Source organism: Tasmannia lanceolata, unplaced genomic scaffold (assembly GCF_043159265.1).
Source record: "Tasmannia lanceolata isolate RefF3 unplaced genomic scaffold, GAP_Taslan_0.1 ptg000023l, whole genome shotgun sequence".
Taxonomy (NCBI): Eukaryota; Viridiplantae; Streptophyta; class Magnoliopsida; order Canellales; family Winteraceae; genus Tasmannia; species Tasmannia lanceolata.
The window spans coordinates 6699178-6843356 of record NW_027518700.1 but is presented as its reverse complement, the minus strand read 5'-3'; the positions used below and the strand labels follow the sequence as shown (position 1 = coordinate 6843356).

Below are 144179 nucleotides of genomic sequence, written 5' to 3'. Positions count from 1 at the left end.
TAATTAAGCTATAATCATATCATTTCCCTATAAATAAGGAAAGAAAAAATTTTAACCAAGAAAATAAAAACTTCCTTCAGAGGTGTGTTTCTTGCAATCCAAGTAGCCTAAACAGAGCCCCATCAGCATCAATGGGCCCTGAATTACCCAAGGATGATCTGTCAAAGTTGAGTATAACAGCTATCAGTACAAATTCTGTCGCAATTTTCGCTTTCAATGTACAATGATTGCATACAAATGCATGGAAATTATTACAGAGATGTGAAAAGGGCCATGAAAAGATTGCACTTGAAGGTGGTTTGTTTGAAGGGTGCTTTTGAGTCTATCTCTGTGAACATTTTTCACATGGATTGGAAGGTAGCTTCTGTCATTTCATGCTCTATTCTTTTTAGAATGAAGACAATCAATGTGAAAATTACTGGTGGGTTCTCCCATTTGGATCTCCAATTGCACAAAACCACACCGACTGAACTGTTCAATTTTTTTTTTTTTCTTTCGGGCAAGAGACAATTAATAATAATAATCTAAAGAAACATCAATCCAAGATAATAGAAAACATTAGCAAAAGAAACATTCACAGATGGTTCAATTCTATAATAGAAAACTTAGGGTCGGGCTGACCCGAGGTATCAATCTTGAACCCGACCCGACCCTGAGTCAGGGCCTAAAAAATGAAGCCTGACCTGCTCTTAGGGTCGGAAAATCCAGCCCAGACCCTGTTCGGGCTCAGGGCGGACAGGGCCAAACTTGCTCCCCTAGGTTCAGCTATAGAATTTCTTAGGTGGGGCCCATTCACTAAACAATAAAGTCGACAAAGTTAGGGTCCCACCAACTTGACGCGCCAGTTTGACATATGGAATAGTGGGCGTGCCTCATGATATTATAATATGCTGCGCCATTTTTCCAAAAGCAAAACCTTCCAAACAAATGCTTTCCTAATAAAGTAATGGAAGTGTAAGAGGATTATTTAACGAGTTTTTTTAATTTTAAAATACACATTTGTCATTCTACTAAACGGCCTATATAACTTATTTCCGTCTAAATGATCAGGTCCCTCCATCGGCTTTCAGATGGCTAGATATAAACCCATTCAAACAGTTCTAACCGTTCGATCTTAGAACCTGAATGTGGTGGGCCCGTCATTGATCAAAATACTAACGCCATGTGTGTGGGCCCATATTATGTTTCTCAAATAATCAAGTCTATGTTGTCTGGTAGCACCGACAGAAAAGGGTACTTTAGTTATTTCATAAGTTTATCTCTTAATCACTGTATGAAGTATTTTATTATTCTTACTACTTGTGCTTGCTGTATCGCGAGAATTCTTTTTATGACCTTAGTTCATTATTAAATTACGGTATTGCCACTGTAAGATAAAAATGACGGACACAATCCGTATCGAATTGGAAGTTAATGATAACATTTTGGAGAATGATTTTTTCGCTCCCACTTTAGGATAATGCGCCCCCCTTTTAACCTGAATCGTAGGCAGACATCAACGCTTTTTGACGTCAAATCACGTTACAGGTGGGGCTAAAAAATCATCGCTTTTTTTGACACGAAAATGACGAGACAGGAGTCCTCAAGTACAGACAATGACTTGTCAAATCGTACGAATGGGAAACATTGTGTTGTGATCTGAACCGTTCATCTTGCGTCCATGGGCCCATCCAAAAGGCTATCAATGATAAATGATCTGAACCATCCACAAGATCCACATAGATCGAAGGGATAGGATCATACATTGACGTGGGCCCCCGCTGCCTCTTAAGCATGTTTAAGATTGTGCCACGTGGCTTAATGCTGTAATTCGTTATTTACAAGAAGTTTAATGGGTGACTATCGATGTAGTGGCGTTTACGTAATTCTGTAAAGAGCAATGATATATTTGCCCTTTATTTACTTGGTACACCCAATCTTGACTTCTCTTTTACACTAGAGAGGGCTGTCCAATGTAAAAAGTGGAAAAATTTATCATTTAACTTTTCTAAGTAGCTAGTAAAAAGTACACACTCCCAGGACTGTCCTAGTGTGGCTTTGATTGAAGGCTTCTTATGGAAGCTTTGTTTTGTTTTTTTTTAAATTTTATTTCAACCTGATAAATTCGCACCACCGAAGGATGATTCGCACCCCTTTAATGTCAATTCCCGTCAAAGAGCGTCACAAACCATTAAAAAAAGTCAAACTTTGACGTTTTTTGACGCCAGTTACTGGGGGTGTGAATCATCCTACAGGGGGTGCGAATTATCATCACCCCGTTTTTTTCCTGGTTTTCTCCTTCTTCTCTCGTTCTTTTCTCCTTCTCTTCCCACTAATCTGTAAAAAATAAATAAGAGGAGATTTCAATTTTTCCTACACTGCTCTCTGCAATGTAGCCGGACTCCGACATTTCCATCGGAAAAGCGGTCGGAATGACGAAATATCACCGGAACCACGTCGGATCTCTGGTTCTAGATCGTACCGGCGGTGGAAATTTCCGGCGATGGCCAGCATTTTCCGGATCAGCTTTCCGTCGGAAAATCATCGACACAATGCGATGCGGAGTTTCTCGGTACCGCCGGGAAGAGGAATCCGGTCTGAGATCACGGGAAGAGAAGTTACAGGTTCCGGATTTAAAGAGAAATGGTAGATCTGAAAGATTATCGGATCTTTTGAACTTAACAGGATCCGAATCTGGTTCTGATGACGTGGAGGCTGAAACGAGGCGAAAAGTTGAAGTTTTTGAAGAGCTTCGAGGCGTTGTGAAGAGATTACAGTTTGAGGATGGAGCTCAGAGAGATGCGGCAATGGAGGTGAGAAGGCTTGCGAAGGATGACTCGGATTCGCGAGTTACACTCGCTATGCTCGGAGCGATTCCGCCTCTTGTAGGGATGATTGACTCGGATGAGGTCGATTTTCAGATTTCTTCGTTGTATGCTCTTCTTAATCTCTCGATCGGGAACGAGATGTAAGTTTTTTCTACTTCAGCTTTCAGATTTCTGATTATTTTCTTCTTCCGATCTGTTTCGGCGGTTTGATTTTTGTGCATTGCAGAAAAAAATTAAAAACATCGGATCTGAGCTTCAATTCTCAGATCGGTTCGTAAGATTACTTTACTTTTTTTCTTTTTATCTGACCGGTCTTAGGTTTTCTTGTGAAGAATTCTGCTGTTTTAGCGTCATTTATGCACTGCAAGGTCTTTTTACTTAGGTTTTATCTTGATGAGATTTTTAACACTAGATCTTTTTGTGACTTTTTACCTTTTTATCGTCATTTCTGCCGATTTTTTAGATCAGTCTTGTGAATTTATCTTCTGCTTTATCTGAAATGTATTTCCCCTGGTTTTGCAAGTTTCTTGAACTTTCGCTCTTTTGATTCCCTTTTTTGGATCCAAAACGGCTTAAAGTTTCCTTTTTTGAAAATTCTCCTGTTTTAGCTTTTCAACACTAGATCTTTTTCTGTTTTTCTGTTTTTTTACCTTTTACCGACATTTCTACTGATTTTTCATATCAGCCTTTTGAATTTATCATCTCTTTTATCTGAAATTTATTTCTCCATGTTCTGCAACTTTCTTCAACTCTCTCTCTCTTCTGATTTCCTTTTGAGACCCAAAACGCCTTTAAAGTTTCGTTTTTGACGACAATTCTGCTGTTTTAGAGCCATTTCTACAAGGTCTTTTTCATCAGATTTTATCTTGGATGAGCTTTTCAACAGTCAACACTAGATCTTACCGTCATTTCTACTGATTTTTCAGATCAGCCTTGTGAATTCATCTTCTCTTTCATCATAAAGTTATTTCCCCTGGTTCTGTAATTTTCTTTAACTTTCTCTCTTTTGATTCCCTTTGAAGACCCAAAACCCCTAAAAACCTCTGTTTTGTTTTTGGTAGGAACAAAAAAGCCATAGTAGAAGCGGGAGCCATCCACAAAATGCTCAAGCTCATTGAATCCAAAACCATACCTCCACCTGTATCTGAAGCGATTGTTGCGAATTTTCTCGGCCTAAGCGCTCTGGACTCGAATAAGCTGATAATTGGATCCTCTGGCGCAATCCCATTCCTCACAAACATATTCCAAAACCTTGAAAAAAACATCAGTTCCCAAGCAAAACAGGATTCTCTAAAAGCTCTCTTCAATCTCTCCATCTCTCCATCCAACATTCCTCACATCATTGAATCTGGTCTCGTCCCCTTTCTCATCAGCACCCTCGGAGACATGCAAGTGAGTGAACGAGTCCTCTCGATTCTCAGCAATGTGGTTTCGACATCTGGTGGCCGGAAAGCTTTGGGAAATTCTGGCGATGCGTTTCCGATCCTGGTTGATGTCTTGAACTGGACCGACTCGCCGGGTTGCCAGGAGAAATCGTCCTACATTCTGATGGTAACGATAATTTTAAGATTTTCCACTAATTTTGAATGAATTACAGAGTCCAATGAGTGTTTATACAGAACACTCAAAATGTAAAATTAACAAGAGATAAGCACAAGTCTAACCTACTTTCCTAATCACTCTGGCCGTTTGGATTTTAATCCAGGATTGTAAGGGATTTTACAAGCTGTTACCTTGATTTTATAAGCTAAACCCTGGATTTAGCTTATAAACTTAAACCTGAATCTAGCATGTAAAATCCAGATTTTAGCTTCTAAAATCCGTGTTTTAGCTTATAAAATCAAGGTCAAATCCAGCATTTTATAATCCTGGATTATAAAATCTATGTATCCAAATGGCCTCTCTATGTTATTCTTCTAATCTACTTGCCTAATCTACCACCAATACAATCCAACAGTGAGATCTCTCATACTCCTATCAGGTAATGGCGCACAAGGCCTACGGTGATCGGACGGCCATGATCGAAGCGGGGATTGTGTCAGCATTGCTCGAATTGACTCTCTTAGGTAGCACATTAGCCCAAAAGAGGGCTTCGAGGATTTTAGAGTGTTTGAGAGTGGACAAAGGAAAGCAGGTTTCTGAGGGCTATAGTGGGGTATCAGCCCCGCTCTGTGGTTCTTCTTCGTCTTGCAATGAAGTAGCTAGGAGGGGTTTGAAGGAGGGTGTGGAAGAGGTGGAGGATGAAGACATGATGAGTACGGAGAGGAGGGCTGTGAAGCAGTTGGTACAGCAGAGCTTGCAGGACAACATGAATAGGATTGTTAAGAGAGCGAATTTGCCACAGGATTTCGCACCTTCCGATCATTTCAAGTCACTCACGGCGACTTCGACGTCTAAGAGCTTGCCGTTGTGAGAATGGATCAGCTGCAGAGAAAGGTATGGAAATTTTTCTAGTTTTTCAAAGTAGAACCTAGCGAATTTGCTTGGAATCTTGCGGGAATTTGGGTTGCTTCATGAGGGTTTCAGAAATTAACGTCTTATAATGTGATATAATCAGAGGCATAAATTTCACAAAAAGAAAAATACTGGTAAGAGCCCCGAATGTGAGAGATTATAATCAGACGAGTCTGATACTGTCATTGCTATTTTGTGGTGCTTAGGAAAGTTCATGCTGATTTGTGTAAAGAATTATTCCGTTTTTTATGGGAAAGCTGGGGTTTGGCGGGTACCCCAACCGGTTTGTTTGATAAAGAGAAAGATGAAACATTTATGGGCACAATATGCCATCCCTAACTATCGGAACATATGAGAGATGGAGATCCAAAACTCAGGATAGACGAACACTAAACCTAAGAGTTCGAAATACTCAATATTCATGAGTTACATAATCAGCTAGTTTTATGGGACTATTTTGGGATCTTTGAGAGCATCTTAGGCAATTTTTCTTTGGAACTTCTTGCCACGATTCATTTGATTCCTCTAGTTCTGGACTTTTTTCTACACCGTCTTCTTGCTCAATTTGGATTAGATTGACTAGATGACGCTCATCTGCCCATGATATTTTCTTCTTTGGAGCTTCTTTTGGACCTTCTGGATCATCTTCATTGTCTGAGGAGTATTCCAATGAGTGATTTTCTTCTTCCCATTCCTCTCTTCAGAGGTGCCTTCTTCACCGTTGGTTGTGACTTGTGATAGTGTAAGCATTCTGATCCTCTGCTTCCTCTCTGGTGTCCATATTGTGTGGATCTATTGATGGCTCGTCTAGATTTTGAAATCTGTCTTCTTCATCATCTGAGATGCTAAGTATGCCAAAGCTTTTAGAAACCACAATTGATTTCCCTTCTGCTGCCTTGACTCCAAGGTCAGTTCTGTTGGACAGGCCAGATTTAAGAGCGTCAAAGCTGTTAGAAACCATTATTCCGCTATTGGATTGGAGCGTCATCTTTTTCAAAGGGCAGCAGACTTAAGGGCGATTTCCATCCTCTTGCCAGTGTCCATATACCTGTCTATTGCTATCGTTCTAAGTTAAGAGAGTCTTGTGCGTGATATTTTGGATTTTCGGATATGGGATTTCTCTTCCCGGATGAAGGAAAGAGGAAGCATTTCTTTACTTTCTTCTCTTTTTTTAACCCAAGTTCCGATATACAATGGGGATAAATAAGAGAGGGTAAAAGGATGGTGTCCTTTTTTGTTAAGTATGGAATTTCGATATTCTCGTATCGCCCTTGATGAATGCTTTCTACTTATTACATTGTAAACGGTACCTATTACATTGGAAGCCCCGTTTCTACCCCCTTTAGTTGATCTAAACTCTCAACTTGATAGGTGCCCCCCTGTTCGATCTCCAATAACGACAAAATTGGTCCATCCCATAGTCATCAAAAACTTCCTAGTTGGATGGGAAGCTCGCTCCAGAGACTCTCTTTGGAGGCAAGTTCTTCCCGCTTTCCAAATTTAGGGGAAGCACGCTTTCCAACACGCTTCGTACGTATTTCCTCTTACTTAAGAGTACGCTTCCTATTTAGGTGATTATTCTTCCTAAAAGAATATTTTCTCCTTTTGTAACATTGAAGGAGCGTATTTAAAAGAAAAAAGTGCATTTATAACTTGAAAACTCATCTTATGTTTCAAATGGAAATTACGTGCATCCTTTTCTAGAAACTTAACATTAAATATACATGCATAAAATACATGGAACTGTAAATTTCTAAAACTTATAATTCTAGTTAGTCGTGAATTCCTCATTTCTATTTGTAATCCTTATCTTATTAATCCTTCTCCAGCACTCTGCAATCTTACTCTTTCTAAAAGATCAATATTTCCTCCTTTTGATAACATTGAAGGAGCGTATTTAAAAAAAAGTGCATTTAAAACTTGAAAACTCATCTTATGTTTCAAATGAAAATTATGTTCATCTTTTTCCATAAACTTAACATTAAATATACATGGAACTGTAAATTCCTAAAACTTATAATTCTAATTAGTTGTGAAGGCATATTTTCTATTTGTAATCCTTATATATATTAACCCTTTCTCTCGATACTACTGCAATCTTATTCTTTCATCTACATGTTCACTACCAAGTTCCAACAAGGCTTCTTACATTCTTCATGCTGACTTTTGCAATCTTACTCTTTCATCTACATGTTCACTTCCAAGTTCCAACAAAGCTTCTTACATTCTTCATGCTGACTTTTAATGACGTTTCCCATACATTTTTATTTACTTTCTTTAGAGCTTTTCTTTAGAGATTTAAGCTTATTTTTTGCTATTGAATATGAATAGTTGTTATATTTGTCTTGGATTCTATCTCATGTATGACCTCCTACGATTATAATTCTATGGCTGATGTGATTACAATGCATGTATGCCTTCCTACTATTATAATTCTATGGCTCATGTCATTACAATGTGGACCCTGTACATGTCAAATGGGGAAGCACAAAATAGAGGTATTTTTGCCATATGAAAGTGTCGGGATTCTAGTCTTACTAGTATCTTTTACTTTGTTATCATTGCATATAGTGAAAGCTCCTGAATCACTTCCTCCTGTAGTAGTCCCAGAACATTAAAAACTACCTAAATCGCTTGGGTTCTCAATCGAGATTTCAGATTTGGGTTTCGCGTGTGTTTTGGTCAGAATGAAAATGAAAGCATGTAAATTTCAGTTGTAAATTTTGGTGAAAATCATGTATAAAACATATGCAAATGACGGGCATTTAGTTTTTGATTTGCATTTTGGTGGGGATGGAAGCGAAAACAGAGATATTTTCATTTTGGTATTGTAGCTTTGTCTTTCTCTTCTTTTATTTTCTATGTATGAGTTTTCTCTAAAAATTGTAACCCTTTTCTTTCTTTGTTTTATTACAGGTTTAGTCGTTCTTCCTTGGTCACAAATTGTTCTGTGCTACTCTGGCCAGGTATATACACATACATACATACATACTCAGTGAGCCTTTCTACTTGTCAAGTTTCAGTCTCTCTTCAAGTCTCACAGTTTTCAGTGCATTTCTTTTTTGTAATTAAATGAACTTCTGATCATTGAATATGGAAGGTATATAAATGGATGTTTAGGGCCCGATCCACTCTCAACAGCCAAAAATGTATATTTTTATTGGATAGGGATTTGCTTGGCAATTTTGCGGAAATCCATTTCGCAGCTCAATTTTGCAGGAGATAACAGGCACCTCAGATGAATTAATTGAATAAGACAAAATCTACAGCCTGGCTGTTCTCTCCTGCAAAAGTGAGCTGCTAAATGGTTTCCTCAAAATTGCCTAGCAATAGGATTATTCTAGTGTTTTTTAGGGCTACTGGAGATCCACTGCAGATGGATGGAAATGTTGGAAAACGGGGTGTTTTTTTATTTTTTGGTTGGGCGGGGGAATGATATTTCCACCCCATTTTCCAGCATTTCCATCACCTTTTGTTTGTATTTTACTAAACAAGAAATGGTGTTATTTTTAGGAAAATAGTAACAAAAGGGTTAGAAACATCATTTTTTATTTCTTTCGCGTTTTCTTGGTGGATCTCATTTGTCTTCTTTTCTATTTAAGGTAAAAGAGTGTAAGACGAAGTTAGGGTTTTGTATATCCTGTAGCCTTCCCCTTTTGGAATTTGGTATGGGTGTGTGGTTGTTGTCAACACATGCCATTAGTAATAGGTGGTTGGTTGGTGGGAGAAAAATACCGAATATGGATAGTATTTCAACTATATCCACAAGAAAGGGCACACAGACCCATTAGTAATAGGTGGCTGGTGGTGGGAGAAAAATATCGAATATGGATAGTTATTAACTATTCACAAAAATGGGTACTCTTCCTCTTATCATCAAAACATGCACGAATCTTAAAAATGTGTAGGAAAAAAAACCATATGGCCTCTTTTGACGCAACGTTATTCTCTTTTGTTGGGTTCAAGTTATTTAAAAGTTGGGGTCAAATGACTAACCCGGGTCGACTAGTGAGTAACGTTGCCGTCCTTGTATTGAATACCAAGAAGGGATGACTACTTTAATCAACAATGGTTCCATCAGGAATTAAAGCGGGTCAAGTAAAAAAATGTTGCCGGTATTGGATCTAGGGTTCTCGTTAGTGGGTCTATATGTAGGAACTGATGGACTACCATATTCAACCCGGCACTAGTGGAAAAGACGCTATTGGTATATTAAATAAGGTTGTTTTTCTACTATTGTTTCACTCGGGAGCAAAGTGAAAAATGTATTTTTTAAAATTATTTTAAGGGACGGATCGACTACCTTAATCAACAAAGGGTTGATCAGGAGTTATAACGGGGTAAAACAATAGTAGAACGACAACGTTATTTAACATACCAGCAGCTGTCTTTTCCACTATATTTTTCAATCCGCCAGCGTTTCCTTACATGAAATTCCTAGGATTCATCCAAGGTTTTAAATTTCTATAATGTGGGGGAAAACTAGAAGTGGCCCCACTTGTTCAATGATTCAAAGCATTTATTGCCGAGGCCTTGCAACGAATGGGCACGAATTCCAACCCTTCAATTTGTAGAACCTTTCTTGAATTTGAGTATGCAATTTAAGTCTAGGTCCACTTCAAACAAAAAAAAACTTGTAAGGTCTACAACTTCAATAGGGCGGGCAGGATTTTATCCGTTTAAGGGTGGGAAATATCATTTCCCTTAGTTTATTGGTATTGGACTCACAATCCGTGGGCATAATCTTAAGGAAACAGGGCCCAGGTGTTATCTAAAACGCTCCAACTACATTACATAGAGGATTTCTATTCAGCAGAAAAAAGAAGACGAGAAAACTGATTGTTAAGACTATTAAGCATATGAAGCTTACAACTATACAAGCAAAGCATTACAAGAGATAATGTCTGTTACAATATGATTGAGAGTCTTTCATTCTTCCCACCTCACTTACTGCTACATTCATAAATAAAATAAACAAGGAAAAAATCCACAACACCCATAACTTTAATCCACCCAGTTTCATTCTCGACCACTTTAACGGCTTCACGTCCCTGTTGCACCAACACCTTCAGTTCAGCAACCTCATTATCCAACCTTTCCAACACTTTAATGGCTTCACGTCCCTGTTACACCAACACCTTCAATTCGGCAACCTCTCTCTCCAACCTTTGCAGACGTTGATTTGCAATCATGTTGTCCCTCCTCAAACGAAATTCGTTGTCGTCAACATCATTTTGACACCAACGGAAATACTCACACTTCTTGATGCCAAGTTCCTGTGTGTTGTATGAGCTTTAGGAATTTGAAATTTGGTCAAGAAATAAAATCACACGTATTGAAACGTATTGAATTTTTATTTACAACGAATCCACATGTGTAGTAGGGCCGTCCTCGGTTTCCATTCTTATCTGACTTAGTTATTCTGATACAGGCTTTCTTTTGACACTCACAATTCACCACAGTTGAACTACCATCACTCTCAGTAGACGACGCCATCGATTAATCTTAACTATCTGCACAAAAAAACCAGGGATTAACAATATGAATAAAACCACAATAAAACCACAAAAAAACCAGGGAAATACAATAAGAACATATCCCATATTTCCACTTCAAATGTCACAGAAAATCAATTAAATGATGTTCACAAAAAATCCTCTTTGAAACCCACAAAAAATAAACAACATGAACAGAACTTTAACCCAATGATAGAGTCAAAAAATCCTGTTTCAAACCCACAAAAAGTAAACAACATAAACTAAACATCTATTATATGATGTTCACAAAAATCTGTCTTTTTAGGCTTAAAACATGTCCTCAAAATTGGATTTTTTTTATCCCACACAACCACAAAATCTACACCCCATTCTTCCGCTTTTTTTTTAAAAAAAATGGAAAAAGAAAGTGAGGGAAAAAGGAGAGAAAGGGTTAGGGCAGATGGGAGGTCTTCCTCTTTTACCAAAAAAAAAAATGAAAAAATAAAGAAAGGGGTGGAGAAGGACTTACCTGGTGAAGGAGGTCCTCACCCGACGAGATGAGGGCGACGAAGAGCATGAGCCCTGCAAAAAACCCAAATCAGTTCACACAAAGGGAAGAGAAAAAAACCCAAAATCGTGAAATCTGTTGCTAAAAATCGTGAAATCTGTTACCTGGGCAAGGAGGTGGAAACCCAAGATGGAGAGGCGAGGAGATGAGGGCGTTGGTTGAGATTTTGGGTTTTTTTTTAGCTAGGGTTTGAGAGAAAGAGAGGAGGAGAGATTTTGGGTTTTTGTTTTAGCTAGGGTTTGAGAGGAGGAGAGGAGGATAGGAGGAGAGGAGGAGATGCGTATCACATAAAGCTTCGATTTTTACACCCAAAGCTCTGTTGAAACCGTCGCACCATGGGGTTTTTTTTCTCTCCTTCCAGGTTGCTCGATGGAGAAGAAACCCTTTCTTTGCTCGATGGAGATGTGGGTTTGAATGTAGGGCTGAGATTTTCTAGATCATGTGGCTGTCGTTAATACCTTCAAAACACCTCACTAATGTGTAGAGAATTCTCTACACACATGTGTAGGAACCGTTTTCTCATATATATATATATATATATATATATATATATATGGGGTTCGATTTATCTCTGTCCTTTACTTTTACAAGAAAACAGTACACAAGAACATTATTCATGCGAAAAACTAGATTTTATATGATGTGTGCACGCCCTTTAATTTTACAAGAAAACATCACACAGGAATATTATGTTAAAGTATAAAAGATTAAATAACGCTATCTCCATCAGCTTAAGCTTTTGGAGTAACTGGTTGTTTCATATGGTATCAGAGTAAAGGTCCTGAATTCAAACCTCCCGAATAGCAAAAATCTACATACAATGACCAAACCCAAAAGAGGAGCCACATGTGCTAATTACCTGAGTTCAGAAACAGTTACTCCTGAGTTCAAACATCACGTTTTGCTAATTACCTGCTCACACACCCGTGAAAACCAAATTCCAGTAACTTAAAAAAGTAAGGTATTTAATGGGTACAAATGTACAAGACAAAATCTATTAAAAAAGTCAGCCTGTGTGTTCTCTCCTGCAAAAGTGAGCTGCTAAATGGTTTCCTCAAAATTGCCTAGCAATAGGATTATTCTAGTGTTTTTTAGGGCTACTGGAGATCCACTGCAGATGGATGGAAATGTTGGAAAACGGGGTGATTTTTTATTTTTTGGTTGGGCGGGGGAATGATATTTCCACCCCATTTTCCAGCATTTCCATCACCTTTTGTTTGTATTTTACTAAACAAGAAATGGTGTTATTTTTAGGAAAATAGTAACAAAAGGGTTAGAAACATCATTTTTTATTTCTTTCGCATTTTCTTGGTGGATCTCATTTGTCTTCTTTTCTATTTGAGGTAAGAGTGTAAGACGAAGTTAGTGTTTTGTATATCCAGTAGGTTTGCCCTTTTGGGAATTTGGTATGGGTGTGTGGTTGTTGTCAACACATGCCATTAGTAATAGGTGGTTGGTTGGTGGGAGAAAAATACCGAATATGGATAGTTATTTCAACAATCCACAAGAAAGGGCACACAGACGCCATTAGTAATAGGTGGTTGGTGGTGGGAGAAAAATATCGAATATGGATAGTTATTAACTATTCGCAAAAGGGTACTCTTCCTCTTATCATCAAAACATGCACGAATCTTGAAAAGGTGTAGGAAAAAAAAATCATATGGCCCCTTTTGACACAGTACGCCTCAATTATTCTCTTTTGTTGGGTTCAAGTTATTTAAAAGTTGGGGTCAAATGACTAACCCGGGTCGACTAGTAAGTAACGTTGCCGTCCTTGTATTGAATACCAAGAAGGGATGACTACTTTAATCAACAATGGTTCCATCAGGAATTAAAGCGGGTCAAGTAAAAAAATGTTGCCGGTATTGGATCTAGGGTTCTCGTTAGTGGGTCTATATGTAGGAACTGATGGACTACCATATTCAACCCGGCACTAGTGGAAAAGACGCTATTGGTATATTAAATAAGGTTGTTGTTCTACTATTGTTTCACTCGTGAGCAAAGTGAAAAATGTATTTTTTAAAATTATTTTAAGGGACGGATCGACTACCTTAATCAACGAAGGGTTGATCAGGAGTTATAACGGGGTAAAACAATAGTAGAACGACAACGTTATTTAACATACCAGCAGTGTCTTTTCCACTATATTTTTCAATCCACCAGCGTTTCCTTACATGAAATTCCCAGGATTCATCCAAGGTTTTAAATTTCTATCATGTGGGGGAAAACTAGAAGTGGCCCCACTAGTTCAATGATTCAAAGCATTTATTGCCGAGGCCTTGCAACGAATGGGCACGAATTCCAACCCTTCAATTTGTAGAACCTTTCTTGAATTTGAGTATGCAATTTAAGTCTGGGTCCACTTCAAACAAAAAAAGCTTGTAATGTCTACAACTTCAAGAGGTTTAGAGACCTTCAGTGCTTTCTTGGTAATACTAAATCACTCTCATCAATTTCCCCACCTACTGAGAAAAATACGGATAGTTTCTTCAACTATTCATAAAAAAGGCATGTTTACTCTTATCATAAAAACACACGCACGAATGAGATACCTCTCGATGCAAGGACTAGTCTGGAACCAAGATGTACCTATAACAAAGAAGAGTCGCCATCCAAGGAAGTAGGCCTTGGATCCCATGAAATACTCTGTTGCAACGGATAACCAGAGATACAAAAGTCCGTGCCTGATGACGAATGGGGAAGGTGTTAAGCACCCCCAATTCGCCCAAGTACGAGCACCTGGTCTCTTATGCCATTTTTAATTAATTTTGAAAAGTTTTGGGCTAAAATCATGTGAAATGGGAACGAGCACCCCCGAAGAAACGTCTATCTAAGCATGCATGACCCGAGGATGGGTAAAAGAAGATAAACATCCAAATCCTAACTCACCGCATCTACTCCTAACCCATCACATCTAGGAAAGCAATAACATCCGCATGCACAATTATAGCTAAGCAAGTAATAGCAGATATGATAAGCAGAAAAGCAGTAAATGTCTACAGCTAAGCATGTGAAACTAAACGCACAAGGAATAAGCAAGATGAAAGTAAACACACAAGGAACCAAATACAAACACACGATAAACTAAAAGATGCAAGGAAAGAAAGGAATCAGAAAATAGACGGTATGCGCAAACCCAAAATGCCAGGGAAAAGAAAATGGGACACACGATAGACTCATGGAGCGATTCTAAAGGAATCGAGCTCAGTGATCCTGATCCGCTAAAGATCGGACAAGTCTCGCGATCGTCATAGCCTATCATTAGGCTCAGCGAGGACAATCCCTGTGAAGGGGCCACGCTATGTCGTCGCCCATCCCAAAACCCGATAATACGTCAGAAAACCGATAAAACCGGCAAACCACGATCAAAATCGAAAATAAAATGAAAAGAAGGCTCCGAGTGACCTGGCAATCACCATCCTTGCCCGTTTTGGTTTTTGTATTTTTGAGAAAAGCTTGAAAGATATTTTTAGATACTGAAATGATTTTTTTTTAAAGGGTTTGAATGATTTTATTGAAAAGTTTGACTGAACTTGGGATGACGATCCCAAGCTGCCTACGTACCCTGTAGAAAGGGATCAAGCCAACGTAGTTCGAAACAGCTTTTCGAAAAACGCTTTGAGTGCTTTTTTTATATGTTTTTTGGATTTTTGTTATTTGATTTTTATGTATTTTTATCCCTTTTGATCGAAAGGGGGTTTTGGCTCAGGAGGTTGCCGTCCGTCGTCGCCTCAACCCGAGAGAAGTATTCCCAAAATCAATGGGATCCCGAAATGCAAAGAGTAGTTCCAAGAAGAAGCCCTAGAAAGGAGAAGCGAAACCCAAGCATACGCTTAAAACCTAGACGAGAGAAGGAGAAAAGAACTAGGGGCTCCGGGCTCGAAATCACGAAAGAAACGGGACTAGGCAATCCAAAGTTAAATTTGCACTGTTAGAATCAAAGACATGGGGAGCCACAACAAAAACAACACCAAGGCTGATAATCAAACCCCTACTCCCTTGCCATTTCAATGCACTCATGCCATTTGAAGACATATAGAGAAAGTCTAAAGCCTATGACCAAGGAAAAGCTTGGGACGAACATGCCATTTCCCAAGATTTGCTTGCCCCATCACTACTCATCAGTGTTTGACAAATGAACTACAGAAATGGAAGTGACCAACCGACCCTTTATTTCTCATACACCACAAAAATTCCTTAAGCATTTTTACAAAACCCATCCTAAATACTCAGTTAACTAAGAGCAGATTTGAGAAGGTCCAACCAAAAATTTTAGAGGATTCAAGCATTAAATGACTCGTCAACTTCTACTATAGATCTGAGGTCATGATATTTGAAAGGGTAGGAAATTACCTATACCAGGTGAGTACTCTTGGATGTCCATTGTCATCGCTGCTGTTGGGCAAAGCATTGTTGGTGAAATCCAAAGTTAATCACTCGTCTTCTCTGAATTTCTTCTCCTTCTTAGACTATGAAACCCATTTGGAACCCTCGAATCCAATTGCCAAGGAGGAAGGAGATGAATGAAATGGCGCGTATTGAAGTTTGCCCGTATTGGACAGGCTATGATGGGTAGAAATTAGATGAAAATGGATTGGTTCTTTTTAGAATAAGATTATGGAAATGATATGGGTTTGATTGTTGGGCTGCTGGGAATAATATAGGCTGTTGGGAATGGGTTTCTAGGGTCTGTGAAATGGTGGGGATCTTGGAGGGGAGATGGGGTGAAATTGACGTGGGTTTGAGATAGGTTTATTTGAGAGTGGGGTCTGATGGTAGTGAAATTGGGGTGTAGGGAAGACAAAAATGGGTTTATGGCCGAGCAAAAGGGGATGAGGGGAAGGGTGGCTTTGCTATAAAGGTGATGGTGGCTATAGGAAAAAGATGGAGATGGTGGACGGGGGTAGGGAGCTCGGATGGTGGTGGTTCGGCCGGATGGAGAGATGATAGATGGGCTAGAAAAAGGGGAAATGGAATAGGGTTTAAGGAGGTGGGGTTAGTGGCTGCTAAGAGACGAAAATGGGGGTGGGGTGGTCGAATGGTGGTGGTTCGGCCGGCCTCCTCCTCCTCCTCCTCTCTCTCTCTCTCTCTCTCTCTCTCTCTCTCTGCTACTCTCCTCTGTTGTTGTCTTTTTTCAATGGCGGTGCCAGTGGGATGGGGAAGATGGTGGAGGAGGGTTTGTAAATTAAAAAAAGAAAAATGGGTTATGGAGGGTGGTCGTCGGTGGAGGTGGTGGTGCCGGATTTGCAGAGGTGGGTTTTGGGTTTTGGTTGATGGTTTTAATGGTGGTGGATTCCAAAGGGGTTGAGATGGGTTTGGGTCGGAGAGAAGGTGGGGTCGAGCGGCGATGGTGGTGGTGGGGGTGATTGTCGGTGGCGGTGACAGAGGGGGTTTGAGATGGGTTTGTGCCGAAGTGGGTATGGTGGAGGTGGTGGTGGCGATGCCGGATTTGAGGATGGTGGTGGTAGTTGGTGGCTGGTTTGGGTGAAGAAGATGGTCGTAGGTGGTAGTGGCTGGAGATCGATGGGGGTTGAGATGGGTTTGGGTTTGCTCGGATTCCGGCAAGCTTGCCGGAATCAATGGGGATGGTGGCGGAAATGGAGAAATGGTGGTGGAAAAAAAAATGGCGGAAGAGGTGGAAAAGGGGTTCGGTTTTTTTGGAGGTGGTGGTTGACGGTGGAGGTAGCAGGAGGGCGGAGAAGAAGGCAGTTTGTGGGTGGAGCTCAGGCTCCCTCTGCAATTTCTCCCTCTTCTGCTTCTCTCTCTTTTTTAGAAAAACCTCCTCCTCTGCTGTTGTTCTCCTCTTAGAAAATGGGGCTCTCCTTCTCTACCTAGGACTCATTTTTTTTTTTATAGCTAGGGTTGAAACCCTCTTTTAATCTCAGCCATCCATTCCCCTTTTTGATGAATTGGATCATCCCCACCCTTGATTCCTTATCCCTCTTGCCCTAATTCTATCCTAGAAACCCTAAAACCTAGAGTGCCTAGCTGATCCAAGCCCTACACCTCATCTCTTTAATCTAATGGCCTATGTTTGTGGCTTGTAGAGGAAGCAATGGAGATTTCCAATAATGCCCTCCTGCAGATGGGAAATGATATATTATGCCCCCTTTTCCCTCATGGGCAGCCCCCCATCTAGTGTATTTTACTTCTTCCTTTTGCACTTGAGTGGGCTGCCCCAAGTAATAAAATATATATATATATATATATATATATATATATATATATATCTTTCTCCTTTTAATACAAGGGCTTGGTATTGCCACACCTTCCTTGTTCAAATCAACCCCCTTCCATTTGCAAATGAAACAACCTCACCCTCGCTTTGATAATCACACAAACTCAGCTTGTCCCTTGACAAATTTTAATTCGAAAATGTACCCATTTAATCACGGTCTAAACACTAAGAGACAAGGTAAGCCAGTAAAATATCAAGGAGAGGTCGAGTTAGCATCATCTACACTTGAGAAATTCGTATAGAGAGGTGCCAATACCAAAACTCAGGGGTGTTTTGTAACTCTTTCAAATTTTTGCGAAAATGAGCTGGATGATCAGGGCAATTTGAACGGACGATGCCAATGGGGTTCAGAGATCACCCAGGCCTTCGAACGATTTCCAAAATATATGGAAATGGGCATTTTTAGGGTTTTCGGGTTTGATTTTTCGAAAATTTTGAGATTCGGTTCCGGGATCTCGACTCAACTTCGGGATTGGGATTTTATTCGATTTCGAGAATTTATTCGATTTTGGGGAAAATGGTCCGGTCAAAATGGGGTGTCTACAGATGCCCCTCTTTGGCAGAGGGCGCTTGTCGCACGAATGCCAAAGCTGAAGAGACAACACATTTTGATCGGCCCAAAATTTCAAATGAAAAGATACAAAAGGGATAGGATTTTTTTATTGAATGGCAATTTGGACTTCGAACAATCAGGCGGAACCCACACGCACTGGAAATGAGGTTGGGATAATCAGGCGGAACCTTCACGCCTTGAAAATAGAATTTTTAGTTAGGCGGGACCTTCGCGCGCTAACGGGAGATTCGGTTAGGTGGAACCTTCACACGCTAACCACAGGGAAGCTTTGTTATGTGGAACCCTCAAGCAATAACAAACAATGAAAATTTGTTATGTGGAACCCTCACACAGTAACAAAAAGGGGGGATTTTAATTAGGCGGAACCCTCACGCACTAATCAAAGGGGAAAGCGTTGTTATGCGGACCTTCACGCAGTAACAAGCGACGGAAATTTGTTATGTGGAACCCTCACACAGTAACAAAAGGTTGAATTTTAATTAGGCGGAACCCTCACGCACTAATCAAAGGGGAAAGCGTTGTTATGCGGACCCTCACGCAGTAACAAGCGACGGAAATTTGTTATGTGGAACCCTCACACAGTAACAAAAGGTGGAATTTTAATTAGGCGGAACCCTCACGCACTAATCAAAGGGGAAAGCGTTGTTATGTGGACCCTCACGCAGTAACAAGCGACGGAAATTTGTTATGTGGAACCCTCACACAGTAACAAAAGGTGGAATTTTAATTAGGCGGAACCCTCACGCACTAATCAAAGGGGAAATCGTTGTTATGCGGACCCTCACGCAGTAACAAGCGACGGAAATTTGTTATGTGGAACCCTCACACAGTAACAAAAGGGAAAGCGTTGTTATGCGGAACCCTCACGCAGTAACAAGCAATGGAAATTAGATCGAGGAGTAAAACTCTTATGAAAAGATTGATACTCTCCTGCTTTTGATTGATTGATTGATTTGAATTGATTGATTTGGATTGATTTCTTTGGAGATTACTTTGTCTCTCCAAAGAAGCGGGAACTTTTTTTTTTTTTATGCTTGTTGGATTGATTGATTGATTTGGATCGATTGATTGATTCAGATTGACCCCTTTGGGAATTGTTTTGTCTTTTGCCGAGAAAATAGGAGTGCGATTTCCTTGCTGAGGACCAGACTCTCATGATTTGCTGGGATTTTGGATATTGACCCTTTTTTAAAGAATTGGATTTTGCTGGGGATTGAATGCTTTGAGCAGTTGACAGCAGACTCTCTGGGAGGTAAGATGCTAGACTCCCCTTGGGGACTAGCTTTGCTGTGAGCTGGCTATAAAGTAGGCTTAGCTGGGGAATTTGGTTTATTCTGATTGTCCTTGTGGATTTGACAGCTTTTATGACTTGGCGTGATTTGCTAAGTCATAAAAGATGCCCCTAGTTATTTCATACTTCCATGACTAGAGTCTTAATAAAGCAAATACAAATACAGGGAAACAAATATTTCATTTCATGAATATTGGATTTACAAAGCTCTCTGTGTAGAGGAAATATGAGAACCATAAGATCAATTCTGCCTGAAAGGTCTTTTTCAAATCTGCCAGCTGACAAAATTTCAATAGGCCTGATAGCCTGCCACTCTTCTGAACCTTGCTCTAATTTAATTTGTCTTCCGGAGACGAGACTTCTTGCTTTGGTGCCTGTCACCCCAGCTCTGGGAAAGGTACAGACCATACAAGACCGTGGAGATTTTGACTTGACGCGCGACAAACTTCGACAAGTGACAAGTAAAAGACATTGACAAACACAGGACTTGGATTTCAAGAAAGACTCAACTTGCTTCTTGACCTGACAAATATTTTAAATTGGTGAAGGTTAACCACTCTTAGAGTGACTTGAATACCATGTTTAAAAGTGATTCATTCCCTGTTCGGTATTACCGTCATGGTCATTAAACCCCTCTGATTGCTTAGTCTTAAATGCCCCTAGTTTAGAGGAAGATCAAAGCAAGTGACGCTGGCACTACTCAGACTTTGATGATGCCATTACTGGGTTACAAGTCTTGTCTGCCTCAGTTGTTCAGCTTCTTTAGAAATCACTGCCACTGACCAGATTGCCTTGTCAGGTTTTCAATCTAGCGGACCGCTTACCTTAATTTTTGCCTGAATTGCTCTTGCAAGTTTTCAATCCAGCAGGCTCACACCTTGATTTTTGCCTAAGCCGCCCTTTCGGGTTTTCAACTTAGCAGGTGAATGACCCTAACTTTTGCTTAGATCGCCCTTGCGGGTTTTCAATCTAACGGGTCTTCAGACTCCATTTTTTTTCCTTTTTTTTCTTTAGCCACAAACCTTTGCCTATTGCACAAAAAGGACTTTTTAGGTAGGTAGGGTTTGAAAGAACAAAGTTTTGGAAAGTTTCCAAGGTTTCGACCGAATCCGGATTAGCCAGACTGCCTACGTACCCCCAAAGGATGGGGATCAGGTCGCACGTAGTTCAAGGCACAAATGCCCCTAGATTATGGGTTTTGAAAAGAGAATGGTTTGATTTTGTGTAAGCTCAAAAGGGTTTTGCAAAGGATTCTTTTGATATGTTAAGTAAGGATTTTTAGTTTGAAGCTCTAGTCGGCCAAGGAAGGCCTTCTGGTGCCTTAAGCATAGTATTTCTTGAGTTGGTCAAGGTTTGTTGGCTCTGTTAGTTTTTCTCCATTTTCATCGAGGAGTCTGACGGCTTTTCCAGGCAGGACTTCGTCAACAATGTATGGACCTGACCATTTTGGCTTGAATTTACCCCTGGGATCATATACCGGTGCCCGGAAGGATTTCTGAACAAGATCTCCTTTCTTGAGGTCTCGAACTCGAACTTTCTTGTTGAAGGCTCTCTCGACACGGCGCTGATACCCTTGAACATGGTACAATGCTTTCAACCTCTTTTCGTCAATCATTTGTAACTCTTGATATCTAGCTTGAGCCCAAACAGATTCTGGCAACCCAGCTTCCATCATCACTCTCAGGGAGGGAATTCGCAGTTCAACAGGCAAGACAGCTTCCATTCCTTACACCAGAGAATACGGAGTTGCACCTGTAGAGGATCTGATTGACGTTCTATAGGCCCACAAAGCATACGGAAGCTTGTTCGACCAATCTTTGTAAGTCTCAGTCATCTTGCTGATGATCACTTTGATGTTTTTGTTAGCAGCTTCAACAGCTCCGTTTGTTTGGGGTCTATATGGCGAAGACTTATGATGCTTGATCTTAAACTCCTCACACAGGCGCGCCACCTCCTTTTTGAAATGGGACCCATTGTCTGAAATTAGTTCATGCGGTACTCCATATTTGCAAATGATATTCGCTCTGACAAACTTCGCAACAGAAGCCGAGGTCAACGATGCATACGAAGTAGCTTCTATCCACTTTGTGAAGTAATCGATGGCAACCAAGATATACTCATGCCCACTAGAAGACTTCGGACTTATCTTCCCGATGATATCTATTCCCCATACTGAGAATGGCCACGATGAAGTAAGAGAATGTAACTGAGAAAGCGGCACATGGATGAGATTGGCGTAGACCTGACATTTGTGAAATTTCTTCACATAGGCGTAGCAATCTGCTTCCATTGTCGACCAGTAATAACCAAGTCTGAGAATCTTCCTTGACAGCATCTTTCCGTTCATGTGAGGTCCACAGACTCCTTCGTGTGTCTGCTCTATGAGTTCTGCGGCTTGATCCTCATCTATACACAAAAGTTGGATTCCATCGAACGACCTTCTGTACAATTCTTCACCGCAGATGACAAAGCTAGAGGCCAATTTCTGGAGAGACCTTCGCTCTTTTCCTGAAGCTTCCGACGGATGTCCTTTGCCTGAGATGAAGTTTTTGATATCCGTGTACCAAGGCTTGCCATCTGAACACCTCGCTGCTATTTCAATAGCGTTAACATGTGACGGGGCCCATTGAAGTCTTACTTCTAATGGTTGAACCTCCATTGCTGTAGAAATATCGAGCATTGAAGCCAGAGTAGCTAATGCATCCGCAAAATGATTCTTTGTTCTGGACAAATGAGTGAATGTGATATTTTCGAATTTTCTGACCAGAGACTCTAGGTACGTATTATACGGGATCAACTTATCGTCTCTTGTTTTCCAGTTTCCGTTGGTTTGACAGATAATCAGAATTGAGTCCCCGAATACATCTAGGTCCTGAATGTGCAAGGCCATGGCTGCTTCCAAACCTGCAATACATGCCTCGTATTCTGCCATATTGTTTGTGCACTTGAACTGAAGTTTGATGGATATAGGGATATACACTTTTCTTGGTGACACCAACACCGCCCCTACACCTTGGCCTCGATTGTTGACTGCTCCATCGAAGTACATCAACCACTTTGTGTCTGGAACTTCATCTTCCACAGTCATTATCTCCTCATCTGGAAACTCTGCTTTCAAAAATTCATTATTTTCTGTTGGTGAATCGGCTAACTGTTCAGCTATCACGCGCCCCTTAATTGACTTCTGCGTGACATAAGTGATATCGAACTCAGACAATAACAACAACCACCTGGCAGTTCTCCCGGTGAGGGCTGGCTTCTCGAACAAATATTTCAATGGGTCCATCCGGGAGAGTAGAAGAACCCTATTCGATAACAAATAATGCCTCAGCTTTTGAGTAGCCCAAACTAGCGCTAGACAAGTCTTCTCAAGAATGGTATATTTCTGCTCGTACTCCAACATTTTCTTGCTGATGTAGTAAATGGCTCTTTCTCGCTTTGACTCCGGGTCTTGCTGCGCTAACATACACCCCATCGCTGTGTCAGTAACAGACAAGTACAACAACATCGGTTGTCCTGGTATGATTGGTGACAACACTGGTGGTAAAGCCAAACACTGCTTGATTTTCTCGAAAGCTTCTTGACACTCTTCGTTCCATTTCTTTGAAGCATTCTTCTTTAAGAGCTTGAAAATTGGTTCACAAGTTGTTGTCAACTGTGCAATGAACCTTCTCAAGTACTGGACCTTTCCTAAGAACCCACGGATCTGCTTCTCAGTCTTTGGTGGAGCCATTTCTTGAATAGCCTTGATTTTCTGCGGATCTACTTCAATCCCTCTCTGGCTGACCAAGAATCCCAGCAGCTTTCCTGATGTAACCCCAAATACACACTTATTCGGGTTGAGACGGAGCTTGAACTTTTGGATTCGCTGGAAGAACTTTCTCAATGCCCCTTCATGCTCTTCCCTGGTCTTCGCTTTAACGATCATGTCATCAACATATACTTCGACCTCTTTGTGTATCATGTCATGCAGTAAAGTGGTAGCAGCTCTCTGATATGTTGCTCCAGCATTTTTGAGTCCAAATGGCATAACTCTGTAACAATATGTCCCCCATTGAGTGATGAAAGCCATCTTGATCATGTCCTCAGGAGCCATCTTGATCTGGTTGTATCCTGAGAATCCATCCATAAATGAAAGGAGAGCATGGCCCGCTGTGTTGTCCACCAAGATGTCAATGTGTGGCAAAGGGAAATCATCTTTCGGACTTGCTTTGTTCAGATCTCTGAAATCCACACACATTCTGACTTTTCCATCCTTCTTGGGCACCGGTACTATGTTGGCTAGCCATTCAGGGTATTCAACAACTTCTATGAAGCCAACATCCAATTGTTTCTGAACTTCATCTCTGACTAGCAAGTCCCACTCTGGTTTCATTTTTCGAAGTTTTTGCTTTTTCGGTCTGGCACCCGGGATTAGGGGAAGTTTATGTTGAACAAGGTCTTCACTTAATCCCGGCATGTCATCATAGGACCAAGCGAAAACTTCTTTGAATTCCTTTAACAGGGCAAATAATTCCGCACGCTCTTCGGGAGTTAATGTTTTACCAATTCGAATTTCCCGAATTAGGGTTTCATCACCAATATTGATGGTCTCGATTTCCTCTTCGAATGGTTTTGCTCGACGCTGCTCCTCCTGCCTAATCATGTGTTTGATTTCAGGGGGAGTTTCGTCGGCATCCTCATTAGAGGGGGAGTCTTGATTATTATTATTATCAATTTGATCAGATAAAGAAGCATAAATTGAAGTAGAGACAGGCGAATAAAAAGAAGAGTCTTTTATTTCATTCAAAGAAATCGAAGTTACATCTGTTGACGCGCCTTCAATGGGCTCAGTATTGAAATCTTTAGAAACCTTTACAGACTCATCATCAGACTGGACTATCGTATGAACAGACTTGATAGACTCGGTAGACTCAACGGAAGATGCAACAGACTCTGTATCGGACCGAACAGCGGCATCGGAAGACTCCTCATCGATCTCATCGACGGGCTCAATCACAACTGTACCTGCATCAAAAGAAACATCAGATATAGCAAACTCTATTCTTGACTCTGAAATGGACATATAGCTAGAGACAACAGACTCTTTGATAGAAACAGGACTGTACTGGATGACGACTCGGGGTATGACCTGGGAACTCCAGTTCGTGAGAGGTCCCTCGGCTGGGGTGATAAGGCTTTCAGGATCAAGGATCAGCGCATCTCCTCCGATCATGGCTACAATCGGTAACTCAACCTGAAACAGGGAATTTAGAAGACACGGCTCAAGAATATCAGCCCAATCAACCTCTGGTTCGATCTCATGAATCTGCAAACTCGGGTACTCATCTGGCAGCTCCATATCGAAAAATATCTCAAACCCCGGCAGCTCTTGTCCTGTTAACTCATCAACCCACGGCTCTGCAAACCCACAGAATGCGAAGTCATCTCCCTCTCTGCGGTACTTACCATTTCTGATCAAACTAAACGGTTTCATCGGCAGCTCTAGACCCTGGCGACGGAGCTCGGACCATTTCCGCATGTAATTCCTCATTTCTCTAATCTCATCACGAGAAGGTTCATATCCGAGTCCGAACAACCCTTCATTCTTTCTCATTACAGGCCATTCGACTATCCCCTGATGATTGCGACCCAGACCTGCACCGGGAAGGTACACCTGTTTACGCATCATCTTTACAACCCGGGGATTAGTGCTGGTGAGGAACAAAATCTCTTCATTCTTTGCTTTCTCAAATGATATGGCTGTGACTTCTACAGAGAACCCAGTCAGACTAACGTCACCTTTCTTTTCTGAGGTACCCTCCTGCAAAATTTGGCCTACCTCTAAATCAGGATCACCCTTGACTGTTATCACCTTGTTGTTTCTGATGAACTTCAGTTTCTGGTGTAGTGAAGAAGGGATAACTCCAACCTTATGGAGCCAAGGTCGGCCAAGCAAGAGAAGGAAAGACGCTTTGATATCGAGCACTTGGAACTCTACTTCAAAGATTTCTCCTCCTATCAGAATTTCGGTTGCTAGCGTTCCAATAACATCGCGTCTGGTACCGTCATACGCCAAAATTCCTTGCTCAGAAGGGATAAAGTCATTCGGCCCAAATCCCAGGACAGTAGCAGTGGCTAACGGACATACGTTCAGTGCGGACCCGTTGTCAACTAATACATCTGGGACCTTCTTCCCATTACAGACAACAGTGATCTTCAGCGGACGCGTACGATTGTGACCCTCAGATGTCAGATCTTCATCAGTGAAAGAAAGAGTCTTGGACACCCTAGCCATTGCTACTAAACCAACTAGCTCATCAGATGTAATATCCACAGATACCTGTGCAGCATTCAACTCTCTTAGTACAACTTGACGGTGCTTCGGGGAAGCCATAAGCAAACCCCAAATTGAAATATTAGCCTGGGTCTTTTTGAGTTGCCGTAAAAGACTCTCATCCTCTTCTTCGCAACTCGGCTTGTTCTGCTTCTGCGCTTCTGCAGCCCTTACAACTTCAGCTGGGTTCTCAGCTCTCAACTCAACAGGTTTGAAGATTCGCCCACCACGAGTAACATGGCAAACTTTGTCACATTGATCGTTCAAGAAATCAAAGTCATCGTCATCAAAGCTCAGAACGTAGGAACCACATCTTGAACTTCCTCTTCATCACATTGAAGGATGTAGGGACCAGTAGAAGACTCAGCATAATCATCTTCATCTCCACCAAGCACATAAGGCTTCTCTTCCTCTACTTCTTCAACTTCCTCGCCATATGCCAAGACAGTCGGTGAATCGGAAGCGATAGCACAAATCAAGGAAGCAGGGTCAGGAATAGGCTCTTCAGTAAAAATCGCCCCAACCGTAGGTGGAAGGCGCGGAGCATGAGCTGGTAATGGATTCCGGGTAGTGTTTGGCATAAATACAGCGATTTTTTTCGCTTCTATCATATCCTGAATTTTATGCCTCAAGGCCATGCAGTTATCTGTTAGGTGCCCTGTTCCTTGATGATATGCACAATGCTGATCTTCACGCCAATATCTGGGGAGAATAGGCGGTGGAGGTCTCGGTTCTAAGAGAGTGATCTTTTTGTCTCTTAGTAACTTCTTGAGAGCGACGGATAAAGGGTAAGGTAGCAGATCAAAATGCCTTGGCGCTTTCCTCATTGGCTGCTCTGTTTCTGCTACAACTCTTCTCATAGGGCGCGCAGCAACCACATTGCTAACTTCAGGCTTTGAAACTACCATTGGCTTCTTTCCATTCCTCGGATCAAAAGATGACTTCGCCAGAGAACCCTTCAGCAACGCATCTTCAGTTATGGTTCCTGTCTTGATCAAGTGATTGAAGTCAGAATAATACTGCGTCGCCATGAAGTGGTAATACTGCGGAGACAAATTCTTGACCACAATTTTGATCCGATCTTCTTCAGAAGGGCGGTTAGTCATCTGAGCCGCTTTTCTCCTCCATCTTCTTACGAAAGACGTAAATGTTTCCTGGGGTCCTTGCTTGATCGCTTTCAGATCCCTCTTCGTAACTTCAATTCCTTCTTCCATCGAAAATTGCTCCACAAACTTGTTAGCAATTTCGTCTAAGGTTCCGAGCTCTTCGGGTTTCAGATGAAGGAACCACTTCTTGGCTACTCCTGCTAGAGACATCGGAAATACCTTGGCGATCTGCTCTGGAGACAGCCCATACCCTTCTAGATTTGAAATGAACGACCTCAGATGACTCGACGGGCACCCCGTCCCATCATATTTATCAAAATCTGGCATTCTGAATTTTGGAGGAAGAGTGACGCCAGGGAAAAGGGAAAAGTCAGACATATTGATCTTCCTTGGGCCCTTAGCTTGCATGCTTTCAACTTGCTGGGTCAATTTTTCAACTTTATCGACCAATTCTTTCTCTTTGCTTGGCTTGACTGATTGCGGGAGACAGTTCTCCTCTACATATTGCTCGTCATAGAAATCATCTTCAGGGGAAATGACAGACCGAACAAAGCCTGGAATCACATTGGGAGGATTTTGGACAACAGGTTGTTTCGAGGTAGCGGCTTTCTCGCTCTTCAACTGAGTAACATCTTCCTTTAAAGTAGATACCTCTCTGGTAAGGTTCCTCATCATGTCTCTCATTTCAGCCAACATCTCATTTGACTCAGCCATTTGGTTAAGACTAGGGAGGACAAGCGGAAATAAAGCTGGTGAGATAGGTGAAGAAGATCTATGACTTAGTCTCGACTTAGAAGATTGTCGGGACCAAGTAGGCTGCGAAATGGTAACTTTTTTCGAAGCAATGGCTATTGCTTAACTCGGACTCCTGAAATGGAAGTAAGGACACTAATTTAAATCAAGATAATCAGAAAGAATGTTATGCACAAATTGAAACAAAGAATAATATAAACACATCTCTCCTCTGGGTAAGAACCAGTCGTACAACAATTGTAAGAAGGGTCATGACAGCCCATCAAACCTAAACGGATAACCATCACACTTAGGGTGTTTGAGATAAAAATCTGACAGCATAACGGCCTTACAAAAAGGGTCATGGCATGATAAACTCCTGGTTTATCACCGACACTAAAGCATAAAGCCATACTCAGAAGGTTTTAAATAAAATCTGCTAGCATAACGGCCCCATAGAAGGATCATGGTAAGGTAAGCTCTTGGTTCCTCAATAACCCTAAAGAATACCGGTCACACTCAATATATTCTGGGTAAAATCCGGCAGCATAACGACTGTACAAAGAGATGTGGTAAGATAGGTACATGGTTTATCAATAACCCTAAAGGATAATGGTTAAGCTTAAGGTTTTTGGAGAAAATCCGGCAGCATAACGACTCTACAAGGAGGGTCTCGGCAACCAAGCATAAAGAATATCCCGACACGGTCAAGATGAAACAGGACCCTCAGCAAGAGCACACACTCTGATAGTGATAATGGCAAAGTAGACTCATAATTGGCGTGCGGAGCGATCTGATCAAGATCGATCAAAGGATCAAGCTCAAGGAAGATAGATCATGGCTATAAAGATAATGATGTGAAACCAATGATCTGATCATAACCCAAAAGACGGATGGATGGGGAGAATGGATTAGATTATGAAAGAAAACCTAACTATGAAGCAAGCCCTAATCTAGTAATAAATATATATACATATATATACATCCTAACCAGGGGAACCAATCCTAGTCTAATCTAGATGAGTCAAGGAAGTCTTGACTCAAGACAGACATGTGAGTGTACTAGGACTGCGCCTGTAGCCACATAAAGTGAGCTACCCTAGTCTAAAAAATAGGATAAGGTCCCTAACTCTAGGCTCCACATGTGTAAGCAATACAGATGTTCGTCCATAAATGCAAACAAAAGGACCATGCAATATAGAGAGAGAGTAATGTCGCGAGGTCCACCTGGCCGGGTGCATAGTTACTTGTATGCTGTGACTATCGCTCAGCATACGAACTATGTCCGTTTTACACACAAGGTGTCCAGGTGTTGAGATACTACTGGTGCGGTGGCACTAGAAGGCGGGTATAGCCCTCACGGCTCCTACTTATAGTATCTCTCCGAGAGTAACCTGATAGCATATCCACAGCAGAAAAGTAACCACAAAACAGATAATATATGCAATGGATGAAAGTGAGTGTGTGAGCCCTTGTTTTATTTTGTATCTATTTGGTGCCCCTGGCATTCTAACGGAAAAGGTTCCAATTTGAAATGATTTTAGTCCAAATTTCTTCAAAATTAGTAAAAATGACATTTTTACAGATTTAGGCAATGTTCCAAGGACGAATGGGCGAGGGACACGAGATCCCACGCCGGTCCTCTAAGATCTCCACAATGTGAAGGAGAGCTCTACCAAGGAACTCTCGAAATGGTGCCACTCACAGCATGGGTGGCGATATAAATGAGATACCTCTCGATTCAAGGACTAGTCCGGAACCAAGATGTACCTATAACAAAGAAGAGTCGCCATCCAAGGAAGTAGGCCTTGGATCCCATGAAATACTCTGTTGCAACGGATAACCAGAGATACAAAAGTCCGTGCCTGATGACGAATGGGGAAGGTGTTAAGCGCCCCCAATTCGCCCACGTACGAGCACCTGGTCTCTTATGCCATTTTTAATTAATTTTGAAAAGTTTTGGGCTAAAATCATGTGAAATGGGAACGAGCACCCCTGAAGAAACGTCTATCTAAGCATGCATGACCCGAGGATGGGTAAAAGAAGATAAACATCCAAATCCTAACTCACTGCATCTACTCCTAACCCATCACATCTAGGAAAGCAATAACATCCGCATGCACAACTATAGCTAAGCAAGTAATAGCAGATATGATAAGCAGAAAAGCAGTAAATGTCTACAGCTAAGCATGTGAAACTAAACGCACAAGGAATAAGCAAGCTGAAAGTAAACACACAAGGAACCAAATACAAACACACGATAAACTAAAAGATGCAAGGAAAGAAAGGAATCAGAAAATAGACGGTATGCGCAAAGCCAAAATGCCAGGGAAAAGAAAATGGGACACACGATAGACTCATGGAGCGATTCTAAAGGAATCGAGCTCAGTGATCCTGATCCGCTAAAGATCGGACAAGTCTTGCGATCGTCATAGCCTATCGTTGGGCTCAGCGAGGACAATCCCTGTGAAGGGGCCACGCTATGTCGTCGCCCATCCCAAAACCCGATAAAACGTCGGAAAACCGATAATACTGGCAAACCACGATCAAAATCGGAAATGAAATGAAAAGAAGGCTCCGAGTGACCTGGCAATCACCATCCTTGCCCGTTTTGGTTTTTGTATTTTTGAGAAAAGCTTGAAAGATATTTTTAGATGCTGAAATGATTTTTTTTAAAGGGTTTGAATGATTTTATTGAAAAGTTTGACTGAACTTGGGATGACGATCCCAAGCTGCCTACGTACCCTGTAGAAAGGGATCAAGCCAACGTAGTTCGAAACAGCTTTTTGAAAAACGCTTTAAGTGCTTTTTTTATATGTTTTTTGGATTTTTGTTATTTGATTTTTATCCCTTTTGATCGAAAGGGGGTTTTGGCTCAGGAGGTTGCCGTCCGTCGTCGCCTCAACCCGAGAGAAGTATTCCCAAAATCAATGAGATCCCGAAATGCAAAGAGTAGTCCCAAGAAGAAGCCCTAGAAAGGAGAAGCGAAACCCAAGCATACGCTTAAAACCTAGATGAGAGAAGGAGAAAAGAAATAGGGGCTCCGGGCTCGAAATCACGAAAGAAACGGGACTAGGCAATCCAAAGTTAAATTTGCACTGTTAGAATCAAAGACATGGGGAGCCACAACAAAAACAACACCAAGGCTGATAATCAAACCCCTACTCCCTTGCCATTTTAATGCACTCATGCCATTTGAAGACATACAGAGAAAGTCTAAAGCCTATGACCAAGGAAAAGCTTGGGACGAACATGCCATTTCCCAAGATTTGCTTGCCCCATCACTATTCATCAGTGTTTGACAAATGAACTACAGAAATGGAAGTGACCAACCGACCCTTTATTTCTCATACACCACAAAAATTCCTTAAGCATTTTTACAAAACCCATCCTAAATACTCAGTTAACTAAGAGCAGATTTGAGAAGGTCCAACCAGAAATTTTAGAGGATTCAAGCATTAAATGACTCGTCAACTTCTACTATAGATCTGAGGTCATGATATTTGAAAGGGTAGGAAATTACCTATACCAGGTGAGTACTCTTGGATGTCCATTGTCATCGCTGCTGTTGGGCAAAGCATTGTTGGTGAAATCCAAAGTTAATCACTCGTCTTCTCTGAATTTCTTCTCCTTCTTAGACTATGAAACCCATTTGGAACCCTCGAATCCAATTGCCAAGGAGGAAGGAGATGAATGAAATGGCGCGTATTGAAGTTTGCCCGTATTGGACAGGCTATGATGGGTAGAAATTAGATGAAAATGGATTGGTTCTTTTTAGAATAAGATTATGGAAATGATATGGGTTTGATTGTTGGGCTGCTGGGAATAATATAGGCTGTTGGGAATGGGTTTCTAGGGTCTGTGAAATGGTGGGGATCTTGGAGGGGAGATGGGGTGAAATTGACGTGGGTTTGAGATAGGTTTATTTGAGAGTGGGGTCTGATGGTAGTGAAATTGGGGTGTAGGGAAGACAAAAATGGGTTTATGGCCGAGCAAAAGGGGATGAGGGGAAGGGTGGCTTTGCTATAAAGGTGATGGTGGCTATAGGAAAAAGATGGAGATGGTGGACGGGGGTAGGAAGCTCGGATGGTGGTGGTTCGGCCGGATGGAGAGATGATAGATGGGCTAGAAAAAGGGGAAATGGAATAGGGTTTAAGGAGGTGGGGTTAGTGGCTGCTAAGAGACGAAAATGGTGGTGGTGGCGATGCCGGATTTGAGGATGGTGGTGGTAGTTGGTGGCTGGTTTGGGTGAAGAAGATGGTCGTAGGTGGTGGAAAAAAAAATGGCGGAAGAGGTGGAAAAGGGGTTCGGTTTTTTTGGAGGTGGTGGTTGACGGTGGAGGTAGCAGGAGGGCGGAGAAGAAGGCAGTTTGTGGGTGGAGCTCAGGCTCCCTCTGCAATTTCTCCCTCTTCTGCTTCTCTCTCTTTTTTAGAAAAACCTCCTCCTCTGCTGTTGTTCCCCTCTTAGAAAATGGGGCTCTCCTTCTCTACCTACGACTCATTTTTTTTTATAGCTAGGGTTGAAACCCTCTTTTAATCTCAGCCATCCATTCCCCTTTTTGATGAATTGGATCATCCCCACCCTTGATTCCTTATCCCTCTTGCCCTAATTCTATCCTAGAAACCCTAAAACCTAGAGTGCCTAGCTGATCCAAGCCCTACACCTCATCTCTTTAATCTAATGGCCTATGTTTGTGGCTTGCAGAGGAAGCAATGGAGATTTCCAATAATGCCCTCCTGCAGATGGGAAATGATATATTATGCCCCCTTTTCCCTCATGGGCAGCCCCCCATCTAGTGTATTTTACTTCTTCCTTTTGCACTTGAGTGGGCTGCCCCAAGTAATAATATATATATATATATATATATATATATATATATATATATATATCTTTCTCCTTTTAATACAAGGGCTTGGTATTGCCACACCTTCCTTGTTGAAATCAACCCCCTTCCATTTGCAAATGAAACAACCTCACCCTCGCTTTGATAATCACACAAACTCAGCTTGTCCCTTGACAAATTTTAATTCAAAAATGTACCCATTTAATCACGGTCTAAACACTAAGAGACAAGGTAAGCCAGTAAAATATCAAGGAGAGGTCGAGTTAGCATCATCTACACTTGAGAAATTCGTATAGAGAGGTGCCAATACCAAAACTCAGGGGTGTTTTGTTACTCTTTCAAATTTTTGCGAAAATGAGCTGGATGATCAGGGCAATTTGAACGGAGGATGCCAATGGGGTTCAGAGATCACCCAGGCCTTCGAACGATTTCCAAAATATATGGAAATGGGCATTTTTAGGGTTTTCGGGTTTGATTTTTCGAAAATTTTGAGATTCGGTTCCGGGATCTCGACTCAACTTCGGGATTGGGATTTTATTCGATTTCGAAAATTTATTCGATTTTGGGGAAAATGGTTCGGTCAAAATGGGGTGTCTACATTGGTATATTAAATAACGTTGTTCTACTATTGTTTCTCTAGGGAGCAAAGCGAAAAATGTATTTTTTATTATTATTTTAAGGGACGGATTGACTACCTTAATCAATGACGGGTCGATCAGGAGTTATAACGGGGTAATTGGAAAACGATGCTGTTTTGGATCTAGAATTTCCGTTAGTGGGCCTATTTGAAGGAAAAAATTAGTAGAACGGCAACGTAGAATGGCAATGTTTCCTATTTGCTCCCGAGTAAAACAATAGTAGAACGACAATGTTATTTAACATACCAGCAACGTCTTTTCCACTATATTTTTCAATCCGCCAGCGTTGCCTTACATGAAATTCCTAGGATTCATCCAAGGTTTTAAATTTGGACCGAAATCCGAAATTGTTGAGACCGAAACCGAAATTGGGTGAAGTTGAAACGTTATGAAATTTTGGGCTGAAATTTAAGGAATGTCTCCAAAAAATCTGGTTTTAAATCATTATTTAGTATTATCCTGAAATTTCAGGCTTTTCAGTCGAAATTACTGAAATTTCGTCGAAATTATGTTCCCTATAAAATAGCCATTGGGAAGATTTTGTCAGATTTCACTGAAATTTCGGAAAGTTCGGCTGAAATTTCGGTTTTGGTGAGGACCGAAACGCATTCCAATTCCGAATCCGAAATTTAAAACCTTGGATTCATCCGCGGGACTCAAGTTCATTCTACTACAATGAGGTGGGCCCACTACAACATAGTGGGATCTACATTTTAATTCATCTCAACCATTCACTTGATAGGTCATACGTAGGATCTGTTATGAATTTTATATAATGTCTAGTCGTCGACATGTGCATCCAGCAAAAAAATTTAATTTGCCCCACATTATTAGATCTTAACCGTTCATTTGTTTGCTGGGCTCTGATTAATAGAGTTTCCTTTGGAGGGCAAGGGAACCGTTCATTGGCTGTTCTTAATAATGTCGCCGATATACTAATAACGTGGCCGTTCTTAATAATAGGGTTTCCTTTGGAGGGCAAGGAATCAATGTGTATTATATGTTTGTTAAAAGAGACAGTAAGAAATAATAAAATATTCAAATCAAGACTCGAAAGAGAATAATTGATGTTGGGCTCTGATTGTGTCAGTAGGTGCAATAGGGTCATTTTCCCTCCACCTTTTTAAGATTCATGCGTGTGTTTTTATTATAAGAGCAAACATGCCTTTCAGTGAAGGTCTCTAAACCTCTTGAAGTTGTAGACCTTACAAGCTTTTTTTGTTTGAAGTGGACCTAGACTCAGGGGCGGAGCTACATGTAGCATAAGGGGGGCGGCTGCCCTTGTTGAGTTGGGCCAAATCCTTAATAAGCCCAACTCAATTGGGTCCATCCTCCTTTAAAATTTGAAGGCTTGCCCTCCTTATGTATAAGCCTGTATAAGCTTGCCCCCCTTGTGTATAAATCCGGGCTCTGCCACTGCCTAGACTTAAATTGCATACTCAAATTCAAGAAAGGTTCTACAAATTGAAGGGCTGGAATTCGTCTCCCCGGCCCATAATTCCCTTTCAAATAATATGGTAATTTATCATGTGAGGAAAACTAGAAGTGGCCCCACTTGTTCAATGATTCAAGCAGTTTTGCCGAGGCCTTTCAACGAATGGGCCGGGGAGACGAATTCCAACCCTTCAATTTGTAGAACCTTTCTCGAATTTGAGTATGCAATTTAAGTCTAGGTTCACTTCAAACAAAAAAAAAACCTGTGAGCTCTACAACTTCAATAGGGGGGGGGCGTGGTGGTGGGGTGTGGATTTTATCCGTTTAAGGAGGGGATATCATTTCCCTTGGTTTATTGGTATTGGACTCACAATCCGTGGGCATAATCTTAAGCAAACAGGGCCCAGGTGTCATTTAATCATTTATACTACTATATTGCTTCTTAAGCTCGTCGGAATTTCACCCAAAAGATTGCAGTTGAGGTCCAAGCTAAGGAAGTATTGACCCATGTGGAGTCATGTTTATGATTTGACCAACATCGTTAAATTACGTCAGAGCTCTGGTGAAACTCCGATCAAATGTCACTCTTGGGCACAAGCTCGAAATGGAATGAGAGGAAAGCAAGGAGAAATATGGAGATATACACGAGCATTGGTGTGTTTGACAAGGAGGGGAGATGAATCTCACCCTAGACATCAGCTTTGAAACATCACTCTTTTGGAATGGGTTACTTGAGGGATGCTAAACTCAAGGGCCCCTTGCAAAAATGGGATGATAGGGCGCCCCCATTGGTTGTTGTCACCAAAGTGCATTTATAATCAGTGAAAGTCAAAGCACATTAATTGCACATTGGTGACATCCAACCAATAGGGGCACCTTTCCTTCTTGTTGAAGTATAAAAGATAAATAATGCCTTTCTCCAACAACTGAAGCTTTTGGAGAAGTTGGTAAGTTAACATGGTATCAGAGCCAAAGGTCTCGAGTTCAAACCTCCGAGATAGCAAAAATTCACATGCGATGGTCGGCCTAAAGTGGGACCATATGTGCCACGTGTTTGCCAAGTGGGCCACACGTGCAGGGGAGTGTTAAAGTATGAAAGATAAATAATGCCTTTCTCCGACAGCTTAAGCTTTTGCCGAAGTTGGTAAGTTAACACATCCCATTTTTGCTTATATTAGAACATATATGGGTTATACTATATACCCAACAATCTCCTCCTATGTTCTACATATAGCACAATCCAATAGATAGATAATGTGATGTCCAAACAAAATATTGAATCATCCATAGCACCATATCAAAAAAGATCTGTAATCCAACTGAAAACAAGAATACTTTTAAGACTAACCAAGAGTTTTAGAAATAATCTAAACTCAAACAAAAGCAGTTCACATGTAAGTGAACTATTTTTTCAACTGAAAAGAAAATAATAGTTCTCACTGCTTTATAAGGATTCACTCATCAAGTCATCTTCATCAAAATCCATATCGAGGCAAGCTCCTCCATTTTCGCCAATTCTTGTAAATTACCAAATATGGATTTCATGAAAATGAATCTAATCATTTGTGTAAAATACAAAAGTATCTAGTTCTATCAGAAGAACTTAGTACAATTTCATAATGGCTGAAAAAACAAATATCAATAAGCATCAATGTCAAGTTTCATTCAAGAACAAGATCAAAATAGTTTCTTTTGCAAAGAGCCATTCACCATTGTCAAGTTTCAATACAAGAACAAGACCTAAATAGTTTCTTTTGCAAAGAACCATTCTATGTTTTCATTTGAAATGTTACAATCATCATATCCAAATTGAATTAAGTTGCATCATCAAGTTTGGAATGAAACAACCTTCCCAAGAAGAACATGTCATCAAATGTGGAATTGCATAAAGACAATTGTAAATATCATTGAAACATATCAAGTGCTTATCTTGGCCAAGAAAGGGAGATTTAAAAAATTCAAAATAACATGGATGTAGGTTAAGACATCTCCTCCACAATTTTGAATATTCGATCTTTGTTGAGTCCATTCGTAAAAGCATCGGCCATATTATACTTCGATCTCATATCAACCAAAGTGATAATACCTTGTTCTATATGATAATTCAACGTGGCATGTTTCAGCCTGACATATCTTCTCTAACCATTAAAGAGTGAGTCCTTCACAATCGTAATTGTAGCTTAATTATCACAGAACTTAAAGAGTTAATCTTTAAACGGGTCAATGGAATGTCCAGGATCAGATCTCTTATCCACTCTGCTTCATCTCCTGCAGAAGCTAGAGCATAAAGTTCTGATTCTATAGATGACAGAGCAATACAAGTCTGTCTCTTTGACTTCCATGCAACACCGGCTCCACCCAGTGTAAATACATGATCACTGGTAGATTCTCCTAATTCTGAGCCCCATGATGCATCAGAATATCCTTCCAGGATAGGAGGATGGCCATTATAACATAGAGCATAACCTTGAGTACCCTTAAGGTATCTCATCAGCCTCATAAGGGCATCCCAGTGCTGAAACGACTCAGCATGCCAACTATAAAGGCTATGTCTGGCCTAATGCAACTCATTGCATACATGAGACTACCAATCAGTTTAGAATAATCCAACTGATTCACGCTAGCTCCTTCATTAGGTCTGAGCTTTTTGGTATACTCAAATGGTGTCTCAACCGGTTTACACTCACTGTATCCCCATGTAGAAAGTAGTTTCTCAATGTAATGGGCTTGGCTAAAAGTGATCCATTGCCTTTCAAAACTTACTTTCATACCAAGAATGATGTATACCACACCAAGATCTTTCATGTTGAATTCTTTAGCCAACATTAATTTCACGTCACTCACCACAGAGAGATCGGAACCAAGAATCAACATGTCGTCTACATACAAGCAAATAATTGCAACCTTATTCGACAAAGAACGAAAGTAATGGCATTTATTCGAGTAACTGGTATGAAAACCAAAGCTCTTTACTACCTTGTCGAATTTTTGATGCCACATGTTAGGTGCTTGTTTAAGACCATACAAAGATTTGTTTAATTTACAAACTTTGTTCTCTAAACCTTTCATGACAAACCCTTCAGGTTGGTTCATGTAGATTTTTTCTGTGAGGTCTTCATTAAGAAAAGTCGTCTTTACATCAATTTGCTGCATAACATACTTCTCAATAGAAGCCAAAGCAAGAAGAATTCTTATCGTAGCCAAATGACAAACTGGTGAGTAAATATCAAAGTAGTTTATCCCACGGACTTGAGTATAGCCTTTAGCTATTAAACGTGCTTTATACCGAGCTATTGATCCGTCAGGATTAAGTTTATTCTTCAAAATCCACTTACAACCCACAGTCTTAGCCCCCTTTTGGCAAATCGACTAGCTACCAAGTTTGATTATGTAACAGAGAGCTCATTTAATCATTAATGGCTTTTGCCCACAACAAAGAGTCCCTAGATCTCATCGCTTCCTTATAGGATGATGGATCATTCTCTAAATGGTAGGTCACAAAGTCCTCACCAAAATTCTTGGGTACTTTATCCAGGATGTGATTTGCAGTTAAAACTGCTTCTCCCAATAGCTAGTAGGCATGCCAGCTGTCAATAACATAGAGTTCAACATTTCAGTTAATGTCATGTTCTTACGTCCAGTTATGTCATTAGATTGAGGCAAGTAAGGAGCAGTAGTTTCAAGTATTATGCTCTGAGAGGCAAAGAATTTCTTGAACTCTATCATAGTGTATTCTCATCATCTATTACTCCTAAATCTCTTAATTTTCAAGTTCAATTGATTTTCAACACGATTTTTGAAAAATTTAAATTTATCAAAGGCTTCATCTTTCGATTTTAGGAGATAAATATGACAATATCTAGTAAAATAGTCTATAAAAGTTATTAAATACTTCTGACCACCTCTAGTAGTGAAACTTTTAAAGTCACAGAGATCAGGATGTATTAACTCAAGAAGTTGTGTGCTTCTAGAAACCGAACAAAAATATTTTCTAGTGATCTTGGTTTGTGCACATACTTCACATCTGTCAAATCTAATCGATGTATTTAAAGGTATATTATAAGTTTTAGCAAGTTAAACCATTTTCCTATAGTGCACTTGTCCCAATCTATTGTGTAACAACTTAGGATTAATCAAAGTTGAACTAACATGACCAACGGTTTCATTTGCTAAATTCAATCTATACATACCATCGATGTATTTTTAGGTCTGTAATTGTTTTGTTTTTTTTGTCTTTTTGTTTTTGTTTGCAGAGAGGTTCTCGCTCGGTTTGGCAGAGACCTTTGCTCGATTCTATCATGAGGATTTTCTACCACGAGAAAACCCAAAAACAAAATTGCCGTGAGATCCAACCCGTCGATCCAGAGAACAAAACTTGTTAGAGACTGAAACCTTCCTCCTCCTGCTAAAACTGTGTGAATCGAAGCAAGAAGAAAACCCACTTGCCGATTATTGCCGTTTGCACCAAGAAAGATAGTCAGTTCTTTTTTTATCCAACGATGGGAGAAATCCCACGACCAAAAAAAATAAAAAACAAGCATGTGTGAGTGAATAAACCCACGTCAAAAGAGAAGTTGTGTGAGGGGAAGTGATTCAATCTCAACTGTAGATTAGAAAGAGACTTGTGTTTACCCACAAGACTATAGATTCAAATTTGGGGCTCATGCAACCTGATTTTTCAGTTTCTGATTTTAATTTTGGGAAAGATATTGATATTTCCACCCAGTTTCCTACCCATTCCTCCACTCAATTCGGTCATTGTGGATCAGACCCTATTATGGCTTTCTGACCACACTCTCCATAGGGCCCTCTTATCTCTTCTTTTTGAGCTCGGGTTATGGAAGAAGGAACCGAGAAGGAGGTATCAACAACAGTTGGTTTTATTACGGGACAGCTCATGATGGTTATATCGATCAATTATGTGCCTCTGCATATAGCATTGGGTGTACCTCATACAATACATGTACAATCCATATGATTTTCCCAATTTAAATTGAGCAGGTTTTACAGGAAGAAGATTCTGTTCAGCATGTTTGATTTGATACAGGTACGAGAAGAACCCAACTTGGTATTGTTAAAAAAAGAGAGGAAGCAGAACCAAGTTAAGATGATCTGGATCAACCCCTCCCTTTTGCTCCAAAGATCTTACCATTTTCGAAGGAACTGGAGCTATATCTCTTTTCAATTTTCATTCAAGGGAGTCAATTTTCCATAACCTACCCGAGAAGATTTTATATTACTAAATTAGGTGAATAATGTCAAGATAATACCAATCTAATACCAATCTAACCTAAGCGGGTCCACCAAGTAGACCCCTAATCCATGCACTGATTGGATAATTCTGATCATTTGGACAAGAACATTGACTTCGATGGATGATTGAGGGTCTCTTTGGAGAGGCTTTATTTATAAACAAGGTTATTTTAATTTAATTTTGGGCAGTAATAAATCGACCCCCTAATATCTTAAATCGACCTCTCTCTCTCTCTCTCTCTCTCTCTCTCTCTCTATCTCTCTCTCTCTCTCTCTCTATATATATATATATATATATATATATATATATATATATATATATATATATATGGGGTTCGATTTATCTCTGCCCTTTACTTTTACAAGAAAACAGTACACAAGAACATTATTCATGCGAAAAACTAGATTTTATATGATATGTGCACGCCCTTTAATTTTACAAAAAACATCACACAGGAATATTATGTTAAAGTATAAAAGATTAAATAACGCCATCTCCATCAGCTTAAGCTTTTGGAGTAACTGGTTGTTTCACATGGTATCAAAGTAAAGGTCCTGAATTCAAACAGCCCGGATAGCAAAAATCCACATACAATGACCAAACCCAAAAGATGACCAAACCCAAAAGAGGAGCCACATGTGCTAATTACCTGAGTTGAGAAACAGTTACTCCTGAGTTCAAACATCACGTTTTGCTAATTACCTGCTCACACACCCGTGAAAACCAAATTCCGGTAACTTAAAAAAGTAAGGCATTTAATGGGTACAAATGTATAAGACAAAATCTGCTAAAAAAGTCAGCCTGGCTGTTCTCTCCTACAAAAGTGAGCTGCTAAATGGTTTCCTCAAAATTGCCTAGCAATAAGAATATTCTTGTGTTTTTTAGGGCTACTGGAGATCCACTGCAGAAGGATGGAAATGTTGGAAAACGGGGTGTTTTTTTTTTTTTTTTTTTGGGTTGGGCGAGCGAATGATATTTCCACCCCATTTTCCAGCATTTCCATCACCTTTTGTTTGTCTTTTACTAAACAAGAAATGGTGTTATTTTTAGGAAAATAGTAACAAAAGGGTTAGAAACGTCATTTTTTATTTCTTTCGCGTTTTCTTGGTGGATCTCATTTGTCTTCTTTTCTATTTAAGGTAAAAGAGTGTAAGACGAAGTTAGGGTTTTGTATATCCAGTAGCTTTCCCCTTTTGGGAATTTGGTATGGGTGTGTGGTTGTTGTCAACACATGCCATTAGTAATAGGTGGTTGGTTGGTGGGAGAAAAATACCGAATATGGATAGTTATCTCAACTATCCACAAGAAAGGGCACACAGACGCCATTAGTAATAGGTGGGAGAAAAATATCGAATATGAATAGTTATTAACTATTCGCAAAATGATACTCTTCCTCTTATCATCAAAACATGCACGAATCTTAAAAATGTGTAGGAAAAAAAATCATATGGCTCTTTTGACACAACGTTATTCTCTTTTGTTGGGTTCAAGTTATTTAAAAGTTAGGTCTAATGACGGGTCGACTAGTAAATAACGTTGCCGTCCTTGTATTGAAAACCAAGAAGGGATGACTACTTTAATCAACAATGGTTCCATCAGGAATTAAAGCGGGTCAAGTAAAAAAATGTTGCCGGTATTGGATCTAGGGTTCTCGTTAGTGGGTCTATATGTAGGAACTGATGGACTACCATATTCAACCCGGCACTAGTGGAAAAGGCGCTATTGGTATATTAAATAAGGTTGTTGTTCTATTATTGTTTCACTCGGGAGCAAAGTGAAAAATGTATTTTTTTAAATTATTTTAAGGGACGGATCGACTACCTTAATCAACGAAGGGTTGATCAGGAGTTATAACGGGGTAAAACAATAGTAGAACGACAATGTTATTTAACATACCAGCAGCGTCTTTTCCACTATATTTTTCAATCCGCCAGCGTTTCCTTACATGAAATTCCTAGGATTCATCCAAGGTTTTAAATTTCTATAATGTGGGGGAAAACTAGAAGTGGCCCCACTTGTTCAATGATTCAAAGCATTTATTGCCGAGGCCTTGCAACGAATGTGCACGAATTCCATCCCTTCAATTTGTAGAACCTTTCTTGAATTTGAGTATGCAATTTAAGTCTAGGTCCACTTCAAACAAAAAAAGCTTGTAATGTCTACAACTTCAAGAGGTTTAGAGACCTTCAGTGCTTTCTTGTACTAAATCACTCTCATCAAATTCCCCACCTACCGAGAAAAATACGGATAGTTTCTTCAACTATTCATAAAAAAGGCATGTTTACTCTTATCATAAAAACACACGCACGAATCTTAAAAAGGTCTCTAAACCTCTCGAAGCTGTAGACCTTACAAGCTTTTTTAGTTTGAAGTGGACCTAGACTTAAATTGCATACTCAAATTCAAGAAAGGTTCTACAAATTGAAGGGATAAAATTCGTCTCCCCGGCCCATTCGTTGCAAGGCCTCGTTAATAAATGCTTTGAAATGAAACATTGAACAAGTGGGGCCACTTCTAGTTTCCTGTCCCTTTAAAATAATATGGGAATCTATCATGTGGGGGGTGGGGGAAGTCCCTTTGAAATAATATGGTGGATGGCTGTGCATGCAGGTGCTACCCAAAAATTCAGTGGCCCACATTTTTTGGGTGATCCAAACCATTCATTTGTTGGCTCTATTGCAGGTAGGGTGTGCCCAGAAAATCTTTCCATAGGACAACCCCCCATGCCCACCACAACACACACACGAGTAATAGAAGGATAAAAATAGGGCTACAATAGGGTCGGGTTTTTCAAAACCCTAGATCCCATTATCTCGGCCCTGAGTCAGGCCCGAAAAACCTCAACCCATTGCCCGCCCTACAGGGCTCAGTGCAGCCTTGCCCCCCCCCCCCCGATTGGCCCTGATTGACCCTAGTGCAAATGCATGTTAAGAGTGCCAAAAATAAAGCAACCACGTATCATATAGAAATATCAATCCAAGATAATAGAAAACATTAGCAAAAGAAAACTTAGGCCCTGTGAGTTAAGTGAAGCTTATATATATGTGAGTTAAGTGAAGCTACACATACATGTAGCTAACTTAGCTACACTGACGGCTTAAAATACAGTGGGCCCACATTGTTTGGGTGATCCAAACCATTCATTTGATAGGCCCTCACATTGATAGGGTGTGCCCAAAAAATCAGCTCCATTCAATGATCCGAACCCTTCAAATTGTGGAGGCAAAAATTGACAGATTTGTGAAGGTATTTACACATCCATTTTTGCCTCCACAAATCGTAGGGTTGGGATGATCCTATGGAGCTGATTTTTTGGGCACACCCTACCTACGTGAGGGCCCATCAAATGAATGGTTTGCATCACCCAAACAATGTCGGGCCCATTGTATTTTAAGCCGTCGGTAAAATCATCTCCATAGGATGACCACAACCCTCCGATCTGTAAAAACACACAGCTACATACACACTAATACTCTCTCTCTCTCTCTCTCACACACACACACACACGCACAATGACCCCGTACACTCGAAAAAACATAGCCTCCTAACTTTAAAATATAAGTTATTTAATGGCTATAAGGAAATATGGATATGATTATATATAACTAGGCAACTATTTAGCAAAATCAAATTAACACCCAATGTAGTATCAAAATTATCCAAACTGCTTTTTTCAAACTCTATTTACATCAGCTGTTACGCTTCAAATTTTCATCTTTTCACCATTTTCCAGCCTCCTAGGAATGAAAAAACCGTCCCAACATGGCGGCGGCAAATGCAGTTGTAAAATTGGGATCTCTCGACAATGACATAGCCATCTGTTCTAGGAGAGACTGTCCAGATTCCGGCAACTTGATCTCCCCATGAGGTTTTACTAAGTCATGAACTAACATGGATTGGGTCAAGTCCAGTGTAAAAGTGGGGCCCGAGGTGCTGACCGAGACCGGGCAAGGGACCGAGCCATAGTTGCTCGAACCATTTTGCACTTCAGCTCGAGCCTGGTGTGGGTGGTTGTGCTCCCCTTCATATGTGGCTACTAAGATCGATCTATCCTCAGCACTTCTCTGAACCTGTGGCAAGAAAAATTACCAAAAAATTACCTTAGAAACCAATCCAAGTTGAGTAAATGAGATGGAGGGTGGAGATTAATTTTCTACCGGAAGTTACCTTCTTTTTTACTGGGCAGACAGGGGCAAAGGAACACTTGTAGTAAGCTCTCGGAGATGGGTTGTCTCTGGTGAGTTTCTGACCGTATTTTCTCCACTGGTATCCATCTTTAAACACCTGAAAATATTGAAATGTAGGGTTTAGGATTTAGGGATTAGGGTTTAGGGTTTGAGTTTTCTGATACTACAATGTACGTAAGACATAGTCCAGTATTTTTAAAAAAGTACTGTACGGCCCACACATTAGGATGATCATAACCGTCCATTTGATGGGGCCACAACGCAGATAGGGCGTGCCGTAAAAATCATTTACAAAGGATGATCCCAGCCCTGCGATCAATAGATGTTAACATAATATGCAGTTCGTTTTTAGATCGGGGGGCTAGGATCATCCTACTGAAAAATTGTTTTTTGGGGCACAACCTATTTACGTTGTGGCCCATCAAATGCACCTATGGTGCGGATCGTACAGTAGGGCTGCAACTCGGGTCGGGCTTTGAAGAACCCAACCCTACCCGAGAAATATCTCGGGACGGGTCGGGTCGGGTTGGGTTTTTTTATTCGGAAAACCCACGATTCCCAAACCCGGCCCTACCCATGGTAAATCTCGGGTCGGGCCGGGTAGGGTTTTTTTTACGTTGACACAATTGTTTAAGGAAATCTCTTGTTTGTCAAGGCAACTCAACTGATAAAAGTAGAAAAACTCAAGAATGGCAAACTCTTTAGTGCATTAACTAGTCTAAAGAGAATAAATTGACGCATTACCAAATGAAAATGATTATGCTCATATGAGATAAACAACAAACTATTTAGTGCATTAACTATTTAGTTGAAACTTGAAACCCTAGAGCTAAAGGGGGGAAATGAACAGAAGATGGAAAGAGTCCCTGTGATTACGTGCGAACGTGAGTTATACTTTTAAGTTTTCACTTTTAAAGTAACAACGTTTTAGAAAAAAAAAACATACTATAACTTAAGTAACTCGGGTTGGGTCGGGCCCCTTCAAACCCGGCTCGACCCAAGATTCATGCGGGCTTTTGGATCGAAGACCCGGCTCGACCCGAACCCCGAGAAACATGAACCCAACCCAAGCTATTTTCGGGTCGGGTCGATGCGGGTCGGGTTTTACCCGACCCAAGTTGAAGCCCTACCGTACAGTACTTTTTAAAAAATACAGGACTAGACGGGCTTACTCAACATAAAATCTCTTGATCTTGTGATCCTGTTTTAGAAATTTTCTACGTACCAAGCTTGTATCTGATGGGTCAGTCCTTAGATAGGCCTTGGAGGTCTCTGTCTCTTTAAGTCTACAAGGTTTCTTGCATGAATCTTCGCTAGAGCAGCTCACAATAGGATTTCTATAATTAGCATTCTCGTTAATTCCATTACTGTTATTATTTTCTTGGCTTTCATCCTTTCTCTTCTTGGATGATGAGGCGGAGCCCTCTCTCTCCTTCTCGGTACTCTTACTCTTTAAAACCACCACTTGGCTCTGCAAAACCCTGAAATTCTCGAACATAATGCTCAACATCCTGCTTAGCTTCTCGTTCTCTCCACTCACTCGACTCAACTCGGCTTCCAAAACACTAGCCTAAAATCATTCACAAAATTCAATTAGAAATTTTTGAAAAAATCATGTTGATGAAGTAAAAATAATTAAATTAACACCAAATCTAAAAGGTTAAGTTTTTTTCACATGGTATCAGAGCTACTGCCTAAGGGCTAAGGGCATGTCATGGGATGAATACTCAATAATTTCTTGATATTAAAAATTCGGTCACATTTGCCATATGTACAGCCAACCCAAAAAAAAAGGGCCACACGTGAAGAGGAATGTTGAAGTATAAATAATTAAATAACCCCAACTCTAAAAGCTTCTAAAAGCTTAAGCTTTTTGGAGTAATTGATTGTTTCACAAACCAAGATAGGAGGAAAAAGAAAAAATCATGCAAAAAGAGCAATGCTTCCATGTACCCACCTCTTCTTTCGGCGAGATTTTCTTCCCAATATCCATTATACTGCTTCTTAAGCTCGTTGGAATTTGACCTAAAAGATTGCTTTTGAGGTCCAAGCTAAGGGAAGTATTGACCAATGTGGAGTCCATGTCTATGATCTTACGGATGTCGGTAAATTCCGGTAGAGCTCCGGCGAAACTCCGTTCAAATGATGCTATTGGAAAGACTTGAAATGGAATGAGAGGAAACAAGGAGAAGTATGGAGTAATATATACAAGAGCTTTGGTGTGTTTGATCAAGAGTGGGGAATGAATCTCACCCAAGACATCAGCTTTAAATCTTCACTCCCAAGTCGTCATATGCTTTTGGAAATGGGTTTCTAATAACAAATCGTGGGGGGTTTGACGTAAACTAAAAATCTGCGTTGAAGAAATCTTCGGTCTTTGTATTTTATTATCATTGTGGAAAGAAATTTACACGAATGGTTTGGTGTAAATCATTTGGAAAAATGTAGATCAAACGCATGTTGGAAGTCTTCCTTGACCAAATGCTGTTGACTTTTAGAGTCATGGATGGTTGGAGGATCTGCTTTTAATTTTGGGAAGGAAAATGATAGTTCCACCCGGTTTCACACTAATTTCACCGAAATCACACTTTTCCAAAAACGGTATTTTATTTCGGACGAAATTTTGGAATTTCGGGCGAAGTTTCGATTTTTCCGAAATTTCACCCAACAATGGTATAGTGTAAATCAATTGATAAATGGACGGTGGTTCTCTGTTGAAGTTTCTCAGAAGTCAAGAAGATCGAACGCAAGTTGGAAGTCTCCCTTGACCAATGATGTTGACTTTCAGAGTCCTAATTTATTACATTGGACGTTTTCCTCTTTATTTTTTCTTCATTTTTGATCTGTCTCTTTTAAGCTTTCTATCGTCTGACTTGTGCTGACCCAAAAAACCATTAGCTTCCAATTTGGCGGCCATGCAACTTGATTTTAATTTTGGGAAAGAAAATGATTTTTCCACCCTGTTTCCCTCCAATTGTTCGACTTTTCCTAGAGAAAGGCTGCATTGTATGAAGATGAGGTTATTTTCATGGGGATTTGCTAGGAAAAGGCATCTCCCAGATGGTCTGTAGCATGTCAGACCACGCACCTCGTGAATGATGACAAAAGCTGCTGAAAAGTGAGCCTGTGTGGCTGGTATGACATGAGACATGCCATCTGTGAAATGCCTTTTGCGATGGAGGCTAAAATGAGCTGTGCAGAGCTTGCTCCTAGAGAGATAACCAGCAACATCTGCACACAGAAGTGAAGAAAGATGATTGGAGTTGGACTCTGAGAAATTAGGCAATAGTATGACCAGACCATTCTGAGGGCTTAAGAGTATAAAATTGAGATGCAAGATGTGTACCTAGGAGTTTGGTCATCTTTTATAGAGTAGAGTACTTTGCCATTTAGGAATTTTGCGATTTTGGGACTTTCTGATTAGGTTGGTTTGCTAGAATATCGGATTCGGAGTTTATCTTCCTTGAGTTTCTGGAAGTACAATAAAATTACCATTTTGCCGTAGATGATTAAAAAATATACAATTGCAGGATTTTTTTGAAAGTAGATTGGCATGGAAAATATTTCTAAAATTCCTTACTTTTTTTACCTATCAAAAATATAACTTGAACCAGCCTTATTCATTTTTTTTATTTAGAGTGTTCTTTAATTTGATATCCCCAAATTAAGCATGTTCGTATCATTTCCTGTTAAATTGTTCAAAGAAAAAAGTTTCTCAAGAAGAAAATTTCAAGTAAAAATGTTTTTCTTGCAATCCAAAGAGGGCCTTACTGCTCTCAAGTCATTTTTTCATATCCTACGCGGAGACTTGAACACACAACTGTGAAAAAAGTTTTAAAATACTGAAAATTTTGCATTCTCCAATGTGACGTGCATGATTAGAGGAAAAAAATTTCAATGGCCAAAGATGACTAGGATTTTTATATTACTAAATTAGGTGAGGAATGTCAAGATAATACCAACTTAAGCATGTGGTTCCCAGCAAGTAGAACCCTAATCCATGCACCGATTGAATAATTCGGTTACCAAATCATTGTTCTTCAGACAATAACATTGAATCGTGGTGCCGTATATGCGCCGACATTATTAATGCAAAAAATGAGATTTTATATGATGTGTGCATCTGAAGTCCAGTATTCATAATCTCTGGTGCGGCCCACCTCTTAAGATGATCCATACCGTTCATTTGATGAGCCACAACGTAAAGAGGCGGTGCATCGTAAATCATCTTTGTAGGATGATCCTAACCCTCTAATGTATAGGGCTTTATAAAATTTGCATTCCTCTTACAGATCGGAGGGTGAGGATCGCCACTACATGCTGGAGTGTCACCTATTTCGTGTAAGTAGGTATACAAGGTATTGATGAAAGCAGATGGATCGCAGATGGATCACAGAGAGGTTCAAAGCGAGAATTGTTGCTCAACGATTCTTGTAGAAGTACGGGCATGATTATAACGAGACGTTCAACCTATTAGCCAAAGTTACGACGATTCGTGCGTTTGTAGCCTTTGTTGCTTTTGAAGGGCTGAGCTACAAGAAGTTTGCGAAGTTTAGAAAGGAACTTGGTGTGACCAATAGAGTCAGCGCTGAGGGGGAGTGTTGAGAGTCATTTTTTACTCTTGCACGTCGTCGGAGTTGTTGAGCCGACACAAAAAGTTGACGAGAATGGGTCTCGCTTTAATTTGGGCATTAAGATCTAGTTAGAATAAGTTTCTAATCTGTTCGGGTTAGGTAGCAAAACCGTAGGTGGTTTGTGGTTGTGTTTGACCTTCAATTTGTTTAAGTTAGAAAGAGGGGAGGAATGTGTGTGGTTGCTAGCTGTTACATAAGGTTTTGGAGTTAGAAACGGTTTTGGCTAATTTGTTAAAGGGGATTTGCTAGCGTCCATCGCAGAAGGCATTTCGCGGATGGTCTATTGCATCTGACAGTAGCCACCTCATGAATGAAGACAAAATATGTGAGATCCCACATCGGAAAGGGAGGAAAAGTTACTGAGCTATATATGTGGATTTCTCCTCTCCTTATGTAGACGCGTTTTCAGCATCTCCAAGGGGCAGGCCCCGCGGAGTGGGTTGGGCACGGTTAGTGCTGTTGGAAAACAAAACCGGGGAGGGTAGATGACCCAGAACCGGACAATATCTACACAGTGGGGTCGGGGCGTGACATAATGGTATCAGAGCATGACCTCCCATCCAGTACGGTGTGCTAGCGAGGACGCTGGGCCCTAAGGGGGGTGGATTGTGAGATCCCACATCGGAAAGGGAGGAAAAGTTACTGGGCTATATATGTGGATTTCTCCTTTTCCTATGTAGGTGCGTTTTCAGCATCTCCAAGGGGTAGGCCCCGCGGAGTAGGTCAGGCACGGTTAGTGCTGCTGGAAAACAAAACCGGGGAGGGTAAATGACCGAGAACCGGACAATATCTACACAGTGGGGTCGGGAATTGACATAATACTTTAATTGTCATGCCCCGAAGCAAAAATCCGGGGTCCGGCGCACGTGACAGCTGCCACACGCTCATAGGGTCGCCCCCAACAGGCAGGGGTAGAGCTACGTGTAGCGCAAGGGGGGCAACTGCCCTCCTTAAGTTGGGCAAAAAAAATTATTATTCCTTAAAAGCCCTTGCACCCTTTTATTATTTTCTTTTTCTTATGCATGGTGCAATGGGCTTTTTGGGCATTTGACAAAAAATGTGATTTATGTAGAAAGTCAATCGACCTACTCTTGTGCAAAAGTCCAAAAACGATTTAGTTTTTCTCGGTGAGTTTAGGGTTTATTTCTCCGCTACGCAATTTAGGGATTTCGTTCTCCAGGCGTTTGTGGTTCTTCCATGGACGACTCGTTGCCGCACAACCATGTTTGTGGTTCTTCAATGAAAACAAAAGCTGCTGAAAAGTGAGCCTGTGTGTGGATGGTGTGATATGCGACAGACCATCTGTGAAATGCCTTTTGCGATGGACGCTAAAATGAGCTGTGCAGAGCTTGGTCCGAGAGAGAAAACCTGCAACATCTGCACATGGAAGAGTGTCAGAAAAAGGATTGGAGTTGGATTCAGAGGGACTCTAAGAAATTAGGCAACAGTATGACCCGAGCATTCTGGGGCTTAAGAGTATGAAATTGAGATGCAAGATGTGTACCTAGGAGTTTGGTCATCTTTTATAGAGTAGAGTCCTTTGCCATTTAGGAATTTTGCCATTTTGGGACTTTTTCTGATTAGTTTGGTTTGCTAGATTATCGGATTCGGAGTTTATCTTACTTGAGTTTCTGGATGTACAATAAAATTACTATTTTGCCGTAGATCATTTTTGGGTCTCCGGTGCCACGTGTTGGGCCTTGATTGAGTGCCAAATTTAGAAAAGAGAAAACAATACCCATAAAAAAAACTGCAAAGAGGCGCTTATGATTAAAAAAATATATACATGAAATTTCAAAAAAAAAAAAAAAAAAAAACAAATTAAAAAATATACAGTTGCAGGATTTTTTTGAAAGCAGATTGTCATGGAAAAATATTTCTAAAATTTCTTACTTTTTTTACCCATAAAAAATAGAACTTGAACCCGCCTTATTCATTTTTATTTTATTTAGAGTGTTCTTTAATTTTTGATGATATCCCCAAATTAAGCATGTTCATATCATTTCCTGTTAAATTATTCAAAGAAAAAGGTTTCACAAGAAATTTTTTTCAAGCAACAATGTTTTTTGTTGCAATCCAAAGAGGGCCTTGAACACACAACGGTGAAAAACGTTTTAAAATACTGAAAAATTTGCATTCTCCAATGTGACGTGCATGACTAGAGAAAAAAAAATTCAATGACAAAAAATGACTAGGATCTTTATATTACTAAATTAGATGAGGAATGTCAAGATAATACCAACTTAAGCATGTGGTTCCCAGCAAGTAGAACCCTAATCCATGCACTGATTGAATAATTCGGTTACCATATCATTGTTCTTCAGACACATTGAACCGTGGTGCCGTATAAAATGAGATTTTATATGATGTGTGCATCTGAAGTCCAGTATTCAGAATGTCTGGTGTGGCCCACCTCATAAGATGATCCAAACCGTTCATTTGATGAGCCACTACGTAAAGAGGCCGTGCATCGTAAATCATCTTCGTAGGATGATCCTAACCCTCTAATGTATAGGGGTTTATATCATTAGCAGTCCTCTTGTAGATTGGAGGGTGAGGATCGCCACTACCTGTTGGAGTGTCACCTATTTCATGTAAATGGGTATACAAGGTATTGATGAAAGCAGGTGGATTGCAGAGAGGTTCAAAGCGAGAATTGTTGTTCAACGATTCTTGGAGAAGTTCGGGCATGATTATATTGTGAGACGTTCAGCCTATTACCCAAAGTCACGACGATTCGTGCGTTCGTAGCCCTTGCTGCTTTTGAAGGGTTGAGCTACAAGAAGTTTGCGAAGTTTAGAAAGGAACTTGGAGTGACCAATAGAGAGTCAGTGCTGAGGGGGAGTGTTAATTAAGAGTCATTTTGACTGTTGCACGTCGTCGGAGTTGTTGGGCCGACGCAAGTTGATGAGAATAAGTTTCTAATTTGTTCGGGTTAGGTAGCAAAATCGTAGGTGGTTTGTGGTTTTGTTGGACTTTCGGTTTGTTTAAGTTAGAAAGAGGGGAGGAATGTGTGTGGTTGTTAGCTGTTTGAGTTAGAAACGGTTTTGGCTAATTTGTTAAAGGGGATTTGCTAGGGTCCATCGCAGAAGGCATTTCGCGGATGGTCTGTTGCATCTGACAGCAGCCACCTCATGAATGAAGACAAAATCTGCTGAAAAGTGAGCCTGTGTGGCTGCTGTCAGATGCAACAGACCATACCCGAAATGCCTTCTGTGATGGATGCTAGCGTTTCCCTTGTTAAAGGGATAAAGTCAGAAAAGAATTTGGCCATAGTCAGGACTGTTGGAGTTTTAGTGTTAATAAATCTTGTCTTCTTTTTGTTTATAAAAGGGGTGGAGAAAAACGTGAATGGCAAGTAAAGAAGTGGGTACGTTAATGTGTTGAAAATAATATTCAAGAAAAGATAATTCTCTCCCCTTATTTTGTGGGTTTTACTTCTTAATTAGTTTTGTTCTTCTTGCTTTTATCTCTTTTTCAACAAGAGGTATCAGGGCTTTGATTCCCCCCTTGTTCAACTGATGCGTGTGGTCTACCGAGTGCCTGCGTGCATCCCTAGGGACTAGTCCCGCCCCACGAAGTGGGGTGGGGATACCCTATGGCATAAAAAAAAAAAGGTATTAGGGCTTTGATTCATTTTCTACATAATATTCGTAAATCTCGTGAAATTTAAAATTATTTGAAAACATATTGCAGTGAAAATTGAACTCACAATTACTCTAAAAATTACATGCGCTTAATCACTCCCAAACATTTCCCAACTTTTTATAAACATTTAAGGGGCCGTTTGGGTACGCGGATTTTAGAATCTAGGATTTCTTCAAAATTGTAGCTAAGAGAAAGGAGAAGAAACGGACCAGCCGTCGTTTTTTACTTCTCGCACTTTTTCCATCAGCAAGAGAGTAGCAGATCCTCCCATATTTCCAGGTTTTAGAAATCTCAGGATGCAGGAGAGATTTTTAAAACGTGAATTTCTCACTTAAAATCCAAGAAACGTTGTCAGCATACCAGCAGCTTGATCATTACCCTCTTTTACACTGTTTTCAAACTAAAACCTGGATTCTAAAATCCGCGTATCCAAACAGCCCCAAAGAAGGGCTAGTTTTCTTGGATTTTAAGTAAGAAAACCAGGTTTTAGAAATCGCAGGTTTTAGAAATCTCTCCCGCATCCTGCGATTTCTAAAACCTGGAAACATGGGGCGATCGCCAGCTCTCTTGTTGTCGGAAAGAAGGGCTAGAAATCAGAAAACGACAGCTGATTTCTTTCTTCTCGTCTCTCAACTACAATTTTAAGGAAATCCAGGATTCTAAAATACGCGTATCCAAACCTAGCTTGCTGAATTATTCCCAAATACGAACCTCAGTATTATATATGTGTAAGACTTCTAATTTTGACATATAGAAGGAAAACAGTTGCATCACTTTTGTTTATGCATATGACCCAGAAGGCCATTCCCACTCACCTCTCTAGAGAAGTCAAAATTTGTTGGTGTACTTAGCTGCACACATCCCCTCCACACGGTACTTCCGTTTATCCCAGGGTCAACCTTACATGTGGCTCAGGCCAAGTTCATTTAAGATTATGAAAACAGATTGTGAGGGTTAAACCGATTATTCGACTCAAATTTAAACAAAATTCTGAGTCCAATAATCAGTTTAGCACTCACAATTGGTTGACATAACCTTAAACGAACAAGGCCTCAGCCTAGCCTTCAAAACTCGTGCCGATTTTCCCACTAAACAAAACTCTACAACTATGATTATCATATAATTGGGTAACTATTTGCTAAAATTGTTGGGAAAGTTCCCTTATTTCCCACCCACGGTCGTTGCTTGGATGGGAAGGCAAAAGCAAAAATAGAGATTTCTATTTTTAGCTTTTGGGGAAAACTAAACTATAAAAAGAGAAGTGTTGTTCTCTTGGGTTGTGGCGAAACAAGACGTCTTTGGTGTGTCGTCTGCCAAAGGAGAGAGAAGAAAAAGAGAGAAAGGGAGCAGAGGTTTTTTATCTCGGGATTTTCTCTTGGGTTCTTTTTCGGGTTTATCTCTCGTATTATCTCTTGTACGGTCTTGGGTTTGAGAAGCAAGGAATGAGTTGCGGGTTTGAGATTAACCCATTGTAATCCTTGTATATAGTTTTCTCACAGTGGAAGATCATATTTCTCGCCTGTGGAGTAGGCTTGGCCGAACCACGTAAAATCTTGGTGTTCATCTTGTGGCTTGTTTATTTTACTTTTCCGTTATATTTGTGCACAATCGCATCGGATTGCCCGGCGGATTTTCTCAACAAAAATCAAATTAACACCCAATGTGTTTCATCTTCCCTTTTTCAAAATTCTATGTATATCAGCATTACAATTCAAATTTTCATCTTTGAAAAAACCGACCGGAAATGGAGGCTGCAAGTGCCATTGCAAAATTGAGATCATTCACCAAGGACGTAGCCATCTGTTCGACGAGAGACTGAGATTTCGCCGCGTCCTGAACTAACTTACATTGGATCAAATCCAGTGTAAAATTGGGGCTCGAGGTGCTGACCGAGACCGAGCAAGGGACCGAACTGCAACTTCTACTGTGGCTCGAGCCATTGGGCACTTCGGCTCGAGCCGGGTGTGGGTGGTTGTGCCCCCCTTCATATGTGGCTACTACGATCGAACTATCCTCAACACTTCTCTGAACCTGATGCAAGAAAAATTACAAAAAAATAAAAAGTAAAAAATAAAAACCTTAGAAACCAATCCAAGTTGAGTAAACGAGATGGACGATGGAGATTGATAGGAAGTTACCTTCTTTTTCACTGGGCAGACAGGGGCAAAGGAGCACTTGTAGTAAGCTCTAGGAGATGGGTTATCTCTGGTGACTTTCTGACCGTATTTTCTCCACTGGTATCCATCTTTAATCACCTGAAAACAAAGAAATGTAAGATTTAGGGTTTGAGTTTTTACAGACTATTAAGGTATAGTACAGTATTTATCAAAAAGTAATCTACGGCTTACACCATCGGATGATCCAAACCGTCCATTATATGGGCCACGATATAAGTAGGTTGTGCCCAAAAAATCATTTCTCCCATCTAGAGTTTTCCATAATATGGAGTTCCTCTATAGATGGGAGGGCTAGGATTATCATATGGAAATGATTTTTTTGGGCACAACCTATTTACGTTATGGGTCACCAAATGGACGCTTTGGATCATCCTATGGTGTTGCCCGTATAGTAGTTTTTGAAAGAAATTGGACTACATAGGCTTACACCATATAAATTTTTGAACTTGTGATCTTATTTTTGAAATTTTCAACTCACCAGGCTTTTATCTGATGGATCAGTACTTAGATAGGCCTTGGAGGTCTTCGTCTTGGTAAGTCTACAAGGTTTCTTGCACGAATCTCCGCTAGAGCTGCTCTCAATAGGATTAATGTAATTAGCATTCTCGTTAATTCCATTACTGTTATTATTTTCAAGGCTTTCATCCTTCCTCTTCTTTGATGATGACAGAGACCATTCAATCTCCTTCTTGGTACTCTTGCTCCTTAATCGACCACTTGGCTCTGCAAAACCCAGAATTTCTTTTGCATGGCGCTCAACATCTTGCTTAGCTTCTCATTCTCTTCACTCACTCGACTCAACTCCGCTTCCAAAACGGTGGCCTAAAATCATTCACAAAATTTAATTAGAATGTTACGTTCCTCGACGGGTCCCACTTAGGGTATCATAAATCAGTTTATATTTTGTGTGTTTTTCTCTTTGGCACCCAAAAGAAGGGGATGGTACCCTGAATGGTTATCTAGATTTGCTTGGGTAGGAGTTTTAGAGGAAGTGGTCATGTGGGTTTTTCAAATGAATGATGAAATTTATCCTGGAAATTGTGTTTTTGCATAGAGAGGAGGACTGACACTTCTTTCAAAGCGGGTTGAGAGGCCCATCTTCCCACTAGGAAGATCAATCACATTGATAACCGATTTGGGTTCATAATATAAAAATCTCGGAAATCTAGGAAAATCTCTCTAGCTGAAAATTAAAACCTTCTCCCATATTTTACGCGAAATCCAATCAAAGCTCTTTGGAAAGAATATTTGATAAAAGCCAAGATTAGTAAAACAAAAATCATGCAGAAAGAGCAATTCTTCCTTGTGCCTACCTCTTCTTTCGGCGAGAGTTTCTTCCCAAAATCATTTACATCGCTTCTTAAGCTCGTCGGATTTTCACCCAAAAGATTGCTGCCGAGATCCAATCCAAGGGAGGTATTGACCCATGCGGAGTCCATGTTTATGAGCTTAAAGACGTAGTTAAACTCCGATCAAATGTTGCTCTTGGGCACAAGTTCGAAATGGAATGAGAGGAAACTAGGAGAAATGTAGAGATATATACAAGAGCTTTGGTGTGTTTGTACAGAAGGGGAGATGAATCTCACCCAAGACATCAGCTTTGAATCGTCACTCCCAAGCCGTCACCATGCTTTTGAAATGGGTTTCTAATAACAAATCATGAGGGCTTTGACGTAAAGTATATCTCTGCGTTGAAATATTGTTAAGTCTTTGCATTTTATTATTAGTGGTGATTGAGACATATACGGATGGATTGGTGTAAATCAATTGAAATAATGGCCGGTGTGTCTAGTATAGTTTTTGGGGAGTGATAAATCGACTCCCCATGTGTCTATCTCTCTCCTAGACACATGGGGAGTCGATTTATCCATTTGGGGAGTTGATTTATCACTGCCCTAGTTTTTTTGAGAAGTCAAGAAGATCAAGAGCAGTGGTAAATTCGCACCCTCCTATAGGATAATTCGCATCCCTTAGCGTGAATTGGCATTAAAAATTCGCACCCTCCTATAGGATAATTCGCACTCGTGAAAACCAAATTCCGGTAACATAAAAAAGTAAGGTATTTAATGGGTACAAATGTGGATATGATAATAACTAATTGGACAACTTTTATTTTTCCTTTTTCCTTTCAAAATTCTATTTACATCAGCTGTTACATTTCAAATTTTCATCTTTTCACTATTCCCTAGCCTCTTTAGGGTGAAAAAACCGTCCGGAAATGGCGGTCGCAAGTGCAGTTGTAAAATTGGGATCTCTCGACAACGACATAGCCATCTGTTCTAGGAGAGACTGCTGGGTTTCCAGCAACTTGATCTCCCCATGAGGTTTCACTAAGTCCTGAACTAACTTGGATGAGGTCACGTCCAGTGTAATAGTGGGGCTCGAGGTGCTGACCAAGACCTGGCAAGGGATCAAGGCATAGTTGCTTGAACCATTTGGCACTTGGACTCGAGCCGGGTGTGGGTGGTTGTGCTCCCCTTCATATGTGGCTACTAAGATCGATATATCTTCAGCACTTCTCTGAACCTGATGGATGAAAGATTACAAAAAAATTATCTTAGTAACCAATCCAAGTTGAGTAAACTAAATGGAGGGTGGAGATTGATTTTCTGCTGGAAGTTACCTTCTTTTTTACTGGGCAGACTGGGGCAAAGGAACACTTGTAGTAAGCTCTCGGAGATGGGTTGTCTCTGGTGACTTTCTGACCGTATTTTCTCCACTGGTATCCATCTTTAAACACCTGAAAATAATGAAATGCAGGGTTTAGGATTTAGGGATTAGGGTTTAGGATTTGAGTTTTCTGATACTACAATGTAAGACGTAGTCCACTATTTTTTTAAAAAGTACTGTACGACCCACACCATAGGATGATCCAAACCGTCCATTTGATCTGGCCACAACTCAGATAGGTTGTGTCGAAAAAATCATTTACAAAGGATGATCCCAGCCCTGCGATCTATAGACACTTACATAATATGCAGTTCGTCTTTAGATAGGAGGGCTAGGATCATTCTACGGAAAAATGAGCACAATCTATTTACGTTGTTGCCCGTCAAATGCACCTATGGTGTGGACCATACAATACTTTTTAAAAATACTGGATTACACGGGCTTACACAACCCTGATCTTGTGATATTGTTTTAGAAATTTTCTACTTACCAAGCTTGTATCTGATGGATCAGTCCTTAGATAGGCCTTGGAGGTCTTTGTCTCTGTAAGTCTACATGGCTTCTTGCATGAATCTTCGCTAGAGCAGCTCTCAATAGGATTTCTATAATTAGCATTCTCGTTAATTCCATTACTGTTATTATTTTCTTGGCTTTCATCCTTTCTCTTCTTGGATGATGAGGCGGAGCCCTCTCTCTCCTTCTCGGTACTCTTACTCTTTAAATCCACCACTTGGCTCTGCAAAACCCTGAAATTCTCGTACATAATGCTCAACATCCTGCTTAGCTTCTCGTTCTCTTCATTCACTCGACTCAACTCAGCTTCCAAAACACTAGCCTAAAATCATTCACAAAATTCAATTAGAAATTTTTGAAAATATCATGTTGATGAAGTAAAACTCATTTCAGGCACGCACTTCAAAGAAATGAAGCACCTCAACTGAAATAACACAAAACAAGAAAATGGAAATCTAGATTAAGGGGACGACTCAAAAAGGTAAGAAAGATGGATGAGAAGCGACATCTAGTGACTTAAGATGGACGACAGCAAATAACAACAGAACTTCTTATCATTTGGACAATGCAAAGATAAAGTGTAGATATAATACTGTGGTTATCAATTTGGGGTTCTGTCACACAAGATGGGTGAAAGGCATTCTAAAGAATTGTAAAAGGGGTGGCAAATAGAGAAGGTGTTGTTAGAACAAAATAGGGTGATGAGGCCCTTCTTCTTCTTTTTTGAAAGGATTGGCACACAAGCCTATATGAAAATGGAATATAGGAGTGTCATTATCAATATTGTGGTATGTGGTTTAAAAAACACAATCGAAATGAATGTTTGAACCAAAGTTGGGGAGGAAATTACCCTCACTATCTCCTCTTCTTCTCTGACTGAATGAGCAAACACACCAAAGACCAAGTGAAAACCATGGGTGTAAAGGGCTATGGAATAGCTCTACAAATTGTGAGGGATGGTGGAGGAGAATAAAGTGGTGAGAATTTTAAGGGTTCAGATTTAAGGCACCGCATCGATTCTGCCAAAGGTTGAAGAAACTGGGCTGCCGGCCATCAATGTTGGATGATGGTTTTTGCATTGAAGGTGGTTGATGAAAAGCCTCTTAGAGTCAACATCAACAAGTGAGAAAAAAAAATGATGAGAACGATAAGAAAAGGGAAAAATAGAGGGTTGCTGATTTGGAGAAAACTAAATGGAGGTTTGCAGCAGAGCATTCGATGGATGGTGGCCAGGCGGACGGCTAGATCTGCCGTCCGCCGGAGGACGGATTCGCTAGCGTTGTGGTCAGCGCAGGATAGTTGGCTTTGATACCATGATAAGTTTAGGAGATTTCACTAAACTTGAATGATTACAATAAGCATAAGGAGTGTTTTTATAGAACACTCAAATGATAAACGTAGCAAGAGAATAAGATTACTATGGAAAAAGATTAACCTAATCCAAGTCACCTGCCTAATCCAATCCAACCACTCAATATAGCCCAATCTTGATCTTGATTTTATTTTATTCTCTAATACATGGTATCAGAGCTACTGCCTAACATGGTTTTAAATTTCGACCGAAGTCCGAAATTTCGGATTTCGGTGGAGACCGACACCGAAACCACTAAAAATCGAAACAGTCATTTATTTCGACCGAAATTTTGGTTTTTTCAAAATTTGACCCAAAAAATCTGTTTCTTTTTTAAATTAATTTAATATTTCATCCAAATTTGGGCCGAACTTTCGGTAATTTCGGTCGAAATTTAATATTGAATAAAATATTGATTTCGACTTTTGTACCAGATTTCGATCGAAATTTTGAAATTTCAGGGTCCGAAACCGGTACGGAAACCGAAATTTTAAACCTTGCTGCCTAAGGGCTAAGGGCATGTCATGGGATGAATACTCAATAATTTCTTGATATTAAAAATTCATGTGTAAAAAGTGGAGTCACATTTGCCATGTGTACGGCCAACCCAAAAAAAGGGCCACAAGTGGAGAGGATTGTTGAAGTATAAATAATTAAATAACCCCAACTCTAAAAGCTTCTAAAACCTTAAGCCTTTTGGAGTATTTGATTGTTTCACAAACCAAGATAGGAAAAAGAAAAAAATCATGCAAAAAGAGCAATGCTTCCATGTACCTACCTCTTCTTTCGGCGAGATTTTCTTCCCAATATCCATTATACTGCTTCTTAAGCTCGTTGGAATTTGACCTAAAAGATTGCTTTTGAGGTCCAAGCTAAGGGAAGTATTGACCCATGTGGAGTCCATGTCTATGATCTTACGGATGTCGGTAAATTCCGGTAGAGCTCCGGCGAAACTCCGTTCAAATGATGCAATTGGAAAGACTTGAAATGGAATGAGAGGAAACAAGGAGAAGTATGGAGTAATATATACAAGAGCTTTGGTGTGTTTGACCAAGAGTGGGGAATGAATCTCACCCAAGACATCAGCTTTAAATCGTCATTCCCAAGTCGTCATATGCTTTTGGAAATGGGTTTCTAATAACAAATCATGGGGGGTTTGACGAAAATATAAATCTGCGTTGAAGAAATCTTCGGTCTGTGTATTTTATCTTCAAATGCAAGTTGGAAGTCTCCCTTGACCAAATGCTGTTGACTTTCAGACTTCATGGACGGTTTCAGGCATGGTTTTAAATTTCGACCCAAATCCAAAATTACAGAAACTTACCAAATTTCGGTTGAAATTTCAGAAATTTTAGTCTATATTTTGGCGAAATTTCAAAATAATATATTATTTTTTTATTACCTCACAAAATTTCAGCCCAAAAAACCGGCATTTCGTGTGTCTTTACCGAATTTCGACCGAAATTTCAGACCATGGTCACAGGCTCCGGTTTTAATTTTGGGAAGGAAAATGATATTTCCACCCGGTCTCACACCAATTCCTCCACTCCTTTTTGTTTGCCTTTTATTAAAAGAGTATGTCTAAACTGAAGGGAGCCCTTGCAAAAAAGAGGTAAAAAGGCTCTCCTATTGGGAGTGATGTGATGTGAAGCCAATGGAGGAGCTCTTTCACCTCTTTTTTGCAAGGGCTCCCTTCAGTCTAGTATTCCTCTTATTTAAATACTTAAAATTTTGAGTCTCCAAATGTGAACTGGCAAGAAATTTGAAGATACCGAGGGAAAAAAAAAAGAAATTTGAAGATTCATGTGAAAAATATGTATAATTTAAAAATCATTGCATTCTCCTAGGAAGCAATGCAACAGGTGGAGGATTAGAGAAAAAAATTCTCAATGGCCAAAGATGAGTAGGATTTTTATATTACTAAATTAGGTGAAGAATGTCAAGATAAAACCAACTTAATCTATATGGGTCCCAGCAAGTAGAATCTAATCAATGCACTGATTGAATAATTCTGATTGTTAGAAAAGTTACCTTATTTCCCAAGACTTCAGCTCTGTATCGTCACTCCCAATCCGTTACGAATAACAAATCATGGGGGCTTTGACCTAAAATATATATGAGAAAACGGTTTCTACACTTAAGTGTATATAAGTTATCTACACACTAGCTTAAAATACAGTTGAGGGGATATTGTTTGGGTGATCCAACCCATTCATTTGATTGGTCCTCACATAGATAGGGTGTCCAAAAAAAATCAGCTCCATAGGATTATCCCAACCCAACGATTTGTGGAGGTAAAATGGACGTGTATAAACCTTCACAAATCTGTCCATTTTTTGCCTTCACGGTTCGAAGGGTTAGGATGATCCTATGGAGTTGTGTGGATACCCTATCTATGTGACGGCCAATCAAATGAATGGTTTGGATCACCCAAACAATGTGGGCCTCCACTGTATTTTAAGCTAGTGTGTAGATAACTTATCTACACTTGTGTGTAGAAACCGTTTTCTCAATATATATATTTATATATATCTGAGTTAAAGAAATCTTTGGTCTTTGTATTTAATCGGTGGAGATTGTGACATATATTAATGGTATAGTGTAAATTAATTGAAAAATGGACGGTGGTTCTCTGTTGAAGTTTCTCAAGTCAAGAAGATCAAACGCAAGTTGAAAGTCTCCCTTGACCAAATGATGTTGACTTTAAGGGGCCGTTTGGATACACGAATTTTAGAATCGGGGACTTCTTCAAAATTATAGCTAAGAGACAAGAGAAGAAGAGGACCAGCCGTCGTTTTTTACTTCTCGCCGTTCTTTACGTAAGCAAGAGAGTAGCGTATCCTCCCATATTTCTAGGATTTAGAAATCTTAGGATGCAGGAGTGATTTTTAAAACCTGATTTTCTCACTTGAAATCCAAGAAACGCTGCTAGGACAACGGCAGCAGCTTGATCATGCAACTTGATTTTAATTTTGGGAAAGAAAATGATTTTCCCACCCTGTTTCCCTCCAATTTTTTGACTTTTCCTAAAGAAAGGCTGCATTGTATGAAGATGAGGTTATTTTCAAGGGGATTTGCTAGGACAAGGCATCTCGCAGATGGTCTGTAGCATGCCAGACCACGCACCTTGTGAATGACGACAAAAGCTGCTGAAAAGTGAGCTTGTGTGGTTGGTGTGACATGCGACAGACCATCAGTGAAATGCCTTTTGCAATGGACGCTAAAATGAGCTGTGCAGAGCTTGCTCCGAGAGAGATAACCAGCAACATCTGCACACAGAAGTGTCAGAAAGAGGATTGGAGTTGGACTCTCAGAAATTTGGCAACAGTATGACCCGAGCATTCCGAGGGCTTAAGAGTAAGAAATTGAGATGCAAGATGTGTACCTAGGAGTTTGGTCCTCTTTTATAGAGTAGAGTACTTTGCCCTATGGGAATTTTGCGATTTTGGGACCCTTTCTGATTAGGTTGGTTTGCTTGATTATCGGATTCGGAGTTTATCTTGCTTGAGTTTTTGGAAGTACGATAAAATTACCATTTTGCCGTAGAACATTTTTGGGTCTCTGGTGCCACGTGTTGGGCCTCGATTGAATGCCAAATTTAGAAAAGAGAAAACAATACCCATAAAAAAACTGCAAAGAGGCGCTTATGGTTAAAAATATACAATTGCAGGATTTTTTTTGAAAGTAGATTGGCATGGAAAAATATTTCTGAAATTTCTTACTTTTTTTACCCATCAAAAATATAACTTGAACCAGCCTTATTCATTTTTTATTTATTTAGAGTGTTCTTTAATTTTTTATGATATCCCCAAATTAAGCATGTTCATATAATTTCCTGTTAAATTGTTCAAAGAAAAAAGTTTCTCAAGAAAAAAATTTCAAACAAAAATGTTTTTCTTGCAATCCAAAGAGGGCCTTACTGCTCTCAAGTCATTTTTTCATATCCTACCCGGAGACTTGAACACACAACTGTGAAAAAAAAAATTCAGTGGCCAAAGATGACTAGGATTTTTATATTACTAAATTAGGTGAGGAATGTCAAGATAATACCAACTTAAGCATGTGGTTTCCCAGCAAGTAGAACCCTAATCCATGCACTGAATGAATAATTCGGTTACCATATCATTATTCTTCAGACAATAACATTGAATCGTGGTGCCGTATATGCACCGCCATTATTAATGCTAAAAATGAGATTTTATATGATGTGTGCATCTGAAGTCCGGTATTCATAATCTCTGGTGCGGCCCACCTCTTAAGATGATCCATACCGTTCATTTGATGAGCCACAACGTAAAGAGGCGGTGCATCATAAATCATCTTTGTAGGATGATCCTAACCCTCTAATGTATAGGGCTTTATATAATTTGCAATCCTCTTATAGATCGGAGGGTGAGGATCGCCACTACATGCTGGAGTGTCACCTATTTCGTGTAAGTGGGTATACAAGGTATTGATGAAAGCAGATGGATCGCAGAGAGGTTCAAAGCGAGAATTGTTGCTCAACGATTGTTGTAGAAGTACGGGCATGATTATTACGAGACGTTCAGCCTATTAGCCAAAGTTACGATGATTGGTGTGTTTGTAGCCTTTGCTGCTTTTGAAGGGCTGAGCTACAAGAAGTTTGCGAAGTTTAGAAAGGAACTTGGCGTGACCAATAGAGAGTCAGCACTAAGGGGGAGTGTTGAGAGTCATTTTTTACTCTTGCACGTTGTTAGGCCTAAAATCGGTAACAGATATGACAGTGACGTAAGAGCCGAGCTGGAGGACCCGAGGTGCTGAAGTGAAGGAAATAGAGTCCGGATGAACTATGTTCTGCACAGAAGCAAACGAGGTCAGAATGACCGACCCGGAGTGTACTCCGGACAGGCCCTTCGACACTCAAGTCGGTATGAGCCGGAGTGAAGAGGGAGTTTTAAGAGTGGTGGGTGAGAATTCAATACCTTGATTTATGAGCTTTGGAAGCCCTTTTATAGGGGAAATTTGGGGTAGGTGGGGAGTTAATGCTCCAAGGCAGGTGTCCACCAGCTATAGGTTCAGGCTCACCTACTATGTGGTAATTACCGAACTACCCCTGCTGACGCGGGGTCTGCAGTGGGCCTCCCCCCTCGAGACACGTGCCGGCAGCTAATAGGCTGGTCCGCGGTGGCCCCCCCCTCTAGCCACGTGTCGGCAGCTAACAGGCTGCTGCGCTTTTACACCCCATCACACATCGTCGGAGTTTTTGGGCCCACACAAAAAGTTGACGAGAATGGGTCTCGCTTTAATTTGGGCATTAAGTCTAGTTAGAATAAGTTTCTAATTTGTTCGGGTTAGATAGCAAAACCGTAGGTGGTTTGTGGTTGTGTTTGACTTTCAGTTTGTTTAAGTTAGAAAGAGGGGAGGAATGTGTGTGGTTGTTAGCTGTTACATAAGGTTTTGGAGTTAGAAACGGTTTTGGCTAATTTGTTAAAGGGGATTTGCTAGCGTCCATCGCAGAAGGCATTTCGCGGATGGTCTATTGCATATGACAGCAGCCACCTCATGAATGAAGACAAAATCTGTGAGATCCCACATCGGAGGGAGGAAAAGTTACTGGGCTATACATGTGGATTTCTCCTCTCCCTATGTAGACGCGTTTTCAGCATCTCCAAAGGGTGGGCCCCGTGGAGTGGGTCGGGCACGGTTAGTGCTGCTGGAAAACAAAACATGGGAGGGTAGATGACCTAGAACCAGATAGTATCTACACAGTGGGGTCGGGGCGTGACATAATACTTCAACTGTCACGCCTCGAACCAAAAATCCGGGGTCCGGCGCACGTGACAGCCGCCGCATGCCCATAGGGTTGCCCCCCACAAGCATGCAAGGCTTCTTCAGAACCAACTATTCTCAATATTTAGAGCGACTAATGAATGCGGAAATTTTAGTCTCAGTTAAAGCTCAAACGAAATACATCTCTAGGTCCAAAAGCCTAAATGCACAATACTTATTCGACGATAATCACGTTAATAAAATAACAAAAGTTTCTAAACTGAAAATAATGAAAGAAGGCAGGAAATGTCTTAGGTTCCAATCCAAGTGCCCGAACTCAGCAAGTCTACTGCCGCACTTCGGTATCTGAAAATTGTTAAACCACATAATGAGCTAATAGCCCAGCCGGTTTTCCAAATCCAAGTCAGCTAATAGGAAAACGAAAACATGCTGGTGCGGAAAAGAAGTAACATGCCATAAAATTTTAGTCTATGCAGAAATTGATAAGCAGCAAGAAAATCATTTCTACATAAGCTACATAAGAAAATACATGTTTTTACAAAAATAGTTCCAACCACTCGGTTATGCAATTTTCCACTTTGAAATCAATGACAAAGAATATATTCCCATCCACTTGGTTATGCAGTTTTCTACTTTGAAATCAATGACAAAGAATATATTTCCAACTACTTGGTTTTGCAGTTTTCCACTTTGAAATCAAATACCTAACAGTCTTCTCTGTGGCCAATTCTCAACCTTATTGGCAAGTAGCGTACCCAAGGCGAACACTCGTTCGCAGGACTCATAGGTCCTAAAGCTCGCAATGTAATATTATCAATAGCCAGAGGACTCCCTACTGGTTGCCCAAGATCAACCTTACGGGCAGATAAAACTCGACCGGTCTACGTGATCACGCCCAGTGTATCCACCCACTGGCAAGTTGGACAGTAGATCCCCACCAGAGATCAACCTTACTGGTGGAACCCATTCCATACCAAGACTGTATACAAATATAGATAGAAGCAATTTAATGTCTGCAATACCGTGCCATAAATTTTGTAGACGTTTCAAACCAAAGGGGCTTCCCCGTTCAAATCCATTGGAACCATGTCATAAATAGAATGCTCTGTAATAGTGTTTCATGAATTTGAGTTTCCAAATCACTTAGTCACAAAGCTCTTCTTTTTTTGTATAAATAAGAAAGCATGTTAAGACTAGAGCATTTCATGGAAAATGACAATTCATCCATTTAGTATGACATGCTAAAAGTGACCAATGAGAAACCTTTTCAAAACAAGTTTTATATAATTAACTGTAATAAAAGCTTGCAACAAATCTAAATATATGCAAATATACGTAATACACTGACATAGGGTTGGATCACATACCTTAGGCGCAATTTCCAAGAATTCCTTTGCAAGGTCAAGACCCACGAAGAAGATCTTCCTAAAGTGTAGAGAAATGTAAAGTAGAGTAGGTGGCGAACTTGTAGTTACAGAAGCACTTATGGCAGCCACTTATGATATTCGCAGCTTCGAAGCGACGGAACGATGTTCGTATCACAGGCGGGCAGCAAGGTTCACCCAAGATTGCTGGCTATTTTAGCTACAAGCAATCAACACCTCCAAGGCAGTAACTAATAGGGGAAGGAAACACTTGAATTAATCAAGGAGCCTAATTAAGTAAAGCTACATGTCCGCTTCATTACCTTATGGACTTTACAAGAGGAAAATTTTACTCACCGTAGATGGATGGTGTTCTCTCTCCCAAGGTAGTGGTGGCTGGTTTTGTTTGCAAAGAAAAGATCCCGCAAGGTGAAGTTCCTTTAGCGAAGCACCCAATTTGGAACTTGTGGCTGCCATATTAGTAGTGATTCGCATATGTTGCTAGAATTGATGCTATTAGAACTGTTTTGGCATTAGTAGCTCAAAAGAATTGGCAAGTTTTTCAGCTTGATGTTAAATCAACTTTTCTAAATTGAGAACTTGAGGAAGAAGTGTATGTGGAACAACCTCAAGATTTTGAAATCAAAGACATAGAGCATAAAGTGTACAAATTGAAGAAGGTACTCTATGTGGTTAAACAAGAGCCACGAGCATGGTATGATAAAATTGACAAGTATTTTCTTGAAAACTCATTTCAAAAGAGTGATAGTGAACCAACTCTTTATGTTAAAATTCATGGTGGCAATATCCTAGTTGTTTGTTTATATGTTGATGACATGATATATATTGGGAGTTCTCTTGATATGGTTAAGGAATTTAAAGAGAGCATGTTGAAAAAAATTTAAATGTCAGATTTAGGTCTATTGCATTATTTTCTTAGTATTGAAGTCATTCAAGGATCCAATGAGATTTTTATATGTCAGAAAAAGTATGCTTTAGATTTATTAAAAAAATTTGAAATGGCAAATTGTGCACCTACAAAAACACATATAAATACTAATGAGAAACTTACTTTACAAGATGGAGTTGAAAAAACAGATGAGAAGAATTTTAGAAGCATGGTTGATGGTTTGATTTATCTAACTCATACAATGCCAGATATTATGTTGCAATTAGCATTATTTCCAGGTTTATGCACAGTCCAAGCAAGCATCATTTTGGGGCAGCAAATAAAATTATGAGATACATCCAATGCACAATCAATTTTGGTATTGTGTACTCAAAAGCCACTAACTATAAATTAATTTATTTTTCTGTTAGTGATTGGGCAGGTTTCATTAATAATCGAAAAAGCACAACGGGCTATTGTTTTAGCCTTGGATCGGGTGTCATAGCTTGGGCATCCAAGAAGCAAATTACTGCAGCGCTCTCAAGCATGGAAACCGAGTATATTGCTGCTACAACTACAGCTTGTCAAGCAATTTGGCTCCGAAGGATTTTGCATGATTTCAAGGCGAAACAAAGCGGGCCTACGTGATTGTTTTGTGACAACAAATCCACTATTGCCTTAACAAAGACTCAAATTCATCAAGAGATGATGAAGCACATTGAGATTCGTCACTATTTCATTCGAGAAGTCACAACAAAAGAAGAAGTGGAACTAAAGCTTTGCAATACTGAAGATCAAGTGGCGGATATTTTCACCAAATCTTTGCCAGAAGAAAAGTTGAAGAAATTCCATCATATGATGGGAGTACAAACACCGCACCTTGTTTGAGTTGAGGGGAGCGTGTTGGAATATCTAATTCAAACGGTGGTGCCTAGTGGAGGGCCCACATAAAGCCATGCTTATCTTGTACTCTAGAAACTATGAGTCCTGTTTGTATTAGAGTTGAACGATTGGAGGTTTCTTATTGTTTCTAGAATAGTTATCTAGTTAATATTTTGGTGAGAGATAAAGTCAGTACCTATTTTATAGGAATAAGAGTTTATCTTTTAGGGTCATGTAGTAGAGTTTGACTAGGAATAAAAGAGATGGAAACGTATGAGTAATTTGGGCAGTAGTTTGGACGGATAGAATAGTCTATTTAAAGGCTAATTGTGTTATTTTGGTGTGTGGAATGAATGAATGAATGAAAAAGTGACGTTTTTTCTTCTTCCAACAGTAAAAGCCTCTTCTATCTTTCGTTGTTTTATTAGTTTTAGTTCTTAAAATTTCAACAATTAATGTACCCACCTCGTCTTTCGGCGAGATTTTCCTCCCAAAAATCCATTAAAACCGCTTCTTAAGGCGTCGATTATTGTTGAGGTCCAAACTAAGGGAAGTATTGACCCATGTTGAGTCCATGTTTGTTAACTTAAAGACTTCGTTAAATTCCAGCAGAACTCTGGCGAAACTCCGATCAAATGTCGCTCTCGGGCAAGCTAGAAATGGAATGAGAGGAAACAAGGGGAAATGTGGAGACATATACAAGAGCTTTTGTGCGTTTGACCAATAGGGGAGATGAATCTTACCCAAGACATCAGCAAGCTAGAAATGGAATGAGAGGAAACAAGGAGAAATGTGGAGATACATACAAGAGCTTTTGTGTGTTTGACCAATAGGGGAGATGAATCTTACCCAAGACATCAGCTTTGAATCGTCACTCCCAATCTGCAATTGCTTTTGGAATGGGTTGCTAAAAACAAATCATGGGGGCTTTGACCCAAAATATATATACCTGAGTTAAAGAAATCTTTGGTCTTTGTATTTAATTGGTGGAGATTGTAACATATATTAATGGTATAGTCTAAATCAATTGAAAAATGGACGGTGGTCTCTGTTGAAGTGATTAGAAGTCAAGAAGATCAAACGCAAGTTGAAAGTCTCCCTTCAACAAATGATGTTTACCTTAAATGTCGTGGTTTATTCCATGGCACGTTTTCCGCTTTATTTATTTTTTTTTTTTTTTCGATCTATTTCTTTTAGCTTTGTATCGTTTGACTTGTGCGGACCCACCAAACCATTTGCTTCCAATTTGGTGGCCATGCAACTTGATTTTAATTTTGGGAAGGAAAATGATTTTTCGAATCCTGTTTCCAATTTCCTAAAAAGAAAGGCTGCATTGAACCATGCCGTATATGTGCCAACATTATTAATGCGAACAACGAGATTTTATATGATGTTTGCACCTGAAGTCCAGTATTCAAAAAGTCCAGTGCGGCCCACTTCATAAGATGATCCAAACCGTTCATTTGATGAGCCACAACGTAAAGAGGCGGTACATCGAAAATCATCTTGGTAGGATGATCCTAACCCTCCAATGTGAAGGGCTTTATATAATTTACAGTCCTATTATGGATCGGAGGGTGAGGATCGCCCACTGAGTGTCACCTGTTTCGTGTAAGTGGGTATACAAGGTAATGATGGAAGCAAATGGATCGGCAGATAGGTTTAAAGTGAGAATTGTTGCTCAAGGATTCTTGCAGAAGAACGAGCATGATTATTGTGAGATGTTCAGCCTATTAGATAAAGTTACGACGATTCTTGCTGGTTTTGAGGGGCTGGGCTACGAAAAAGTTTGCAAAATTTATAAAGTAACTTGGCATGGTCAATAGAGACTCAGCACTGGAGGGGAGTGTTGAGAGTCATTGTTGACTCTCGCACGACATCGGAGGTGTTGGGCCTACGCAAGTCGATGAGAGTTGGCCCCGCTTTAATTTAGGCATTAGGACCTAGTTAGAATAAGTTTCTAATTTATTGGGGTTAGGTAGCAAAACCGTAGGTGGTTTGTCGTTGTGTATGACTTTTGGTTTGTTAAAGTTAGAGAGGGGAGGAATCTGTGTGGTTGTTAGCCCTTACATAAGGTTTTGGAGTTAGAGATGGTTTTGGCTAATTTGTTAAATAGATAAAAAGTTAGAAAATAATTTAGACATAGTTAGGACTCTTGAAGTTTTAGTGTTGATAGTTCTTGTCTTCTTTTTGTCTATAAAGGGGATGGAGAAAATGTGAATGGCAAGTAGGGGTGCAAGTTTGGCCCTGTCAGCCCTGACCCGCCCTGAGCCCGAACAGGGTCAGGGCTGGATTTTCCAACCCTGAGGGCCGGTCATGGTTCATTTTTTAGACCCTGACTCAAGTTGGGTTGGGTTCTGGGTTAATGCTTTGGGTACCGTGACCCGGCCCGGCCCGATCTTAAGTTTTCTATTATAGAATTGAATCATCTGTGCATGTTTCTTTTGCTAATGTTTTCTATTATCTTGGATTGATGTTTCTTTAGATTATTATTATTATTAATTGTCTCTGTTGCCCGTCATGTTATTGAATTCATATTGTCTTATTTTGTTCCCTTTCTCTGTTTATTGATCATGTTGTTCTATATGATAAGTGGTTGCTTTATTTTTGGCACTCTTAACAGGTATTTGCACTAGGGTCAATTTGGGGCCGGCCCGGCCCGGCCCTGCCCAATCAGGGCAGGCCAGGGCCAGCACGGAGCCCTCTAGGGCGGGTAATGGGTTGAGGTTTTTCGGCCCTGACTCAGGGTCAGGGCAGGTCAGGGCCAAGATAATGGGATCCAGGGTTGGGCTAGGGTATTGAAAAACCCGACCCTGTTGCAGCCCTAATGGCAAGTGAAGAAGTGCTATACGTAAATGTTTTGGAAATAATATTCAAGAAAAGATAATTCTCTCTCCTTATTTTGTGGGTTTTACGTCATAGTCTTGTTCTTCTTGCTTTGATCTCTTTTTTAACAAGATCTATCAGAGCTTTGATGCTTTGATTCGTTTTCAACATATTATTAGTGAATCTGGTGAAATTTAAAATTATTTGAAAACATATTGTAGTGAAAATTGAACTCGCAATTAATATAAAAATTACATGCACCTAACCACCCCCATACATTTCCTGACTTTTTATAAACATTTAGCTAGCCGAATTATTCCCAAATTCGAACTTTAGTATTATATATGCATAAGACTTCTAATTTTGATCTATAGAAAGAAAGCAGTTGCATCACTTTTATTTATGCATATGACCCAGATGGCCATTCCCACACACCTATCTAGAGAAGTCAAAATTCGTTGGTGTGATTAGCTGCACACGTCCCCTCCACACAGTACTTCCTTCTATCCCAGGGTCAACCTTACATGAGGCCCAGTTCGTTTAAGATTATGAAAACCGATTGTGATGGCTAAACCAATTATTGGACTCTAATTTAAACATAATTTTGAGTCCAATAATCAGTTTGGCACTCACAATTGGTTGACATAATCTTATAAGAACAGAGCCTAGCCTTCAAAAGTTGGGTAACTATTTGCCAAAATCAAATTAACACCCGATGTAAAAACACAAACTGCATTTCATCTTCCTTTTTTCAAAATTCTATGTACAGCTTTACATTTCAAATTTTCGTCTTTTCACCATTTTCCCCTTCCGACGGGTGAAATATATGTCAGCAAATGGAGACCGCAAGTGCCATTGAAAAATTGGGATCATTCGCCAAGGACGTAGCCATCTGTTCGACGAGAGACTGAGATTTCGCTGCGTCCTGAACTAACTTGGATTGGATCAAGTCCAATGTAAAAGTGGGACTCGAGGTGTTGACCGAGACCGAGAAAGAGACCGAACCGCAACTTCTACTGTGGCTCGAACCATTGGGCACTTCAGCTCGAGCCGGGTGTGGGTGGTTGTGCTCCCCTTCATATGTGGCTACTAAGATCGAACTATCCTCAACACTTCTCTGAACCTGATGCAAGAAAAATTACAAAAAAAAAAAAACCATAGAAACCAATCCAAGTTGAGTAAACGAGATGGACGGTGGAGATTGATAGGAAATTACCTTCATTTTTACTTGGCAGACGTACAGGGGCAAAGGAGCACTTGTAGTAAGCTCTAGGAGATGGGTTGCCTCTGGTGACTTTCTGACCATTCTCCACTGGTATCCATCTTTAAACACCTGAAAACAAAGCAATGTAAGATTTGTTGTTTGAGTTTTCATAGACTATTAAGGCATAGTACAGTATTTATCAAAAAGTACTCTACGGCTTACACCATAGGATGATCCAAACCGTCCATTATATGGGCCACGATATAAGTAGGTTGTGCCCAAAAAATATTTATCTTGCTTGAGTTTTTGGAAGTACGATAAAATTACCATTTTGCCGTAGAACATTTTTGGGTCTCTGGTGCCACGTGTCGGGCCTTGATTGAGTGCCACGTGTCGGGCCTTGATTTTATTTAGAATGTTCTTTAATTTTTGATGATATCCCCAAATTAAGCACGTTCATATCATTTCCTGTTAAATTGTTCAAAGAAAAAAGTTTCTCAAGAAAAACATTTCAAGCAAAAATGTTTTTCTTGCAATCCAAAGAGGGCCTTACTGCTCTCAAGTCATTTTTTCATATCCTACCCGGAGACTTACACAAGAGTGTCACCTATTTCGTGTAAGTGGGTATACAAGGTATTGATGAAAGCAGATGGATCGGAGAGGGGTTCAAAGCGAGAATTGTTGCTCAACGATTCTTGTAGAAGTACGGGCATGATTATAACGAGACGTTCAGCCTATTAGCCAAAGTTACGACGATTCGTGCGTTTGTAGCCTTTGCTGCTTTTGAAGGGCTGAGCTACAAGAAGTTTGCGAAGTTTAGAAAGGAACTTGGCGTGATCAATAGAGAGTCAGCGCTGAGGGGGAGTGTTGAGAGTCATTTTTTACTCTTGCACGTCGTCGGAGTTGTTGGGCCGACACAAAGAGTTGACGAGAATGGGTCTTGCTTTAATTTGGGCATTAAGATCTAGTTAGAATAAGTTTCTAATCTGTTCGGGTTAGGTAGCAAAACCGTAGGTGGTTTGTGGTTGTGTTTGACCTTCAGTTTGTTCAAGTTAGAAAGAGGGGAGGAATGTGTGTGGTTGTTAGCTGTTACATAAGGTTTTGGAGTTAGAAACGGTTTTGGCTAATTTGTCAAAGGGGATTTGCTAGCGTCCATCGCAGAAGGCATTTCGCGGATGGTCTATTGCATCTGACAGTAGCCACCTCATGAATGAAGACAAAATATGTGAGATCACACATCGGAAAGGGAGGAAAAGTTACTGGGCTATATATGTGGATTTCTCCTCTCCCTATGTAGAAGCGTTTTCAGCATCTCCAAGGGGCGGGCCCCGCGGAGTGGGTCGGGCACGGTTAGTGCTGCTGGAAAACAAAACCGGGGAGGGTAGATGACCCAGAACCGAACAATATCTGCACAGTGGGGTCGGGGCGTGACATAATGGTATCAGAGCATGACCTCCCATCCAGTACGGTGTGCTAGCGAGGACGCTGGGCCCTAAGGGGGGTGGATTATGAGATCCCACATCGGAAAGGAAGGAAAAGTTACTGGGCTATATATGTGGATTTCTCCTTTCCCTATGTAGATGCGTTTTCAGCATCTCCAAGGGGCAGGCCCCGCGGAGTACGTCGGGCCCCGTTAGTGCTGCTAGAAAACAAAACCGGGGAGGGTAGATGACCCAGAACCGGACAATATCTACACAGTGGAGTCGGGAATTGACATAATACTTTAACTGTCACGCCCTGAACCAAAAATCCGGGGTCCGGCGCACGTGACAGCCGCCGCACGCTCATAGGGTCACCCCCAACAGGCAGGGGCAGAGCTACATGTAGCGTAAGGGGGGCAAGTACCCTCCTTAAGTTGGGCAAATTTTTTTTGTTATTCCTTAAAAGCCCTTGCACCCTTTTAATATTTTATTTTTCTTATGCATGGTGCAATTTGCTTTTTGGGCATTTGACAAAAATTGTGATTTATGTAAAAAGTCAATCGAACTACTCTTGTGCAAAATTCCAAAAACGATTTAGTTTTTCTCGGCGAGTTTAGGGTTTGTTTCTCCGCTACCCAATTTAGGGATTTCGTTCTCCAGGCGTTTGTGGTTCTTCCATGGACGACTCGTTGCGGCACAACCATGTTTGTGGTTCTTCAATGAAAACAAAAGCTGCTGAAAAGTGAGCCTGTGTGGATGGTGTGATATGCGACAGACCATCTGTGAAATGCCTTTTGCGATGGACGCTAAAATGAGATGTGCAGAGCTTGCTCCGAGAGAGAAAACCTGCAACATCTGCACACGGAAGAGTGTCAGAAAAAGGATTAGAGTTGGATTCTGAGGGACTCTAAGAAATTAGGGACTCTATCCAACTCTAAGAGTTGGATAGAGTAGAGTCCTTTGCCATTTAGGAATTTTGCCATTTTGGGACTTTTTCTGATTAGTTTGGTTTGCTAGATTATCGGATTGGGAGTTTATCTTACTTGAGTTTCTGGAAGTACAATAAAATTACCATTTTGCCGTAGATCATTTTTGGGTCTCCGGTGCCACGTGTTGGGCCTTGATTGAGTGCCAAATTTAGAAAAGAGAAAACAATACCGATAAAAAAACTGCAAAGAGGCGCTTATGATTAAAAAATATACAATTGCAGGATTTTTTTGAAACCAGATTGGCATGGAAAAATATTTCTAAAATTTCTTACTTTTTTTACCCATCAAAAATAGAACTTGAACCAGCCTTATTCATTTTTATTTTATTTAGAGTGTTCTTTAATTTTTGATGATATCCCCAAATTAAGCATGTTCATGTCATTTTCTGTTAAATTGTTGAAAGAAAAAAGTTTCTCAAGAAAAAAATTTCAAGCAACAATGTTTTTTGTTGCAATCCAAAGAGGGCCTTGCTGCTCTGAAGTCATTTTTTTATATCCTACCCGGAGACTTGAACACACAACTGTGAAAAACATTTTAAAATACTGAAAAATTTGCATTCTCCAATGTGACGTGCATGACTAGAGAAAAAAATTTTCAGTGGCCAAAGATGACTAGGATTTTTATATTACTAAATTAGGTGAGGAATGTCAAGATAATACCAACTTAAAAATGTGGTTTCCCAGCAAGTAGAACCCTAATCCATGCACCGATTGAATAATTCGGTTACCATATCATTGTTCTTCAGCCACATTGAACCGTGGTGCCGTATATGTGGCAGACATTATTAATGCGAAAAATGAGATTTTATATGATGTGTGCATATGAAGTCCAGTATTCAGAATGTCTGGTGTGGCCCACCTCTTAAGACGATCTAAACCGTTCATTTGATGAGCCACAACGTAAAGAGGCTGTGCATCGTAAATCATCTTCGTAGGATGATCCTAACCCTCTAATGTATAGGGGTTTATATAATTTACAGTCCTCTTGTAGATTGGAGGGTGAGGATCGCTACTACCTGTTGGAGTGTCACCTATTTCATGTAAATGGTTATACAAGGTATTGATGAAAGCAGATGGATTGCAGAGAGGTTCGAAGCGAGAATTGTTGTTCAACGATTCTTGCAGAAGTACCGGCATGATTATTATGAGATGTTCAGCCTATTAGCCAAAGTTACGACATTTCGTGCGTTCGTAGCCCTTCCTGCTTTTGAAGGGCTGAGCTATAAGAAGTTTGCGAAGTTTAGAAAGGAACTTGGGGTTACCAATAGAGAGTCAGCGCTGAGGGAGAGTGTTGAGAGTCATTTTTTACTCTTGCACGTCGTCGGAGTTGTTGGGCCGACGCAAGTTGATGAGAATGGGTCCTGCTTTAATTTGCGCACGAGGATCTAGTTAGAATAAATTTCTAATTTGTTCGGGTTAGGTAGCAAAACCGTAGGTGGTTTGTGGTTGTGTTTGTCTTTCGGTTTGGTTAAGTTAGAAAGAGGGGAGGAATGTGTGTGGTTGTTCACAATTACATAGGGTTTTGGAGTTAGAATCGGTTTTGGCTAATTTGTTAAAGGGAATTTGCTAGCGTCCATCGCAGAAGGCATTTCGTGGATGGTCTGTTGCATCTGACAGCAGCCACCTCATTTGTGTGGCTGCTGTCAGATGCAACAAATCATCCGCGAAATGCCATCTGTGATGGACGCTAGCATTTCCCTTGTTAAAGGGATAAAGTCAGAAAAGAATTTAGCCATAGTCAGGACTGTTGGAGTTTTAGTGTTAATAAATCTTGTTTATAAAAGGGGTGGAGAAAAACGTGAATGGCAAGTAAAGAAGTGGGTACGTTAATGTGTTGAAAATAATATTCAAGAAAAGATAATTGTCTCCCCTTATTTTGTGGGTTTTACTTCTTAATTAGTTTTGTTCTTCTTGCTTTTATCTCTTTTTCAACAAGAGGTATCAGGGCTTTGATTCATTTTCAACATAATATTCGTAAATCTCGTGAAATTTAAAATTATTTGAAAACATATTGCAGTGAAAATTGAACTCACAATAACTCTAAAAATTACATGCGCTTAATCACTCCCAAACATTTCCCAACTTTTATAAACATTTAAGGGGCTGTTTGGGTACGCGGATTTTAGAATATGGGATTTCTTCAAAATTGTAGGTAAGAGAAAGGAGAAGAAGCAGCCCGGCTGTCGTTTTTTACTTCTCGCACTTTTTCCGTCAGCAAGAGAGTAGCAGATCCTCCCATATTTCCATGTTTTAGAAATCTCAGGATGCAGGAGAGATTTTTAAAACGTGAATTTCTCACTTAAAATCCAAGAATGTCAGCATACCAACAGCTTGATCATGACCCTCTTTTACACTGTTTTCAAACTAAAACCTGGATTCTAAAATCCGCGTATCCAAACAGCCCCAAAGAAGGGCTAGTTTTCTTGGATTTTAAGTAAGAAAACCAGGTTTTAGAAATCTCTCCCGCATCCTGCGATTTCTAAAACCTGGAAACATGGGGCGATCGCCAGCTCTCTTGCTGTCGGAAAGAAGGGCTAGAAATCAGAAAACGACAGCTGATTTCTTTCTTCTCGTCTCTCAACTACAATTTTGAGGAAATCCAGGATTCTAAAATACGCGTATCCAAACCTAGCTTGCCGAATTATTCCCAAATACGAACCTCAGTATTATATATGGGTAAGACTTCTAATTTTGACCTATAGAAGGAAAACAGTTGCATCACTTTTGTTTATGCATATGACCCAGAAGGCCATTCCCACTCACCTCTCTAGAGAAGTCAAAATTTGTTGGTGTGCTTAGCTGCACACATCCCCTCCACACGGTACTTCCGTTTATCCCAGGGTCAACCTTACATGTGGCTCAGGCCAAGTTCGTTTAAGATTATGAAAACAGATTGTGAGGCTTAAACCGATTATTCGACTCAAATTTAAACAAAATTCTGAGTCCAATAATCAGTTTAGCACTCACAATTGGTTGACATAACCTTAAACGAACAAGGCCTCAGCCTAGCCTTCAAAACTCGCGCCGATTTTCCCACTAAACAAAACTCTACAACTATGATTATCATATAATTGGGTAACTATTTGCTAAAATTGTTGGGAAAGTTCCCTTATTTCCCACCCACGGTTGCTTGGGTGGGAAGGCAAAGGCAAAAATAGAGATCTGTATTTTTAGATTTTGGGGAAAACTAAACTATAAAAAGAGAAGTAAAAGAGAAGTGTTGTTCTCTTGGGTTGCGGCGAAACAAGACGTCTTTGGTGTGTCGTCTGCCAAAAGAGAGAGAAAGGGAGAAGAGGTTTTTCATCTTGGGGTTTTCTCTTGGGTTCTTTTTCGGGTTATCTCTCGGATTATCTCTTGTACGGTCTTGGGTTTGAGAAGCAAGGAAAGGGTTGCAGGTTTTTGGGTTTGAGATTAATCCATTGTAATCCTTGTATATAGTTTTCTCATAGTGGAAGATCATATTTCTCGCCTGCGGAGTAGGCTTGGTCGAACTACATAAAATCTTGGTGTTCATCTTGGGGCTTGTTTATTTTACTTTTCCGTTATATTTGTGCATGATCGCATAGGATTGCCCGGCGGATTTTCTCAACAAAAATCAAATTAACACCCAATGTAGTAGAAAAACCCAAACTGTGTTTCATCTTCCCTTTCTCAAAATTCTATGTATATCAGCGTTACAATTCAAATTTTCATCTTCGAAGAAACCGACCAGAAATGGAGGCCGCAAGTGCCATTGCAAAATTGAGATCATTCACCAAGGACGTAGCCATCTGTTCAACGAGAGACTGAGATTTCGCCGCGTCCTGAACTAACTTAGATTGGATCAAATCCAGTGTAAAATTGGGGCTCGAGGTGCTGACCGAGACCGAGCAAGGGACCGAACTGCAACTTCTACTGTGTCTCGAGCCATTGGGCACTTCAGCTCGAGCCGGGTGTGGGTGGTTGTGGTCCCCTTCATATGTGGCTACTACGATCGAACTATCCTCAACACTTCTCTGAATCTGATGCAAGAAAAATTACAAGAAAATAAAAAATAAAAAATAAAAACCTTAGAAACCAATCCAAGTTGAGTAAACGAGATGGACGGTGGAGATTGATAGGAAGTTACCTTCTTTTTTACTGGGCAGACAGGGGCAAAGGAGCACTTGTAGTAAGCTCCAGGAGATGGGTTGTCTCTGGTGACTTTCTGACCGTATTTTCTCCACTGGTATCCATCTTTAATAACCTGAAAACAAAGAAATGTAAGATTTAGGGTTTGAGTTTTTACAGACTATTAAGGTATAGTACAGTATTTATAAAAAAGTACTCTACGGCTTACACCATAGGATGATCCAAACCGTCCATTATATGGGCTACAATATAAGTAGGTTGTGCCCAAAAAATCATTTCTCCCATCTAGAGTTTTCCATAATATGGAGTTCCTCTATAGATGGGAGGGCTAGGATTATCATATGGAAATGATTTTTTTGGGCACAACCTATTTACGTTAGGAGTCACCAAATGGACGCTTTGGATCATCCTATGGTGTTGCCCGTACAGTAGTTTTTGAAAGAAACTGGACTACATAGGTTTACACCATATAAATTTTTGAACTTGTGATCTTATTTTTGAAATTTTCAACTCACCAGGCTTTTATCTGATGGATCAGTACTTAGATAGGCCTTGGAGGTCTTCGTCTTGGTAAGTCTACGAGGTTTCTTGCACGAATCTCCGCTAGAGCTGCTTTCAATAGGATTAATGTAATTAGCATTCTCGTTAATTCCATTACTGTTATTATTTTCAAGGCTTTCATCCTTCCTCTTCTTTGATGATGACAGAGAGCATTCAATCTCCTTCTTGGTACTCTTGCTCCTTAAATCCACCACTTGGCTCTGCAAAACCCAGAATTTCTTTTTCATGGTGCTCAACATCTTGCTTAGCTTCTCATTCTCTTCACTCACTCGACTCCGCTTCCAAAACAGTGGCCTAAAATCATTCACAAAATTTAATTAGAATGTTACGTTCCTCGAGGGGTCCCACTTAGGGTATCATAAATCAGTTTATATTTTGTGTGTTTTTCTCTTTGGCACCCAAAAGAAGGGGATGGTACCCTGAATGGTTACCTAGATTTGCTTGGGTAGGCGTTTTAGAGGAAGTGGTCATGTGGGTTTTCAAATGTAATGAAATTTATCCTGGAAATTGTGTTTTTGCATAGAGAGGAGGACTGACACTTCTTTCAAAGCGGGTTGAGAGGCCCATCTTCCCACTAGGAAGATCAATCACAATGATAACCGATTTGGGTTCATAACATAAAAATCTCAGAAATCTAGGAAAATCACTCTAGCTAAAAATTAGAACCTTCTCCCATATTTTACGCGAAATCCAATCAAAGCTCTTTGGAAAGAATATTTGATAAAAGCCCAGATTAGTAAAACAAAAATCATGCAGAAAGAGCAATTCTTCCATGTGCCTACCTCTTCTTTCGGGGAGAGTTTCTTCCCAAAATCATTTACATCGCTTCTTAAGCTCGTCGGATTTTCACCCAAAAGATTGCTGCCGAGATCCAATCCAAGGGAGGTATTGACCCATGCGGAGTCCATGTTTATGAACTTAAAGACTATTTAAACTCCGATCAAATGTCGCTCTTGGGCACAAGCTCGAAATGGAATGAGAGGAAACAAGGAGAAATGTGGAGATATGTAAGAGCTTTCGTGTGTTTGTACAGAAGGGGAGATGAATCTCACCCAAGACATCAGCTTTGAATCGACACTCCCAAGCAGTCACCATGCTTTTGAAATGGGTTTCTAATAACAAATCATGAGGGCTTTGACGTAAAATATATCTCTGCGCTGAAATATTGTTAAGTCTTTGTATCTTATTAGTGGGCGATGCACAGGGCGGCCCAAAAAAATATTATTTTATAACTTCTTTTTCTTTTTTTTTAAAAGAAGAAGATGAAAGAAACTGCTAAAATTAAAAAAATTAAAAAGAAGGGGCAAATTCTTATCCAGATTATTAGCATATTGGATTGGTATCTGTTGGTTTTACACAAAGGGTCTCACCATTTATATTTTCTTTATAGCCCAGTGCAATTTTTCCTATCACCCACTTTTCAAACCATGTTTTTATTGTTTACTTAAAGCTCTTTAAAACGTAACTAAAAAACAGGGAGAGATATTATAATAGATTTAATTGGTTGTTATGGAGAGAAATAAGGAAGTTGTAGAATTCCTTCTCAAACGTAAAATGATGAAATTTCGGTGCTATACACAGAAGTTGTGTGTATAATATCTGTTCTCTTAAAAGGGGCTATACGTAGAAGTTGCTTGTATAGGACGGGTGCCACGTGGAAGCACCTCGTTGTGCAACATTCAGCTTTACTTATATACAAGGTGGGTTCTAGTGGCTACTAAGTATTATGGTGAAAAAACTGTTGTAATCATGCCGTAATGGAACTGTTAGCAGGTAGGCATGGTACAATTCATTGGAGTGATGAAGGTTAAAGTGATAAAAGGCACTGATTTAACTAGTGTGTAGAGAACTCTCTATGTGAGGGCCTTTAAAATGGATGGCTTGAATCACCCAAACAATGTGTGCCCCCACTGTATTTTAAGCTAAGCTAGTGTGTAGAGAACTCTCTACACATATGTGTAGGAACCATTTCTGACCGTATTTTCTCTCTCTGGTGACTTTCTGACCATATTTTCTCCACTGGTATCCATCTTTAAACACCTGAAAATAATAAAATGTAGGGTTTAGGATTTAGGGATTAGGGTTTAGGATTTGAGTTTTCTGATACTACAATGTGAGACGTAGTCCACTACAATGTAGGATGATCCAAACCGTCCATTTGATCTGGCCACAACTCAGATAGGTTGTGTCGAAAAAATCATTTACAAAGGATGATCCCAGCCCTGCGATCTATAGACACTTACATAATATGCAGTTCATCTTTAGATAGGAGGGCTAGGATCATTCTACGGAAAAATGAGCACAATCTATTTACGTTGTTGCCCGTCAAATTCACCTATGGTGTGGACCATACAATACTTTTTAAAAATACTGGATTACACGGGCTTACACAACCCTGATCTTGTGATATTGTTTTAGAAATTTTCTACTTACCAAGCTTGTATCTGATGGATCAGTCCTTAGATAGGCCTTGGAGGTCTTTGTCTCTGTAAGTCTACATGGCTTCTTGCATGAATCTTCGTTAGAGCAGCTCTCAATAGGATTTCTATAATTAGCATTCTCGTTAATTCCATTACTGTTATTATTTTCTTGGCTTTCATCCTTTCTCTTCTTGGATGATGAGGCGGAGCCCTCTCTCTCCTTCTCGGTACTCTTACTCTTTAAATCCACCACTTGGCTCTGCAAAACCCTGAAATTCTCGTACATAATGCTCAACATCCTGCTTAGCTTCTCGTTCTCTTCATTCACTCGACTCAACTCAGCTTCCAAAACACTAGCCTAAAATCATTCACAAAATTCAATTAGAATTTTTTGAAAAAATCATGTTGATGAAGTAAAAATAATTAAATTAACACAAAATCTAAGCTTCCAAAACACTAGCCTAAAATCATTCACAAAATTCAATTAGAATTTTTTGAAAAAATCATGTTGATGAAGTAAAAATAATTAAATTAACACAAAATCTAAAAGCTTATGTTTTTTTCATGATAAGTTTAGGAGATTTCACTAAATTTGAATGATTACAATAAGCATAAGGAGTGTTTTTATAGAACACTCAAATGATAAACATAGCAAGAGAATAAGATAACTATGGAAAAAGATTAACCTAATCCAACTCACTTGCCTAATCCAATCCAACCACTCAATATAGCCCAATCAGATCAAATCTAGAAGATTTGATCTTGATTTGATTTTATTCTCTAATATGCCCCCTCAAACGTATGTGGATTGAAAAATCGACATACGTTTGATTACAACGAAATTCCCCAATATAAAAAAATGAAATTGGACATTTGATGCACGCCGTCAAATCTTCTGATGTACTAAACACTGATGAAGATCCTCTGATGATGAAAGAGTTTGATGATACTACTGAATGTCCACTAATATTGACTGCCTGATGTTGATTGCCAAAGATGAAGATCCCTTCCTGTTGATGAAGAATGTGTCGCTTGCAAGATGAGCCACGAAGTGGGCTTCAATGAATTGGATTGGACTCAAACCGGAATGGGCGAGTCTTTTGGCCTGTTTTGAATACCGAACCTTCTGGAAATGGTCACTATGAACCATACAATGCCGGAATTGGCAAGAATGGGCCTTGATAGGCAAGACAACATGGGTCGATTTTGTCGATCCTCATGGTATTGGAAACTCTCTTTCAGGCACACACTTCAAAAGAAATGAAGCACCTCAACCGAAAGGAGTTGAAATTCTCATTTCAGGCACGCACTTCAAAGAAATGAAGCACCTCAACTGAAATAAGACAAAACAAGAAAATGGAAATCTAGATTAAGGGGACGACTCAAAAAGGTAAGGAAGATGGATGAGAAGCGACATCTAGTGACTTAAGATGGACGACAACAAATAACAACAGGAAACTTCTTATCATTTGGACAATGCAAAGATAAAGTGTAGATATAATACTGTGGTTCTGTCACATAAGATGGGTGAGACGCATTCTAAAGAATTGTAAAAGGGGTGGCAAATAGAGAAGGTGCTGTTGGAACAAAATAGGGTGATGAGGACCTTCTTTTTTTTTTTTGAAAGGATTGGCACACAAGACTATAAGAAAATGGAATATAGGGGTGCCATTATCAATGTTGTGGTATGTGGTTTGAAAAACACAAGATAGGTCGGCTCTCAATTTCAAAGGTTCTATGTACTGGTTGCTCCTCAAAAGATAGGTCGGCTCTCAATTTCAAAGGTTTGGGATCTGCGATATATTCTCGTAACATCGAAACATGAAACACATTATGGACTCCCGACAAGGAAGGAGGCAAAGCAAGTTTGTACGCCACTTTCCTGATCTTTTCCAGAATTTCATAGGGTCCCACAAATCTTGGACTAAGCTTTCCTCCGACTCCGAATCGCATCACACCTTTAGTAGGTGACACTTTCAACAACACATTATCCCCGACTTTAAATTTCAATTCTCTTCTTCTATTGTCAGCATAGCTCTTCTGTAGACTTTGTGCAGCGCGAGGCGCTCATGAATTACTTGCACCATGTCCACAGTCTGCTGTACCAACTCAGGGTGTATAAGTTTCCTCTCACCCACATCATCCCAGCATATGGGTGATCTACACTTCCCATGCGAAAATTCCACCAAAGAAAGATGGTTGCCCCATGCACCTTTCAAATCAATCACACACGCCCTGAGCATATCTTCCAATATCTGTCCCAAAAGGACTGACCATCTGTCTGGAGATGAAATGATGTACTAAACTTGAGTGAAGTTCCCATTGCTGAATGCACACTATTCCAAAACCAAGATACAAAACGAGTGTCTCTGTCAAACAAGATGGGCACAGGCACTCCATGGTACTTAAACTATTTTGGTCACAGGCACTCCATGGTACTTAAACTATTTGGTCCACATACAGCTTAACAAGGTTCTCAGGTGTAAGACCCGTCTTAATTGGTATGAAATGGGCTAATTTGGTCAATCTATCAACTATTACCCACACGGTATCGTTGCTTGAGGGTGTACGAGGTAGAGCTGCAACAAAGGCCATAGAGATCTCTTCCCACTTCCATTTAGGAAGGGGAAGTGGCTGCAACGTTCCCCATGTTCGGCCTTGACTACCTGACAAGTTAGGCATTGCGATACAAATTGGGCTCTCTGTTTTCATATTACTCCACCAGAAGTTACCTTTCAAGTCCTTGTACAACTTTGTACTTCCCTATGTTCGGCCTTGACTACCTGACAAGTTAGGCATTGCGATACAAATTGGGCTCTCTCTGTTTTCATATTACTCCACCAGAAGTTACCTTTCAAGTCCTTGTACAACTTTGTACTTCCAAGATGCACCGAATAGCTTGTGCTGTGACCTTCTTTGATAATTTACCTCTTTAATTCCACATTGTCAGGAACACATGTAGTGGCCAAATCTCAGGGTGCCGTCCTGGTGAACATGAAATTCTGATTCCTTTCCTTTATCTAATTTACCTTTGATCTTACACAACTCAGGATCAGAATCTTGAGCAATTTTAATCCTTTCCTATAATGTGGGTTGGAGTTGAAGTACAGAGATCTAAACTCCAAAACTTCGCCCACAGATCTCAATTTCTGCTCTTCGCAGATCTTCTAAAATGCTTTTCTGAGATATAATCAAAGCTGCCAAATTGACTTCCGACTAAGAGCATCAGCTACCACGTTTGCCTTACCAGGGTGAAAACTTATGGTCAAGTCGTAGTCCTTCAAAGCTCCAACCAACGCCTTTGTCTCATATTCAACTCTTTTTGTGTGAAGATATATTTCAAACATTTGGAGTAAGCGGCTGTGGTGATCAATATATATCTCACACCTTTCCCTATACAGATAATGCCTCCAAATTTTCAAGGCGAAGACCACAGCCGCTAACTCCAAATCATGGGTTGGATAATTTTCCTCATACGGTCTCAACTAACGGGAGGCGTAGGTTATAACCTTCCCGTTCTGCATCAATGCACAACCGAGTCCTTTCTTTGAAGCGTCACTATAAATAGTGAATCCTATTCCTTTGACAGGCAAAGTTAGGAAGGGAGCAGTAACTAGTCTTTGGTTCAAATTCAGAAAACTCCTCACATTCTTCTGACCAAGCAAGCTTAATTCCTTTCCAGGTCGAGCGAGTCAAAGGAGCTGTGATACGTGAAAAGTCTTCCACGAATCTACGATAGTACCCCGCTAAACCCAAGAAACTCCGAACTTCAGCCACATTGTTCTGTCTATTCCAATCTATCATTGCTTCAATCTTCTTTGGATTCACATAAACTCCTTCCTTGGAAATCACATGTCCAAGGAAAGATATTGAGTCAAGCCAAAACTCACACTTCTTGAATTTTTCGGAAAACTTCTCCTTCCTAAGGGTTTCTAAAACAATTCTTAATTGTTTCTCATGTTCTGAATGACTTTTAGAATACACCAAAATATTATCGATAAATACAACCACAGAGTTATCTAATAATGGTCTAAACACCCTAATCATCAGGTCCATAAAAGCTGCTGGGGCATTGGTTAATGCCCATACCGAGTACGGAAAGCCTCTTTGGGACATCTTCCGATTTAATTCTTAACTGATGGTAACCTGATCGGAGATTGATCTTTGAGAACACAAATGCCCCTTGCAACTGATCATACAAATCATCTATCCGTGGAAGCGGATACTTATTATTTACTGTAACTTTGTTCAACTCTCTATAGTCTATGCATAATCTCACACTTCCATCTTTGTTCTTTACAAACAAAACTGGTGCTCCCCATGGTGAAATGCCGGGTCTCACAAAACCCTTCTCTAACAGTTCTTCTAACTGAGTCTTCAATTCTTTCATTTCCACTGGTGCCAAACGATACAGGCCTTAGAGATAGGCGTCGTACCAGGAGCTAAATCAACAGTACACTCTACATCTCTGTCTGGGGGTAGACCTGGAAGGTCTTCACGAAAAACATCAACAAAATCTCTAACTAGTGAAATATCTTCAATTTTTACATCACTGTGATTCACATCAACTACTGATGCTAGGAAGGCTTCACAACCTTGTCTAAGCAATCGTCATGCTTGCACATAGCAGACAAAACAACTAAGGTAGAGCATGCCCCACTCCCTTCAAAATAAAATTTCTCCTTCAGGGATCTCGAAATTCACAATTTTCTTATTACAATCCACCGAGGCATAATGAGGTGGTAGCCAAATCCATGCCAAGGATCACATCAAAGTCATAGAGTTCTAAGAGTATTAGATCCGCTAGCAATTCTTTATCACCAATCCTGATAGGACATGTCTTGCTAATCCTATCAGTCATGAGGTCTTTTCCTACCGGTGTACTCACACACAAATCATGATCAATAGGCACAGAAGGAAATGAATGCAATGTAGCAACTGAAGAGGAAACAAACGAATGCGTAGCTCCATAGTCAAATAACACATAAACATAAGATGCAACAGGTAGGGTACCTGAAACCACAGTACCCGCAGTCTAAGCATCCTAGTGTGTAAGAGCACGTAAGCGACCAGGAATGCTGGGCCGGTTAGTCCTTGGCTGAGTTGCAGGAAGAGCTGGAACATTTCGACTCTGGATAGTCTAAGTCTGAATAGGCTGCGTCCAAGTAGCAGGTGTCCTCTGAATTGACTGAGTCACCCGCCATAAGAGGGCACTCAGCGATCCTGTGGCCCATCTCGCCACATCTGAAACATGCACCGGTTGTCCACCTACATGACTCGGAAGGGTGATTCTTTCCACAATTTCCACACTTAGGAGCTGGGTCCTAACGGGTTCTGACTTAGCTTGACGATTCATCTGATTTGTTTGATTTTCTGGATTTCCTTGCTTACTACGAGACTCTTGAAATGATTGTTGTTTTCCAGAAGGTGGATATGGAGCTGATCCCCTAGAAGGTTGTCCTCCCTTAAAATCACCATCTCTATTTCTTTTCTTCTAATTTTTTTGAGAAAGTTCCCGAGCCTCAAAATGAACTGCTTCTAACTTTTTGGCACGGTCCACAAGTTCACAAGTTCAGTAAACATTTTTGGGGCATTAGATCCGACAATGCCCTTCTGAATATACATAGCTAACCCATGCTCAAACTTGTCCCACTTAGTATCTTCATCGGGTACCATCGTTGGACATGGCGCGCAAGTCTATCAAATTCTTCCTCATATTCCTCAACGGCCATATTTCCTTGCACCAACTTAGAATAATCTCTTTGCATTCTATATAGGGTACTCCTTGGGAAATACTTGGTAAGGAATTCCGTACGGAACATAGCCCAAGTAAAAGGGCCCTGATGGTGCTCATACTTGCGCTTAATTCTCTTCCACCAGTGAAGGGCTCTTCCCTCTAACATGTACGTTGCAAAATCGACCTTGTCTTCATCTCAGTTGCATCTCATTGTCGCCGTTTTTGCACTTTCTAGCCATGACTCGGTATCATCCGCCGAAGTAGGTTCCTTAAAGTATTTTGGTGCCAGTCTCATAAATTCCGATATGCCATGCACCTGATGTGGTTACCCTACAACCCGAGGCTCTTGTATTTGGGGTTGTTGTTGATACTGGTTTGCTAAACCAACGAAGGCTCTCATAAAGTTTCTCATTTCAGCCCGCTCTTGATCCTGTTCATTTTGAGGTGCCACATGTGGAGGCACTGGCGGGTTCGCATTTTGACCAGGATCCACTTCCTGAGCTTGATTCACATTCTGTGCTGGTTCACCAAAATTCTGAGGTTCTGGATTCACTGGCTCATTCAGGGCCTGATTTTGATCTCCACCAATAATGTCATTTATGGCCCGAGTACGATTCACTCAAACTCCGCGACCGCCTCGTCCTCCGTGTGTCGCCATACTATAAATCCAACAAAACACTCAATCAGAATATTACCAAAAGAATAAATTAGACACATATTCTATTTGTATCTATATAGTGCTACAAAATATCCCCATCGGAGCCAATATCTACTTCTTAGACATTTTACCCAATCGCGAACTCTCATGCCTCCCAAGCGTCCCCGGGTGCAATCAAGTATACAACCAGGTCCTGATTCGTGTGACCGACTCACATGTTATCCAAGCGTCCCCAGTGCACATGAATATGTCAAACACTTCCTACTTCGATCCTTAATTAAATTTCCAATATCACTCTAAAGTTCTTAGATCAAATCTTTCACCTAAGACCTAAAGCCTAGGCTCTAATACCACTTTTTTGTCACGCCCCCAAGCCGCACCCATAAGACCTGGGAACATGACAGCGCTGTACACCTGCAAGGAAACCTTCCAAGTATACAAGGCTAACAAAGTGATAACAAAACCATTCATATCATAATATCCATAAAGGTCCACAATTGCATAAATAATCCAAATAGTCAAATATTTAATCTTTCTCTCGCTCGCCCCAATAGCCAATAATGAAATAAAATAACATAGTTTCAACAATGCCTAAACAATACTCACTGTCTAATGAAATTAAAAGAATCTACTAAAACTAATAGTCACTAAATCACGCCTACGCTCTCTCGTCCGCTCCACGATGGTCAATGTCTAAAAATGATAAACCACAGTCAACTGAAAATCTCAGTACATAAAGACACATCACAGAAGTGGGGTCAAAAGCATGCTACAAAGAGATGGTCAGTAGATAAACTAAGATGGTAAAATATACACATGAGGTGACTGATACAAATACAATAACTAAGAGACAAAGCTTACAAACTCATATTTCAAAGTATCACATCAAAGGGGGTCTCGATAAGAGAAGTCACAGTCTTAAGGTTTCACTGAAAACAATCAGAATACACAAAACCACCCAAAGGTCATCGGCTTAGCCCAAAAAGCATGTTATTTTACCTGACTGCCCGCGGTTCGAAACTAGTTTCTAAGTTCATATAGACAGGGTCAGCGAATAAAGTGAATAACACCCACTGACGGGCCCTTATAGTTCACATACAAACCTAAGCCTCCACAAAAGGTGTACACATATACACAAGGTTCAAATGTACTTACAAAGTTCCAAAGATTGTGGTTCCTGTGGGTTCCACAAGGGTTTCCAGAATAGTTGGGTATACCATGATCAAATGGTCCTTATATCAGAGAGAGTCACATATTCAATACGAAATTCATAGGTTGCCAATGAAAACAAAATTTAATAGGCTGTGATCAAAGAGGAATAAGCATGCAAGACCCAAATCAAAATCTACCGTTATCAATGGTTTCATATATTCAAAGAGATTATAGAGTTAAGATCAAAAGGCATATCATTGAGTCGAGAATCATAACACTAAAGTGGTACGAAATAACGTACCTCTAATGACGAATACTTTCCTCTTCAAATTCACCTTAATTACCTACAATCAATAGTATGAATATTTTCCATGAGTTTCAGCATTAATTTCAGTCCTATTAGGCATATATATCCTTTCACTGACACAAGACACCCTTTGGTGCCTCTTTGGAAAAGAATTGGTAAACCGTCAGTATTTTGAAATTATCATCATTACAGTTTCTAAAAAAAATTAAAACTATTTTTAACAGAAAGTACTCGTTTCCGACATATACGTAGAGTACAAGAGCGTCGAAAACGGACAAGAAACGAAGAAGTTATAAATTTTCGAAGTTTCACAATTTCTTTGCGATAATTCTAGATTCGTCCCCAATTTTACCAAAACTTGTATGGACGAAACTTTCTCGTTTTAGCTCCGATTCGCGCGTGGTCAGATATGTTGGATTCGTATCGACGAGACGAATCCAACTAATCTAATTTCACGCTCGAATTGACACATATAATTATTGTAAAAATAATCTAAACTTTTTTGTTCGACCCTTCAAGACAAACTTTTCAAAAAATCAAAACGATCCGATCTTGGGCTCGTTTGGGATTCCATAACAAAGCGAATCCTAAGAAAACTGAGATCAGTCCTAAGGCACATATTAAACGAAATAAAACCTTCGCTTTCATCTTTTTAAGATCAATCACAGAATTCTTGTTTTAGGGTTTCTAATAACATAAATCAATAAAAACATATTTCTTACCTTGATCTTCACTCTCTGATTCCAAAACTTGGTTTTCTTCTCTTCCCACACGAAAATCTTCTCTTAGGGCTGTAGAAAACGAGTTTAGGATTTAATTAAACTCTCAAAAGATATATTTATAGGCTTTCTTTAAGAAGCCCTAATTAATTAAAACACTAGAGGACAAAAATGCCCCTCTCAAAAGAAGAAACAAATTTCGTTTGGGGGGTGTTTCGGGTATTTACAGGAAGAGAGAGGGAAGAAAGACAATAAGACAAGAACTTCTTGAGATCTTCTCCCCAAATTCCACCAAAATGGTGATTTTGGGAGAAGATTATTGGGGGAAAACATCAGCGTCACGTAGGATAAAAAGCAATAATGATGTCTAGAAATTGCCTAGTGGTCAAAGGTCTAAATGACAACCAAACATTCTTTGGGGAGATCTTTGGAAGATCTCAAGCAATTGAAACTCCTACAATCCCCCAAAAATGAGCAAGCGAGCAGAGCAAGCATTCATTTGCAAGCTTCGTACGGAAAATAATATGTTTCAACTTGAATAGTAGTATAGACATGGTGCCGAGTGCTGACAGTCTGGATGGGAAGGAAGTATTAATGAATAGTAGTATGGACATGGTGGCGACAGTATGGATGGGAACGAAGAATTAGAGAGTGAAGATGGAAAGGAAGAAGATCCAATATAAAGAAGGAACAAAAGAAGAAGAAAAGAGAAGATCGAACTTGTGGCAGTTGAATGGAAAGGAAGAAGAAGATAGAAAGCACAGAAGATAAAAATAATGATGAAATACATGCAAAGATAGGAAGAGAGATGACAGTTGGATGGGAAGGAAGAAGATCCAATATAAAGAAGGAACAAAAGAAGATGAAAAGGGAAGATCAAACTTGTGGCAGTTTTTGCATTTTCTTCTCCTTCGAATTGTGACTAACAATCTTCTAGTATTCCAATCATAATCAACTTAGAAAGTTAAGAAGAAAATCAACTATGATTTAGACTGTCTACTAAGAGGAATTCTAGACTGAAGGGAGCCCTTGCAAAAAAGAGGTCAAAGGGCTCTCCTATTGGCTGCGCATCACCATCATGCATTAATAATAGCTGAAAAGTCAAACTTGATGGTGATGTGCAGCCAATGGGGGAGCCCTTTCACCTCTTTTTTGCAAGGGCTCCCTTCAATTTAGACTTCCTCGTCTACTAATTAGTATGACTAAGGAAATGTTTTACTTTTTTTTTTAGATTTAGATTTCAAATATATCAACTAAGTGAACCGCCCGATTTACACCGAACCGACCCATTCAAGCGGTTTCAGGGGTCTAATTAAAAAACCGAACTGTTCGTTCGGGTTTAACTTCTTGTTCGGACAGGAGCAAAGTTATGGCACAGTTCCATTCAAACCAGGTTGAACCAGCTGATTTGGTATGGTTTTTAAAACTTTTAAATTTTCTAATCATAATAATCTTCTTGGCACTCTTGCAACCAGATACAGCTAAACCACGGGAGAATCACAGATACATTAACACAAAACTCATAAAACCAACCTCGCTACCAAGAGGCACAATGCATGTTAAGATACATTAAAGGCACAAGGGAAGTATTAAAGGAACAAGGGAAGTATTACTTTATCAAACACAAGCTACAAGCAAAATGGTCAAGATGTATATTAGGTAGCGGGCTTGCTTTGCATCAATGAAGGCTAGACCAGCTTACCAGAAAAAACAGAAGTCACTATCTTACCAAAGAAGGATCTGACAATGGAACAAATTTGAGAATGCCATCGTTTCATATGGGAAATTGTATTATGTATGTAAAAATGTTGACCTTTCTCCTACTAAAGATAACCCCTTTCCTTCATCAACCTAGGCTAATTTGAAACGATGCCTGTCTCTGTTCTTTTTCATAGAGGGAAACAATTGAGGAAAAAAATTGTTCTTCTGGGTCCGTCCTCCATGAAAAGAATTGTTGCTTTCTATAAGTCTCCATCTCTTCAGCATCATTTTGGTGCAAGAATTTTTGTCGTTCTTGTCTCTCTCCATTTCTTCATATTTTTCTTATCATTGCCCAACGAATTGGAATGATTTGCCCTTCACTGTTTTTATCAAATCTAATTTTCTTGTTATTCTTCGTCTGGTATCTCCTTATCTCTTCATCTTTCTCTGTCCTGTACTCTCACTATGACCACTTACAAATTGGTGTGATTGACTATAATTGGTATAAAACAAATTGAAGGCTTCAGAAGAGCCTATGAGGTTCCTAGTTAAATGATTGTTTTAATATCTGAAAAAATGTAAAATATATCCCGAGCTCTCATTGGCCTTTACAACTCCATCAACTAGAGTTATACTCAAAGCTTTGGGTCCTTGAAACTCATTGTCTCATTGCCTACATTTAGTGTTCCTTCCTAATTATTATTCACTATAAGCATTGTAAGAACAGAAGAATGTGAGACTGAAGGAGAGTAACATATTTGTTGAAAATGTAAGCTTGACCACTTGACTTTCGTGGGACTTTAGTCATTTACTTCTACATTGGGAGCTTGGAACAAGACTTGACCACATTGGAAATCTTCTTTATGGGAGTTAATGGCCTAGGGACTTAGTTTCTTTGTTTTGGAATTATGTAATACATTTACTTTTCCTATATTAGTGTGTTAGAGGTACTTAGGGAAGCTAAGATTAGTTAAGTCTTGTTAATCTCGGATTTGGAATGTAGGCTATATTTTGGGTCATGTATATTCTTCATTTGCAAGCTATTTTAGTGAAATTTGAAGGCCTTTGAGTAGTATAATAAATTGGGCTACTTTGTGTGTGTGTGTGTGTGTGTGTGTGTGTGTGGCATTAAGAGAACAATCTTCTTCTCTTAAGACTCATCTTCTCCATCCAACCTAGTTGGTTTCACATTTACATTTCCTATGTTAGTGTGTTAGTGGTTCTTAGGAAAGCTAAGATTAGTTAAGTCTTGTTAATTAATCTCGGATTTGGAATGTAGGCTATATTTTGGGTCATGTATATTCTTCATTTGCAAGCTATTTTAGTAAAATTTGAAGGCCTTTGAGTAGGATAACAAATTGGGCTACTTTCTTTGTGTGTTTGGCATTAAGAGAACAATCTTCTTCTCTTGAAACTCACCTTCTCCATCCAACCTAGTTTGTTTCATTCCAACAATATTCCATCAAGCAATTCAAATCTATTTAAAGAGAACACCAAGAAAGGTTCCGTATGTATTCTAGGGTGAAGACCTACAAATAGAAGTTTTGCATTTAAAGAAAACTCTGAGAAAGGTTCCTTACGTATTCTAGAGTGAAGACCTGCAAATCTATTCTTTTCTTTAATGGGGAGGCACCTACCAAAGGAGAACCCACTACACACCAAGGTAATAGAAGTTCTGTTCTTTTCTTTAATGGGGAGTCAACTACCAAAGGAGAACCCACTACACACCAAGGTTATTGAGACCTAGCTTATGCTATGTGATCCTTGCTCAAAACCTACCAAAATTTTGTCTTGCAAAAATATTAATGGGAGAGGACACATCAATTACACTCTTAATAGATGGCAAAACCTGGTCGATGGAACCACTACTGATAGTCTTTACAAGAGTAACACTGCAATATTCAAGAAATATACAAGAACTTTGCAACTAAATTCAAGAAATGCACAACTATGGTAATGATAATCATAACCTTGCACGCAACACGACCTCCATCCAAACAGCAGCCTAGGAAGACGGAACAACTACCAGTAAGAAGTTATTGTGCTATAACAATAATTAAATTCTACAATAGTATGAATCAGTACATCTAGCCATTACAATATTAAAATTCATAAGATATAACCAGCAATATTTATGTCCCATTATTGGCCTTTCTTCTTCCACTATTTAAGCATAATGTGATGTTTATTGTTTGCCATGTAGAACATTTTAGCTTTAAACTAAGTAATCGAAAAAAATCCAATACATTTAGTACTTAGAAACAGGATATAACAATAAAATAGTGCATTGCTATTGTATATTTAGAAAACTAGCTACGCCCTATCCAAGTATCCAACTCTGGATTGTATTTTATAAGTAGAAAGTGTATTATAGATAGTGGTTATGTTTGAAATAGTGTATTGCTATTATATATGTAGAAAGTAGTACACATCCAACTACTCAACTTGATAATTGTATAGATGGTGGTTAGTTCCACAAGTTGCTAATCTAGATACATGTAGATACCTTTTGCTCATCAGCTTTGGGTTTCCATTTTGAAGCTGTTTGGAGTGAAACAGGTCTTCCAAAAAACTATATGGTCAGTACTGCTGAAGTGGGAAGGTGCAATTTTTGGTACCGCTGGAACTAGACTGTGGAAATTAGTGTCCTATGCTATTATATGGAACATATGGAAAGAAAGAAACCAAAGGATCTTTCAGGAGAAGGAAAGAAGTTCTAAATGGGTATTCTTACCGAATAGGATTGATGTAATCACGTGGGTCAAAGCGAAAGGGGGAATTCATTACGAGGTTGGTGAGTTCTTAAGGAACTGGTACGAGATCATTTGGGAGAGGAAGATTAAGGACAAGCGGACTCCAAAATGGTGCCCACCGCTGACTGGCAGCTACAAACTAAATTTTGATGGCAGCTCCATCGGAAACCCTGGTAAGGCTGGAATAGGGGGTGTGATTCGTGACTCGAATGAGATGGTCGTCATGTCCTACTCGGGAACTGGAGGTGTTTGCGACGTCAGTGAAGCCGAGATCAAGGCCCTGTTATACGGGCTAAAATGGTTTGCAGGTAACATTACAGGATCATTAATAATCGAGGGAGACTCATCCAACACAATCAAATGGGCTACCAACAAGTCTAAGGGTCCGTGGCATTTCCGGTCCCTCATTGCAGAAATCTAGGATCTGGCCCGCCTCATTAATCAGTCGATTTTGCATCGAAGGAGATCTGCCAATTGGCCTATCAGCTTGCGAAAGGCAGAGTCCTATCAGAATCCATGTCGATCTCTTATGCTCCGGTTAGGGCGGAGAATGTAATTGATTGATCATTGTGATCTATAAGGTTGTAATAAAGTCTTTATCATCTTTCAAAAAAAAGAAAGTACATGTAGATACTGAGCATAGTGGTTATGTATGTAGTGGTTGAGTATGTACATATAGTGGTTAAGCATGTACACATATTACAAACCTATACATTAAGAGGTTGAGTATGTACATATAGTGGTTAAGCATGCACACATTACATACCTATACATTAAAATAGTGAATGGATAAAGCTACAAGTAGTGGTTAATCATGTACACATATAACATACCTATACATTAAAATAGTGTATGGCTACTTTATAAAGAAACTACCACATATCCTATCTCACTTTCAGAATTTTATATATAGTGGTTCTGTTCCACAAAGTTACTAATTAATCTAGATAAGTGTAGATACTTATCATTGTGGTTAACTATGTAGCAGTTAGGAAGTGAGAATTTCGACCTAAATGTATTTCCTCGTCTACCAAGTGGAAAAAAATGTAGCCATAATGGAGAGAGGAAATGAAAAGGGTGGATGAATCATCATTCAAATCTTCATTCCTTCTTGCTTCCATTAAGGTTTTTAGTGAACTAAAATTCAAGGCGAACTAAAATTTAAGAAAAATTGATGCAGGACCGTTTAAGAACAACACAAGATGGAGATCACACACTCGTGGGGGTTTGAAAAACCTACACCACAGTTTTGGAAAAAAACTCACAACATGACACGCGAAGGTGCCAAACTCCGTCAATCACATGAAAGAGCCAAAACTCTCAAAAAAATTGTTCCAAAAATTTACGTTATTCAAATCTCTCTTTATTTCCTTGTGTCATGACATTAAATAAATGGTCAAAGAAACCCTAATTTCTAACTGTAGACCTAAACAATTAAACACATGACTAAAATAACCCTAAAATAAAAATCATGTGTAATAGGCATGTAGCACATTCATAAATCATTCATAGCTTCGTCAAATCACATGATATTGGGGTCGTTAGATAGGTAACGGAACAAACTTTCTAATGGTACCGAAATCAAGCCAAACGAACAAATATTTGATGCCCAAAGGTGGGGGTATAAATAAGATGGTGAAAATAGAAGTTGAATAAGGGATTTGTTCCATGCCACACGTTCGTAATAGTTTCACCTGCTTCATTCATCCTAGAAGAAAACTCGACCTTGAGTTTAGGCCATTATCGTCCAAATTTAATTATTTCTCTTAGTAGCTTCACCTTCATCATTTGCCCCCACTTAAAGAAAACTCAAGGTTGCCAGAGCGGGAATCGAAAGAGGGAATCGAAACGGGAATTGAAAGCGGGAATTGAAGGCTTCCGGAATGGTAGGAAGCGGAAATCATACCTGAGTCACTGAAGATTCGCCGGAGATTCACCGGGAAGTCGTCGGGAATCGTTGGGGAGTTAGGAATCGCCAAGGAATCTCCTGGGAATCGTCGGAAAATCGCGTTTCACATAACATTAAACCATGGTTCTCAAAAGTGGGAATTGCGTTTCCGAAAAATCATAAACCACGATTCCCAAGTGGGAGTCGGGTTTTCGGCAAATCCGAACCGGGATTCCCAGTTTTTTGGGATTCAAGAAGATTCCCGTTTCGGATTCACGAACCGGGGAATCATGGTTCCCCACTCCCAGGGAAGAATCCTGCTTCCTTCAACCTTGCATTTAGGCTATTATCTTCCAAATTTATTTATTTCTCTTGGTAGTTTCACCTGCATCATTCACCCTCACTTAAAGAAAACTCGACCTTGAGTTTAGGCCATTATCTTCCAAATTCAATTATTTGTCAATGAAGACATCTTAACAAAGACGTTGCATCAACCTTTTCTTGTTCCTTCCTTTTCTCATCTTTTGTAATCCCCCACATAGGTATCTTCCTCATGGATGAGGGGTTTGAGTAGTGCTAATTGTGTGAAGTCTCCACTTGTTGAAGTTGCTCATTCTCAATGGCTAGATGAGGTTGGACGACGTTCAGTGCAGCAGCTTCTTCTTATTGATTTGACAAGAAAATAGCCAGGGAGCACTTCTTGTTGATTTCTCAACGGCTTCATCTTTTGTGTGTTGGCCCCAATTACATGGATCTATTATGGTGTTGTGATCATAAGAGCAAGGTAAGGGAGCTTGGGAGATACACGGCCAAAGGGCACGTGTAGAGCTCCACTTGTTCTCCCTTAATCCTTCACCCTTGAAGCTTCTACCTTTCCCTTGAAGTTCTTAAGCTTACCATCTCTACGCAAAGACTCCATACTTACTAGACTCAAGACACACATAAAAATAGCAAATGCAATAACCACAAAGTTGTAATTCCTATGATTAATCTAGGAATACTAATTGATGCCGGATGGAACGTGCGACGGATAACGGCGATGACGATCTAAAAAAAAATAAAAGATAATTGTGGTGCTCAAAAGCTAACCCATGTTGGAGGAAACTCCAAGAAAGAAGTGTAAAAAACACCTTTTCTCCACAAGAAAAGAACACTTTTCATTCAATACTTTAATTGTCAAAAACCAACTCCTTTTCTATTACATTTTTGTATATATAAGATAGACAAAATAAACAAGTGCCTGTCCACCACCTGTGCTACATGGAAACAAAACATAAAAAAAAGGAATCTTGCTAATATAACTTAGCTAGTTTCTATGGTAGCTAAAGAAATGTCTATACCGTAATAGCTAAACAAAGAAACTTCTTATTCTCAACTATGTAAAAGTAGAAACTAGAATAAAAGAATGAAATCTTCCCAATCCTCCTAACAATTTTAGCTACTCGCCAATTTTTAAATGACAACCAAGTCAAAAGGCAAGAGATGCCTTGTTGGGTAATTTATAACTGGCATATTAGCTAAATTCACTTTGGTTTAATTTTGGAATATTCCTAATTTCCATGAGCTTTTAAATGGGAAATTTCTAATTGATTTATGAACCATTTCTAAACCAAAATTTAGAAACATGCTAAACCTGATTAGAAACTTTTTCCAAAATTGAAACCTTGGCAAGAATCGACGAGGACCGTTGATCTGGCGAGATGCTCCTGCATCAGACTCTCCTTCTTGGAGAGAACTCGACCACGAGTTCATGTCGGTATTGTTGACGATTTGGGGAGCAAAGATCTAGGAGGCTACAACGGGAGTACTCCTCGTGCCTACTTCAAACTGAAGTCCTTTCCAGTGAATCAAATACTTCCATCTTGCTATTAATCTGGCACTTTTGGGTAGGCGATGGAACTTGATTCAACTTGAAAATTTGCTTTCAATATGCTCGTCGAATCGGGATAGCGAACGCAAAAAGAAGCCTTCATTACTCTCAAAATTATGGGCTGGATAATCGTGGGGCCAATCCTTGTCCTTCACATGATAGATTCGCTTGTTTACGTAATTCTCCGACTCATGCAAGCATTCCGTCAAGGCCTCAAACTTACACTTAAGGTCTTGCAAAGCTCGCTCCATTCCAAGGTGCAACTCCCGTTCTTCATTTAATTGGCGTGTCAAATTTTCTACTTGACATTCTAATTTGCTATTGATGATCTTTAGATCTTCCATTGGTGGATTTTGATGCTCATAAGAATGATGCCGGGTGATTTGATTCCTCCAAGCTAGTTGAATGGCATGTAGCCCATTTGATTCCTAGTAATTGTCACAGGCAATTTTCCGACAAATCCAACTTTGAATAATAGTGGCGGAAGTAATATGACTTTGGTATTCTCTCTTAGCCCGGTACATTCGCCATGTCTTTGGAATTGTAAGACATGCAGCTTTCCTTCTAGCAAAGTCCTTGGCCTTTTGGGCTTTTTGATTACGCAGTTTTCTAGCCTGAAAATCTAAGGCATGTTGATAAGTTACCGGTGTAAACATTTTCAAGAAACGACCACGTACCTTCTCCCAATTATCGAATGGTGGTTTTCTCAATTTGCGTCGCTCTTGTTCCATGAGTATCCACAAAGATTTAGTGTGATTGGCTAAAGTCTCCTTGGCATACCAAATCAAATCTTTCGGGCTCAGTCCGTATGGCTCACAACATGCCTCGATAGCCTCAGTCCAAGTAGTGCACTCGCACTCACCATCACTATAGAAGATAGGAATTTCACCCAGTTGCAATTGCTCCACAAATTAGAGAATCGTCGCCTTCCTAGATCCACAGTAGATAGAACTCCCGTAGAGCCTAGCTCTGATACCAATTGACGCCGGATGGAACGTGCGATCGATAACGGCGATGACGATCCAAAAAAAAAACAAAATATAATTGTGGTGCTCAAAAGCTAACCCACGTTGGAGGGAAACTTCAAGAAAGAAGTGTAAAAAAAACCTTTTCTCCACAAGAAAAGAACACTTTTCATTCAATACTTTAATTGTCAAAAACCAACTCCTTTTCTATTACATTCTTGTATATATAAGAATTGGTTCCTATTACAATTGTAATTGTAAATAGAAAAGAAAGACAAAATAAACAAGTGCCTGTCCACCACTTGTGCTACATGGAAACAACACATAAAAGAAAGGAATCTAGCTAATATAACTTAGCTAGTTCCTATGGTAGCTAAAGAAATGTCTATACTGTAATAGCTTTCTTATTTTCAACTATGTAAAAGTAGACACTAGAATAAAAGAAATGAAATCTTCCCAATCCTCCTAACAATTTTAGCTACTTGCCAATTTTTTAAATGACAACCAAGTAAAAAGGCAAGAGATGCCTTGTTGGGTAATTTATAATTGGCATTAGCTAAATTCACTTTGGTTTAATTTTGGAATATTTCCTAATTTCCATGATCTTTTAAACGGGAAATTTCTAATTGATTTAGGAAGCATTTCTAAACCAAAATTTTGAAACATTCTAAACCTGATTAGAAACTTTTTCCAAAATTGAAACCTTGGCAAGAATCGACGAGGACTGTTGATCTGGCGAGATGCTCTTGCGTCACTAATCAACATAGGAAATCACCATTTGACTCTTTGATAATCCAACTAGACATAAAGACACTAGGTAACTCAAAAGACTCTCTATATCTTCCACACACAATAACTTCCTAGAAAACTAGGATGACTTTTAAAAAAACCATACAAATATTATTTCGATTTTCAACTTCCAACACCCCTCCTTAAATCAAAATTCCAAACAATTTCTAATCTTAACTAATTTGATCACCGTCTTCACTTGATGAAATCGTCCATCTTCAGCATACCAATGAAATCGTCCATCTTCAGCATAGCAATTTCTCCTTCAAGCAATTTGATGTGATTCTTCAAATCTGTTGCGCATTCTCTTTCTTCTATTAGGTGACGATTAGTAGCATCCACGAAGACGAATGGGTAGCATTCCGGCAAGAAATGAACGGCGACATGTGCAGCATTTTCTCAAGCTTCTTTTTTTGTGCTTTCCACCTTTCCAAAAAATTTATTGAAAATTTCATGCTTTCCAACTTCAACCGAGACTTTGAAAATGGGTTTGTGGTCCCTTCCTCCTTTCCAAACAGCATAAACGGGAGGTTTTAGCTTCAACTTTTCTGAAGCTTCCATTAGAAATGCCTTGAACAAAGCTTTCAGGACATTGGTTTCCATGGTGCATCAAACATCATAATCGTTTTCCTTTTGGCCAACAGGATAAAAAGAAATTTGTTCTTTTTCCCAACACTCATCAGGACAATAAGAGAAATTTGTTCTCTTTCTTGTAACACAAAAGAGGACACTTGTTTTTTCAATCTTGAAAATAAGAGAAGAGTATCGTTCTCTTTCTCACACCATAAATTTTGCACCACCCAATCAAATGGAAACACCACAAGTAGATATAGAGATCGTTCTCTATTCTAACATAAATCCTTAAACAAAACTTCTCCGTTAAACCTTTTTAAATTTTGGACCATAATCATCCTAAAAACCTTTAAAATTGGTAATCTTTCCAACCCAAACACTTGAAAAATACTTGAAAATTTAGATCTTGAAAAACAGTCCACTTTGACATATCTCCACTCTTTTGACAATAACTCTTTGTAGAAAACTCCGATCGACGATCCATTTTTTTGTTCGAAACTAGATTCAAAAATCTTCAAATTGGTATATTACAAGCCACATTTTGACTGAAAAAAGTTACTTGGAAAAATAGAATAAAAATGTACAAAAATCTTAGAATGGTTTTTCAACACAACACACCCTAAGCTCTGATACCACTTGTTGGTTTCGCCCTCTAGCTCTGATACCACCTGTTGGACCCAATTACATGGATCGATTATGGTGTTGTGATCATAAGAGCAAGGTAAGGGAGCTTGGGACATACACGGCCAAAGGGCACGTGTAGAGCTCCAACAAAAAAAAAAAACGAGTGTAACACCAAAATAAGAACTCTTTATATATATATATATATATATATATATATCAAAACACAGAAGAGATCACTATACATGTTCTCCCTTAAGCCTCTACCCTTGAAGCTTCTCTCTAAACTTTCCCTTGAAGTTCTTAAGCTTACCATCTCTACATAAAGACTCCAATACTTATAGACTCAAGACACACTTAAAAATAGCAAATACATTAACCACAAAGTTGTAGTTCCCATGAGTCATCTAGGAATACTAATCAACAACATAGGAAATCACCATTTGACTCTTTGATAATCCAACTAGAACTAGACATAAAGATTCTAGGAAACTCAAAAGATTCTTTATATTTTCCACATACAATAACTTCCTAGAAGACTTTCTAGGATGACTTTTCAAAAAACCATACAAATATTAATTTTGATTAACAACTTCCAACATTGTGATCCCCTACATAGGTATCTTCCATTTCTCAAAATTAAACACTGAAGGTCGCACAATGTTGGAATCCTCTGTAATCATCTCTGAATGATATGCAATGGATGGAACTTTGCAAGATGACTCTAATGCCTCTGCCCAAGATTACTAAGGAGGTGGAATCCTCTTTTACCTGGACTCTGATGCCAACTGATGCAAGACCGTTGGGCAACAGTACAAAATGAAGATCATATAAGGAGCAACTAAATCAGCTCATGGGGATTTAAAAAACTCATACCACAGATTTGGAGGAAAAACACCAATACAACACATGAAAGAGGGATGTTCCAAATATTTACTTTACTCAAATCTCTCTCTTTCTTTCATCATGTCATTACATTATATAGATGGCCTAAACCCAAAAGAAAAGAAACCATAGATGCTAAATTAAAACCTAAACAATTAATCTCAACCGTCCCTCTGAAGCAACACAAATAACAATTAGAAACATAACTAAAATAATCCTAAAATACAAATTCTGTAGTAGACATGTAACATGTCTGTAAATCATCAATTCATTAAAAATCACATCCAAATCAGGTGATATTGGGCTTGTTAGATAGGAAATCGAAAAACCTTTCTAATGTACCAAAATCAGACCAAATGGACAATATTTGATGCATAAAATTAAGATACAAATAAAATGACAAAAAATGAAAATTGAAGCAGTAGAGACTTGTTCTCTGTTGCACGTTCCCTAAACATTACCAGGAATATTTATGTGCCATTATTGGATTTGCCCACAAGTTAATCATAATGTCATGTTAATTTTATGTCGTATATAACTTTTAATTTTAGAATTAAACCAAGTCACTGAGAAAATTCAAAACATATAGTACATAGTAAGAGGATATGGTGATAAAATAGTGCATTAATTGCTACCACATATATCTAACTACTCAACTTCAGGCTTTTATATATAGGGGTTAAGTTCCACAAGTTGATAATATATATACATTTACATATCAAGCATAGTGGTTAACTATGTATATATAATGGTTATGTATATATGGTAAATATGCATGAAATAGTGCATTGCTATTATATATCTAGAAGCTACTACATATCCAACTAGCGGACTTCAAAATTGTATATATTGTGGTTAGTTCCATGAGTTGCTAATCTTGATACATGTAGATACAAATCATAATGCTTAATTGTGTAGAAGCTAGGAAGTGAACATTTCCAGTCAAATGTATTTCGTTGTCTACTTGGTGGCAAAAAATGTAACAATAACGAGAGAGAGAGAGAGAGAGAGAGAGAGAGAGAGAGAGAGAGAGAGAGAGAGAGAGAGAGAGAGAGAGAGAGAGAGGAAATGGAAAGGGAAGATGAATCATTAATCAAATTTTCATCTTTCCCTTTCCCATTAAGGTTTTTACCAAACTAATTTGATGTTACGATCATTTGAGGCTGTTGCAGGAGGGGTTCTAAAGAAAACAAGAAAGCCTTGCTATGGAACATGGAATTTCGGATACAACACAATCTCCATCAAGAGGGTTATTTGGATTCTCCATGTAGAGACAACCACAATCAAATGGTTCATTACTCTTATCAATCGGAAATTACAAGATTGTTTTGATGATGTGGAGAAATTCCATAGTACAAGTGCTCAAGGGCTGTAAATAGTTCCGAGTTTTAACTTTGAATACCTAAATAGACTAGCACGGGATTCATTGAGTCCCATCCTTAAAAACTAAGTGATGCAAAAGGAGTTGGCGAGCAAGCTGAAGGACTAACACCCATGATTTAGTCGAATCTTTTTTACACAAATAAATGGAATGCTATAGGTTCTAGACTAATGTGAACGTTTCAACACGTTTTTTTTACCATGTCAAGTGTGGCTTTCTGTTTGATTATTAGTTATTGTGTTTACCTCTTTTGTTATTTAACTTGTCTTTAACTAATATTTGTTGTTATATCACCTCCTCTAAATCTAGAATCCTAAACAAACTCTTATTGCAATATTATATTCATTGTATCCTATTGTGTTTACACACACACACACACTTTCTGTTTAAGATGTGCCCTTGCTTATAAATTTTGGAGGCCTGCCATACCTAACCATCTGTGTCCTTGTCTAACAGGCAACACTCGTGTCCGTGTCCACAAATCATAAGGTAACATAATGCATAAATGTAAGCTATTGAGCCTGTGAAACAACCAGTTACTCCTAAAGCTTAAGCTTTTGGAATGGCCAAACCCATACGAGGGGCCACATGTAGGCCAACCCTAAAAAAGAGGGGCCACGCGCCGGGGGGGTGGGGACCCGTTAAAGTATAAAAGAATAAATAACGCCTTCTCCAACAGAGCCGAAACATCAAGAGAAGATATACCTCAACATTGCTGAGGGGTGCAATTTTTCTAAAATAAAAAGTAAATTTTCACCTTATCCTACAAACAGCCTCTGTGGTCATTGACAACCACCCCAAATGCAATTTTTCCCTCATCCTCCAAACAACCCCCTATGAGTCATCGGCAGCTAGATCAAATGCTTAAGAATACAACAAACTCAACATTGTATTTCCATCATTGACACATATTAAGTGGCTTAGGGGTGCAATTTTTCTGAAAAAAAAAAAAAACCAGTAAATTTTCCCCTCATCCTCCAAACAGCCTCCATGGATCATTGGCAACTAGCTCAAATGCAGTTTCCCCCTCATCCTCCAAACAGCCCCTTTGGGTCATTGGCAACTAGCCCAAATGCTTAAGCCTACAACATCTGGTACATGTGAAAAAATCATCCATTCAATTTTCTTCTCTAACTGGATAACAAACCACTCCTGCATACAAAGAACTTAATAGGCAGATTAGTTAGGCTCGACGCATTATGTAGAGAAGATGGTGTGTTAACCTTCTCATACTCTAAAACATCACCTAAGACCAGTCACATAAGTTTTTCCAATCCCTCCGGAGTCCAATTTTTACTACCTCATGGCATTGAGTCCACTTCTCATTATGTGATAATGTTAAAAGAGTTTAAAAATAGCACAAAACAGAAGTTTCCTCCCAAATTCAAAATACAATGGCAGTAAACAATTTTCTGAATCACTTGTACCAGATACTTACTTACCAGATACATACTTATTGTATGGCTAAAACCAATTAGTTACATGTAGCTGAAGAGGAAACTTGTTACTTGACTTTGTTATATACAATAGAAAACCAAAGGTAAAAAAGTAACTAAGCTAGAACAAACTGCACCGGCAAACAAGCTTGATCTAGAAACGAACTTTGACCTCAACAAGCTTGTAGAGAGCAACAATCTAAGAACCTTGGACAAGCCAAGTATTCTAGCAAAGCTGGTGCCAATGGTATGAGCAAATCATAACTAAGTCATCCCATCAATGGCAAAACCCAGCTGCAAGCTTGAACTTTAACCCTAATCATGGTGTAGCATAAAAGTCTTGCTTCTGTAAACCTTAATTTGGAAATTTCTCCTTCTCTAGTAAATTTTTGCACTTAATCCAAGAGAAAGAAAATAAGCCAAATTGAAGTAGCACCTTTTTATCAGAAGAAGTCATGGGCATAAGTTCCCAATTGAATGCATATATATGAGTGTAATCAAAATTTCACTGATTGAGATGCACTCAAAGCTTTCCGGAAAAAAACTAGTTTGTGAATGGAATTCAAGATCCCCCACTTTAACATTACAACCACATCAATCAAGAAAGCAAGTGCTAAGAGAAAAAAAAAACATCTTCATGGATATTGAAAGAAGAGCCATGAATAGTCTTAATCATAAACCAAAAATCCCAACATAGAAAGCTTATTAGAGGCCAATAGGTAGTTAATTTTGTTCAATAAACCAAAGCACATTCATTTGATTTCAGATCTCAGGTTATGTGAACAAAAGTATCTAGGCTAAGAACCCAATAAGGAAGTCCCACTTTAGCCAAGAAATGTCTGAAGAACAACACTAAAAACATAAAATAAAATACTATTCAGAAGAATTAACAAGGGTCAGATGTGTGAATACTAAGAAAACTAAAAAAAATGAAGAACTTTCAATCTTCTCCACTACCAAATTAATACTAGTATATCCATGGATGTAGAGTTAAGAGTATTACCATGAGGGTTTTACAATAACCAAAGTTCCTTCAGAAAGAAGTAGAGATCACCTCTTCTCCAGCAAAACCCATTTCCATAAGGGCTTGATCTACCTCCTGCATCACTTAAAACCCATTTTCATAACATCAAAACAAAACCCAGAAAAAAACATACTGAAAAAAAAAAAAAACAAAAAAAAAACTAGGGTTTCATTCATATGCGATTGGAATAATTTTTATCACCTGAAAAGCCTTTTGCAAGCCGACTACAAGAGCACAGATTCCGGCCCATCGACAACGATCTCCAGGAGAACCTCATCAGATGCACATGAAATTTAAAAAAAAAAAAAAACAAGTAAATTAATTTACTGTAGAGAAACAAACAAACCCCAAGAGTTTCAACCAATCAATAAGGTTTTCCGTTAAATTCTCAATCATCAAAAGTCACGCTTCCATTAAAATAAAGAAAGCATTAAGAGAAGAGACCCATTACTGTTTCTCAATATAAAAATTAAACAAAACCCACAAAAAATATCGTAGAGAGGAAGAAAATCATGCACCATTTTTTCCTAATGAGATGTCCTAAAGAAGAAAAAAGGATTAGCAAAGATGTTTTGATAAGAATAAGAGATAAGGTTTAAAGCTAACCAAGGTAAACTTAATCCATATTTTTACCTTTTTTTTTAAAAAAAAAAAAAAAAGTTTTCTGGTGTTTACAATAACAAAGAGAGACTCAATCCAAACCCTACCGGAGAAAAAAGATTCCGACAGAAAGAGAGTGAGCACACACCCTCAATAGCATACTCCTTATACCAATTAAAGAGTCTGTGCTCACTCTCTTCTGTCAGATTCCTCCCCTTTCCATCTTACATAAATTCATGAGAAAAAAAAGAAGAAATACAAAGAGACTTCCCATAAGAAAATAATTCACCAACAAAAATCCAGCAGACTCTTCAGATCCATAACCTAACACATACCCATTTTCAGAAACTTTGTAGAGAACCTTGAAATGCAAGGACTAGAATTAGGGCTTTTGTAGATGATAAAAAAAAAAAAAAAAAAAAACTTCAGAACTCTCTCTCTCTCTCTCACACACACACTTTCTCTCTCCTCCATGCAATGATCACACGTGTCACTCAAACGTTTCTTTGCCTGCCACGCGTGATGAGAGAGAAAAGGACTAAATTCGCTGCCATGTAGGATAATTCGCACCCACTTCAAATGAGGGTATGTTGTAGACTTTAACGCTTTTTAACATAAGTTTAGTTCCAGTGGTGCGAATTATCCTACAGCAGGTGCGAATTTAAGAACTCTCTCTTTCTCTCTAAAATATATTTTCTGTTACAAGAGGACGAGAGACAAGTTGCACGGAACTCTTCGGGAAAAGAAAGAATTGTGTCAATATTAGATAGGTACAAGCGTACGTGTCTTTCTCTAGTCCTTTTAGAATTTTGACTTTTTTTTTATGTGGGTCCACCTTTTTTATTGTTAAAGACACACCCATTTTCTTTTGTGGCTAGGGTTTTTATAGAGTTATTTAGATAGGACTGCGTGAAACCAGGGGACATGATAAAGACTCTTTTTATTGTTAAAGACACACCCCTTTTCTTTATTTTATTGTTAAACTCTCTTTCAATAGTGGCGGGGACCAACTAGAAAATGTACTAATGATAAGTATTATAATAAAAAGTGTCTTAGAATGGGTTGTCTTGGGTTCTTAATTTATGAAGAAGGGAAACACTTTCTGGGTTAATTTTTTAGATAAATACCATCTCCACCTGCTACCAAAAGATGGTCCCCGGTCATCGGAAAACATATCTAGATTGAGTTTTAGTAGGGGTGCAACTTGGGTCGGGTTGGGTTGAGCTTTTGCGTAAAAATGAATTGGAATCAACCCTAACCCAACTCAATTTTAAGGTAAAAGCTCAACCTGAATTCCCAAAAATCGACCTGAGTTGCACCCCTAAGTTTTAGATCTGTTTTATGGTGACTAGGGCCATCTATTGCCATCCAAACTTTCATCCTAAGCTGTATTAACTGGGCACAAATTCGGTGGCACCGTTGCGTTAAGATTTACTTCGAAGCTATGGGTATTTCAGTCATTTTAGTTGACATATGATTTAGTCCCAACAATTAAACTCTCATCTCTTGCCTTTTCTCCCAAATGTAGCTTTCAAAACTCCCCCCCCGGTTACTGTGTTCCCTCTAGTTGACTCTTTTCTACCTTGGCCGCGTTCTTGTTCAACTCTGTGTTTTACCCTTTAAGGTCTATCAAACCTCATTTGACTATCCCAAGTTAAGACCGTGTCAACAGAGTACTCGACTTCGCCGTGTTGAGTCAACTAGGAACTGGAATTTCTTTTCTTGTCTCTGGATCTTCTTCCGCCAACATACATCCGAGAGAAGTATCCGTGTTTGAAAGATACAGCTAAGCAAGTTGTCTATCAATCAGTCTTTCCCTTTTTCGTGAATGGTAGAGATTAAAAAAACATGTTTTTTTAATAACATTAATCTTAGTCCTTCCCCAAAAAAGTAAAAGGCTGATTCGGGCGTGAGGAAGGTGACCCCATATTGAAAGTGACTATTTACCTAATCGTTCTCTTAATTTATACACACATACACATTTATAATAGAATATGGCTCTGATTAGTTACTTGTTTATTGTTTTGAGTATACAGTAATATGTTAATAAGAATATGGCTCTTTCTCTATCCTGCATGGCCCTGTACCATCTAGGCACATGATTCCATGTCCCACCCTCTTTCTCTATCCTGCATGGCCCTGTACCATTGGATTTGTAGACATTTATCTTGTGCGTGAGATGCCCGATCGGGAGGGGAGAAAAACCATGTCAGTTGCTCTATGATGTTCTACAAGATGAAAGGTCTTGATTTCGCATACATGCCCTCAACAGAGCCAAAACATTGCATTTTCCATGAGAAAAGTACGGAATGTGGGCCGATGTTTAGTGAAATTACGGATTACGGTCACCTTTTAAAACAAGAACCAAAAAAGGCTAAACTTCGAAATCGGGTGCGAAAAAGACCCCAATACCCTTCTGACACCATCATGACTCCTCGTATGTTGGTCCTCATCATTCTCTTTTTCATTATTTTACTAGTTTCTTCCGAGGGAAAACCCCTTGTATTTAATGCAAGTCATCCCCATTTACGTTTGGCGCACTGCACGAGGTTTCGTTGGGTTCGTCTGAATGTATATTTGAACCGACAGAAGCGTGGGTTTGTTTGGATCCTAACCGTTGGAAATTATTGCAGACGGAAGGATACTTGACACGTCGTAAATAAACTTTTCAGAATGGTGCGCTTTTTTTATAGCTAGTTTGGTTTGGATTTGAAATTTCCGTTTGAACCCAGAGTCCCTTCGGTTCGTTTAAATCTTGGTTATCGCTAATATGCATAGATGGACATATCAACGACACATGGACATAGAATGGAACGATGGCGTCCTTTACTAATACTGCCATGTTGAACCTTGCCTAAAATTTATGGTGACGTTATGTCCCTGTGTCCCAACCCTTACATAGTGATGAACAAAACATTTCGGTGAGGTCTCCAGAGCCTTTACGCCTTAACGCCGGCGTACCAATTTTGTACGCTGGTTTACGCACTATGTAAGCCGGCCAACTTAAACTAATGCCGGCGTATCTAGTAAACGCCGGCGTACCAGGTGTGATACGGTGGCGTACCCTTACTGAAGGCCTGCTAGTTTCGGCGATGGAGGTGAAATTTACCCAGTTAATCACTATCTTCTGATTTCTTTCCGCCTTTATCCAGGTAATGAATCTGGTTTGGTTTTTTAACCATTCAGTTATCTAGAGAACCAATTTGGTACTTAGTGGAGTTTACCCAGTAAATTGTGTTATGGTCAGAGAAAGATACTTGATGTGTGATGTAACCAGAATATAATATCAAATGGATTTGGCCTTGACAACATGAACGGAACAAAGAAGAATGTTATGATTAATCAATTATCTATACAAGAATAGGTTTGGACAATTAGTCATCTACTACTACACAGCTTCTACCAGTCAGCCTTCCAAACATTTATAATCAACATCTCTACTCCCTACATCTTATAATCCCTGCGAAATCTGCAGTATTGAAGAAGAGAGGCTACATGTGGCTACATTCCCAAATTATCTTGAATGTTCTCTCCATGCGTAGGAAACATATATCCTCCTGCCATAAGATACAACTGTAAGAACTCGACTAATGAGTAATTCTTTGTATGCTTCTAAGAATTAGTACCTTTGTAAACTTTAATTGTTTGTAGTGGCATAGAGCTTTTATGAACTTGTAGCAGTTGATATTATGTAACCTGCACCTGGAAATAGATGAAGAGTATATTGTCTTAACGGTGCAGTAGGAGTACTCACGCGCTTTCTTGCGTTGGTCTTCTTGTTTCGACGGTATCTTCCCATGTATCCGCCGCATGTTGAAATCTTTTTAGAACCCTCCTAAAGATAGTAATCTGCATGCCGAGATTATTGAGAAAATCCATCCAAACGTACTGAACTAAGGAATATCACTACGCAGGAAACCTCCCATTCCCCTTGCAAGCTTCCTATTGTGAGCTCTGGCCAGTGAATCATACATTATATATTTTCCTTCGTTCATACTGACCATTAATAATATCCAGTGTTTCTCGTCCCCTATTGGGGCCAGGATTCTGTCCACCCAATTCATATCGCTTAGGAATGAATTGATGATGTTCACACATTCCTTACCATGCTTCACAAGCTCCTAAAAACCATGGCAATTAAAGGGCAACGCATAAGCATGGGATACAAACAGAGGCTGTGGTAATGGTAAAGCGTTCAGGTGCAGAACTTATTGAGACATAGGTAGGGAGGCATACGCATCGTTTGTCCGCTGCCTTGGACATGGAAAGATCTCCGTACACATTTTTGACCTTCAAGGGAATGAGATTTATAGTGGAACACTAAATGAGATAAATTATTTGAAATGTGCATTGGCTATATATATATATATATGTAAGCCCTTAGACTTGAGAACTTACCGAGCTATGGACTAGACCCTCAGGATGATACAATGTCCTCAGGTCCTCCTTTTAGCAGTGACTTCTACTGGTAATTTGTAGGGTATTATTGAAGAAAGAATCAAACTGTTTATTGTACGCACTCTGGAACAGAGTCAATAAATTGTGTTATGGTTGTAATTTACATACTCAAAATCGCTGCTGAAGTAATCGAAGATAACTTTCTTCTGGGTGTGGGGATCGAGTAGGTCATATGTCAGTTTCTTCTCCACCCACGATGTTCTGTATTGGATCGTAAATTTTGTACTGACATCCCCCTCTTCCGATGATTCCATTTGTGATTCAATGGCCTCTTCCCCGTGTTCCGACATTTCCATTTCCGGCTCAACCACATGCTGGCCTGCCTCAAACAAATCCATCTGCATCTCAACCGACTGTTGGCCATCTTCCCTTTCCTCGGGAATGTAATCCGCATCTGTCTGCACTATCAACCAAGTGTTTGCTTAGCTTCATTGCTTAAATACCGGACGGTAGAATGAACAATATATATTATCTTTCATTTTATGCTCACCTGCTCTTCGGGAGTTGTAAGTAGATGGAGCTCACAATCATCTGGAACTATCTTCACTCGCACCTAATAGAGAGACAATTACTCAGAATTCAAAATTACGTAGCTCGCATAAGGAAATAAGATAATAAATAACAATGTTTGATTATTATACCTCGTCATCCTGCAGCCCTCTCACCATCTTTACTACATTGGCTGGTTTGCATTTAGATTTTGTTTCTTTCCATCTAAGGAATCTGGGATATTTGTTGTTAGCACTGGTATAGGCCGTGAGGTGCTCGTATAGCCAGACCTTTCAATAAGAAATAAACAAGTGAGGGAGAGGGTATTACAGTAGATATGCATTTTACCCCTTTGGTTTCCACTCTTACCTGCATACAATAGGTGCAGCCAGGGAGGTAAACCTCCTTTTTGGATCCTCCACTGCACGAGATCCTATCAATGCCGCGTATTATGTGCTGATGCACGGCCTTTCCCCATGCATAGTTACCTATAGTAGTCAGATCATCCACATATCTAACGAATTTGTGGTTTACAGTGTAGGCTGTGTCGGAAAACAGGAACGATGAGAACAGATATAAAATTAATAACTTCGCAGTAGTTTATGGGTGATGGTCTCTCGTACTCTTTATTGAGTTCAATATATGTACACTAGTTATGTGTTTAGTCTTACGAAAAAATCGGGTATGTAGTGGAGATTGCACGAGCTGAGTCTCCAAAGAAACTTCTTCTCTGACAGTGCTCAACCCTAATATTACGCTAATATCTTCTGCGCTGAATAGAATATATCTCTCCCCGAATTTAAAGGCCTTAGTCTCTTTCTTCCACAGGGAAAGCATAGCAGCCATTACTCCCCTATGAAGAGTAATATCAGGAAATGTAAACATGTGTGCACAGGGGTTTTTGTTAAGTACAACCTGGGCCGGTGCTCCAAGGTTCGCCTCCACTACATCTTGCAATTTACTAGTGGAGCATCGTGACTTTACGGGCGGAAGATGTAACAGTGCATCGACCTTAGCTGACCTTTTCCTCCTTCCCTCAGCAGAAGACATTCTTCTTTTCTTTGTCTGGAACACCTGAAAGAGACCATCCATGTTCACATTAACCCGCAGACCAAAGAAAGAAAGGAAAGCAGGAAAAGGATAGCCTTACAAATTGGTAAATAATGTTGGAGCACCTGAAGAGGGAGTTCCCTCCGTCTTTACACAGAAATCTCTAACAGTGTCTGCATCCTAGGGTTTCTGGCTTCTCGCGGTCTGCGGAGTATTAGGGTTTGAATATGTAAAAGTCGGGTTCTAAACCCTTTATCAACGGTTTGAGTATTTAGTAATGGCGCTGGTTAGGACTGCAATAGGGTTGGGTTGGGTCGGGTTTTTCAAAACCCTAGCCCAACCCTGGAACCCATTATCTCGGCCCTGACCCGCCCTGACCCTGAGTCAGGGCCGAAAAACCTCAACTCATTGCCCGCCCTACAGGGCTCAGTGCTGGCCCTGGCCCGCCCTGATTGGCCCTGATTGGGCTGGGCTGGCCCTGATTGACCCGCAAATACCTGTTAAGAGTGCAAAAAATAAATCAACCACTTATCATATAGAACAAAATGATCACTAAACATAGAAAGGGAACAAAATAAGACAATATGAATTCAACAACATGACGGGCAACAGAGACAATTAATAATAATAATCTAAAGAAACATCAATCTAAGATAATAGAAAACATTAGCAAAAGAAACATGCACAGATGGTTCAATTCTATAATAGAAAACTTAGGGTCGGGCCGGGTCAGGGTACCTGAGGCATTAACCCAGAACCCGACCCGACCTAAGTCAGGGTCTAAAAAAATGAACCTTGACCCGCCCTCAGGGTTGGAAAATCCAGCCCTGACCCTGTTCGGGCTCAGGGCAGGTCAGGGCTGATAGGGCCAAACTTGCACCCCTAGCGCCGGTATCATGACTTTCTCATCTACGAATTTAAAGTTCCGCTGGCGTACCTTTGATAATCGGCGGCTTTAACTGATATACAGTGGCGTTATTATTATCCGGCGGCGTACCTAATGTAGAAATTTAAAATGGCAATTTTCGGCGGCTTACTTTTAACCGGCGGCGTACATGTTCAGTTAGTAGGGGAATTTTGACCTAGTTTGCAAACACCGGCCTACCCAATGTAACGGTGGCGTACCAGTTGAAATGGTGGCGCCCGTTCTGTAAATTTGAAATTGTTGTAATTAGGGTTTGAGCGGACAACGGTGGCGTACCTATTGTAAACTATCGTTCTTTAAGAGACGAACCCACTTTAAGGTTTTCAAGGTTCGTGGGTTCTATCTTCTTAACCGTATGAAGCGTGGGATGTGGGATTCTTACAGCCAATATTGCATTTTTTAAGCTGTAAGATACCATTCACTGATCTTTCTTTGTTGGTGGGGTGAACTGAGGACCATCTTGCTCGTAAAATTGATTGAAGCTATGAAACAGAAACGGACTAACGATGCAGCCACCGGGGCAGGAGTACAGGTGATTTGCTGCCTCTTTGTATATGGAATATATCCTATGGAAAAAATGGTACTAATCCAGTTTCTTGTACCACTTTGATAATGCAGGGAAGAGGAAAAGTTAAGTACGTGACGTCTATATGCTCTCCAAGGAATTTTCTCTCGCGTCTTAAGGGTCTACGATTTGAGCTTAGGGATGTTCACTATGATGCACTGTATAGAACTCCATTCGGACATCTATTTCATCTCGAGGCCTTGTATTACATAAACCTATACTGACAGTGCTACTTGGTTTGTGGGATTGTGAGACTAATTCGATTAGATTAGGTGGTCAATTAGTTCCATTTCATGTATCGGATGTTGCATTAGTATTAGGCCTACATATCAGTGGCGAAAGAATACCGATGAAACGGAGCCTAAGTGCAAATGTGCCTGGGTGGATGTTTACCAAACCATCTATAAAAGCGGACGAAATATGTGAGAAAATCAAAAGTTTAGTACGCAGCAATAAGGAGGACAATATTGAGTTGGTTGTTAAACTTTTGTTGTTTCTCCTGTTCAGTAGATTTCTCTTTAATCAGACTGACCACAAGGTGGATGCGTCCTTTTTCCCTTATATAGACAATATTCAAAACATATCAAATTTTGCATGGGCATATGTTGTCTACAAGTACCTTCTTCAATCTATAAACAAAAGTGCAACAGGCAAAGGTCATATCGCCGGATGCTCGATTGTCCTTCAGGTAAGCCACTACATTATGGCGAATCGAACAGTGCAATCGTAAGATCTTACATGAAAACCTTAAAACGTATATGCGCATTACTTCAGGTATGGTTGTTTGAGCATACTAATCTGTGGAGTTGCAATCACGCTGGAGCGACCCCACGAATATTTAAATGGAAAGGTATTGTACACAACAGGAGGTCTGAGCATAAATTAGTGTTTACGTTGGTGAAGGAGATGCAGTTGGGTGACTCCTAGGTGAGGCATCACAGTACTTAGTTAATCTAATGTGCATGTAATCTGCATGTTTTATTTCATCTCAGCAGTTGCTTGCAATCAATGACTAGGTCATCAAGGTTCTAGCACCGACTCCAGATTAGGTTAGGTTTATGCCTCCATTGCACATGAAGGCGAGATTTGCAACATCGTCACCAATATTACATACATTTCATCCCTCGGTAATGTATCATCGTCACTGAGGCGAAGCAGATCAGTCGAACCCTATAACAAATGCTGACAATCTTATGACCCTTGCTTCCATTGCGCATGAAAGCAGCGATACTACGAAGGAACCTAATGACAGTCTCGTCCAACAGGAAACAACGGCCGACAGTGTGCATGACCTTCATCAAGAGCTGTTACATGAGAGGTTGCTGAGGAAAGTTGCAGAAGCGGAGACTTTGGCAATGAAGGGAGAGCTACAGGCAATCAAATCACAATATCAGGTATACGATCAGAAGCTAAGTGAGCTAGTCAGAGAAGTAAATGTGCTTAAGGAGGGGCAAGCCCAACTTAACCGTGTCGAAAGAGTAGAAAGGGATGCGCATGCTATTGATCAGTCAGATAGAACAATAGTATTTGAGGGGCTACAGATCCATGAGTCCAGTCGAGACGAGAAGTTGGACACCTTTTTGGCACTAGGAGAAGGGTAAGGATGAACTAAAAATCCCATGTCTTTTTCTGTTTTAATGCGGTTAAGATTTGAATGAGATATTGGTAATGTATGTACGTCGATTGAGCTGCCTTCTTGTCTTTTATAGGAAAATAATAGTAAATGGAGAAAATGATTTTCTAACGAAGAGCCATCTTATGACCCTCTATAATTTAAACGGGCTTGTTATAGATTCGGTGAGCATTATTCAAAACCTTCCTTACAATGTTGTGGTTGATCCTTGACTTATGCCGACCTATTTCCTGTGTAGGTCATTGATGTTTATGGTGAGCACCTTAATCGGATGGATGAAAGCGGAGCACCGGGTAAAGGTCGGTGCATTACCCTTCGGTGCCGCCTTGCGGTAGGTGAAAGCCACCATTGGTTGCCTTCTAAGCATTTTTATAAATATCCATTCCATGGTTATTATAATGACTACCTTGTAAATGCAGGCAAAGCTAAATCAAGCCAACCCCCCACCATGCCATCTCTAACACCATACCTCAGGGGCTTAGACCACATTCCCATTAATGACATCAAACGAATACTTCTTCCGATAGGTGACGGAGTACATTGGGTTCTTCTTCTGGTAGATTTGGAATGCAATACATTTGTAAAGTTCGACTCGTTGGGCTTAGAAGGCACCCAACCTGTGGAATGCAATCATATATTGCTTCCCATCCAACATTGGAAAAAACTGTCCTAACATTATATATAATCAATATCGGCACAGGTTAATTGTTTTAAGATATACTTAATAAACTACGGAAAAAATACCGCAGAGTGGCCAATTATGATTGTAAGAAAGCAACCATTGCAGAGCAACCAGTGAGTGTATTTAAAACAATTCTCTCTATCATATGATCTCCTCTACTGAATATTAAATATGCGTACCACATATTTATGTGCAGATATGATTGTGAGGTATTTGTGATGAAGTATATGGAGTGCCTACTAATGAACCACGGCCGACGACATACCCCTTATAAGACACCCTTGCAATCAATTTTTGTCCGGGGCGTACGGAAAATGTAGGGTATATGATGATGAATGAAGGATGATTTATCTGTATGTATTTAACTTCCGGCAGCGATTTTCCTGGCCCCCTATTGTAATTAAGAGAAACAGATCATCCAACATTGTTAATGTACATGCCTATTTCTACCATTGATCATTCATCGTACATTGTCATTCGTAGTCAATATTTTGCTATTACATGAAAGGGAGTTCACTAACCGGTACCAATTCTTACTCGTTTCTAACGTGACGGCCCAAATGACGCCAGCGCTATTGTAATAACGTCGGCGCTATTTAAATGACGCCGGCGTTATATAACGCCGGCGCTATTTAAAAAACGACGGCGTTATTACATAACGTAGGCGTCATTTAAATACGCAAGCGTAGGGTTAAGACCCTGGTCACCGCAGAAATTTACCCACACATATTCTGATTTAATTCACTGACTACAATACTAACACTCATGAAATTTACCCAAATATTTTCTACACAGACATCTCTATCGTCATACCAACACTCATGGAATAAATGGAATAATTTACCACACAGACATCTCTATCGTCATACCAACACACATGGAATAACAGTCATGTACCCAAAAAGTTAATATTTATATAGATTCAAAATTCAAACAAACAAAAGCTCATATTTATAAAAAAAATTCATATACAATCTAAAACTCCTCCACCTTAGACAAACCTGGGAGCCATCCTCAAGGGTGGCGACCCTGGTCATCGGAGGAGGGGGACGGGGACGACGGTGAGGGGGAGGGGAATTTTCACTTGGTTCCTCGATGATAGGTCTCAACGAACGTGTCCTCTTCGCCACCAGCAGTCCAATGTACTGCCGGAGGTATGTACTGTCTGGTAAAGCCTCCACATCAATTAAAGAGAATCCTGGCAGGAAGGAGAGGTTGTAATTTCTTTCGGATGGTTCTCCAGCCTTTGTTCAAAGAAGGGAGTTGCAGTAGTTGCAGTAGTTGCAGACGGTTCGAGTGGAATGGGAGAGAAGAACCCAACTTACATTTATTTTATAATAAGTTAGCGACGGTTCGGGCTTACCGCCTCCTGGAACGACGCATCATAATGATATGCCCTTTCCAATCAAGTCATTAATTCTAGATAGGTACGCCACCGGTACGATATATTTACGCCAGCATTACGCTATGTGACCGCCATAAATAACATCTGTTGGCGCATTGCACGAGGATTCTTTTGGTTCGTTTGATTGTGAATTGAACCGATAGAACGGTGGCGCCTTTTTTTACAGTTGGTTTTGTTTGCATTTCAAATTTCCCTTTCAGCCCAGACTCACTTGGGTTGGTTGAAATCTTGGTCGTCTCCAATATGCATTTCTGGTTGGATACACGACACTTGGACATCGAATTGGAACGGTGGCGTCTTTTAGTGTTATACACCATTTTATTCATTCGAACTCTTTCATATCATCTATACCGTATATTCCGGTGGCGTACGAAAGAGCCGGTGGCATACCATTTACTAAATTTACCCAGTTTATCAATATCTTCTGATATCTATCCACCTGTAATCTAGGTATTGAATCTAGATAATAATTTTACCCAGTTATTAGTCAGTGAATAATCATGGACATTTTGTATGGGATGCTTCATTTGTGATGTAACCACAAGTTCATATCATATGGATTGGGCCTAGCGGTAGAGGTACAGCGGCTCGCGGGACGAATCACCGCCCTCGGCCGTTTCATGCCCAAGTCGGTGGAGAAATGTCAGCCCTTCTTTAAGCAGCTGAAAAATATACGAGAATTTGAATGAACCCCGGCCTGTCAAGAAGCCTTCGACGCCTTGAAACAGTACCTCCAAACACCACCTGTACTAGCCAAACCTGAGCCTGGGGAAGAACTATTTTTGTATCTGGCCATCAGCCCTACGACGGTAAGTGCGGTATTGGCCAAACAGAGCTACAAGAAGGAACACCCAGTGTACTATGTAAGCAAGACCCTCCACAGTGCGGAGGTCCAATACTTGAACATAGAGAAATTCGCCCTCGCAGTTGTCAGCGCCGCCCGAAAACTCCGCCCCTACTTCCAGGCCCATCCCAAAATACTTTTGACTGACCAACCCCTCAGGAGGATTCTTCAAAAACCGGAGACCTCGGGCAGGATGGTAAGCTGGGCCGTCGAGTTAGGAGAGTTCGACATACAGGTCCGACCGAGGCCGACCATTAAATCCCAGGCCCTTGCCGACTTTATAGTGGAATCCACAGCCCCTGCCACGGAACCAGCAATAATGGAAAAGACCAGGGGCCCCACCGAACAAACGGCTTGCGAAGACATGGGGCCCGACTCGACGGAACAGAGCGGCGAGATTCACTGGACCCTACACGTGGATGGCTCAGCAGGTAAAATGGGGCGCGGGGCAAGAGTGGTCCTCACGGCCCCGACGGATTCACAGTAGAGCTAGATTTCAAAGCCTCCAACAATGAAGCTGAATACGAGGCCTTCTTGGCAGGCTAAGCCTAGCCTCGGAGCTCGGCGTAGGAAAGTTAAAAGTCTATAGCGATTCCCAGCTCGTCGTCAATCAAGTGAACGGGGCATACGAGGCCAGGGGCCTCAGAATGAAGAGATACCTCTAGAAGGTAAAAGAAAAGCTGCAGAGAATGGGGGAAGTTGAGATTCTCCAGGTACCGCGACACATGAACAATCGAGCGGATGCTCTGTCGAAAATGGCCTCTGAAGAAACCCATGTCTTCGGTACCGTGCTCACAGAAATACTGCTCCACCCCAACATCAATGAGGTACAAGTCTTGGAAATTCCACCAGGACCAAACTGGATGGATCCCATCATGCGGTATCTAAAAGACGGGATACTACCCGAGGACAAGCTGGAAGCCCGACGCCTAACCGTGAAGGCCGCTCACTACGTGGTCCACGGACCCAGGCTGTACAAACGGTCATACACATGGCCGTACCTCCGATGCCTGGTACCCTCCGAATCGGAATACGCACTACGGGGGTACACGAGGGAATTTGCGGAGACCACGGAGGTAGCAGGATCCTAGCTCAGAAGATCGTAAGGCATGGCTACTTTTGGCCTACAATCCTCAGGGACGCCAAGGAGTTCGTCAAAAAATGCAGCCCGTGCCAGAGATTCGCCATCATCCCCCGTCAACCGGCCACCCCATACATCGCGGTGGCAGGACCCCTGTCTTTCGCCATGTGGGGCATGGACCTGCTCGGGCAGTTCCCAAAAACCCCGGGGGGGGGGGGGGCACACGATGTTGTACGTCGCCATCGACTACTTCACCAAGTGGGTCGAAGTTAAAGCAACAGAGAGGTTTTTCTATCATGACGTGGTCTGCCGTTTCGGCATCCCGAGGATACTCGTAATAGACAACAGACCCCAGTTCGCAAGTGCTCAATTCGGCATATTCTGTGATAATCTGAGCATCGAACACCGTTTCGCCTCCGTAGCACACCCGTAGGCCAACGGACAAGTAGAGGTAACTAACAGAATCTTGCTCCAAAGCCTCAAGAAGCGATTGGGAGAAGCTGGAAAGAGCTGGGTAGAAGCACTCCCTAGCGTCCTCTGGGCCTACCGGAGGACGCCACGGACCGCAACCGGGGAGTCCCCTTTTAGTTTGACTTTTGGGGCCGAAGCAGTCATTCCGTTGGAAATCGGCCTCTCCAGCTTCCGCACGGAGAATTACGACGAACAAGGAAATTCTGAGCTCCTCCGGAACGCTCTCGATCTCGTACTCGAAAAAAGAGAGCAAGCCCTCCTCCGAACCGCCTCCTACCAGCAAAGGGTGGCATGATACTACAACGCCCGAGTAAAAAAGCGCACGGTAAAGCCCGGAGACCTAGTACTACGGCGGGCGGAGGTATCCAACCCCCGGAACACCGGAAAACTCGCACCAAAATGGGAAGGACCTTACAGGGTCGTTCGAGCACTCCGTCCCAGGGCCTACCAGCTAGTGCACCTCGACGGGACCCCAGTCCCTCGAAGTTGGAGCATGGATAACCTCCGAGCGTTTTACCAGTAAAAAGGAAGGGTAAGGTCCGTGCTTTCTTTTAAGTTATGACGGATGTTTGGTTTGTTTTCTTTTTGTTATTTCCAGAAGCAAAGCCATGTTTTCCCCTTTATAAATTAATGGAATAGCGTTTCTACCTGAGCCATGTGCATCTCCACTTTCCGGCCTATGATGAATAAAGGGCCGGAAAAAGACAGGGACTGGGACAAAGTAGCATCTAGGCTGATCCCCCCGAAAATACCCTAAAACGCTCCCCATGAAAAAAAAAGACCTCCCCTTTTTAAAAGGGCAGGCGGGACCCATTAACTCCGAGTTGATCACTCGAGGGGAAGATGGCTAGACTAGGAAGCATATAGTCAGCCCATGGTTTTCATTAGGTTGCACAGCCTAGATACACATAGGATGTAGGACCCACCTGCATTAGCTTAAGGCTAACCAATTTGCATTAGTTAAGGCATATAGAGAGTCCTAAAAATTACAATTCACTTAAACTTAAGCAATCGTGCAAAAAAGCTTTAAAAATCAGTCGAGTCTAGATGGATCGAGTCTAGGATAGTGGTTCTAGATGGTTAGGCATTATAGTTTAGAATAGGTCATCGAACTACGTTGACTCCGATTCTTCCCGAGGCCGGGATACGTAGAGCAGCTGGGATGGACGGCCATCTTGGTCCGAGTCAGGTCGCATTAGAGTTAGGACTCATTTTGTCCAGTCATGTATAGAATTGAATTTTGTTGTGTGTTTTGCTGTGTTTTCTTACTTTCATGTACAGATCCTATACCTTTAGCTGTAGCATGCATGTGTTTGCACACCATAACTCAGACACCAATTAGGTATGACACTCATAACCTAGTTATTCTTAGGCGACACTTCTTTCATTTCTTTTTATATGTGCTTATTTTTCATCTCCGAGACATGCATGATCAGATAGACGTCTTCTCGGAGATATTCGTTCCCATTTCATATGACTTTTACCCAAAACTCTTCAAAATTATTAAGTAAATGGCATAAGAGACCAGGTGTTTGCACTTGGGCGGATGAGGTGCTCTTTATACCTTCCGAATTCGTAACCAGGCATGAACCTTCTTTTATATCTCCGGTTATCCGTTGCAACAGAGCATAGTATGGGATCCTTGGCCCACTTCCTTGGATGATGACTCTTCTTTGTTTAAGGTACGCCTCGAATCTGGGCTAGTCCCCGAATCGAGAGGTATCTCACCCTTTGTATCGCCACTCATGCTGTGAGAGGCATTTTCTTTCGAGAGTTCCTTGGTAGAGCTCTCCATTCACGTGGATGATCATGAGACTTAGCGTGTGGGGGCTCGTCCCCGCCGCCTCTCTCGGATCGGGGTCCACAGGCTGGCGACTCTGCTGGGGATACTCTTTCGAGATATTGCCTAACTCTGTTAAAATGCCATTTTTTTTATTTATTAATTTTGAAGAAATTTGGGCTAAAATCATTATAAATGGAAATTTAATCGATTAGAATCCAGGGGTACCAAATAGGTGTTTAAAACAAGGGATTCACACACTGCACAACATACATCATTTTTATTTTCATTTTTTCTTTTATTGATTTTATTATTATGGGCTCCACGGGATAGATACAGTGCGTGCCAGATGGGATGTCATTACCCTGCTGGTGCTATTGTATCTATTTCCAAGCTATGCGCCAGAGCTGCAGCCGTAGACACTGGGTGTGCTGGTGTTCTACAGCAGCCGATGAGCAATGAACATACTCTGTATAATGCTGGGTGTGCTGGCATTATACATCAAGGGTATGGTCATAAGCATAGTACCCTGCAGAAATGCCTGGGCCCTATTTTTATTTCATTATATTATGTATATATATTAGCTGCTCCCTTTAGAACCAAAATTAGGGAACCCTTGCTAGGACATTATATATATGTACTCATATAGGACGAACATGTGCGACCAGCATATGTGAGCCTAGGATAGAAGTCAGCCTACCTATGTAATGTAGAAGGGCAAGTCACACCGTGATTACCCGCCACGTTATCTAATACACTCACAGACACTTTTGAGTCAAGATTTTCTTGGCTCTGCTAGATCAGGTTAGGGCTAGTGCCCCTGGTTAGGGTATGTATGTATATATGTACGTGCATGTATTATATCTATTCTTAAATTCGGACCTGTATCCTAGATTAGGTTTCCGTATCTATCGCAGTCGTGCATTCCTTCAGACCTGATCGGTGACCATTGCTCTTACTTGGTCGTCACCTGGGTCATGATCTACCCTGTGATCTTTTATCATATGATTATTCCAGTATCTTAGGTTTATGTCTGTGAGATTTCCTGATCTATTATCATCAGTTAGAGCTTGCTTGTTCTTTCAGTTGTGGGTTTGGCCAATGACTTTCATTCATCACCTTTCATGGCCATGATCCAGTCCTTGATTCCCTATTGTCCTGATCGGTCTTTGTGCTAACCTGTTAGACCAGGATCTGTCTGTCAATAGAATTTTCTGGTCTAACTATTAGCTACATAGTTTCATTCTCCAGTCTTCAAAATGGTTAATCATTTTCTCTGGTCTTTATCCTGATCTTGGTCTATGTTTTGTCTCCTGAGTGTACAGTGGTGTTGTTCCTTTGTACATGTGTTACTCGCTGAGTCGATGTACGATTTTGCCGTCTTCTTGTACATACCCTATTTGTCGAGTCGGTCGTTCAGATCAGGCCCCCTTTTTGCAGTAGGTATTCCAGGTCTGATTCATCATATTTGTAATCCTTTGATGCAATCGATAGTATTTCTTCTCCCTTTGTTGGGACTATATCTGTCGTTTTGTCTTCATGATTGTACGAATTTCTTCTGTATATTCAATTTTGTCGATTGGTTAGATTAGAGCCCTCTTTTTCGATGAGGGATTCCTGGTTTAATCAATCATATGTACATTCTTTCAGAGTCACCTAATCAGTGGTCTATACTCGTCACTCTTGTGGCCATGATCTATTTATTTCTCTTTGATCGTGAGTTCATTTGTGTTGTGTACACAGATCCATGTCATATATGTATATTACCCTTCAACTGTGTACCTATTCTTTTGATGTGTCATAGATTCATGCTGTGTATGGATATTACTCTTTGGGTTAGATTTTGTTATCTACATGCTCTGTATTAGATGTGGTTGATAGCTTGTTCGCTATCTCTGTGACCATGATCTATCATTATCGATCCTCTTGATCATATAGTTGTCAATGTTCATCATCAGATTTGAGATCCAGTCTATGACCTACTTCTGTCATTTTGTGGCCGTGGTCTAACTTTCTGATCTATTCGAAAGTCTATGATTATTGATGAACGAAATCAGTGTCACCAGTTGTATCCTTCCCATATGATCGGTCAAATTTATCCCTATTATTTTGTTATTCAGGATCATCTTCACTGTTTTCTGATCTTATCCTATCTGTGATTAGGTTAAATCATGTCGAACAAGATCATGAGGAGCTGGATAAGTGAGTCAATTCAAGCTCTTCCGCACGAGCGTGCAGAGTGGAGTATGGCCGACAGGTTCATCAGTACGTTTAATCATTTGAGCGCATCTGGTGTGAATTGGCAATTTTTTCAAGCAGCTGCAAGACTCTGGGATCCTATTCTTCATGTTTTTCAATTGGGTCCTTTTGAAATCTATCCTATATTCGAGGATTGGTGGGCTCTATTAGAACTCCCACCTGAGGGACTCTGGATCCAATCTTCAAGTATAACGTCTCCTCGTTCCCTTTTTTGTAAGCTTTTCGAGAACAAAACTGTTGATGCTATACCTTGTTTCAAGGAAACGTACGTGCAATTTGATGACCTCATTGAGCATTTTTCTAAAAACGTTAATCCTACTGATTCGCATTTTCAAAATTGTCGACGCAGTGTTTTAATCTTTGGTGTCCTTGCACGTCACGTTACCCGTGAAGACTCCAGTATTGCCCCTGTGACCTTACTGAATGTAGTCGATCAAATTAACGAAGGAAGAAATCCTGTCCCAATCATGCTAGTCGAAACCTTCTCTGGGCTAGATCTTATTGCTCGGCGAGAAGTTAAAGATAATTTCCATGGGTGTGTCAAACTGCTTTATTTGTGGCTTTGTGAAAAACTCACTATCCTTCGGCCACGGAACTCCCTTCAGTACACCTTCAAGGATCACCTTTCGTGGCAACCCATGGCCAATAAACCCCAATCCATTGATGAGTGGCGTAATTGGTTGCAACACGTGGAGAATGATCAATTTCATTGGGTAAGTCATCCATGCTTACACGTTATCACTAGCACCTACCTGCATCCATTTGTGTATCTTATGGGTTTGGAAAAGTCAACCTTTTATGCACCCACTCGTTTGCTTTATCAGATCACGGGAAAGCCATGTCTTCCCGGATTTGTAACCCCTCCTCCTTGCGAAAAGCTTACTCCCGGTCTCATAAAGTCTATTGTAGCTGCTTGGGGAAACAAGGTTACAGATAAGAGATTTGCTCTATCATCTAAAGTTCAACGGAAGGAGTTACCAGAAGAGCCTGCAAGCAAGAGAGCTCGGATTGAGGAGCCTTGAAGATCCATATCATGTTTTGTTATTCTGATTTCTGCATTTCTCATTTTTGTCAGTCTGTTTATCCAGTTGTGATTAGAGATTAATATTTTTCATTCGTTGTAATCACAATTTGAATCTTATTAATGAAAGTATGTTTCTGTTTTTTTTTGTTACTGTTTGATCAAAATAGTTTATCTCGATTATCAAATTTTTAATCTAGTGTTTATATTTCCATAACAGGATTCTTGATTGAGCAGCCATTGCTCCTAAGAAAACCCTTGTTTCAAAATCAACCTGGTCCCGTCAGTCCGCTGATTCCAGGCTGAGTCGTTTTTCTTCCTCACCAATTTCTTTTACCTCCCCTACATTACCTTTCTCCAATCTCCAGGAAATCCCTTTGCCCATCCAATTTACTCCTGAACAGATGGCTGAATCTGGAGTTGCTTTGGCAGAGATGAGTGAGATGATGAAGGCTATGCTCCAGCAAATGGACAATATGAATGAGGAGATAGCCCGTTTGAAAAATGACAGAGAATCTACCTCCAGGGAGCATGTGGCTCAGGACCCTTCAGTTTTACCTCCTCCCCCTCCTGCGATGGCCAGACCTGCTGTTTTGAATGTCGAAGACGATCTCGATGATGAGCAGTATGCAGAAGAGAATTGCCATCCTAATCTGGATAGATCCAATGAGGGCAAAGCGATAGCGGACAAAATGGATAGGCTGACCAAAGAGATGGAGAACATAAAATTCCAGGGCCCGAAAAAGTTAAACATGGCCGATTTTATGATATATCCAGGAGTCACACTACCTCCTAGATTCAAGGTTCCAGACATGGATAAGTACGACGGGACAGGTTGTCCTAGAAGTCATTTAATGTCTATCCTTCCGCTTCTTCAACAGCATGGCTTGTCTCCATAATAGGTTGCTCTTCTATTTCCCCGATCACTTGTTGGAACCGCCAAGAAATGGTTTTTGAGCTTAAAAACCGAGGAGATCAGAACTTTAGAGGATATAGCCAATAGGTTCGTCGAGCAGTTCTCCATGGAGGAGGGGATCGACGTAACCAAGAGAGATTTGAAGGCTTTGAAGCAGGGCCATAATGAAACCTTCACTTCCTTCATCTGCAGATGGAGAAGGAAAGCTGCGCAGATGACTCATCGTCTTTCAGATGAGGAGCAAATCAAAATTGTGGTGAAAAATCTGTCGCCGCAATATTATCATCATATGGCTATCCAGTATTTCCTTGATTTTAACCATCTCATTAAAACGGGGACCCAGATAGAAGATGCATAATGTCAATTATGTCAGACCTCCACCCAGGGTGATCACTGAAGTGAGAAGGCCGCCGATGGAGCAGAAGCCTCCTCGTCACTTTGATCCCCTTCCATATTCTTTGTCCATAGCTTTGAAGAAGCTGTTAAAAGACAGGAAGATCAGGCTGCCTGACATTAAGCCTCCTCCCAACCCTTTGCCGAGATCCTGGAGAGAGGATCAGTTCTGTGATTATCACCGCAACACTGGCCATATCACTGATAGGTGTTTAGCTTTGAAACACCAAATACAGAATATGATCGATAGGAAGGAGCTGGCAAATGAGCTGCCAAATATAACCAGAAACCCCCTTCCTACACATGCAATGCCGCCTCCACCTTCAGTCAATGTCATTTGCGCTGAAGAGTCTGTTATTGATCCTGCTTCTTTCATATGCGCAATTGAATCTGAGAAAAATTATGTTTGGAAATTTGAGGAAGAAGATCAGTGGGCAGAAACAGAAGAGCCATATGACTTTTCCTGGAATGACCCTGATGTGGCTGGGCCATCAAACCAGTCATATATTCTCCAGTGTGAGGATGAAAAGAAAGAAAGCGAATCTCTGTATGTCTTAAGGGTGAGTGATGATGAGGAAGAAGAGATACAAACCCCATACATCATTAAGATAGAAGATGAAGATCTTTTGCTCCTGAATGATCAGTGCAATGAGCTCCGCCACGTCACACGGGGTGGACGAGTCTTCAAGCAGGCTGAACTCAGAGTTGATAATCCCGCTGAGGTTGCAAGGGGGGTTGACAGTCAGAAACAGAAACAGAGGCTTGATGAAGAGGAAGATAACCTGTTGAATCAGCTCAAGAAGACACAAGCTAATGTTTCTATCTGGGGCTTACTGATGGCATCGCCGAAGCACAGACAGGTTGTACTTCGTGAGTTGAACTCGTCCCAGGTATTAGTTGAGATTACTCCAGACGAGTTGGTCGGTCTGGTAGCCATGACCAAAGCTTCAAAAGCTTTATCTTTCTCAGACGAGGATTTGCCGACAGAAGGAAAAGACCATACCCGTCCTCTCAAGATTACTCTACTGTGCAACAGTAAGAAAGTTTTCGAAGTATTGGTAGACAATGGATCAGCTCTGAACGTGTGTCCTTTGAGCACTGCCACTACCTTGGGGTTTGGACCTGAAGATTTCATACCATCCGAACAAGGTATACTAGCATATGATGGTACTCGAAGGGATGTTATTGGAACATTGGCTACTGAGATTGTCATCGGAGGAGAAACCTTTGACATTGAATTTCAGGTATTAGATATCAAGACTTCTTTTTGTCTCTTGCTTGGTCGACCTTGGCTGCACAAGGTTGGAGTTATCCCTTCCACACTTCATCAAAAACTGAAATTCATTCGAAACAACCGGGTGATCACAGTCAAGGGAGATCCTGAGCCAGAAGTTGGACAAACATCTCAAGAGCTTGTTACTGAAAACACAAGAGATATTAGTTTGACAGGATTTTCAGTAGAAGTTTCAGCTATCACTATGAAAGAAGCTATGAGTGAAGAAATTATGTTTCTCTCTAGCACCAATACCCGGGTAGTCAAGATGATGCGCCGATTTGGATATCTCCCAGGGGCGGGTCTGGGAAAAAATATACAAGGTCCGACTGAGCGGCCTGAGTTGAAAGCATCTGACGGATTGTTTGGGTTGGGATACAAGCCGACTCGCAAGGAGGTACAAGAAATGAGAGCTTACGTGTTCAAATGGGCTGAATGTCGTCGCAGAGGCTTAGAGTTTCCGATGGGACCGTTCAGTATGATCATGAATGGCAGATTTCGGAAAGAGGGAGCTGATTGCCCTTATTACGGTTTTTCAGAGCCATGGTATGATGAGAATGGGACCAAGCTACCGGGTCTTGAGATCTTTTTTGCAGATGAGCTGCTAGCAGACTTTTACAGTAAGCAGATTGCAGTAGCAACAGTGGTAGGGGAGCAAGACTCAGATTGGGTTGAGAATATTGAACCAGAGCTCTTAGACTCCTTGTTTCAGGTCGAGGCCCCAGTCATTGCTATGATTGGAAGAGACGCACCCTTTATGAACCCGCAGGACTATATCACCCCAGCCGAGGGACCTCTGGATAATTGGACCTCACAGGTTATACCCCAAGTAGTCCTTCAGCATATTCCAGTCCCTTCAAAAGAGTCAGTCGTTTCAAAATTAGTGTCAGTTTCTGGGTTTGTCCCAGAGTCTGTCATTTCTAACTTTTCTTTTGATGCAGGTACTGTAGAGGTCGGGTCTACCTCTGGAGTGGATGACGAGTCTGTCTCTAGTGGCGTCAAGTCCAAGTCTGAGGGCGTATTCATTGATTCTTTGTCTGTACATGTTTCTAGTTGTGTCGATACTGATGTCGACTTATTTTTTCATCCTGTTTTAGAGTCTGTAATGCCTGATGTGGGCGAGTCATCTGATGTAATCATTGATTCCGATGAAATAAAAGATTCTTTTGCTTATATTCCTGTACTTGTCTCTTCTACTGATTCTGCTTCTGAACCTGATCAAGTAACTAATAATAACAATCAAGACTCCCCCTCTAAGGAGGAAGCCGACGATACTCCCCTTGAAATCAAACATATGATTCAACAAGAGGAGAGTTGCCGAGCTAAACCACTTGAAGAGGAAATTGAAACCGTAAATATAGGTGATGAAACCTTAATTCGGGAGATACGGATTGGCAAAATTTTATCTCCTGAGGAGCGCAAAGAATTAATCACCTTGCTAAAAGAGTTTAAGGAGGTTTTTGCTTGGTCTTACGATGACATGCCTGGATTGAGTGAAGACATTGTCCAACACAGATTACCTCTAATCTTTGGCATCAAGCCGAAGAAGCAAAAACTCCGGAAACTGAAAACAGAATGAGAGTTGAAAGTTCACGATGAGGTTAAGAAACTACTCGAAGTGAAATTCATCGAAGTAGTTGAGTACCTTGAATGGCTTGCAAATATTGTACCGGTGCCCAAGAAGGACGGAAAAGTCAGGATGTGTGTCGATTTCAGAGATTTGAACAAGGCAAGTCCAAAAGATGACTTTCCGCTTCCGAATATTGATCTCCTGGTTGACAATACCGCTGGACATGCACTCTTATCCTTTATGGATGGTTTCTCAGGGTACAACGAAATTAAAATGGCGCCTGAGGACATGATGAAGACGGCATTTATTACTCAGTGGGGGACATATTGCTACAGAGTTATGCCCTTTGGACTCAAAAATGCTGGTGCCACCTATCAGAGGGCTGCGACAACTCTTCTTCATGACATGATTCATAAGGAGGTCGGGGTTTATGTAGATGACATGATTGTCAAGGGCAAGACTCGGCCAGAGCATATAATCGCTTTAAGAAAATTCTTCGAGCAAATCCGAAAGTTTCAACTTCGCTTGAACCCAAATAAATGTGTATTTGGGGTCACATGAGGAAAGTTGCTCGGATTCATGGTCAGCGAGAGAGGAATTGAAGTGGATCCTCAGAAGATCAAGGCTATCCAAGAAATGCAACCACCAAAGACAGAAAAGCAGATTCGTGGATTCCTTGGCAAAGTGCAATACTTGAGGAGATTCATATCTCATTTAACTATGACATGTGAACCAATCTTCAAGTTATTGAAAAAGAATTCCTCCAAGAAATGGAATGAAGAATGTCAGGAAGCATTTGAAAAGGTCAAGCAGTGTTTGTCTTTGCCTCCTGTCTTATCCCCAGTCATTCCTGGTCAACCGTTGTTGATGTATTTGTCCATCACGGATACAGCAATGGGTTGTATGCTTGCTCAGCAGGAAGTGGGGTCTAAGAAAGAAAAACCCATATACTACATCAGCAAGAAAATGTTGGAGTATGAAATCAAGTACACTGTTTTGGAAAAGACGTGTTTAGCATTGGTTTGGGCGACTCAAAGGCTTAGACATTACCTTTTGTCGAATAAAATATTTCTGCTCTCACGGATGGATCCGCTGAAATATTTGTTCGAGAAACCCGCTCTTACAGGAAGAACAGCTAGATGGTTGCTATTGGTGTCTGAGTTTGACATCACTTATGTCACTCAGAAATCAATTAAGGGACGGGTCATCGCTGAGCAGTTGGCTGATGCTCCTGTTGAGGAGAATGCTTTTCTGAAGGCTGATTTTCCTGATGAAGAGATTATGGACATTGAAGAAGAGATTCCGAGTTCCAAATGGCTTATGTACTTTGACGGAGCTGTCAATAATCATGGTCAAGGAATAGGGGCAGTTTTGGTATCTCCAAAGAAGGAGTACATTCCGATATCCATCAAGTTGCAGTTTGAATGCACTAATAATATGACAGAATATGAAGCATGCATCGCAGGACTTGAGGCAGCTTTGGCTTTGCGAATTCAAGACATCGATGTGTTCGGAGATTCAATTCTGATCATTTGTCAAATAAATGGAGATTGGAAAACCAAAGAGGCAAGGTTGATCTCATATCATACTTATCTTGCATCTCTGGTCGAGAAGTTCAGGAATGTCACCTTTACTCATCTATCGAGAACAAGGAATCATTTTGTTGACGCTCTGGCTACTCTGGCGTCAATGCTAGATACTTCTGCGACAATGGAGGTTCAACCTTTAGCTGTGAGGTTGCAATGGGTTCCCGCACATGTGAATGCAATCGAGATATCTGCCAGGTGTCCAGACGGAAAGCCGTGGTATACAGACATTCGAAATATCATTTCAGGCAAGGGGCATCAGCTTGAGGCTTCCAGTAAAGAGAGGAAAACTCTTCAGAAGTTTGCTGCCAATTTCATCATCTGTGGTGAAGAATTGTAGAGAAGATCGTTTGATGGGATACAACTTCTGTGTGTTGATGAAGATCAGGCTGGAGAGCTCATTGAGCAAACACATGAAGGTGTTTGTGGCCCTCACATGAACGATAAAATGTTGTCAAGGAAGATCCTTAGACTTGGTTTCTATTGGCCCTCAATGGAAACAGATTGCTTCGCATTTGTGAAGAAATGTCATAAATGCCAAGTCTATGCGAATCTCATTCATGTGCCTCCATCAGAGCTGCATTCTATGACCTCGCCGTGGCCATTCTCAGTATGGGGAATTGATATCATTGGCAAAGTCTATCCTAAATCATCAAGTGGACACGAGTACATCTTGATGGCCATTGATTATTTCACGAAATGGATAGAAGCTGCTTCATATGCTTCCATAACTTCCAATACAGTTGCGAAGTTCATCCGTTCGAATATTATTTGCAGATATGGAGTACCTCATGAGTTGATTTCTGATAATGGATCTCATTTCAAGAAAGAGGTAGTGCACCTGTGCGAAGAGTTCAAAATCAAGCATCACAAGTCATCTCCTTACAGACCACTGACAAATGGGGCTGTAGAGGCAGCGAATAAGAACATCAAAGTTATAATCAGCAAAATGACAGAGACTTACAAAGACTGGTCGAACAAACTTCCTTTTGCTTTATGGGCTTACAGGACATCGATCAGATCCTCTACAGGTGTAAGTCCGTACTCTTTAGTGTATGGAATGGAAGCAGTCTTCCCTGTTGAGCTGAGAATTCCATCCTTAAGGGTAATGATGGAAGAGAATCTGTCAGAGTCTGAGTGGGCCAGAGCCAGACATCAAGAATTACAGATGATAGATGAAAAGAGGTTGAGAGCTTTATATCATATCCAGGGGTATCAGAGAAGAATCGAGAGGGCATTCAACAAGAAAGTCAAGGTCCGAGAGTTGAAGCCAGAAGATCTCATCTTGAAGTCTTACCGGGCACCGGTATTTGATCCCAGAGGGAAGTTCAGGCCAAATTGGTCTGGTCCTTACATTGTTGATGAAGTCCTGCCTGGAAAAGCCGTAAGACTCCTCAATGAAAATGGAGAAAAATTAACATAACCGACAAACTTGGACCAACTAAAGAAGTATTATGCTTAGATACACCAGGAGGCCATCCTTGATCGATCAGAGCTTAAAAGCCAACAACCTCAAAGTCAAAAACCATTTGCAAACCCTTTGAGCCTAAAAACAAAAATATTATTTCTTTGATAAACTTAAACCAGGGGCATCTTTTATGACTTGCGTCATAAAAGATATTTAGCCTGAACTACGTCATGACCTGATCCCTCTCTACAGGGTACGTAGGTAGCCTGATCAATTCAGGTTCGGTCAAACTTTTCAAATCCTTAGAAAAGAAAGGAACAAAACAAACCATCCTTGAAACCCAAATGGGCGAACTACGCAGACCTGATTCCCATTTCTTTGGGGATACGTAGGCAGTCTGGAGGGCCAGATTCGGTCAAAATACATGAAAACTAACCAAAGTCAAAACCTATTTGAACCCAAACCTACCTAAAGTCCCTCTGGTGTACTTAAACCCAGGTTTGTAGAGAAACAGAAAGAAAAAGAAAAAATGATGGAGTTTTAGACCCGCTAGACTGAAAACCCGCAAGGGCAGTCTAGGCAAAAGTTAGGGTCATTTCACCTGCTATGCTAAAAACCTGAAAGGGCGGCTTAGGCAAAAATTAGGGTGCTGAACCTGCTGGATGGAAAATCTGCAAGGGCAGATAGTCCAGGCAAAAATTAAGGCATGCAGTTCGCCAAATCGAAAACCTGAAAAGGCGATTTGGTCATGGCAGTGACTTCATAAAGGACAAACCCTTTTAAAGCCAGCAGGACTTTGGTTTCTTCTGAGGCATTACTCCAAAGTCTGAGGAAGCGCCGGCAGAGATTCTTCTGACGCTCTCTAAGCTAGGGGGTTAAGACTAAGCAATCCAAAGGGATAATAACCATGATGAAAATACCGGAAAGAAGAATGAAACGCCTTTAAATACGGTTTTCAAAAGATTCCAAGAGTGGTAGATTATACCATTTTAAAAATACTTATCAGATTAAGAAGCAGATTCAGTCTCTCTTAGAGTTTAAGTCATTGTGCCTGTCGAAGTCCTCGTTTGCTGGTTGTCCAAGTCTTTTCTATGACGAGTTAAGGTCAAACTCCAGAGTCCTGCGTGGTTGGTATCCCTCCCAAGGCTGGGGTGATGAGAAAAAAATGATAAGGTTATGTCTACTCAAAGGTAATACACAGCAGAGTGAAGTTCAAAAGATAGTAAATCCTCAAGTCCATATGGCAGGCTTTCAAGCCCATATGAAATGGCAGAGATCATCAGAATTGAAAGGCAGTTGTCAGGCAGATACAGTCTGTTGTAAACCAGAAAGCTTTGTAACCTCAAGTATTCAATGAAATGACAATTTTTTGACCATTTTCCTGTGTTTTGCTCTCTTATGAATCTGTCATGGAAGTAAAATCATACTAGGGGCATCTTTTATGACCCGAATATTCAGGTCATAAAAGATATCAAGTAAGTGATGGCAATTGAGATAGCTATTCTCAAACAAATAAAGACGAGAGAAGCTTGAATATTCTTTGAATCTGGCTTCTCAGTCAAATGCTTTTCAGTAAAGTAAATATTTGTGAAATTTAGTTTTCTTCAAAACAATTTTCAAAATAATCTTTAATCTGCAGTTCTATTTTTAAAAAATGGAAGAAGGCTTACCCAAAATCCTTTCAGGTCTTTGAAGTTCTGTTCTCAACAGAGAATGTGAACTCTTTTTTTCTCTCGGCAAGAGATGATCAATCAATCCCCCAATAAAGTCAGTCAAAATCATTTTCTGATTTTGAATCCAATTCAGTTTCTTTAATCATTCAGCTTTTGCTTTCTACAGCATCCGTCCTCATTTCGCCATTTTCACATGGCATTCTAAGTCCATTTTCACACGGCATTCAAAGTCATCCAAGTCCATTTTCACATGGCATTCCAAGTCCGTTTTTACACGGCATTCAAGTCATTCCAAGTCCATTTTCACATGGCATTCCAAGTCCATTTTCACATGGCATTCCAAGTCCGTTTTCACACGGCATTCAAAGTCATTCAAGTTCATTTTCACATGGCATTCCAAGTTCATTTTCACATGGCATTCCAAGTCCATTTTCACATGGCATTCCAAGTCCATTTTCACATGGCATTCAAAGTCCGTTTTCACACGGCATTCAAGTCATTCCAAGTCCATTTTCACATGGCATTCCAAGTCCATTTTCACATGGCATTCCAAGTCCATTTTCACATGGCATTCAAAGACCGTTTTCACATGGCATTCAAGTCATTCCAAGTCCATTTTCACATGGCATTCCAAGTCCATTTTCACATGGCATTCAAAGATCATTTTCACACGGCATTCAAGTCCGTTTTCACGCGGCATTTAAGTCCGTTTCTACATGTCATTCAAATCCATTTTTTCTCCAAATTTCAAGATCATTTACAATCAACTCTATCATTTAATGTTTTGCAAGAGAGGCTATCTCACCCATATATCAATTGTTGAGTTACGAGTTGGAGAGAGGCTATCTCACCACTGTTTGCAGGGTCAGAATCCGATGAAAGGCTACTTCACCGTGTTGTCTTTGTGAATATTATTTTCAAAAACAAAAATCAAAATTTGATTTATTTTCTTTTTTCGGTCGGCCAAAATGGATTGTCTGTTCAGCTTTGACATTCGCACGACAAGCACGCTCTGCCAAAGAGGGGCATCTGTAGACACCCCATTTTGTCCATACCCTAAACCTTCCAAGTTTAAGCAAAACCCTATCAAACCAATGTTTTAAAGCTCCAAATTTCACCCCAAGGTAGGTTAGGGTCCCAGCAAGGTCCCTGCAAAATTTTGTCAAAATCCGAGTGCGTTTGCCTAGCGAACGAGATGGGAGAGTGTCCGTAGTGTAAATCAAAAGGGGGGTGGATTATCCTGGATGGGACCGAACCTGGGCCGAATAGAACAAAAGTTGAGGCGCGCCATATCAAAAACCGCGCGCCCATCAAATGTTTGTGCCAATATCAATTTTCCATTTTTCCTATAAAATTGAACTTAAGTACATTTTCAGAAAAGAGGGGAGAGAAAAATTCTGCTGAAAAGGGAGAGAAAAAAGAAATTAGAGAAAGATTTTTCATTTTCCCTAAAATTCCGCAAAATCCATCTCTTTCTTCTTCGATCAGCCTCTGGCAGATTTTTTTGATCAGACCGTTTCTCCGGCAAACTCAGCCTCCGGCCGATCTTCTCTTCTTCCTCAAACTTCTTTATCTCTGTTCTATTACTTTGAGATCTCATTAATCCTCTCTTTTTCAAGATCTTAAAACCTAGAATCTTCGTTTTTACTTTTGCTAAAGCGTAAATCTACATTTTAGTTTTAGATCTGGCTTTAGATCTGCAGTTTATAATCTGAAAGGTTTTAGATCTGCAATTTATAACCTGAAACCCTAGATCCAAGGCTAAAAACATAGATCCAAACTCTTTTCTTCACAAATCTCTAGACCTAGCTTGAGTTTGTTCTTAGATCTATTCTTTTAAGTTCTAAGCTTACTTGATTTTGAGATCTATCTTCGTTTTGAAATAACTAGTTAGATCCAAGCGATTTTCATCTTTCTTCATGCTCGTTCTCTGTTTTTCTTTATTCTGAGAAGAATTATCAAGATCTGTTTCGATCATCTTGATCCCATTATCAAGATATCTATAAGAGGGGAAGGATCGACATCATCATCTTAAGGATTATTTTGAAGAGAAGAGCACAATATCGGACTTTGAATTTCTCAAGCAAAGGTTTGAAAGCTCTGTTGCAGGTGAGTCTCGTTATTCCTTTAAATTTGCAATGAAGATTAATTTAATTCTCTGAAAGATAGTGAGAAATGCTTTAGATCTGTGTTTTTTTTTTTTTTAATTATGCATTGCTGATTTTGAGCATATCATAAGTCAATCGTTCATAAAGTCCATGAATAAAAGGTTAATTTCTATTGATTTAGTGGCTAATTAACTAATTAGAGGAAATAATATTATTGGCTCATGTTTTGCTATTAAAATTTTTTGAGGATATTTCTCGTTTGATGCTTGTAATTCTACTCACATGAATCCCTCTAGCTCAGCAAATTTAGACATATATTTATAGGTTGTATTACTTGTGACTTCTCAGTTTTTTTATTCTATGACGAGAATGCTTTATTTATAGATTGTGTGATGTGTTTTCATTTTTAGATTCATATAAAAAAAAATATAGAGAACTAGTATGTGTGTGTTATGTCAGCTAGTTGAGAGTCTAATTGTATAGATACTCATAGCATGAATTTTAATCGTTGTAATAGCAAGGGAACAAAGTTTTAAATTATGTTAAGGATGAGATTTACGCTATTTAGATACAATGTCTGTCTTTGAGGTCAGTATTATGGTAGCCTGTGCATGTTATTAGATCACCTCACTTATCTTTAAATTGAGTCTTTTTAGAATGATATACACATTTCAACTACCATTTAAAAGTCAATCGACAAGCTAAGACTATACACATAAAGAAATATGTCAAAAAGTTTTAAATTTTGAGCACTTGATGTAAATTTGATTATTTCCTTTGTCTGAACCTGTTTTCAACTCCTTATTTCATTTGGATTTCAAAGTGAACTGTTGGAAAGACACTATGGTGAAATTTTAATCATTTGTACAGTATCGAAAGAGGTGTAATCATATGCTTATGTTTATTAAAGTGTCATGTTCTTACGTTTTTTTTTTATGCTAACACACCTCTTGAAAAAAAAAAGAAATGCTTTTGTCATGAGAATAAAATTTTATAAAAAAAAAAAGAAGGCCCAGTTGAATAGATTGTGTGGTTAAGTGTCCGTGTAATTTGTAATCTTTTAAATTGTAAGAAGTTTCATCTAATTTTTATAAAAACCAGTGAGTGTGATGATATCTTGCGTTATACTTTATCTTAGCTAGTATCCTTTATGCTACAGGATTACACACTATGTATTTGATTTAATTTAGGATGTGTATAGGCTTCGACTAAAGCATATTGAATAGAGATATAATGTAATTTTGGATCACTTTCCCTTTTAGTCATGGTCTGTACATAATAGATTTATCCCTTGCTTGTTACTTCATAATTATTCTAAGCCAATTTTTTTGTAGAATATTTAAATGGTATGGCTGAAAGTTAAAGGTCTAGTGCTGATATTTTGTGACCCCTCTTTGAAAATATGAAGAAGTTTCATGAATTGATACTAATATTTCAGGTTTAAGAGGTTTGAATTGATAGTTGCACATAAATGCACATTTTATAGAATGAGTTTAAATAGAGATTTTCATTTATAAGAAATTTGTTATTTTTGTTTCTATGAGTAACCTGGAAATTATGATTTCATGTCCTGAATTGCTTCAATCTCTGGTTTCATAGCTGTTCGTGACCTCTTAGCTAAATGTTTAGAGATGTCCGGATTTTATTTTATTTTTAATTTTATTTTTTTTGAAACTAAAGTAACTTTTGGACAGTTCTGTCATCACAAAAGATAAGATAGTTTGGTGTAATATCATGCCCTTATAGATACATATGTTCAGTTTTATCTTCTACTTCTTATGAGCAAGAACCGGTATAATGCTATCTCCCATGAATGAGATTGATTACTGTGAAGGTCTTACATTAATTTTTATTTTAATTGTATTCCCTGTAGTATAGTTGGTTGATTGAATTATTCGTATGATATGGAAACTAGTACAGGTTATTTTTTTTTAGCATGATAAAGTATAGCATATGAGATATTTATTATTGCCATTACATTGTTTTAGTGTTTGAATTATTTAATGCTCAAATCTCAGAAATTTTTCGAATCAGCCCTATTTTCTACAACCCCTGTTTCAATTCTTGTTTTCTATGGCCTTTGTTTCGACCCTTGCTTCAGCCCATGTTTCGTGTTTATAAAAATAGTTCAATCCATGATTTACCCTGTTTTGTATAATACAAATATAGTTTCAGTCTTGTTCCTGTTTTGTGAATGGTCCAGTCCAGGTTTTTGTAAAATCTGTTTATCCACTTGCAGTTCATTTTGTTACTAAATAAGCCATAACTTTAGCATGTCTCATGCCATGATAGACAAATAGGGGATTCCTTTAATTCCCTGTTCAGGTGTTTGTGGACTAATTTAAGAGTGTCTCACGTTATAAATATAATTCATTAGGACAAATCAGATGGCTTTCTTATTTGGGTTCCAATTATGGTTCAATTTAATACATTCCATTCTCATCCAAAGCGCCCATTAAGTGCAGTTAAGATTGAAAAATGTTTTCAATAGTAGAAATGATGTTTTAATTTAAGCTAGGATAAATTCTTTTATTGTATCCTCAGGTTTTTCCTATTCACTATACATATAATAAAGGATGGGAGAGAGGTTCGCTAACTTCTTCTACTAATGTCATTTTATGTGTAAGCTATTATGTATGGGAACTAACTTTAACCAGTTAACATAAAACCTTAAACCAGTTTGCCATAACCTGAAATGAAAACCATTAGCAGCCTTCATTTTGTTGTTGGAGCAAGGTAATGTTCATAGCAGTCCTCATAATTTGATCTATTTATTTTTGTCTTAATAATTTTGAGTAGGTACTTGATTTCTATTTCACATGTTTGTCAAAATAATTACTTGTAAATTTACACACACCTATTACCATAGTATGTATGAAAGGAATTCATAACATTTGCCATTTGTTGCACATCTGTTGCTCATCTGTTGCTCATCAGTTGCCATCGGTTACACGTCTGTTGCATATCAGTTACCATCTGTTGCACATCTGTTGCCATCTGTTGCACATCTGTTTCACATCTATTACACATTTGTTGCCTAAATTCAAATTTAAATCTCTTGTAATGTACTCATCCAGTGCCTAACCTAACCAATCTAGTGCCTAACCATTACATAACCAGTGCCTAGCCCATCCAATGGACAACCACCCAGTGCCCATCCAGTGCTCATCCAGTGCCTAACCTAACCAGTCTAGTGCCTAACCATTACATAACCAGTGCCTAACTAGCCCAATGATTCAGCCCTGTTTTGGCATAATTTAGTTCATTAGTTCAGTCCTTGTCTTGCATAGTTTAGTTTATAGTTTAGCCCTGTTTTGGCATAGTTTAGCACAGTGGATTCAGCCCTGTTTTGGCACATTTTAGTTCAACTATTATTTTGCTTTGGCATGTACAGTTACTCTCTTTATTGTCACATGTGTATCTTTTGTCTTGCTTTGTAATATGCAGCCCTCACTTTGCTTTGATAAGTGATTGAAATTCATTCAATTCCTGTTGGAATATTTATAACCCATTGATCTTAATTTGGATTTTATTCACTGGATTTTATACTAATATGATTCATTGTATCTTAATTACTAATCTTGATAGTTGAAATTTTCCTCTTGGATTTTTTAGTTAAAGCTTTCTAAATTAAGAGCATTAGTAGTGATTATATATATATATATATTTCATTATCTTTACATGAATAGCTACAGATTTGAGAATATTCTAGCCTTTGTCGAATCATTTTCATTATAAACAGACAGGAAAAGATGTTCCCTAATTATATTTTATTTGGGTTAAATATATTATCATTATATAAATGTTAAAAGTATTTTTTTAATTGTCTCTGAAAGCTTGCACAAATATTATACGTCATATCTAAAGATTCCAGTATATGCTGTCATTTGTATTTTGCTTCTCATTTCTTTTTCATTAGTATAATTGTAATGGTTAAGTGGTAGCCTCTAAAATTTTTTAATAACATGACAGTGCTCTTAGCAAAGCTATTTCATTTACCAGCATGAATATGTGTATGAGTTGGTAACTTTATTTGCTCATCTCATCCCTTGCTTGTATTAATTAATTTAAAAAGAACACTCAGAAGCATCTTCTGGGATAGTTAAATATTCCATAATGGTGAGAAGTTTATCTGGAAGAATACAGCATCAAGTGGTATTAATGATTACAGTCTCTTTTGTTCTGACTTTTTCTGTATCGTAACTCCTTGGTCGTTTCTTTCTTTCATTATAAAGGGCAATGAAAGAGTCATCCCAAGCCCATCTTTTAGGGGATTTGATTAGTCCAAATAGTGACCCCTATTCCCTCTTCTTTCTTCCCATGTAAAGAGACTAATTTAGTCTTTTAGATGCTTTCCCTTGTTATTCATTAGCCCTTACCATTGCAAAGGGCGATGAAGGCGTTAGCCCAAGCCCATCCTTAGGGGACTCACTTAGTCCAAGTAGCACTCCCCTCTTTAATTTGAAAGACTTGCCCAACCTTTTAGATGTATATTCCTTAAACCTTAGGTCCCTCTCATTGCAAGGGCTATGATGGCGATAGCCGGAGCCTCCCCTTTTAGGAGACATGCTTTGTCTCATTGGTCATAGTTGTTCTCTGTGTTTAGGAGACTTGCTTAGTCTCACTAGCACCCTTCTTATCTCCTCTTCTTTTAGGAGACTAGCTTAGTCTCATTGGCACTCCCCTTTTAGGGTTGTGCATTAAGAGTCAGTCCTTTCGTATAGGAGTAAGTCCTTTAGCATAGGATGTCTGTCCTTAGCTAGAGAGTCCGTCTTTCAGGAGTCTATCCTATCATCATAGGGGTTAGGATTCTTTCCAACCTCTCATCAAATCGTGTGATTTTTATCCGCTCCTACAAGGTATAGGATGATGTCCAACCCTTGCAGAGTTGTTATTCTATTCTTTTTCCCCGCAAAGCATAGGATGATGTCCAACCTTTGCGGGATATCAGGAGTCTGTCCTCCCCTTATGATGATAGGATTATGTCCTCTTGTGTCAAAAAAAAAACATCAAAAATATTTTAAAATCCAAAAATCTCAAAAATCTCGAGTCATTAGGAGTAGCTAGGAATTCTGTTCAGAACTACATTGGCTTGATCCATTTCAATAGGGTACGTAGTGCAGCTTGGGATCCACATCCCAGGTCCAGCCAAACCTTTAAAAATAAAACATTTCAAATTCTCAAAAAAATACAAAGCTTCTTCAAAACCTTTTTTTAAAAAAAATCTTCCCCTAGAGTTAGGAGTCTGTCCTAGCTGTTTGGGATGTTTTAGAGTTAGGAGTCTGTCCTAATTTGTATTGATATGGTGTGTCCTGTCGTGTGAGTGTCCCTAGAGTTAGGAGGCCTCGAGTCGATCGGTTAGACATTTAGTTGAACCGATGAAGCATATAGTCAGCCCATGGTTTTTATTAGGTTGCACAGCCTAGATACACATAGGATGTAGGGCCCGCCTGCATTAGCTTAAGGCTAATCAACTTGCATTAGTTAGGGCATATAGAGAGTCCTAAAAATTACAACTCACATGAACTTAAACAATCGTACAAAAAAAGCTAATGCATGTGAGTTGTAATTTTTAGGACTCACTCCTATACGAAAGGACTGACTCTTAATGCACAATCCTAAAAGGGGAGTGCCAATGAGACTAGGCTAGTCTCCTAAAAGAAGAGGAGATAAGAAGGGTGCTAGTGAGACTAAGCAAGTCTCCTAAACACAGAGAACAACTATGACCAATGAGACAAAGCATGTCTCCTAAAAGGGGAGGCTCCGGCTATCGCCATCATAGCCCTTGCAATGAGAGGGACCTAAGGTTTAAGGAATATACATCTAAAAGGTTGGGCAAGTCTTTCAAATTAAAGAGGGGAGTGCTACTTGGACTAAGTGAGTCCCCTAAGGATGGGCTTGGGCTAACGCCTTCATCGCCCTTTGCAATGGTAAAGGCTAATGAATAACAAGGGAAAGCATCTAAAAGACTAAATTAGTCTCTTTACAGGGGAAGAAAGAAGTGGGAATAGGGGTCACTATTTGGACTAATCAAATCCCCTAAAAGATGGGCTTGGGATGACTCCTTCATTACCCTTTATAATGAAAGAAAGAAACGACCAAGGAGTTACGATACAGAAAAAGTCAGAACAAAAGAGATTGTAATCATTAATACCACTTGATGCTGTATTCTTCCAGATAAACTTCTCACCATTATGGAATATTTAACTATCCCAGAAGATGCTTCTGAGTGTTCTTTTTAAATTAATTAATACAAGCAAGGGATGAGATGAGCAAATAAAGTTACCAACTCATACACATATTCATGCTGGTAAATGAAATAGCTTTGCTAAGAGCACTGTCATGTTATTAAAAAATTTTAGAGGCTACCACTTAACCATTACAATTATACTAATGAAAAAGAAATGAGAAGCAAAATACAAATGACAGCATATACTGGAATCTTTAGATATGACGTATAATATTTGTGCAAGCTTTCAGAGACAATTAAAAAAATACTTTTAACATTTATATAATGATAATATATTTAACCCAAATAAAATATAATTAGGGAACATCTTTTCCTGTCTGTTTATAATGAAAATGATTCGACAAAGGCTAGAATATTCTCAAATCTGTAGCTATTCATGTAAAGATAATGAATATATATATATATATATACATATATATATATATACATGTATATATATATATATGTATATATATATATATAATCACTACTAATGCTCTTAATTTAGAAAGCTTTAACTAAAAAATCCAAGAGGAAAATTTCAACTATCAAGATTAGTAATTAAGATACAATGAATCATATTAGTAAAAAAATCCAGTGAATAAAATCCAAATTAAGATCGATGGGTTATAAATATTCCAACAGGAATTGAATGAATTTCAATCACTTATCAAAGCAAAGTAAGGGCTGCATATTACAAAGCAAGACAAAAGATACACATGTGACAATAAGGAGAGTAACTGTACATGCCAAAGCAAAATAATAGTTGAACTAAAATGTGCCAAAACAGGGCTGAATCCACTGTGCTAAACTATGCCAAAACAGGGCTAAACTATAAACTAAACTATGCAAGACAAGGACTGAACTAATGAACTAAATTATGCCAAAACAGGGCTGAATCATTGGGCTGGTTAGGCACTGGTTATGTAATGGTTAGGCACTAGACTGGTTAGGTTAGGCACTGGATGGGCACCGGGTGGTTGTCCATTGGATGGGCTAGGCACTGGTTATGTAATGGTTAGGCACTAGATTGGTTAGGTTAGGCACTGGATGAGTACATTACAAGAGATTAAATTTGAATTTAGGCAACAAATGTGTAATAGATGTGCAACAGATGTGCAATTGATGTGCAACAGATGTGCAACAGATGGCAACAGATGTGCAACAGATGTGCAACAGATGGTAACTGATATGCAACAGACGTGTAACCGATGGCAACTGATGAGCAACAGATGTGCAACAAATGGCAAATGTTATGAATTCCTTTCATACATACTATGGTAATAGGTGTGTGTAAATTTACAAGTAATTATTTTGACAAACATGTGAAATAGAAATCAAGTACCTACTCAAAATTATTAAGATAAAAATAAATAGATCAAATTATGAGGACTGCTATGAACATTACCTTGCTCCAACAACAAAATGAAGGCTGCTAATGGTTTTCATTTCAGGTTATGGCAAACTGGTTTAAGGTTTTATGTTAACTGGTTAAAGTTAGTTCCCATACATAATAGCTTACACATAAAATGACATTAGTAGAAGAAGTTAGCGAACCTCTCTCCCATCCTTTATTATATGTATAGTGAATAGGAAAAACCTGAGGATACAATAAAAGAATTTATCCTAGCTTAAATTAAAACATCATTTCTACTATTGAAAACATTTTTCAATCTTAACTGCACTTAATGGGCGATTTGGATGAGAATGGAATGTATTAAATTGAACCATAACTGGAACCCAAATAAGAAAGCCATCTTATTTGTCCTAATGAATTGTATTTATAACATGAGACACTCTTAAATTAGTCCACAAACACCTGAACAGGGAATTAAAGGAAACCCCTATTTGTCTATCATGGCATGAGACATGCTAAAGTTATGGCTTATTTAGTAACAAAATGAACTGCAAGTGGATAAACAGATTTTACAAAAACCTGGACTGGACCATTCACAAAACAGGAACAAGACTGA

At 39.8% G+C, this 144179-nt stretch overlaps 7 protein-coding genes, 1 long non-coding RNA gene and 1 pseudogene across 9 annotated transcripts; 1 reads left to right on the top strand and 8 right to left on the bottom strand.

Moving 5' to 3' along the window:
* Window positions 1–2301: 2301 nt before the first annotated feature.
* On the top strand, window positions 2302–8386 carry LOC143856738 (U-box domain-containing protein 45-like). The gene is made up of 4 exons (XM_077367015.1): window positions 2302–2947; window positions 3869–4358; window positions 4789–5243; window positions 8178–8386. Exons 1-3 carry the CDS (start codon window positions 2412–2414, stop codon window positions 5218–5220), a joined length of 1458 nt encoding a protein of 485 aa, XP_077223130.1. The 5' UTR covers window positions 2302–2411; the 3' UTR covers window positions 5221–5243; window positions 8178–8386.
* A 1831-nt stretch (window positions 8387–10217) lies between these two features.
* On the bottom strand, window positions 10218–11366 carry LOC143856076 (uncharacterized). Its single transcript, XR_013238096.1, has 3 exons — window positions 11268–11366; window positions 10623–10774; window positions 10218–10537 (listed from the first exon to the last, which is right to left on the bottom strand). It is a non-coding gene; the product is annotated as an uncharacterized LOC143856076 (long non-coding RNA).
* Window positions 11367–13721: 2355 nt separating this feature from the next.
* On the bottom strand, window positions 13722–27545 carry LOC143856681 (uncharacterized). The gene is made up of 7 exons (XM_077366947.1): window positions 26060–27545; window positions 25378–25970; window positions 24214–25290; window positions 22422–22593; window positions 21249–22313; window positions 20887–21134; window positions 13722–13799 (listed from the first exon to the last, which is right to left on the bottom strand). The coding sequence occupies exons 1-7, from the start codon at window positions 27543–27545 to the stop codon at window positions 13722–13724; spliced, it is 4719 nt and encodes a 1572-aa protein (XP_077223062.1).
* Window positions 27546–43375: 15830 nt separating this feature from the next.
* Window positions 43376–46186, bottom strand: LOC143856529 (putative WRKY transcription factor 40). The gene is made up of 4 exons (XM_077366777.1): window positions 45877–46186; window positions 45145–45489; window positions 43900–44016; window positions 43376–43802 (listed from the first exon to the last, which is right to left on the bottom strand). Exons 1-4 carry the CDS (start codon window positions 46000–46002, stop codon window positions 43470–43472), a joined length of 921 nt encoding a protein of 306 aa, XP_077222892.1. The 5' UTR covers window positions 46003–46186; the 3' UTR covers window positions 43376–43469.
* Window positions 46187–53896: 7710 nt separating this feature from the next.
* On the bottom strand, window positions 53897–55585 carry LOC143856680 (WRKY transcription factor WRKY76-like). The gene is made up of 4 exons (XM_077366946.1): window positions 55576–55585; window positions 54857–55149; window positions 54340–54456; window positions 53897–54232 (listed from the first exon to the last, which is right to left on the bottom strand). The coding sequence occupies exons 1-4, from the start codon at window positions 55583–55585 to the stop codon at window positions 53921–53923; spliced, it is 732 nt and encodes a 243-aa protein (XP_077223061.1). The 3' UTR covers window positions 53897–53920.
* A 934-nt stretch (window positions 55586–56519) lies between these two features.
* On the bottom strand, window positions 56520–59948 carry LOC143856699 (putative WRKY transcription factor 40). Its single transcript, XM_077366967.1, has 4 exons — window positions 59691–59948; window positions 57539–57883; window positions 57002–57118; window positions 56520–56904 (listed from the first exon to the last, which is right to left on the bottom strand). The coding sequence occupies exons 1-4, from the start codon at window positions 59814–59816 to the stop codon at window positions 56557–56559; spliced, it is 936 nt and encodes a 311-aa protein (XP_077223082.1). The 5' UTR covers window positions 59817–59948; the 3' UTR covers window positions 56520–56556.
* An 11505-nt stretch (window positions 59949–71453) lies between these two features.
* Window positions 71454–75374, bottom strand: LOC143856679 (WRKY transcription factor WRKY76 pseudogene; annotated as a pseudogene).
* Window positions 75375–77850: 2476 nt separating this feature from the next.
* Window positions 77851–80827, bottom strand: LOC143856649 (putative WRKY transcription factor 40). Of its 2 annotated transcripts, none has more exons than XM_077366913.1 (4): window positions 79691–80827; window positions 78863–79202; window positions 78346–78462; window positions 77851–78238 (listed from the first exon to the last, which is right to left on the bottom strand). In XM_077366913.1, the coding sequence occupies exons 1-4, from the start codon at window positions 79723–79725 to the stop codon at window positions 77927–77929; spliced, it is 804 nt and encodes a 267-aa protein (XP_077223028.1). In that variant the 5' UTR covers window positions 79726–80827; the 3' UTR covers window positions 77851–77926. The 2 variants fall into 2 exon arrangements, with proteins under 2 accessions (XP_077223028.1, XP_077223029.1); XM_077366914.1 differs by having other exon boundaries at window positions 78346–78441.
* LOC143856678 (putative WRKY transcription factor 40) lies at window positions 80826–106424 on the bottom strand. Its single transcript, XM_077366945.1, has 5 exons — window positions 105989–106424; window positions 105767–105870; window positions 86342–87724; window positions 81342–81686; window positions 80826–80948 (listed from the first exon to the last, which is right to left on the bottom strand). The coding sequence occupies exons 3-5, from the start codon at window positions 86450–86452 to the stop codon at window positions 80826–80828; spliced, it is 579 nt and encodes a 192-aa protein (XP_077223060.1). The 5' UTR covers window positions 86453–87724; window positions 105767–105870; window positions 105989–106424.
* Window positions 106425–144179: the final 37755 nt, after the last annotated feature.

What these genes read in the sequence shown, in the direction of transcription:
- LOC143856738 (XM_077367015.1), top strand. Translation starts at nt 2,412, where the DNA reads ATGACGAAATATCACCGGAACCACGTCGGATCTCTGGTTCTAGATCGT. An exon ending in CTCTCGATCGGGAACGAGAT is followed by an intron (nt 2,948 to 3,868) that starts GTAAGTTTTTTC and finishes TGTTTTTGGTAG; the next exon opens with GAACAAAAAAGCCATAGTAG. An exon ending in AATCGTCCTACATTCTGATG is followed by an intron (nt 4,359 to 4,788) that starts GTAACGATAATT and finishes TACTCCTATCAG; the next exon opens with GTAATGGCGCACAAGGCCTA.
- LOC143856681 (XM_077366947.1), bottom strand. Translation starts at nt 27,545, where the DNA reads ATGGCTGAGTCAAATGAGATGTTGGCTGAAATGAGAGACATGATGAGG. An exon ending in TGGTCCCTACATCCTTCAAT is followed by an intron (nt 25,971 to 26,059) that starts GTGATGAAGAGG and finishes AATGTGACAAAG; the next exon opens with TTTGCCATGTTACTCGTGGT. An exon ending in TTGAAGGCGCGTCAACAGAT is followed by an intron (nt 22,594 to 24,213) that starts GTAACTTCGATT and finishes TATGTCACGCAG; the next exon opens with AAGTCAATTAAGGGGCGCGT.
- LOC143856529 (XM_077366777.1), bottom strand. Translation starts at nt 46,002, where the DNA reads ATGGACTCCACATTGGTCAATACTTCCCTTAGCTTGGACCTCAAAAGC. An exon ending in AAATCTCGCCGAAAGAAGAG is followed by an intron (nt 45,490 to 45,876) that starts GTGGGTACATGG and finishes GAATGATTTTAG; the next exon opens with GCTAGTGTTTTGGAAGCCGA. An exon ending in ACCCATCAGATACAAGCTTG is followed by an intron (nt 44,017 to 45,144) that starts GTACGTAGAAAA and finishes CAATATTTTCAG; the next exon opens with GTGTTTAAAGATGGATACCA.
- LOC143856680 (XM_077366946.1), bottom strand. An exon ending in ATCCATCAGATAAAAGCCTG is followed by an intron (nt 54,457 to 54,856) that starts GTGAGTTGAAAA and finishes CTTTGTTTTCAG; the next exon opens with GTGATTAAAGATGGATACCA. An exon ending in TCTGCCCAGTGAAAAAGAAG is followed by an intron (nt 54,233 to 54,339) that starts GTAACTTCCTAT and finishes TTCTTGCATCAG; the next exon opens with GTTCAGAGAAGTGTTGAGGA.
- LOC143856699 (XM_077366967.1), bottom strand. Translation starts at nt 59,816, where the DNA reads ATGGACTCCACATGGGTCAATACTTCCCTTAGCTTGGACCTCAAAAGC. An exon ending in AAATCTCGCCGAAAGAAGAG is followed by an intron (nt 57,884 to 59,690) that starts GTAGGTACATGG and finishes GAATGATTTTAG; the next exon opens with GCTAGTGTTTTGGAAGCTGA. An exon ending in TCTGCCCAGTAAAAAAGAAG is followed by an intron (nt 56,905 to 57,001) that starts GTAACTTCCAGC and finishes TTCATCCATCAG; the next exon opens with GTTCAGAGAAGTGCTGAAGA.
- LOC143856649 (XM_077366913.1), bottom strand. Translation starts at nt 79,725, where the DNA reads ATGATTTTGGGAAGAAACTCTCCCCGAAAGAAGAG. An exon ending in AACTCTCCCCGAAAGAAGAG is followed by an intron (nt 79,203 to 79,690) that starts GTAGGCACATGG and finishes GAATGATTTTAG; the next exon opens with GCCACTGTTTTGGAAGCGGA. An exon ending in ATCCATCAGATAAAAGCCTG is followed by an intron (nt 78,463 to 78,862) that starts GTGAGTTGAAAA and finishes CTTTGTTTTCAG; the next exon opens with GTTATTAAAGATGGATACCA.
- LOC143856678 (XM_077366945.1), bottom strand. Translation starts at nt 86,452, where the DNA reads ATGTTCCAGCTCTTCCTGCAACTCAGCCAAGGACTAACCGGCCCAGCA. An exon ending in TGCGGGTACTGTGGTTTCAG is followed by an intron (nt 81,687 to 86,341) that starts GTACCCTACCTG and finishes GAATGATTTTAG; the next exon opens with GCTAGTGTTTTGGAAGCTGA. An exon ending in ATCCATCAGATACAAGCTTG is followed by an intron (nt 80,949 to 81,341) that starts GTAAGTAGAAAA and finishes TATTATTTTCAG; the next exon opens with GTGTTTAAAGATGGATACCA.